A 123263-nucleotide genomic window follows, 5' to 3' on the forward strand; every position below is an offset into this window, starting at 1 on the left:
TGAATACTGGAGATATAAACTGGGCAAAATTTCTGAATTACAGAGAGAGGAATGAAACGGAGTCATCCTGGGTAAGGGAGAGAGAAAGAACTTGACTAACAATTTCGAGTAAGGGTAGATCTTCCTGGGTGATGGGGGAAGGATAACAGAGGGAGACAGCCCAGAAGAGGAAGCATCTCCAGCCCACAGAACCAGCCAGCAGGGGGGAGCGGGAGCCAGGATGATTTCCTCGTTGGACATCAAGCACAAACAGAGGAAGCTGTGCCCAGGGAGGCAGCTACCCGGGAGTCTGGTCATTTCCAAGGCCTTTCGTTGCTGCTCCTTAGGGCCTGGGGCCAGTACAACTCAGTTGGCCTCAGCCACCATGTTCTTAAAATAAAGCACATTTGTGACCCTCCCAGTGACAGGTACAAAGCTAGCCTCTTCCCTGAATTGCCCAGGTGGAAGGACCTAGGAATCAACGTGGGGGTGCTGAGAGTGGGACGACTTAGTCATTCAGACTTGTGAGGTGTTACAATCAGAAGGGAAATTAATCATATCCAGTCTAAATCCTTCATGTTACAGTTGAGTAACTGAGGCCTAGAGATGGCAAATGACTTGTCCAAAGGCCTCACACAGGCAGGAGGATCATGGCAGAGCTGGGCCTAGAACCCAGAGTCTCCGACTCCTAGGCCGGTTGTTTACACCGACAAACGTAAAGCCATTTCTGGGATTAGAGACTGGCTTTCTGGCAGCAGCTCCTGGGACTGAAATCAGAAACAAACTGGAAAGACTAAAGAAAATGAATTCTGTGAATTAGGCCCAGTGCCAGGTATTTGTATGCATTTTTAACTCTCATTTAACCCTCCCAAAACCCCCACAAATAAGATATTATTGCCATTTTATACCTGCTAACTGAGACTCAAAGAGACTAAGTATCTTGTCTCAGGCCACACGTGTGGCTGAGCCAGCATTTGAACCCAGCTCTGCTTCAAACAGAGCCTGAGCCTTCTACCCCAGCAGATGGGAGGCATCAATTGGTTCTCAAGATCATTGCTGACGTGATGAAACCTGGCACAGAAATTAGGCAAGACTAGCAACATCTGCCTTTCCCTGTGGTGAGTGGGAAAGGAGCAGACAGTTATTTTCCTCACGCTTGAAGACAGGGTGAAGAGCAGCATTACCTCTCTAAAGTCACAGTTCACGTTAGGGAGAAATTATTATCTGGAAAAATTAAGGATCTCTGATCTCATTTTAGCGATGGTTACTCCAATGGCTATTTTTCCTTTTGGCCTACGTACTCTCTCTGCTCTGATGAATAATAATATTTATATCCCGATCTGATCACTTATAATGTTTGTTTTTTACACAGGTTATTTTTAAAATTTTGTATGTAATTTTTTTCCTGACATGCCACTGGCCAACAACCACAAAATCCCTCTCATTACTAAAATTCTCCTCCGCCAAGTTCTTGAAGAAATTAGATCACCTTCAGATGAATTAGTAATAACAATGAAAGCCATAGCTAGTTGCACGGATATCTTTGGGCTCTTGCCCAACAAATAAATCATCTGTGTGAAAGAAAACAGGCTAACAATTTTGGACTCTGGTCTCCGTGGCCACACTGACATTGACCTCACCGGTAATTAGCCAGATTAACTGCCTCGCGGGTTGTGTTCTCTCATCACGAAAACGTCTTTTCCCAATTCAAACCACGTGGGCTAAAACGAGGAAACAAAAGCACAAACTGCTCCGCACGCCCAGAAGCCCCCTCTGCCCGGGATCCCGAGTGGGCCCGGGAGAGCTGTCAGGAGGCCGAGGCGGGCCGCTCTTCCTTCATCGCATACCACACATAGGTGGAGGGCTTGCTGTTCTGTCTCCCGCCCATGAGAGGATACCCCTATTGTTTGGGAAAATGCTGACCAGGACCCACACTTCCAACAAAAATTCCTCCACCCCTCCAGCAGCAGCCAAAGCAGCAGAAGCAGCAGCGATAGATAAGTGTTTTGATGAATTGCAAGATGTAGAGGGTTTGCGGTGCCCCCAGCCCTGCTGATACCAAATGCCTTTAAGATACAGCCTTTCCCATCCTAATCTACAAAGGAAACAGGAAAAAGGAACTTAAAACTCCCTGCGCTCAGAGACAGAAATGAGACTGTTACAGCCTGCTTCTGGACTGTTCCTTCTTGCCTCTGCCTTGTAAACAAGACCCCAGGAGAACGTGAGAATGGAAAGTCACAAACCTCGGGGTGCTTGAAAGGATCCTGGGGCCCTCATGCACATCTGCGGAAACTGGATGGAGAGATTTGGGGAAGCATGGACTCTTTAGCCGGCTTAGTTCTCTGTGGAGTCAGCTTGCTCCTTTCTGGTAAGATTTGGCTTTATTTTATTTAGTTTTTTTTGTTTTTTTTTTAAACCCATTCTGGGCTCTCTCACTATTTCTTAGGGCTGGTTAACAAGAAGCAGCTGCGGCATGGGCACGGTTTCTCTATTTAGTATGTAACACTCCATTTAATACGTGTGAGGACTGAAATGCACAGTCCCTGGGGCAGGAGCTGATTTTTCCTGAGTTTCTCTTTAGCGTGATTGCCCCCTGGGCTGCCCCAGACTCCACGAGGATTGATAAGTTCACTTTATTTCAAGAGGCTTGTTTCCTTGGTGCATTATCTTACTGTTCCTCATTAGGGATTGTTTCCTTAATTTAAAAAAAAAACAAGAAACCCGGTTTTATCTCCTTCAAAGAAAGTCTTCGGTAATTTTTTAAACAATGACATTCATGCTGAGAATTATGGGACCCACTAATGGCAGGGAACACATTTGTCATTTTTAAATGAGAACAAAAATGCTTTTCTGCAGATTTCATAGCCGCATCCTATTTTATTCAAAGCAGTCAAATTAGTCAAAATAGGTTTCTTGTTTTTTCTTATAGTTGGGGTCAAGGAGTTTAAGGCTATATAATTTTTGTTTTGTCTAAAATATTTGGCATCAAATCTTTATTGGCCCAATGAAATGAAAGTTTAGGTACTTACCCAGCTCACTGGGCAGGGGAGAGTATCGAAACCTGTTGTGGATTTCAGGAATGGTTGGCCCAGTGTTTTTAGATTTAATGCCTTGTTTAGATTCTCAATTGTGGCTGCTCTGTGGTGCACTCGTCCTATGGGCACTGACTGAAAGTGGTATCGAACCTGAAGTGCTAATGAATCACAACTGTAATCACCATTGGTCTCTCCCCTTTAGTTAGAAAGCCTTCTAGTTATTGTAATGAAAATAGAAGTGATACTGGAAATGAATTGGAGGAAACTTACTGACTTAATGGTGCAGGTTATATTACACTAATGGAATTTGATCCAAATATACATAAAAGCCTGTTATGTTATTTTTTAAAATTTTTCTGTGTGTTTGAAATCTTAAATATTCAAAAACTTAACCCAGTAATATACCGGAATTGCATATAAAGTCGTTTGGTTAAAGCTCTTCAGTTTGCTTCTAACAACCAATTATATTGAGGCTTTGATAATATTTTTAACTAAGAACGTGTAATATAAATTATTGATAATGGAAGATTATCTGAGATGGTATCAGTACTTACATAGAAACTGCTCATATTAATATAGAAACAATGTTGTTGTTTTTTCTAATAATATGCACCTTTACACCAAATAACTATCATAATTTCATTTTGGCTTGCTATTTCTCTGTGTAGCATATGTATCAGTGATGTGAAATCTAGAACTGATTCTACACCAGGGATTATAGTAATCAAAGCTGAGGAGTCTACAGTTGCTCTGAGCTACTTTTTAGGTTAAAACACACACACACACAATTGTTTTAATTTACTTTTTTTCCCTAAAGCGACTATGTATGGCAATATAGGCTTAGAAAGGCTGTCATAAAATCAGAGTTATGTGGCCACAAGAGTGGCTCCATGTCTAGACCTTAGTTCCCTGAAAACAGCACAGATGTCAGCAGGGAGAGGCACAAACAGAAGGGTTTCAAGCTCTTGTTGAAAAGGGAGCGTGATGCTAGCAAGGCTGGCTTCTGGGGTAGGTATGTTGTGTTGAATCCTAACTTACATTCCCAGCCTGTGCCTCGATGAACATGAATACCCAAGGCTTGGGTTTATAATAAGAATCTACAGGCATAGAAGCCCATTCTTTAAACCAAGCTTCACTGGTGGACGACAGTCATGGAGCAAGGGGCTTATGGGTTTATCTCTCTAGTCCAGTGAGTTCTTATTCATTTTTTTTCCTGAACAAATAGCACTGAAAAAATGATGTCATATTTACCTCAATGAAGTTGCTCTGGTAGCAGATGCTTACCCACATGTGGTTTGGAAGAGGTGTGTAAGTTTTAGAAGACTTCCCTCAAACCTAGATTCTGATACATTTCCCTCCCAATTGAGAATCATGGCCAATTTCAGTTTTCAAACAAGTTCTAATAAACATACCAACTTTTCCCTACTCCCCCATCCTCACCAAACCAAGCCTGGTTTCTGTAAAGAGTTGTATATACACAGAAAAACAAAATCACTCCTCTGCTTGATCATAATATGTCCTATGTGATCAACACTGATCCAATGGGAAGTCGCTGGTAGCGAGCCTTCATACCTCTTTTCTGTCTCATCTGACATTTTAAATAACAACCTGGATTCAGAGACAGTGGATATCTTGTCTGGAGTGGCAGAGAAAATTCAGTTATAGGCATACCTTGGAGAGATGGTGGGCTCACCAGACCACCGTGATAATGTATTGCAAGAAAGCGAGTCATAATCTTTTCTCTGGTGGAGGGTCTTGCCTTCGATTTGTAAAATCGCCACATCTGTGAAGCACAGTAAAGTGAAGTGTAACAAGATGAGGCATGCCTGGGTAAGGCGAGGGAACTGCCTCCTTGGGGCTGGTCTTGTAGGCTAGTTACCAAGTCTGAGTCATCCAGGGTGGGGGTCTGAGGCTGGGACCAGAGACACACCTGGGAATTACTTTCTGAGGGAGGAGTTGTGCTTCCTTCACAAATGCCCCCTCCTAAGCATTGTCTTTGTTGGGAGGTCTCGGCATTTCCTTTTCAGCCCTACCCTGGGAGAGCTTCCTGAAAGAGCCTAGTTCTTCTAAGACATCTTTCCAGAAGGAAAAGATGCTTCCAAGTCCACCTCAGACTATGCTATGTCCTCTAGGGCATTCAGATGGGTGGGCTCCAAAGTTTTCTGACATTATCAATTTGTCTCCTGGGGCCCTACCCCTAAAAAGATGTGTGTGTGTGCATGTGTGTGTATGTATGTGTGTGTGTATTGGTGTGTGTGTGTGTGATCATATCACCTGCTTATTCCCTGTAGATGAATTATTGGTTAAAGCACAGAATCAGGATTCAGATAGATTTCTCTAGGCCAGAAGGGTGAACTAATCCACAAAGATACCATTTCAAAATAGATGAATGTCAAGTTATGCAGTTGGGTTTAATAAACAAATTATGTATGTTCAATGTGAGAGAGACTTGTTTGTTAAAACTTCTAGCTTCACAAAGTATCACAAACTTTTGGTGATATGCAAAATTCATAGGAACCAGCACCTTCTCTGCTTGCTAAAAAGGTAATACATAAGCTGTAACAGTTTGCGTTAGTAGAAATATAGGGTCCAATTTAAAAGGATTCATCACTTCACTCTACTGCTTGAAGCATATCTATTAAACACTGAAGACACTGAGCATTTTGACAGCAAACATAGTAGGCAAGCAAGAAGGTAAGTGCTTTAAAAACCATGTCATATGGGAATATTTAGCCAGGAAGAAGAGATGAGCAGCAGTGATCTTAAGGGTTTCCATATTGACAACATTGTAGATCAACATTGTGTTTTGCCAGGTCTAGGATCCGGGGATGGAGAGAGTTGCACCAAGACTGAGTTTCACTTTACTGATGAAAACTTTCTAAAAATTCTATTAACATCCCTGAGGAGTGAGCTACATGCTGGAGAGTGTTCAGGCGTAGGCTGGCTGATCATCTATTAGGAATGTGAAAAGAGGGGGTAGAGTGGGGTGGTTACTACACTGCCTTTCACATTCTTTTCATTTTACCATCTGTCTGTAGCTCCTCACTGATCACTTAGCAGGTGGATAGGGTTCAGAAAAGCCACCAGGATCTTTGCCCAATTGAACCAAACGGGGTATGTGTCCTGGATGTGGACTCAAATGTAGTCACTTGACACTGCATTTTAACTCAACGTGCCTTTTGAGAAGAAAAAGAGGAAAAAAAAAGGAACATGAACATGTGCTATGATGAGTCTTTTGAAGCCACTGCTCTATGGGACTAGATAGAGCTAATCAAGAATGCAGGAGGAGTCGAGAATGGATAGTAGAGTCACAGACCTAGGGTTAAGCCCAAATTGGGTGACCATGAGCAAGTTATTTGACTTCTCTAAGTCACAGCTTTCTCATCTTTTATGGATGAGAATATCTATTTCCCAAAGTCATTATAAGCATCAGGTGTGATAATGCATGTAAGGTGTTTAGCCAGTAAGAGCTCACTTAATAAATGAAGTTAGCAGAATCAAAAGAGAAGTGTTTCTGTGAAGCTGACGCTACTTCAAGACTGATCTAGTCTTTTCCAAGGCATAGGGAGTTACTTCTCATAGAAGCAGTTTCCTCCTAAAAGACCTCAACAAAATCTAGTCCCTCAAATGTTGTGCTGGTCACTGCCCAGTTGACAAGCCAGAACCCTTGGCCTTCTATCCAAAGCTTTTCCTCCCCTATCCGTGTGTCTTTTCCATGACCCTTCTACCTCAAACAGGCCCATCTCCACAATACGTGCATTTTTCCTCTTGGTTCTGGTTCATGCCGTGCCATCCATTTGGAAATGGCATCCTGCGTGCCCACCCTGCAAACACAATTCAACTCAACCTGCCTAGGCCAACTTTTCCTCATGATGTTCTCCTAATTCTGAGTTCCCTCACCACACAGGCTGTATCTTTGAGCTTTGGGCACATAGATTTAGCCGAATCAGACTCTAACAGCTTTGACAACAGATATCATTTCTCTTTTATTCTTTATAGTGCATGTGTTTGATGTTCAGTCATCTTTATTGAGTGGAGTTTAATATGCCACAGTGAGACACTTGGTATGGCACAGCAGACCCGAAAGAAAGGGGATGTTCTAGAACGGGTTTTAGCCACACTAAAATAATAACAATAATAATAACAAAAACAATAATCAATTTCATATACATTGCAAATAGTATTCCCTCATATCTTAAAAGGTTGCCTTATGTTAAATACTTGATGTAAAAAAGGTCAAAAGAAAATCCTTTTTTCCCCTTAGGTATGAAACATAAAAGATATACTCATGAAAATGGGCTTAACCAGGGATTTACCTAATGTTAGGTATTGTACAACTGTTGAATACTACCTATAAGATATACATATTTTCTATTCAATAGACATTTATTGAGTTACTGCCTGCCCATTCATTCATTCATTCATTCACTCACCTATTCTTTCAGTTAATGAAGACATATTGAGGACTTACTTCAGGGGTGGAGAATGTCTGGCCCATGGCCCATATGCAGCCTGCGAAATCATTTGTTCTGGCCCTGCCAAGGCAACTGCAGGCGGGACTCAAAATTCAATAAATCTACAAGGTTTTTTCATAGCTAACTTTTAAGTTGATGGTTTGTATGGCCCGAGAGTGATGTAACAAATATCCAAATGGCCCTTGGCAGAAAAAAGGTTCCACACCCCTGACTGACTTTGTGCCAAGTACTGTACTGGATACCAGGAATGCAAAAAGGATGAATCTTTCTTTCCCCTTGCTAAACCCACATTTTAGTAGAAAAGATGAATATAGGCAGATGAATTATATGATGTCATAATAAATGATATAATAGGGATATGTACAAAATCTAGCTTTTCTAAAGCTACAAAAATTTTTATTGGCTCCAATTAAAAAAATGAAACTTTAAAATCTAGACATAAATGTCTAAAAACACAATGTCAGCTTCATTAATTGCTAAATTTAATATGAATACCATTAATTTTTCTCACTTTGCAAGAACTCCTAGGAATAGGGGATACTGACAAAAATTATGGCCAGTTGTAGTTATGAGTTACTTATAGACAAATGAGTTTAAAACTAAGAAGATAAAAAAGGAAGAAAGACCTTTCCTTTGGAGGGAGCAGGGTACGAGAGGGCAGGCTCCAGGAAGTTGAGTAAGGCTGGAATGTGGGGTGGGGTGGAGAATTAAGATTGGGGTCCGATTGGGAAGGGCTTTGCAGGCCATTCTAAGTCGCTTATACTTCATGCTGTACGTGCTGAAATTTAGCACTGTGTTTGTCCTGTCATCTGATTTATGTCTTGGAAAATTCACCCTGATGATAGCATAGAGGATGAATGGACATGGCGGAGACTGTAGGCCTGGGCCAATTTGACTTCCCAACCTTTCACGTAAGATGGCCTGGATGAAGAGGGGGACTGAAAGTGTTTAGGAGGTGCCCGGACGGTGTTGTTCAGTGGTTGAGCGACCACCCATGAACCAGGAGGTCAAGGTTCGATTCCCGGTCAGGGCACATGCCCGGGTTGCAGGCTCCATCCCCAGCCGGGGGCGACTCTCTCTCATCATTGATGTTTCTCTCTTTCTCCCCTCCATTCCTCTCTCTGAAATCAATTAAAAAAAAAGTGTTTAGGAGGTAAAGCTCTAGGGGTTGGTGGCTGACTGCCTCTGGAGGTTGAGAGGAGCGGGGAGAGCCACACTGCTCCAGGATTCTGGTTTGGGTAACGGTGGTGAAACGCGGCAGAAGGAACCGGTTGGGGGTGTGCTGAGGTGGAGCAAGGGGTTATTTTGCACATGTTGACTTTGAGGTTCCTGCTAAAGGGAAATATTTAGGAAAATTTGTCTTTCTGGTCTGATGCTCAGAAGAAGGGGACTGGGCAAGGGATTGAGGCATAGAAATTTTTGGTTTATGGTAAGCGAAGCCACGGGCACTAATGTATCTGAAGCTTTAAGGGAAGGGAGAGGAGGAGAGAGCTGAGGGTTCAGTGAAGAAGGAGTCAGGGCGGTGGTAGGGGAAGCGAATCCAGTCAGATTCCTCTCCTGGGATTTTAGAGGCCTGGGGTCGTGATAGCTAAGGAAGGAGAGTTTTAAGAAGCGGACAGTAAGATGAGAGCAGCAGAGTGACAGCCTCGGGGCCTGGTGTGGGGGAACCGGGCTGCAGGTGTGTCGCCTTACAAAGAGCCAGGTGCATGACAGTCCTCGGAACCCAAGCAGGAAGGGGTGTCAGAGGATCAGCTGGCATCACTCCCAGCCTTCAGGAAAGGGAATGTCTAAAGTTGCCTCCCTTATTTCTGGAATTTAAAACTGATAACCCAATTCCCACCAGTCTGGCCAGACTATTTTTTTTTTTTTTAAAGATCTTCATCTGAGGATATGTTTTTATTGATTTGAGAGAGATGAAAGGAGACAGAGAGAGAAACATTGATGTGAGGGAGAAACATTGATCAGTTGCCCCCCATCTGTCCCCTGACTGGGAATCAAACCCTCAACCTTTTTTTATTTCAGGTGCATGGGATGACACTCCAGCCAACTGAGCCACCCAGCCAGAGCTTCCTAACTCACTTCACATGTACAGAATGTTTTTAGACTGAACAGTGCCTGCTTTTGTGTATGTCCTCTACTGCCTTTTGTCTCTTCAGGAATCTGACTACCTTCTCCCTGTGTTCCTTCCCAAAGGCTGCAGGGACAAGTGTGGGGTGGGCCTACCAGATGGACAGAGCCCCGACTCTTTTCAACACTTGTTGACCAGAGGGAGTGCATTCCCACTACCTGGTGATTTCGTGCCTAACATGGTACGGGTGTAACACAGAGGGAGAAAACTTAAAAAAGAGCCAAAGGAGCCCGTCAGGCAGCCTGTCGAGGGGTATGGTGTGTGGCTGCTGTTTGCTCTCTGCTTGTCACAGACCCTTGCCCAGGGCTTGCCCAGTGAGGTGTGTGTGGTGGTCACACCCATCTCAGTAGATCTGTCAGCTTTCCCGCTTTTGTTAGAGGGTGATATCATGCTTCCTGGGGGGAGCGCTGGAAGACAATGCTCGGCCACTTTCCTCCAGATACAATAGGCGGAGTCAGGAAGGCAGTATTGACATTGCTGGGCCGGGGAGGCACTCACTGCTCTGCAGCCGTCAGATGGTGAACCAGCTTAACCTTGGCACACAGGGCCTGGGTTGTGCAAGGCGTCTGGCTGCAGAGCCAAGGGGACTCCACCCTGGGGACAGGAGTGCTTTAGACATCTGGGAATCTGGGATGGGCTTCAAATTCCGATCCCTGTGTCAAAAACAACCAGAAAACAATAATAGTACCAGTAATAACAAAAATTACTACCATAGATGAATACCTCTATGTACCAAGTGTTTAATATTGTTTTACTATCTCCCAATAACCTTGAACAATAGGTATTGTTCTTTTTTTAATACATATATATATATGTGTGTATTTATCAATTGATTGATTTTTAGAGAGAGGAAAGGAGAGAGCGAGAGAGAGAAAGAGAGAGAGAGAGAATAGGACCAAGGTAGGCACTCTGACGTTGTTTGGTCCCCAGGCCCAGTGGTTTTATATCTAAGACCCACCCCTGCGCCTTCCAGTTGTGGGAGCCAGTCACCCTTAATAGCTTGTACTATTTTGAGTTGGTTTCCATCTCTTGAAAGCGAATAGTCCTGAGTGTGAGCCCCTTGTCTCAATAGGAAATGGTGGAGACCAGAGTCAAATTGAGAATGACCTGAGCCCAAATTCTGAGCTCTTTCAAAAACTTCACTGTGCTGTGTAATATGGTCACCTTAGGCTGGTTCCTGGAAATGAGGCCAACAGTATTTATCATGTGATTTGGGGGAAGCTCTTGAAAGAGATACTACTTGAAAGTATGTAGTACAAGGTTGGTACATGCTGAGCACTCAGTAAAAATAAAATGCTCTTAGTTATTTGCTTATAAACAATGCTGGAGACTCTTATATTGCCTTATGCCAGTCCTTTCGAATCACAGACCACCCATGTGGGCAGGCGACTCTATATTCTATGCCAGTAGGAACTCACCGCTTCTCTTGGTGAAACTCAGCAAGGGAACCCTAAGCTGGGCCTTGTCTCAGGGACAAGGAGAGAAAAGCTTACAGCTGTGTGTTTTGGGGATTTTGCTAGAAATTGGGGGTGTCAGGTGGGGGACTTTCTTCCTGCAGCTCTTTCAGCTCACAATAGGGTGCTCCCTACTTTTCTCCTGCCAGCCCCCAATTTCCTCTTTTTTCTGGTCCTGACTGACCCAAAGCTTTAGGGTAATTGTCTCTTGTAGGACCCTACCTCATTTATCCCAAACCTAATTCTTAGTTCTTGACAATTTGCTATAGAATTGTCATTTCCAAGTGGAATGTGCCTCACTTCTGACTAAGCTCATTATTGGATTTTTGGACCCATCTTGGAGTCAGTGAATGTGTGTGTGTGTGTGTGTGTGTGTGTCACTGCTACCACTTCAGACCAAGAAGCAGAGTGGAGGTGGTAGTTGGCTGTGGTGAGCAACTTTTCGGGAGCCAGCCTTTGCCTGCCTCGCCAGGCTCTTGTGATTCTCAGTCCCTCGTGCTATGCTGGAGGTGTATTTCAGCCACACCAGGCTCTCTGCTGTTCCCGGGCACGCACTTTCAGGCCTCCTTGCCTTTGTGCATGCTGCTGCTTCTGCCAGGAATGCCCTCTGCACATCCACTTCTTCACCTGCCTCACTCACTCATGCTTTGAGGTCTATCCAGCTGTTATTTCTTCCAAGAAGTCTTCCTTAACCTCCTGACATGGGGAAGGGCCCTTCCTCAGCCTGGATTCCACCAAAAACATGGCCTGAGGCAAAGGCACAGGAGCATGTAGATTGTTGGGGAAGTGACCCCAGCGAGCAGGAGTGAGGGACTAGGTGAATAGAACTGTATCCAGATGCTTTATCATGGCCACAGCTACGGTGCCTGGGGCTCCAGACCTGCTGAGGAGCCTTATGGAATGAGCCTCGGAAATGCTCACCTGCAAAGGAAGCCGGGTGTTCATCCACTGTTACACTCCCCCTTTATTCAGGAGTTAAGTGTGTAAGAAGCTGGTGAGTTACTGCTGTTGTGCCAGAAGAAGTTCTGGGGGAGGAAGTGAGGTATACTCACAGGGGCTCTGGGTGAGCTACTTGGAGGTTACACTTGCTCACGGCTGGTAGAGGCCTGCACAGAAGTGGCCCCGCAGAAGCAGCTGGAGCAACAGCTGGATGGGAGGGTTTGCATTGGTGCCCAAGAGGTGTTGGAATAGGCACCCTTGTGCTTGCCTCTATCCTATACTTAGCAAATGAACTTGTGGTTTACAGTTTACTTGGGTTTTACCCACTAGGCTATCAGCTGTGTTTGGTTTCAATGTTTTCAGCACCAGACATAGTCTACTGGCTGCCAGAGAAGTGCTTTCTAAATGGTTTTGCACTGGACTCAGTGTTTCGACCTAGTGCTTCCCTAAGTGTGCTAGATAGACTGCTGCTGGCCTGAAAGATGATTTTATGTGGTGCTTGGAAGAATATTTAAATTATGATATTTATCAGTATGTAGACATATATATGTAAATGTGTTATATCAATCACGTAATTTTATGACTGTTCTGGCTTAACATGATGCTAAGGAATAAAAGATGAGTTAAAGGGAATGGTTAATAGAATAGTTGTACAATTATTCTATTAACCATGTAGACTCAGCAAGAATCATGAAAGTGGTGCATAAATTAATGTAGTTTGGGAGATGCTGCTATAACTAAGTGAGTTAGTCTATCCTTTTGAGATATCTGTGTGTGAGTCCAAATAAAAAGTAGAAAGATAACTGGGCATGTAATTAATACAATCCTAGTGACATGGACAAAGTGCAAGAGAGTCTCATGGTGACCAGCGTGTCTCCAATGACTGTCTTGGACTCTCATCTTTCTTCTCCCAGGAAATCTGCGAAGGGGACATTTGTTAATAAATTACAGATAAGACCTAGTTTATCCCTTGGGATGTTGGGTATCCCTGATAAAGGCGCAGCAGTTAGCCAGCAAACCAATGAGCAGTGCCCACCAGTGGAGGAGTGAGGGGGTCGGTCACAGTGGTACATTCAAGCTCCCCTTTCCTGAGCCCATTATATGCACTGGGAATCTGCTAGGCATTGGAGTTACAAGGATGGTAAAGAGAGGGGCCTGGCCTCCAGTGCCCAGTAGTTTAGGGGGTGAGGAGCTCTGCCCTCATAGAGGCTGCCAGCGGGCTCTGGGAACAAGGGAGCTGAGATCCCGAAGAGAACAAGGTCTCAGCAGAAGGGCGGCATTGGGGAAGGAGTAGGATTGCGGAAAATCAGGAGTAGAAATGAGCAGAGGCATTCTAGGCAGAGGGAACACGTGGGAAATGAGGAAAACAAGGCTTAAGAAGCATTGGGCAGCGGGTCTGTGGCAGCACTCCAGGGTACACTGAAGGAGGTGGCAGGGGGTAAAGCTGGGACACTGAGTTGGGGAGAAGGGAATTTGGTGTAGGACAGGCTGAGAGGGCAGGGACAGATACTCCTGGGAGATGTTAGGATGCAGGATGAAGCCTGAGGGAATGAGACAGCCCGAGGGGTTGTTCTGGGAACACCTATGCCAGGGGGCAGGAGAAGAGGGAACTGAAGGCCTTCAGTGAGACAGACCAAAGTAGGAGGGAGTTGCAACTACATCAAAAATACCAGAGGCAGGAGGGCGGGGAGGGGAGGGATGAGAGATTTGGCGGGTAGGTGCTGCTGCAAGCATTTCTAGTGGATGGGCAGGGCTGAGGTTGCGGAGTAAGTGGGAAGGGAGAACATGGAGTATGTGAGCAGAGGGTCCTTTCTGAGAGACGCCCGTGTCCTGGCAGGCTCCTGTATCCATGTGCTTCATTGTAACTTGACTCTAGGTGATCTGGGAGGAGAAGGGGTGAGGTCCTCTCTGCTGCCGCTGACTCAGACACTAGGAGAATATGCCAAGTTTTGAAGGAAGTTGGGAAAGACCTCTTCCATAACAAACATCTCCCCTTCCCCAGACGTGGTCCCCGAATTACCTGAATTAGGGAATTACTATAGTTTCACAAATACATGGTCACGGAGGTAGATATTTTCGCGGAGGGGGCACACACTGTTACCTAGAATAACAGACTATTACAACTGTGAAAGACCTAAAAGATGATCTAGTTCAGTGTCTCTGAAGTGCCTTCACAGAATACTGACTCCAAGAGAGGCACAGAATCTTTTGTTTTTCTAATATCACGTAGAGCTAATGTGTCATACCTTAAGAAATGCTGATGCAATTCAACCTGCCTGATTTACAGAGTCAACACTGAGGCCCAGAGAGTGTAGCACTTAGCTCAGGCTCACTCAGCTCATTAGAGGCTAAGATTCTTCCCTTTTCCTACAGAGTGTAGAAGGCAGTGTACATTAGAGATTAACTCACATACTGTATAATCAGTTGGGGTGAGCTTGCATTCCAGCTTTATCATTGTATTGGTTAGTTTTGCTGTGTAACAAACTACTCCCCAACCTCAGTGGCTAAACCAGTGCTTATGACCATGCTTTTGGGTCATTTGAGGTTTTGCCAACCTATGCTTAGAACAGCTGGGTGGTATTGCTCCAAGTTGCAGCAGCTGGGGTAGCTCTGCTTTTGGCTGCAGGCATGTGGGTTGTCTGGGTGACTATGCTCACATGCATCTCATCCTTCCTGGATCAGCAGATTACCCATAGTGCACTGTTCTCATGATGATGTTAGAAACACAAGAGGACTAAGTAGAAACAAATAAACAAGTGAGGCTCTTAAGGCCTGGGCTCAGGACTGCATACTGTCACTCCCACAGTCATGCGCCATGCCCAAAGTCAATGCTGCGAATGAGTCTGCCCATGATGAGGTGAAAGCAAGTGTGTGGATGCAAGGAGGGGAGCAGAGTTGGGGCCAGCAGTTCAGTTTAATGCTAGCTTTGTGCTGTGGTGCAAGTCATTTGGCTTCATCTGTAAAATAAGCACCACAGCAGCACTTACTCTTGGGTTTGGGGAGGGATTAAAGGAGTTAGTTCATGTGAATCTTTTAGAACAATGCTTGAACTTAAAAAGCACTAGGTAAATGTTAATATCATTACTAATTTTCTGTCTCTAACCATCACTCCCCATGCATGATGGAGGATATTTGGGGTCTTTGTGCCTAGAGGAGGGTTAGGGTTGACTTGACAAATTGGTCCAGTAAAAGGGCTCCAAGGAGTAATCTTCTGAAGCGCCCCCAGATTACTCATTTATGAGTTTCTTTCTTTCTCTTCTAAGTGCATAGTGGCTGCAGATGGAAGGGCCCTGGCAGCGTGGCCTTGCTTTGTGCAGCCTGGCCCTCCCAGCCCTTCTCCCTGTGCATCTCACACCCAGAGTCAGCAGCGCTTTTCACACAAACCATCTGCCAAGAGGTGCAGAACTAGAGCCAAAACACAACAGCTGCAGGAGCTCAGCCACATTCAGAGGCCTGGAGTGATCACCTCACAGGCCGAGCTAAGCACAGCCCCGGCCACTGAGTGACTCTGGAGTGCATTAGCCATCAGCAGAGTGTGATTCCAACATGAGTAATACGTGAATTCTGCCAGCTGCTTCTGGAATCGAACAAAAAGCTGTGTTGTTGCCAGTCAGGCGGAGAAATCACCATTAACTGCATTGCTGTCTTCCCACCAAAGCTGGGAAGAGCCAGTGACTCAGGCGACCTCCAGTTAGAGGCCCTCTTTTCCCCTTCTCCGGATCGCTTTCCGGTGGAACTCATGGTTTACAACCCCCACCAGGCGCACCTTTTCACTTAACCAGGTGGTTATGGCCACAGGCTCTGAGTACAGATGAGTCTGGACTAGAGCCCACTCAACAATGTGAAAACTGTGACCCTGGACAAGTCATTTCACCTCCCTATAGACGGGGATAAGCTTGCTGCCCACACTACAGAGTCGTGGTGATTGCATGATATAAGCAGATCAAAGGCTTAGCAGAGCGCAGGTTCATAAGATGCTTACCCAGCTGGTGTGGCTCAGCTGTTGAGCGTTGACCCATGAACCAAGAGGCCATGGTTCGATTCTTGGTCAGGGCACATGACCTGGGTTACGGGCTCGATCCCCAATAGGGTGTGTGCAGGAGGCAGCTGATCAGTGACTCTCATCATTGATGTTTCTCTCCCTCTCCTTCCTCTCTCTGAAATAAAAAAAAAGTTAATATTTATTGAGCATCTTTTTTTTTTTTCTATCATTATTTCTATCATTTCTATCATTGTTTATCTTAGGCCTCCCTATGCCACTAGAATTACGGCTTCTAAGAGCATCCTGTCTCCAAGAATCTGTATCTGTGCTACCCTCTTCCATTCCACCCCATTTCAACATCTCATTCCTTCCCAGCCCATTCTATTCTATAAATATTTTTTGAGCCCCTACTCTGTAGATGTTCTATAAACCACCAGCACAGGGTTAGTTTTCTTCAAGCTGCAACATTTTTGTCAAATGATCAATACATAACCCAGTTTTGTGTGTGTATGTGGCTGATTCATTAGCACAAACTCGAGGCCAATAGCACTGTAGCTCCTGTCTGCACAAAGGTGACCTAACACACCTATTTTCTCGTAAGGCACCTCACAGCATCCCTGGGCTTAGGATCATCAGATAGCACTCAACACTATGCTCGGGCCATTTTAAATGGTAAAATTGCCAACAAAAGGCACACAAAGGAGAAAAAGTGGCATTGAATGCACCAGAACCCTGGTTTGCAGTTTGAGAGCTGAGCGGAGCGATGCCTTGTTTCACCTCAGTTGGTAACGTGCATATCTGAGGGCTCAGGGTTTCCCCCGCCCTGCATGCGTTTGAATGACCCAGTGACAGGGATGTCACCACGAGTATCAATTTTGAGGTTATAAATAAATTGTAGGCAAATTCTCAGACATAGAATCAACAAATAACAAGGACAGACTGTTTATACAAATGAGTAAACAACTCGGACTGCAATAAAGTTCTCAAAGAAGGCAGGATGAGGACAGGAGAGAGGGAAATGGATTCAGTCGGGGGCAGTCAGTTTCCACTACTGAAGTCAGGCTCTCAAAGGCAGGAGGGTATTTCTGGCAGGTCAGGTGGAGATGGAAGCTTGGAGGGATGAACGCCCTACTACAGCGAGATGAGCCACACGGGCTGGCAGGGGAGGGATTCCTGACTCCGGCACTGGGCTATGTAGCCCAGATTTGACTGGATGCCTCAGAAGGCCGCTTCTCACCCACATCCATTCAAAAGCAGGACCCAGCACTCTGAGATGCCAGACAGACTTTATTTATTTTATTTTATTTTTTTAAATATATCTTTATTGATTTCAGAGAGAGGAAAGGAAAGGGAGAGAGAGAAACATCAATGATGAGAGAGTCATTGATCGGCTGCAGCCCGCAACCTGGGCATGTGCCCTGACTGGGAATCGAACCCAGATCGCCTGGATCCTAGGTCGACACTTAACCACTGAGCCACGCCCAGCCGGGCCCAGACAGACTTTAAAGGATTCCTTTCCATAGTGTTAGTTGGTAACTAATAGGCTTTAGTGGGTCCAAGAAGACAATTTGTGTTGTACTGTGTGAAAACTTAATAAACTCACAAGTAGCCATCTCTGTTCCCCTGGCTAAGTTCCCCTCCAGCTCCCGCCTCCTCGTTTCTCCTCCCCTTCTTTTACGGCCTCTGCTATTCCACTTTCACCCCCCCTTGCGCAAACCACTCTGCAATACAAAGGCCAGCTCCTATCTAGCCCCCCTCCCCTGGAATCTCAGCAGGAGCCCTGGATGGACGCTTCAGCCTCCTTTCACGGGTTTTCACTATGCCCTCTAGTCCCCGCTCCAAGGGGCTTATCCAAATATTCACCCAGGGAAATAATTTATCCATATTTTGGCATAAGCAATAAAAATGTACAAGGTCCCAGATGAGTTACCACTGTCGCTGCCCTGCTAGTTATTCCTGACAGAATAAGTATTTTCTCATTTGGATGCATGATCCAGGTTTCTACAGTTTTTATAGAGCCAAGTCCAGGTCCTAGCCACACTAGATATTTCAATAAATGGTTTTCTGCTAAACTGATGATTTTGGGAAAAGAGACCTCTCTAATGTTTTCCTCCACAAGCCGATATGTAATATTGATTATTGTAGTTTTCTTATATATTTCACAGCGAGGTTTTATAATTTTCATCACATTAAGTTCTAAACATATGTTCCTAATAATTCTTAGCAAAATCCGCCAAAATATTGTTTTTGAAACTTAACAAATAATTATGAATTCCATCTTGAATAAGCAGGAGGGGTAGCTAAGAAAATTCTGGGAATAAAAGAGTAATGTCTTGGGACCAGCTCTACTAGGCCTTAAGACAGAGGCAATGATGTAATACGATGGAGTACAGTCCAAGGGTATGGACACACAGATCAACAGACTAGTAAGGCCAGAACCACGCCTGAGTTTACATAAAATTTTAATAATCCTATAAAAGATACAAATCAGTGGGGAAAGGAATAATAGTTCTAGGAAAAATTAGTTTTCTGTTTGGAAAAAAAGAATGGTTTGAAAAGCCCATCTGTTACCCCATACCAAAATAAATTGCAAATGGATTAAAGAGTAAATGTAAAAATTTAAGCCATCAAAAGAAGATGGAAGTGAATATTTATTGCCTTTTCATATGGAGGAGGACTCCTAAAGTTTAAAAACAACGGAAGAAACCACAAAAATGAAATTCATGTAGCTAATACACTTAGCTACATAAATATTTAAACTGTTAATCCAATAGTAAGCAAAATTAAAAGGCAAAGAACAAACGAGAAAAATACTTGCAACAAATATGGCATGTAAGAGATTATTTTTGTAAAAGAAGCTTATTGAAATTGATAGAAAAAAATCAAAACATCGATAGAAAAAGAGAGGAACAAATAATTCACAAAAAGAGGAAATACAAACGGCTAATAAGCATGTGAAAAAGTCTACCCTCTGCATTAAAATTAAATCAAAATATAAGGTATTGTTTTTCTATATCAAACCAGCAATGATTAAAAAACAAGTGAGAATATGCTATAATACATGGCTAGGTGTGATGAAATGTTCACTCACACACTGTAGCTTTTTAGGTAGAAATTTGGCAATGTAGGTAAAAGATTAAGATTTTAAATGTTATGTTAAGATTAAAAATTCAGGATATGGAATTGTATTTGGTTTAGCCTAGGAAAAAACTAAGCAGTATGTTGGTTTCTGCAGTTCCTCTCTATGTATAGTATGGGGGGAAAATAAAGGATATACATAAAATGTTAACAAGAGTAAAATGTTCCTTTCTAACCATTTCTCACTCTGTTTGGATAGGCCTGGTCTGGTAATTACAGAAGGATTTCATTGTAAGGAGATATATTTTTAAATAATTTATATTCTGAATACCCTAAGAAGACCATTAAATACAGTATGATTTTGTGGTTTCAGAGATAGCTTTTGATGATTATTTTTATTCTTAAATGGTTCTCACCTAACAGGGTAAAAATAAGTATAAAAGGAGCCACATTTCTCAGGACCACTGTATGTTTTGGGTACATACAATGTTTTTGACTGTCAAGATATTAATCAATGCAGTGTTATTACAGAAAATAAAGAGATTCCAGAGACAGTCTCTTCCTTGGACATTTTTATTGGAACATTCAGGTGGCCTATTGAAATAAGACCCGGGGAGACAGTGAGAAATGCTTCTTTCACAGTATTCAGTTGATTTTTAAAGTTGGGGAACCAAAACTACTATACAAATTGGAACTCTGGATAATTATTTCAAATTGTGGCATTTGTGTGCTTTAGCTTTCTGAAAATGTATATTTCTCTGATTACAAAAATAATTTATATTCATGTAGAAAAATTAGAATACACAGAAAAAAACATTAAAAACATTCAGCCACCAGTTAACTAGACATGCTTCTTAATGATATAGATATCGTATATCTATATCATCTATATATCTACATCTATATATCTATATCATGTCTATATCTATATCTATCCCCTATATTTATATCTATATCTATATCGATCTATACAAATATCTCATTTACTCTGAGATTTACTGCCTGCACACCTGAGGTTCTATCCGTGCTTGGGGAATCAACTGAACATGTGCTATATTCTTCTAAGTTGATGTTTGAGTATTGCGCCCTTTCAGACATTACAATTTTGAAACTGGCCACACAGATTTCAGCAACCAGGTTTTAATTTTAATTTTAAGCACACAGAATAGAGAAAAATTTTGGCTTTCTTTGAGTCCATTATACAATCTAAGAACTAAAGTCAATTTAACCTAGTTTTAACTCCTTTAGGAGCCAAAATTAGGAGTATGAAAAATGCTATTTGAAACCTAGGTCTCTGGCTGAGGAGTCATGTTCTAAAATTCTGAGTCCAGGGGTCCGGACTTCAGTTTGCAGAGCACATGATAACCCTGTTCTCCAGTTATGACCTTAAACTAGCGATTTCCAACTTTTTCCATCTCATGGCACACACACTCATGACTAAAATTCTGTGGCACACCAAAACATATCTTTGCTGATCTGACAAAAAAAATAGCTGTAATTTTTATTCATTCTCACCAGATGGCTATTGTTGTGTTGGCTGTTGTCATTTTTTATTTGACAGCCTACGGGAAAAGCGGTCAGCGGCCCTGATGTAATAGTTAGGTATTGCATGTTTTAGAAATTCTTGCAGCACACAGGCTGAAAGTCAGTGCCTTAGACTATCAACGTGTGTCATCCTGAGATGGAGACACATTTCATCATTAGATAAACTGCAAATTAAAACGTCACAGCCCCTCCTAGAAGCCAAGTCCAGTTGAAGATCTGACAGGTTAGGAGAGCGGCAGCTTGAGCCACGCAGCCCCGAGCGCCCGGCCTTAGAGGGAACGCACCCCTGGGGTTCAGAAACGCGGGCTCACCCAGCTCGTTTCTCACCTGTGTTTGTGCTGCTGCTCTGGGCTCTTACAACACGAAACAAAGGGACGCAGAGGGTGTGAAATAAAGTTTAAAAGGATCCTCATCCCACTGCACCATTATTGTGCTGGGCAGTGTTCATTATTAGCTCACTCTCTAGGCCTCATTTGCTATGGATGTAAGATGAAAATTCTACCAAAAATGTCAGCTTTTCCCTGTGATAGGCTCTGCACACAGGCTCACAGCTCAGGAGCGGCTGGCTGTGACAGTTTTGCAGGGAAGCAAACCCTGTTTTCTTTTCACGAGACTCACAACTTTAGGGAATCATAAATCATTTCCATCACCATTTATTGACCATGTCGCTATTTGCCACACACTGAACACATCATTCATAAAATGTACAAAATATTTTTTCATATGAATGTAGATCTGCACATCAATCCATTTCAGTGAAATGCTTAGAGGTTAGTATCATTGCCTTCACTTTACAGATGGCCAGTCTGAGGCACGAAGGCTGACCTACCTGCTATGGCCCTGAATTACCTAAATAAAGTGTGGCAGCCCCGGGGTGCAGACCAGGGTGGCTTGGCTCCCTCGCCAGCAGCCGCGCACTGAGTCTCCCCGCTGCTCAGCGGTGCTAAGCTCGCTGGCCCTCCGGGCCACCTGGCCTGGGACAGGCACAGCCCCGGGCGGGGCACCTGCAGACCCCAGGGTCTGGCCCCATCACCACGATGAAGGCGCTGCTATCAATCCAAGGCTCAGTGTGCAACGCACAGGCCGCTTGCTTCCCTTCCCAAGAATTCAATTTTTCAAATGTTTATCTTTTTATTCTGTGTGTACAATACCACCAAGCAGAGATAGCCACTGTTAACATTCTCCAGATAAGACTGAATTTTCTACCCCTCCCCGTGGCACCGAAATGTCCTCCCCCAGGTTTCCCCTGTGAATTCCCAGGGCGCTTACATTCTCACAGGCGCGTCCCACACTGAGCGCTGGCTGGAGTTTTGATTTTATTTAATTCAGACATTCCCTTGCCCACTCCGGCCTGTGTGGTCTCTGTCAAGCCAGACGTTCAGCTCAGCCTTTTACGTCAATTGAAAACAAGAATGCTAACAGTGTCTCCAAGCACAGACAGACCCACAGGTGCAGACAGACACACAGACACAGTCATGAATAAACACAGAGACACAGTTTTGTGTGAGTGTAACACGCTGCACAGATACATTGAGACAAGACTGGCTTTATACTGTGGCAATGCAAACGACTGCGCGTTGAGTATTACACATGTCTGTCTGTCCAAGTCCTTCAGCTCCTGTTGCATTGCTTGGTCTCTGTCTTACCTTTTGTGTCACCCATTGGTAGTCTGTTAGATTTATGAATTAATTTAGGAAGAATTAGCATCTTTTCACTTAAGAACATAAACTCTCTCTCCATGTCTTAAAATCTGTTTTATCTTTCAGTAAAATTTCATATAGGTTTCCCACATTGCATATTGGGCTATTGAGTACTAGGTGATATAGTAATACAGTTGTGATATACTAAATTGTTCTTGCCTTCTGGGGATAAACCCATAGTGACTATAGAAGACAAATCATTTAAAAAACTGCTGAACTGATTTGCTAAAATTTAAATGGAATTTTTGCTTTTTCATAAATAAGTTTTCTGGGGAGAGTTTTTGGTCTGTTTATATTCATTAATAAGCAAAGTATTAAAGCTGTAAATTTGTCTGTGAAAGCAGTTTTCAAAGTACACATTTTCTATTTTCTAGAAAGCTCGTCTTTTTAGTTATCCTTTTTGAGAATTAATAATTATTTAAAGACTGCTTTATGATTTTTAAGGGGTTGGGTTTCTTTTTCTGTTCAATAATATATTGTTAAACTTGATTTACTGTGTGTGGTGTGGGGAATTGTTTTGTTGTGATTCGGAATTATTGCATGAGCAATTTCTCTTTGATAAACTTCATGGGGGTGAAGGGAGGAGAGAGAGAGAGAGAGAGACAGAGAGGCCATGAATGAGTTACCAAAAGACTATAAGGCTGATATTCCACTGTTTTGTATTGGTTCATCTGTACTGATTATTTGTGAAAAAATTCTGTACCATTTTGTAGATACCTACTACTTGGGTCTCCTAAGTTCCCCCTATCCTGCCACCTTGGTGCCCAGGTCCCAATAACTGGCAGGTCCCTAGACTTCCCAATAATTCAGCAACTAAAGGGGCCTATCAGTCTCTTTCAGAACCTTTTCTGGTGCCCAGATCAGTGTCCATTTTAATTTGGTTGGCCCAGACTGGTAAATATTTTGAATATTTACCTGTAAGCCACACTAAACTTATTTAAGTTAGGCAAATTCACCTACATGGGCTTGGTCTAAAAGACATCCAAATATAAAATAGTGCAGGTGATTGCACTTGCCCTTCACTTCATGAGCCCTAAATGAGAAGCCTGTCCTGTGGCTTCTCCTTCTCAATTTCTCCTTCTCCACGTGTTTGGAGGTATATAGTGGTTCCTGAACACCAGCCAACTACATTCGTCTCCCCTTATCTGCGGGGGATATGTTCCAAGACCCCCAGTGGCTGCTTGAAACTGCAGATAGTACGAACCCTGTGTACATTTGGCCCATGGTATCCATGAGGATTGGTTCCCCCACTGATGTGCAAGGCCCTTATATAAAAGGCATTTGCACGTGAACTATGCACATCCTCCCGTGGACTGAGAATCATCTCTAGATTATAACACCTAATACCATATAAACACTATGTAAATTGTTGTCTTACTGTATTCTTTACAGAACAACTTTCTGTCTGGAATTTTTTTTAATCCGTGGTTTGTTGAATCCGTGGATCCGAGATCCACAGATATGGAGGGCAGACTGCGTACTGTTTTCTCTGACGCACACATACCTTTTCATGTAAAGGAAACCCTGTACAGCTTCTCTTTGGTATATCTCAATTGCCAGCATCACTACTATTATGCTTTGGGCTCATTGTTAAGTAAAATAATGGTTCTTGAACATAAGTGCTGCAACACCGTGACGGCAGGTCTGACAGCTGAAATGGCTTCTAAGTGGCTAATGGGTGTGTAGACACTGTGTGGATACGATGGACAAAGAGATGGTGCACGTCCCAGGTGGGCGGGATGGGACGGCATGAGATTTCATCATGCTACTCAGAATGGTGCACAGCCTAATACTTACGAACTGTTTATTTCTGGAATTTTCCATTTAATGTTTTCAGACTATGGTTGACCATGAGTAACTGAAATCATGGAAAGCAAAACAACAGGTTGGGGGGGGAGGGCTACTGTACTTTTTCTGGTTCTCACCCAAAGCAATAGTGGTCTATTGCAGGGCTGGAGAAAAACCCTTCTGTTACATTTGTGGATAAATTATATAATTCCACGTGATCCTTTATGGGTGACTTAAAGAACTGTCAAGAGTAGTTTTGTCTATACACAATTTTTACCTTCCCCACTGATCTTTAGGACCCTGACTCCTATTAATGTGTTGTTCCATTGAGTATACTCAATTTTAGTAAGTATTGTATGAATGATCAGGGAAAAAAATTCCATTTTAAGGTATAAAGTTATATATACCTGAAAGACACACATATATATTATTATTATATACATATATAACATAGATAATATATAACATATATAATCTTATTATATTGTATGATTGATTTTTAGTCTACATCATTCAAAATTTGAGAGAGGTGCGATGATATCTCCAACAACTATTGTGCTTTCCTCAGAGTCTTTTTGCTTTTACCAATTTATCTGATTCCAGATGATTTGGAGCACAGTGATGCATAACCACTGTTCTTTAATGGTGGACTTTATTTTCTGTTAACACAATTCATAGACTTTATTCCATTTCATGACTTCTATCTTGAATTCCACCTTGTCTGAAACTAATATTATCACCTTTTTCTCGTTCTCTTCGTTCTTTTTGCTTCTTGATAAATTCTTTGCCCATCTCTTTGTTTTTAAGATTTTGTGATTTTATTTTGAGTCTCCCATAAGCAGTAACTTGGAAGCTTTAATTTTTTTCTGGGAGTATTTGTTATTCTATAGGTGATTTTTAAACAATTATCTTTAAATCATAAATAATATCCTTAAACTTAAATTCTGACATCCTGTTTTATACTTTGATTTTTTTAAAAAAAATGTTCCTGCTGTTTCCTTTTAGTTTTTTAGTATTTCTGCCTTTTGCTTACTTGGCTTATATTTTTACATTTATCTTCTCTAGTCATTTTATATGTATACATCTGTTTTTTATTTTATTAAAACAAATAAAGGTTAAACTTTTTTTAAAAATACTCACCCAAGAATATTTTTTTAAAATTTTATTAATTTTAGAGAGAAAGAAAAGGAGAGAGAGACATCAATGTGAGAGAGAAACATTGATCAGTTGCCTTCCATACACACAGCCTGGGTATGTGCCCTTCAGGCAACTGAGCCACCTGGCCAGGGCTACCCTTATGTTTTTAAAAAATCACTCTTTAACCTATATGTCTCCAATTATAATAATAAAGAGTGAAATCATATTTTGACCATCCATGTATCATGAGGAACTTGGTGCACATTAACTTTTTCCCATTCTTTTTGCTACCTTAATATCGAATTTGAGATCCAAGTTATTTTTTTATAGTACATATTTTCAATTAAGAGGGAACTTTGACATTAAAATATTTTAATAATGAAAATTTATTTTTTCTGTCCGGTTCCATTGGTCTTTGTGGTTATTAGATGCTGGCGATAGGTCAATTGGCACTGTAGTTGCAATTTTTCATTTTTTTTCTTGTGTTAGTGGGAAGTTGGGAGAGGCTACCCTAAAGATGCTAATCAGATGACAATTTAAATCTGAGATTCAGACTTCAGTGTTAAGAGGATATAGTTCCATTTCATGATGTTGTTACTTAAGTGTGACCTCACATTTGGTATATCTTAAAGTTCTTTGTTTTCTTTAATTCAAAAGTATAGTGGGTTTGAATTTTTAGTTATGACAGTCTGCAAATTTGAACTTTATTATTATTTTTACCTTTTTAATTTTAATTTTTTTATTTTTGTTTAAAATATTACAGATGTCCCTTTTTCTCCCCAATGAGCCGTTCCACCCAGTCCCACCCCCCCTCCCCAATCCCTCTCTACACCACTGTCTGTGTCCTTGGGTTGTGCACATATGCATATAAATTCTTTGGTTACTCTCTCCCCCTCCACCCACCCGCCCTCCTCCCTCCCTCTGACATTCGTCAGTCTGATCCACGCTTCCATGTCATTGAATCTATTCTGTTCATCAGTTTATTAAATTTTTATATTCCACAAATTGTGCAAAATAATTAATCACAAATTCCTATTACCACTGAGATTTGAGCTGAATCTTGGAAGGTGTTGGACTCGAACAGATAAATATATACAGGGAAGGGCATCCTTGGCAGAGGAACATTGTCAGCAATGGCCAGGAAAGGAAAGCCTGCAGAGAGCTTGGGGCTAAATAAAATAAAGGCACTCAAATTCTGCAGCAGCTCAAGTGAGAGAGAATCAGGATATGAAAAGGAGTTGAAGGAGACAATACAGAGCTAGCATGGGCTGAATACAGGGATTCTATATAGTGAGGGAGAGAGAGTTGTTGACAATAACTCAGAGATTTTAACCTTCTGTTAGTGAAAAGGCGAAGGTTTAAGTGTTGAGAAAGGGGTAACTAAGAGAAGAGAAGATGCTGAGTTCATTCTAGACACAATACATTTGAGATGCTTGTCTAGGTGTCCAGAGGCATTTTTATAGCAGTGTTTGTAGCTGGGAAGAGGTTGGAACTAGAGCCCTAGATTTGGAGCAGGTGATAACTGAAGTCTTGGGAGTGGGTGAGATCACCGTGAAACGGAAGTGGGGTCTTCCGTAGGACTGGTCAGGCCAGAATCACTGGGCTACAGCCACGGCCGCTTGCTGAGTTTTGGCAAGAAGAGTGAATGGGAAATTAGATCCAAGAGAAAGCTGCTATTTTAGGTGCCTGGTGTTACACAGAGAGCACTCATGCGTTTCTAGTGGGATGACCAGAGTACTAAGGTAACTGGATGCTCAGTGAAACAATGCATGCGGAGAGCCTACCATGACAAGCTCGCTATCAGGAAAAAGGAAGAGCTATGAATTTTAACACTGTTCCAGATGTTTTACATTTAAGATCTCTTTTAGTCATCACTGTTGCTTATTTTATCTAAGTCAGTTTCCTCATCTGTGATATGGTGATATGAATGACTAATTCATATGGTTGTTGTGAGATTAAGTAAAACAATGCATGTAAAGTATCTGAACGGTAGTAGGTATTAATAAGTTGTAGCTATTATATTACTACTAATAATTTTATTCAGATATAATTGACACACTGATATTGAAAAACAGAACTAGCAAATACTTCATAGTAGTGATTCACATACTGTCCTTCTTTAAAGAAACAGCAGCTCTAGGGAGGTGCCCAAGTGTCTGCTTCAGGGTTGGGGGAGAAGGTACAAAGCTGGGCTCCTATCTCCCTGACAAGCCACAGAAAGCATGGTTTTATCTATTTTAGTTATTAGACATCAGCACAAAATTTTATTTACATAAAGGGATCAATTGGAAAGTGAGCATTGCTTGAAAGTGCATAGACCTGAAGGCGCAGGGGAAGGAGCAGTAATTGAGCCCAAGTAGGGCAGTGGAAAGAGAGGACTATCACCAACCTGTGGCTTCTGTAGATGGCTCAGCAGGGAGGGAGCCAGGAGAATAAAACACCTGACCACAGCCTCCTTCTACCCTCGTCTCCTTCCGGGGCTTCCTATTAGCTGAACCTGAGTGGGCATGGACGGCCTCCCTGGATGCCAGAGCTGGGTGGAGGAGTTTGGAGAGCAGCTAGAGAGGGGCACACCTCGTCAAAATGTAGAGAAACTCAAAGAATAGCCTGGCCTTAGAAAGCGAGGCCAGGCCTTTAAAATTGTGTACTACATTTGACTGAAAAATGGGCCTGTCCCATGCCCAGAGTATCTCAAACATTTAATGAAATTGCCTCTCTGGCTTTCATGGTTTTGGACTGCTTTCCCTCAGTGACTGCACAGACAGGCTCTGTCTCCTTGCTGCCCAAGAGTCTGAGTAAATCTTACACTGTCTACTTGCGATGATAAAGGAGGAGTTGCTCTCATAAGCCACTGGAGTGATAAACTGCCCAGCAGCTGCTGTGTATAGGATCACGGCCTGTCACACGACCATACCTATTAGGCACCACGTCTCTGCAGTCCGTAAGACACAGCCCCTGACCTGTGGCATCTGGAGGCTTCTCGGGCTGTGTGAGAGGGTGAGCCAAGCCTTGGGGCTAGCGAGAGCTCTCCAGCTGAATGTGGAAATAGAAGGAGGTCACTGTAGGAAGGAGGTAGCTCATGCAGACACTCTGAGGACGCTTCCTTAAGAAGAGCTTCCAGCATGTTTGGAATGATGTCATTGCCACTGGAATGAGCTTGGGGCCTGGCAGAGGCCCCAGGGAATTATAGTAACTACACACTCAGGGTTTCTCAAGAAGCTTTTCCTAACAAAGACACATGGATTAGCACCTCTTGAGAAATTCAGGTCTGCAGTTTAGTGGGGGAAAACTGACATGAACTTTAGTTGGAATCCCACCTGGCAAATGTATCTGTAATTTGGAAGTATACAGGATTTTTTGAAACACAGGGGAGGGGATACGGCCAGACTCACTGCTTCCCAAATAGGTGGTTCCTCGTCATGGCAATAATTCATGTGAGGCCTGGAGGACAGTAGGCTCCAGAATTGCGATAAAGGAGTTGATGTGAGGCTGGAGGCCCCTGAGCCCTCTTCCACTACCAAGTTAAGATTGTAATCCCATTGACAAGCTAGAGAGGCTGATACTTCTGAAGAGCTACTGCCCTATTTCAGAGCAAAGTATAAGAACTATAGTTTTAGCCCAAGCAGGGTTGCTCAGTTGGTTCGAGTGTCGTCTCGTCCACCGGAGGGCTGCAGGTTCAAATCCCTGGTCAGGGTGTGTACTGGAGGCAACCAATCAGTGTTCCTCTCTCACACTGATGTTTCTCTCTCTCCCTTCCACTCTCTCTAAAATCAATAAGCATATCCTCAGGTGAGGATTTAAAAAAAAACCATACTTTTAATAGACTGTATATAGACTCATTTTTATAGACAATGAAAAAAATGTAAGGAGGGTGACACACACGGCTGGTAAGCTTTGGGTTAGGTAAGTGGTCTCCTTAAGGGCCAGCTGGCAAAGGCCTGTGGAGCAAGGGCTTATGTTCATCTCTGAGGAGCCCCTTTCTCCCCCAAGGCTGCCCCCAAGCTGCTGTGAAACTGCTTTTCCAGAGTCATGCGCATGTGCAGAGGCTGGTTTCCTGTTAAGGTCAGTCCTATAAGAAAGGGGGCAAGAATCAAAGGGCTTTGGAAGGAAACACAGGGAATCTTCCTTACCTCGAGGTGGGCCTGTTTCCTGCCCATGTGGGTTTGAAGTGTGAGGGCGGGTAGGACACAGCAGGATACAAAGCCATCAGCAGTCTTCTTCTGTGGGTGCATTAGCTCCAAGATGACTTAAAACACAACCCTTCCCATGGGGTTGATGCAGACCACAGTGTCACACAGATTCATTCATCCAGGGGGCATCATGCCGTGGCCTTTCAAATAGTCCTGCATGCAAAAGTCAGTGATTTAGATGTTATTCCCCCATTTTACAGGTGAGGGAAAGGAGACAGAACTTCAAGGCCAAAGCTCTTAACTGCTCCACTGTTGCACTGATGATACCAGGCAATTAATAATTCACAAGATAGTCGCCTGGGTTTGAGATCTATTACATTCAGTTGCTGTTGAATTCTTCCAGTCAACTTAAATGTATTAAAAATGCAGTCTGTCAGACACGGAGCTTGGTGCTGAGGAGCTGAAGACGGACAGGACAGTCCTATTCTTCAGGGAGCCCCCCGTCTAAGGAAGGAGACGGACATGTCAGTGGTTAATTAGAATGCTGCCATTAGGTGGAGTAGTCTTGTATGCTGTTCTAAAACTTAAAATTCGCATTTTAAAATTACAAAAGAAATACAATACTAGGTACTTAGAGCAATAGGTGAGCATCACCTGTTTCCTCAACTTCATTGGCCAGAGGTGCCACTGAGTCAGGCTGCTGCATGGCTTCTAGCTTGTCTCTGTTTTGGTAAGAATGCGATCATACACACTATAATGTATCTTATTTCCTTCACGTTATATAACAAGGACATAATTCCATGCAGACTTCTAATATCCCATTACATGTGTGAACCGGCATTTATCTAGTCATGCTCCTCTTCCTGAGCTCTGCTGTTTCTAATCTGTGGCTTTAGTGTGCAATGACTATCCTTGATATACCTTTGCATGTTTTTGCTGGTAATTGTGGAAGATATACTTCTATTATAATTTTAAAATTAATACACAATAATTAACTTGGGTGTGTGTATAGCTTTATGAGTTTTAATGCATAGGTAGATTCATATGTAGAATACAATTCCATCACTCTTCCCGAATCTTGCTTGTACTCCCTCTTTATAATCAGATCTCTCCCACTATTCTCTGGCAACCACTCATCTGTTCTTTATCCCTAGGGGCTTGCCTTTTCCAGAATGTCATATAAATGCAGTCATACCGTACATAGCCCTCTGATGTTGTCTTTTACTCAGCATAATGCCATGTTATTTCACGTATCAATAGTTTATTCTTTTTAATTGTTGAGGAGCATCCCATTGTGTGGATGTTTACATGCATTCATCTATTGAAGGACCTTTGGGTGTTTCCAGTTTTGGGTGATTATGAATAAATAGAACTAATACAAACATTCACTATATGAACATACATTTTCATTTCTGTAGGGTAAATACCTAGGAATGGGATTGCTAGGTGATATGGTCCATGCATGTTTAACTTTATAAAAAACTGTCAAACCATTTTCCGCAGTGACTGGACCATTCTTTTTATATTACCACTAGCAATGAGTGAGAGTGAAGTTGTTACACATTCTAGCTAGCACTTGGTATTATTGCTTTGTCTTGTTTTTTTTTGGAGGGGGGCATGCAGTGGAATCTCATGTGGTTTTGATTAGCATTTCCCTAATGGCTAATGATGTTGAACATTTTTCTGTGTGCTTATTTGCCATTTATATATGTATATTCTTTGGTGAAGTGTCTCAAATCTTTTGTACATTTAAAATAATTGAGTTGTTTGTTTTCTTACTGTTGATATTTGAGAGTTTTTTTATACATGCTGGATACAAGTTACTTATCATGTATATAAATTCGAAAACATTTTCTCCCAGTCTGTATTTTGCATTTTTATTTTAACAGTGTCTTTCATAGACCAAAGTTTTAAATTTTGATAAATAATTTATCAAAAGAATTTTTTAAATAAAACTGTATAATTTATCAATATTTTTTCTTTATATACACTTGGTGTCATAGGTAATAACCCCAACATTATGAAAACTTTTCTCTCATATCCCACAAATTTTATATTTTTATGTTTTACATGATCTGTTTCAGTTAATTTTTGTATAAGGTGGGAGGTTTTAGTTCAGGATTCATTTTGTTTTTGCATATGATGTCCAATTGTTCTAATGCCCTTTACAGAAGAGACCAACCTTTCTTCACTAAATTGTTGGAAGACGTGTTCTTGATATGAACTAGTGTAACATCAGTAATACTTTAATTGTTAAAAGAAAGGGTTTTGAAGCAAGTCTGCCTAAATTTGACCCTCAATTCTACTACTAATTACCTGTGTGACAACCACCAAGTGCTTAACCTCTCTTTGCCTTGATCTCCTTTTCTGTAAATTGAAGATAATCATAGAACCTATTCCATAAGATTGTTATGATAATTAAGTGAGTTATTATGTGTAACACACTTAGGGCAGTGCCTGATGTATAAGTGATGGATTAAGGTTGGCTTTTATGAAACTTTATAGTTACTGTAGATATTGTAAGCATTTCCTGTAAATGCACCTCTAAGGAAATGCAAAATATCGTGACCATTTCTTTTTTGTTTTTAATTTATCTTTATTGTTGAAAGTATTACAGGTGTCCCATTTTTCCCCCCCAATTGACCCCCTCCACCTCGCTCCCCCCCCAGGTCTTCACCCCATTATTGACTGTGTCCATGGGTTATGCATATATGCATATAACTTCTTTGATTAATCTCTTCCCACCTTCCACTCCCTTTCCCTCTTCCCTCTGAAATATGATTGTCTGTTGCATGCGTCAATGTCTTTGGATCTTTTTAGTTCATCAGATTCTTTTGTTCATTAGCTTCTTGTTAAAGAAGACCCTTCAACATTTCCTATAGTGCTGGTCTGGTGGTGATGAACTCCTTTAGCTTTTCCTTGTCTGAGAAGCTCTTTATCTGACCTTCTAGTCTAAATGATAGCTTTGCTGGGTAGAGTAATCTTGGCTGTAGGTCCTTGTTTTTCATCACTTTGAATATTTCTTGCCACTCCCTTCTGGCCTGCAAGGTTTCTGTTGAGAAATCAGCTGACAGTCGTATGGGTGCTCCCTTGTAGGTAACTAATTGCTTTTCTCTTGCTTATTTTAAGATTCTCTCTTTGTTTTTAACCTTTGGCATTTTAATGATGATGTGTCTTTCTATGGGCCTCTTTGGGTTCCTCTTGTTTGAGACTCTCTGTGCTTCCTGGACTTGTAAGTCGATTTCTTTTCCCAGATAGGGGAAGTTTTCTGTAATTATTTTTTCAAATAGGTTTTCAATTTCTTGGTCTCTTTCTTCCCCTTCTGGCACTCCAATAATATGAATGTTGGGCCTTTTGAAGTTGTCCCAGAGGCTCCTTATAGTATTTTCATATTTCTGGATTCTTTTTTCTTTTTGCTCTTCTGGTTGAGTGTTTTTTGTTTCCTCATATCTCAAATTGCTGATTTGATTCTTAGCGTCCTCTACTCTACTGTTGATTCCCTGTAAATTATTCTTCATTTCAGTTCATGTAGCCTTCATTTCAAATTGGTACTTTATTATGTCATCGATGATCTCAGTTGTTTTTGTAATACTCTTACTAATGTGCTTGAGCATCCCTTAAGCTTTTTTTTTTAATTTAAATTATGTTTTTATTGATTTTTTTAATTATTTTTTTTTAGAGATAGAGGAAGGGAGAGGGAGAGAGAGATAGAACTATCGATTGGATACCTTCTGCATGCCCCCCACCGGGGATCAAGCCTGCAACCTGGGCAATATGCCCTGACTGGGAATCAAACCAGTGACCTCTTGGTGCACAGGACAACACTCAACCAACTGACCTGCACTGGTCAGAGTGTTACCATTTGTTTTCAGTCTACTACAGTTGGCCATTTGTGTTTCTTCCTCTCTGAATTGTGACTAATAATTGATTTATAGAATTTATTTATATCGTATACATATTAACTAAGTTTTACATATAGCAATATTTTTTTATATTTAGCTATTTTACCAATTATACTACCTACCTACAAGGTAGATGTTCCTGTTTATCTAGATATTAAGCCAGCACTAGATATTATGGCCTTCTCTACTTTTGTCACTTTGATAGACAAATACTGAAATATCCTTCTAATTTGTATTTTGGGATTTGTAGTTAAGTTAATTATCTTTTCATATGCTTGTTGGTGTATCAGTAAGCTTTTGCTGAGTAACAAGTCATCCCAAAAATATAATGGTAAACCAACAAACATTTATTATATCTTATGGTTTTGTAGCTGAGCTGAAAGTTCTTTGGTCTAGCCTAGATTGGCTGATCTCTGTGGTCAGCTCACATCTTGGCTGGAGCTGGATGGTCTAGTATGGTTTACTCACATCCCTGACAGTTGGTCTATTGGACGTCAGCTGGAATGGCTTATGTCTGCTCCATGTGGTCTCTCATTCTCCGGAATGTTATTGCAGGCTTTCCTTATGGTGGTTTCAAGGTTCCATAGAACAACAAAAAAGGGCAAGCCCAGTGGGAAAGCATTTTTAAAGCCCCTATTTGTGTCATGTTTGCTAATATTTCACTGATAAAGTATAGTCCAGTGGCCAAGCCTAGCTTCAAGGGACAGAGAAGTAAAATTGATGCACTCAATGAAAGAAAGTGCAAAATATTGTAACCATTCTCCCCACCCCCCCAGTCTACTGTAGTTGGTTATTTTTGTTTCCTTTTCTGTGAATTGCCACTGTTATTGACTTATAGAATTTATTTATATATTATAGATATTAACTCTTTAAGTTTTACATATAACAGTATTTTCCCACTTGGTCATCTAACTTCATTGATACAGTCTTTTGCTACATAGAAGTTTTGGGCCTTCTTTATAGTGAAATCTGTCAGTGTTTATGGTATGAGTACATTCATGCCTTTGGGTGACTACACTATAAGCTTCTTGAAGGCAGAAGCCATATTTTATTATTTCTTCACCCAAAGAATGCAGCATATAGCCCAATTCATAGTACTTATTAAGTAAACAATTATTGAATGAATTAATTCACTGAAGGCCAGTCTTAATTACTCATTTATTTATGTTTATTCATTCATCAGTACTTATTAAAAGCCTGTTATATGCCAGACACTATGCTAATTGTTAGAGATAAAATAATGGGAAAAGGCAAAACTGACTTCTCTCAGGGTACTTAGAATGAAGCATAGTGGGTAGTAATGGAATTTAACATCAGTGAGACATGGGTTCAAATTCCATCTTCCTGTGGTGTGACCTTGGGCTGAACATCCCCTAGTTTCAGGGTGTGTGTTTTTTAACCCATAAGATAGAATATAAATGCCTTCCTTCAATATTATTGTGAGAGTTCAAGTGGAGACTGTTTGTAAAGCACCTAGTATGGTATCTATTGTGTAGCATATAAAACACAATGTCAGCTTTCTTCCCTCTGTGGTATAGTCTCCGACCTGCTGGGAAGCCAGCTCCCTTCCTTTGTCACTCTCTTCTTAGCAACTGTCATGATCCTGAACTTCTGCCATTACAGACTCATTTCTTTGGTTTTCTCTTCTAATGGTTCTCAGTGGGTTGTCACTTTAAGCTAATCTTGGTTTTTGTGTGCAAGCAAATCAATCAAATTGCCTTCTCTGTTGGGAGGTGAAGATCAGGGAACTAGAGTTAAGGACCTTGTTTGGTTCTGTCTTGGAGGGTGTAGGCATTTGGTTGTGGGAGTGGGTGTGCAGCTCTTTGGGAAGCATGAGGGCCGAGGGAAACTTGGCAGGTGATTGAATCAGGAGAAGAACCCAGAAAGAGAAGGTGGCCTGGCTCCAAATACACATTCCTCTTACACCTGGTACATTTTCTGGCCCTGGATGAACATGGTCCAATTAGAGAGCACTCCTCTCTTAGGTAAAATGGGCAGGAAAGGTTAGAAGGCAGCATTGTAAGATGTGGGGGGATTTGTGACTTCTTTTCTGAGCATTCCCCATCTCTCTGTCGTGTACCGCTTTCAGCTCTTTGGTTGTCTCTCTTCATTGTCTTTCCTCCCTTGCCCTAATCGCTATCAAGCTTCAGGATTCTTCCAGGAACCTTCCTGCCAGGTTTGTAAATATTCCAAATTCCTTCACATTAAAGATTTGTCCCTTTACACTGCTACCCGGGCCCTGGGTAGACAGAGCTCAAAGGCTGGCCTTGCTGCCACCCTTTGTGTGACCATTGACCAGTCTCTTTCCTATGGCCTCAGTTTGCCCTTTATAAAGGATGAGGCTTGTACCAAGCACTATCTAAGAACCCTTCCAGTTTAAACAATCCTTGGTTTGGTGCTACCATGCTTCCTCCAGTCCTACCTCACAGAATGGAGTATGCACATGTGCTTTATATTTACCAAGGTCCCACTGTGTGGACTTTCTGTGTATTCCCTTGAAATAAAAGTTTCCTGCCAACTGACTGTAACTAACTCTAACTAGGACATGTGTTATTTATCCTGGATGGAAAATTTCTGGTGTTCGAAGGTGGGGAGAGGTTGCCATTTCCTCCAGTAGACAGACGGTCCTATTTGGCTGGGAGACAAGGATGGGAAATGGGCATGTTCTTTGGGCAAACTCACTTGGCACAGGTCCTGGGTGAGAATAGTTTGTTGTTAGAGAGACTCAGCCTATACACATCATGGATGTCCTTGCCTAACTCCAAACTTCTAACTATACAATCAAAACTTAGCAACTTCTTTTAGTTATTTCCAGTCTTGTATATTTGGTATCTTGTTAATTTGGCCCAATATCTTCTTGGGAGGAAACTTGAGGGTGAAGTTATTGCTCAGAGACTTACTACATATATCAAAGGAACATGGAGAACAGCCACCACAGCAAAAAGATTAGAGCATTGGAAGCATGCCTGGGAACTGGGCTTCTTCAGGGGAGCAAGAAGGCAAAGAAGATGCTAAAGATCCTTTATTACAGGGTTGACACATAGAAATGGCTCCAGTGGTTCTTAGCATCCAATAAAAAGAAATCAATGTGAACTTTAGGATAAAATTAAGAAAGAACATTCTAGAAGTGAGTCCTATTAAACGCTTACTCCTTTTCAAAGCCCTCCTCAGTAGTATTTCTTGGGGGAAGACTTTTCTGTCTTCTCATATCCCTTTTTCTTTGCCTGAGGAACTCCAACTCTCCTTCAGGCCAGATGTCACTTCCTCAGGGAGACTTGCCTGATCTACAAACCCTCCATCCACTTCAGCCAAGTCTGGTTAAGTTCATTATGATGCTCTCCCATAGACCTTGTAATTCTCTTCACAGCACCTATTAGGGTTCCAGTGTTGTATTTACTTATGTGCTTAGTTTTCCACGTCTGTCTTTCCACCTGTGCCTGTAAGCTGCATGAGGGTGGAGATCACATCTGTTTTATTCATTGTGTCTCCAGGGTCAAGAGCAGTACCTAGCACATGGAGGTACTCAATACGTGTGTTTAGTAAATGGATGAATGGACATATAAAGGACTTAATGAGAGGTTGTTTTTAACTAAAGAGACCTTTTCTTTCTGTACAGCACAAACAAACAACTGAAATCCAAATAATACCACCAAATATCCTGGAAAGTTTTGGATTTGTCTTTGCTTCTTTGGCTCATTACTTAGGGTTTTGATTCCAGAAATACTTTTGGCGAAAACCTTTTCAGTTGATTGCCAAACCCTTGATTTCAAAAATGTCTTTGGCCAAGGCAGTGCTCATCAGGTAGTGCCCAGTTTAAACATTTAAAACTTAAAAGATATCTACTTCTGTTATAAAGGGGGAATGACCAAGAACACCCTGGGGAAAATTTTAAACAGTCAACACCAGACGTCCATTCTGAAGCCTTGTGTCCTTATTTTAAACACACAGCAGTGAAACTCCACACACCACCACAATTCTCAGGTGATAAGAAGCACAATGAAATAGCCTCACTGTGCAATAATTTAACTTGCTTTTTCCTCTTAGCCTGCCAGCACTTTGAAGAGCAGGAAGCTGGGTTCACCAGAACTTGACTATGTGCAGCAGTGCTGAACTTGAATGTGGGAAGAGAGGGACAGCAGGCTGATTGCAATAAGCATGTTGTGCTGCAGTGAAATGTATTGTCATTGAGATTTATATTTAACCTTTCTTGTTTTTAATCTGTAAACAGAGTAGTTAAAAGTGATGACCTTTGAGGTTTTGTATGTTGTTATTTAAACAAAATCACCCCCCCCCCCCCAATGAAAACAATGTGAAGCCAAAATGTAAAAAAAACAGATGAAAGTTCAGCAGCTCACTGAGAGTATATATGGTTCGTGTGAGTGTCTGGAATCCACTGTTCACTTCACCTTCACCATTCTCAAAAACTTTTTCAAAAATAACTCCTTGAAACACAGTTTGAAAAACACAGCTCTGCCTCTAATTTCTAATTTGATTTAGTTCTATTACATGGGTGGTGATTTAGGGCCACAATTATTTATATTACTATTTTTAAAGAATAATAGTTCCCCCTGCCTTAGTTAATGGGCCATTATTAAAGGCAATATTGAATACAAGAAAATCTAAATGCAAATACAAGATTTAAACAACATTTTGAGTGCACCACAATGTGATTTAGTGAGAAAATGTTACCATAAAGATTAGATGCTGATCATAAAAAAATACAATTAACAAAACAGCACTGTAGGATATTGTTATGCCTCAATTGTGATGAACAATCATCTGTTAACTTGGCAGATGCCATGCCATGATGGCAAGTGTTTACTTGTGAACAAGACACATTTTATGCAAATATTGAAAAGTGTTTGCAAGATCTTTGCTAAGGAAAAACACTATCAGTCCCCCAAACTTGTGAGATGTATGAAACTTAGTATGCATCTTACTTTTATTTATAACAAACTCTTAGCTTTGATGATAGATATGTAAATTGAACTAATTAATGAATTTGATCAGAATCCTTCAGACTATGGTTGTGACAAAACAACTCAACGTGACTGGAGAGGATAATGCTGCCATGTAAGAAAAGGTATTAGGCACAGGGACTGATGCTGGTGTGAGCCTAGATGGGATCTATCTTTTCGCAATTATTTTTAGGAAAATGTCCCTAATAGAAGATCCCTTATGTGGCAGCAGCCATGCAATTGCAGTCACAGAGCTCTCTTAAGAAGCCATAGGCCACAGCCATACCCATTGCAATAGGGCCTCTACTCCTCCATTTTCTTTAAAAGGCTAAACATGACCCCCTCCTTTTTAACCCATGTTTTAACATTTTTTTCCAACATTGTGGAATGACATCATATTTCCTATTATTAGTCCAAAGAAGAGAGAAAGAAAAAATGCATTACTTGGATGCAATCCAAGGAAATTTGGAGAGGATGTCAGGGATAAATGTTGAGAGACATATATTTCTATGGCTCTTGATTCCCTTCCAAATGTGCCTTTTTAAGGGAAGGGCAATAACATTTACATTTTTACATTTAATTTTTGTGTGTAGGCAATATTCAAATGGTTTGAAAGCCAGCCTACGTATGTATACAACGAAAGGCCTCCCTTTCATCATTGTTCCCCAATCACCCAGCTCTCCCCTAATGTGTCACCCTTGTTCATAGGTTCATGTGGCACCTTCCAGAAATTCTTTAGGCATATACAGACAAGTACAAATATGGATTCTTGTTTTAGGGAAACTTAAGTTGATGATTTTTAAGATCTGTCCCAGGAATTTGGTAAGGATTTCTTCTCATATCCAAAGCTCACACACAAAATCCTCTTGGCACTTTATTGTAAATGGCATTACAAAGGACAGGGGACTCACTGGAGAAAGAGGGCTTCCTATAACTGGCATGCTGACTAGGGTGATAGTGCTGTCAAATCCAGACTCTTGGATGCACAATTTCCCTTTCTATCTCCAAAAGTAAAAAGACAGAGCTTGGAGGAGCAAAAGGGAAAAGAAACCATATCAATACCTAGAAACAATTGACAGATGAAGTGTGGTTGTCTTTTCAAATCAACTGCTTTTTCTATTATTTCCTAAAGTCATTAAATAAATCACGGCCAGTGCCAGTGCAGTTCAGCAAGTTCAGAGCAGATCCTTGGTTTGGCAAGTCACTCAGCTGGCCCTAGAAATGGGGCTGGATGGAACCAGAGCTGAAAGAATGACAGTTTCCTTCCTCTTGCTGACTGGCTCTGGGAGCGCCTGGAATGAGTGAGTGTAGCAGGCGAGGCTGTCCGCGGAGGCAGGGCTGGAGATGCATGTGGAAGGGGAGCTATGCTCGCAGCTATTTTGGGAGACTATAATTCTGCTAGGTGTAAAGCTCATTCTCTCTCACAACGTTTTTCTTATTGTAACCTCTGTCCCCTCTCTCAGGATCTTAAAGTTACCGTTGAGGCTGAAAGCAAGATAGGTGCTTCAGAGTCAGGCTTGGAAACCCACTCTAATCAAGATTTTCTCCCACAATCCCACATATTGAGTTAACAGTACAAGAAAATAATGAAACTCTAACTCCCACTTACATTGAGTTTTGACTTTTAGAAATTCTTCCTAATTAATCAGATAAAAATGTTACTCGTAGTAGGATCATCCTCAAAACCCCGCTGCATACATGGAACATTGGCAATTGCCATTAAAAATAAGTTGTGTGAGGAGTTTATGGCAGGCACAATGCCAATGCTTGGCATAAGTAGGGACTCAAAAAAAGGTCTGGAAAAGGGATACTGGTCAGACCCAAATGCTCAGCAACCATTTTGTATCACATTTTGTAAGAACTGTAACGTTTGCTTAAATTTTCCTCTATAAACTTGTTAATTATCAAAACTGTATTTTAAATATGGGCAAGAAAGTCAGTTTAGATTCAGGAGAACGCTTTCATTTTTAGCTCATTTTCTAGAAGTGAGAGCCAAGTCAGTAGGCAGACATGAATCAGACACATTTGGAGTAAAAGTTGTCCATTCATCCACCCAACCATGCATCCAACAAATACTAAGTTCTCTATATGCTGAGACTAAGCAGGATATTCCTATATAAACCACTGTGAATAAAATCACTTCATTCCTCATCTTCATAAAACTTACTGTGTAGGGGAGGATAAAATAAAATAATCACAGATTATGGTAAACTGTATGAGACAGACAGCAAGCCGAATTAGAGGCTAATGGAGTGAGAACGTGGAGGCGTTATCGAGAAGGTAGCTAGAGAAGCACCTAGGAGAAAGGCGTGTAAGCTGAGGCCCAAAGGACGAGCAGAAGTTAGCCATGCAGAGAGTGTGGAATGGTGTTCCAGGCGCAGGGATCAGCACGCACAGACAGGCGGGAAAGGGCATGGTGTACCCAAGCACCTGAAAGACGCGTGAGGGCTTGAATTTCAGCTCTGACCTCCACAGCTGGGGAAGACAGAGTAAGCTACTCAACCTTCTGAGCCTTTATTTCTTCACATTTAAAAATAAGATAATGGTGCATACTTTGAAGGGTTGTTGAGAAAATTTAATGAGTACTTAATGAGCTAACATGTAGCTTACTAGAATCACTTTACATCTACACAAAAGTCTCAGATTCCAGCTGGTCCTCATCACCCAGTGTGCTTGACCTCCTAATCGTGTAGACTTGGGAATCAACCATCACTGGAGCCAGAGAGCATCCTCTGTCTCTGGTATTTCCACATCCAGCAAGGAGAGAATAGGAAAAGATTCCATCTGTTCATCTCAGAAACGTTGGAAATTAAAACGGGGTGGGGGGGGGGGCGGATTTTCTTTTTTTAAATGTGCATGTTGAAGGTCAGGTAGGACTTTGTTTATACATTTGGGAAGGGTTGAGGCTTGGGCCTAGGTGTTCAGGAAACGGAATAAAGAGAACTGAAATAATAGTCATTGTGCACCCACCTATAGCAGACACAGAGCTCGGCAAGTTAGGGACTTTTTCTCATTTAAGCTTCACAAGGATCCTGCAAGATAGGTGTTTTTAAAAATGACACAAATGAAGCTCAGAGGGAAATGCAGACTCTGCTCAGTCCCTGTCCTATCTTGTGGAATTTAATGTGGAATTGGGCAATTCTTTGATAATGATGAGAGTCATGAAGTGAACATACAGTGAACAGGGTTGGGAAAAATAGGTTTACAGTTGTTTGTGTGGAAAATAATACAGTAATTAATAACTAATACAAGAACAAACTCTGTATTACTTGTATTCACAACTGTAAACCTACTTGTATATAGTCAATATATTTCTTTAGAATATTTTATTATGGCAGTACCACATTATCATTAATTAATTAATAATGAATGATCATTATTTATAATTAATAATGACAGTAATGTCATTATCATCAATTTATCTCAACTCAACAAGCATTGACTGAATACCTCACTAGTGTCCCAGACACTACAATGGGTAGAGATACATAGTGCACAGCTTGTTTTGGAGCATGGAAGAAAACTGCCAGTCCATTGCAGCTAGGGTGCACAGTGGGGCAGGAGCGCTTAGGAGGGCTGAGGTGTTGCCATGGTGAAGAGTTTTGGATCCCATCCTATGGACGATAGGCACCTGACCAGAGTAGCATTTAGAAGGACTGCTCACACAGCCAGTTTTAGACAAGCACCAGATTATCCAGTGGGGCCGTGTTAATAACCTTCCTCATACTTCATGCTCCCTCTTTCCTTCTAGGAACAGTGGACGGTGCCATGGACCTGATCTTGATCAATTCCCTACCTCTTGTGTCTGATGCTGAAACATCCCTCACCTGCATTGCCTCCGGATGGCGCCCCCATGAGCCCCTCACCATAGGAAGAGACTTTGAAGCCTTAATGAACCAGCATCAGGATCCACTGGAAGTTACTCAAGATGTGACCAGAGAGTGGGCTAAAAAAGTCGTGTGGAAGAGGGAGAAGGCCAGTAAAATCAACGGTGCTTACTTCTGTGAAGGGCGAGTTCGAGGCGAGGCCATAAAGATACGCACCATGAAGATGCGCGAACAAGGTAACAAGGTAGTTGTGGGCATGTGAGGCTCGCCGAGACGCGCACACCTTTTCTTTTGGCAGCTGCTCACTCGGAGGCTGGGATGAGCTGCCTGAGCACAGCTCGGAGACCTTGCCGGCCTCTTTCCAAGCATCGCTGTCTCTAGTACATCAAGCGTTAGAGATGAAAGACTGTCTGGGCCAACTCCCGCACATCCAACCCCTTTCACTAGCCACTGTGCCTAGCTCATTACATGAAATGAAATGTATGTTCTACTAAGGGATCCACAGCCCTTATGGAAAAACGAACATGTTACCTGTATGTAATATAAAAGTCACAGCAATGAAGCCAACTGTGCACTGCCAGACTGTTGGCTATTTTGAGCTTTCCCACTGAATTTTTTATTTGATTCTTTATTTTTTTGGCTTCCCCCAAGTATTCTTAACAGAAGCTAATGTTTTCAGGGGGAAAAATATAGTAGGGATAAAAAATTTAAAAGGGAAACACCTATCAATAACTGAACCCAGGGGGTTACTGGTGTGTCAGTTATCTAGCGCCACAAGAATGCTGTGTAACAACCACCGGCCACGGAGCCATGCAACAATAGCATTTATTGCTTGTGAGTCTGTCAGCTGGCTGATTAGGTGGCTCTGCTGATCTTGGCTGGGTTTTCTCACGTGTGTGGATATTGGCTGATTGTCAGCTTATTAGACTGGCCTTGGCTGGGCCAGCTTGACTCGGTTTCACATGCATATGATTCTTTAGCAGGGTGACCTCAGTATGGTCTCATGGAGATGGCAAAAGCCCAAGGGAACAAGTGGGAGCACTTGAGACTTCTGGAAACCTCATCTCAGTGTTGTTCACTCTCACTTATGCCTCATTTTATTGCTCAAAGCAAGTCAGGTAGCTGAGCCTACATCAGGTGGGAGGGCACTACCCAGTTAAATGGCAGAGTTATGGATACAGGGAGGGATGAAGAGCTGGGGCCATTTTTGCAGGCTGCCATTCTTGGAAAGAGATAGGATTTAATTTTAGAAGTCGAGTACCCAGACCCAGCTCACAGCACAGCAGGACTTTGCAGGAGGGTTTGAGAGGGAGGAGCATTACTCCTGGCTACGCCTCACAGGCAGTGATGTGGTGGAGCCTTTCTCCTCAAACAAGTGGGTCCTAAGCTAAGTTTTTAGGTCAGTCACCAAGCTGATGACAGCGGGAGGAGATGATGCTGTAAACACTCTAATGATTCTGTTCTGCCCTAAGGCTCCCAGGCCTGCACAGGCAGGTAGACTTCTGCATTTCCACCGAGGCCCCAGGGGATAAGATGCTCCTGGGGGAGACCACACTCTGAATAGCAAGGGTTTGGTAGGAACTAGTTGGGGTCCACCTGAGAACATTGCTTTGAATTGGCTAATGGTGGCCATTAAAAGATTTGAAGACAACAAGCTCAAAAGTGATAAAACCACTGTTTATTATAAATGAAGGAAAAGGTTTCTTAGAAAAATTGTAATGTTCCCTTTTGAATGACACCAGGGCGAGTGGGAAAAGTGCACAACAGACATTCCCAGGAATGCAGCTCTCCGGTGAGGGAAGAGAGGTTGAGCAAAGGGATGTGAGGTGTGCCAAAGCTATCATGGTGAAAAGTTGCCTCTATTATGTTCCACATGTGTCATTTGGGATTTCACTGTATAAAGAGTTATGTCCTTCTGCTGATGTTTCCACATTCTAAATGAAGATAATCTGAGGCTGGTGCCCAAATGGTTTCACAGGAATGAAATGTGAAGCCACTGTGCCCTTTCTGGGATGTCCTGGGATTGTCCTTGATGATATATAAATAAGAACCTGTTGAGCATGTCACACCAGAACAATGGGAGTCCAAAACCCACTGTAATGATCCCTTCAAACTGAGAGTCCAGGTCAGCACAGATAAAGGAGAGAGCAAATTCAGCAAAATGAGGCAACAGCAGGCTTGGGTAGTAAGAAACAGGTGAGAGAAGATGGCTTTTAGATTCAGATTCAGCTGAGCTTTAATTCTTCCTCCAATCTTACTAGCAGTGTGGGCTTAGGCGAGGTATTTAACCTCTGCAGGCCTCGTTTTTCATCACCTGTGATAATAATACCTTCAAAATTGTCTTAAGTTTTAAATAAGATGACATATGCAAGAAGCCAGTTCCCATGAGTGCATTTAAAATAAGATAGGAGTTACACGATAGATGTGTTCCTAAAAAGCTTGTGTAAAGTGAGGCATTGCAGAATAAGTTACACAGTGATAACAATAGCAGGTCGTAAATGGTGGGAATGGGGTTTGACGCCAAGCGATCTGATTTCAGAGCCGGTGTTTCTGACCACTGCACTACCCTTTGTATATCACTTTCAGTGTTAACCTCCCTTCTGAGCACTTGTTTTATAAAATACAACAACTCCAACTGAAACCCTGCAAGGCAATGCAAGGCATAGTGCAGAGGCATGGGAGCGGAAGTCGTCATACGTGGGTTTGAACCCAGTTCTGCAACTGAATGATATGACCCAGGGCAAGTTACTTCATTGAAATCATAGTTTCCTCATTTGAACAAAAAATGAGGATAGAGATTGAACCACATGCATTTGAAAATTAAATGATATCATCAACGTTATCTGGCTCACAGTCAATGTTCAATAATTATCATCATTATAGTGCCTTGGAATAAGCAATAATTTAGTGGGACTATTAATTTTCCCACTTAATTGTGGAAAATTTTAATATCATCTACTAACATGTAATTGTGGAGGTTTATACAAAATAGAAGAATAGGTAGTACTTTCCTGTATTTTAGTAATAACATCTCAGGCTGTTGAACTGATCCCGTTTCTTTTGCTGACCATCCAGTGGCTGAAATATGGTGGAGGAAAGTGATATTATTTAGAGTGAATTAGGAAAACCTCCAAAACTCTGTCTTCCTGACAATATCAATTCCCTGGTACAACATCGTGGGAACCAAGAAGTGCCTGCCCAGGGGCACAGCAGGATAGCAAAAACATCAATATATTCCTGCTCACTGCTGACTCGTGCATCTGGGGAGGAAATGGAAAATCCATTTGAGATGTGCCAGAACACCGCTTAAATTGGCTTGTGTACTCCAAATGGCCAACCTGTTTTTATCAATGGCATCATGCAAAAAAGTCAAAAGCAGTTTATTCGGACCTTACTGGTGATTTCATTTGGGAGTAGGGAGGCAGATGTGAAGTTTGAGACGTTTTCACCTCCAAAGATCTGTTTCAGTGTTGCATCAGAAGACACATAGGTGATTTTTCTTCCTATTTTCATTTGAGAAATAGCTTGACTTTAAGACCATCAAACTTTCCACACATGATTTGTGAAGCTGAGAGAGGTGAGCCATTTTTATCTAAATAACACAAATGAACATGTTAAAAGCATAAAGAAAATAGGGAAATTTGAAATCAGATTAATTCATTTATTCTTTTATTCCACAAGTATTCTTAAGCTTCTATTTGTGCCACACTGGGAGATGCAATGATAACACTCCTTGAATACTTACTATGTGCCCTAGCAATTTCATAGACATGACCATGCAATCCAGTCTTTACCAAATGCATATCTCACGAGGACTGTTATGACCCCATATTAATAGATGAGGCTTGTAGCAATCGTAACTTAGGTGCATTCACACACCTGGTTCCCAGTGTTGGACCCGGGATGGTTAGCACAGGCCTGATCCCAGAGGCCAGGCCCCACCCACCACCTTGTGCTGCCTTCCAATGGCCCTGCCCTCCTGGAAGGTCAGTCCAGCAGGGGAGATACACCAGGAGTGGCACTGTAGTGGGGTCACACAGCTGTGACGACACTTAACCTGGATTCCAGGGATTGCCTAAGGCCCCTGGGAAAAGTGACATCTAAAGGAAGACGGAGCCCTGGCTGGTGTGGCTCAGTGGGTTGGAACATTGTCCTATATGCTGAAAGGTTGTGGGTTCGATTCCCTGTCAGGGAACATACCCAGGTTATGTGCTTGATCCCCAGTTGGAGCATGTGAGGGAGACAACTGATCAATGTTTCACTCTCATATTGATATTTCTCTCTCTCTCCCTCCCTCTCCGATCCTCACTCTCTAAAATCAATTAAAAAAATAAAATAAATAAATGAAAACTGAATGAGAAGGAGTTGGTGAGACATAGGGAAAAAGGAACAGAGGAGAAAGGAGGAAGTTCACCGCTTAGACATGAGGACCTCACGGTCTGTTTGAAGAACCTCGTAGAGTTCGGAATGGCTGGGATCGCCACTGAGCGTGCAGGCCTGGAGCCTCATGAGTCTGCAGAGCTGGTGGTGTGGAACAAGTGTGGACGCCCAGAGATTGTGTCTTAACTTTCACACTTACCCAGTGTTAGGAGGCCTTGAGTAAGGGACTTAGTTACCCTTAACTCTACCTCCCACATCGGTAAACTGTGGCTATCCTGTTTGCACAGGGCTTTTGTGAAATTACACAAAATTATAATGGACATAAAAGTACATCATAAATCTTATAACTCCTGGTCCTTAATTATCATTAAAGGAGGCAACTGAAATTGTTCTCAATTATTTTTCATCCATGAGAAACATTTTTGTTTATAACTTTTACCATCATCTGTTTTTTCCTCTCCAGCCCTTAAGGAACAAGTGGGTTGCATTTTTAGTTAAGTTCTGTCAATTAATGAGCTCATCCCATGGTTCTGCACAGCCCATCCTCTAACCCAGGCCTCAGCAACCTCATTTGTAAGATGAGGTGCTAGGACTTTAAGCCTTTCGAATTCTAACATTATATAACCTCTGAAAGTTCTCCAATCCTGGCTCTCCCATGAACTTGCTGTGTGATCTTGGACAATTTATGTAACCCCTCTGTCCCTTAATCTCATTTGTAAAATTTGGATAATTGTAGTATCTATCTCACAGAAATATTATGAAAATTAAATATGTGTAAAGTCCTTAGCACAATGCCTGGTAGCAGTAGGCACTGTTAGAAGGCGCTTATTGTTTTCATGATCCAGTCAAGGCCCGTGGCATCAGTCTGTGTGCACCATGCAGAAGCTGGCTCCTGTGTCATTAGGAAGCCCAAGTGCAGTGCTCAGCAGAGAACAATCAGCCTAGAGAGATTGACCCGGGAGGTGACAGGCTGGGCAGCAGTGGGGTTCTGGTGTGACTGTGTTCCTACCTAAGGAAACAGAGCTTAAAGGGCACAAAGTCTGAAATAATAGCCACAGCGTGGGGAAAAGAAAAACTATATGGGAGCTGAGCATAGTGGGGAATCTTGATTCCTTTTCAGAAACAATGCTGGGTGAGAAGTCCCATGGTCAGCTAAACAGTCTTCACAGTGAGGGGCAGAAAACACAAACAAACCACAGAGAAAGGCACAACAGCATGAAATGGTCAGAAAAAATTATCGCAGGAGCCCAGGAGCATGTCAGAGAGCAAGAGCTATGCACGTGGGATTGCTAATTGCTTGTCCGTGTGAGAGGGAGCCCAGTGAAGTCCCTGCCCCAGTTCCCTGCCTGCCTTCCCCAATGGTTGGTTCATGTCGTCCTGTTGAGAAAGCTGCCACTCAAGTTTGTGTTACAAATGTCAGCACAGCAGTGCTGCCATTTATTTATGTTTGGGAAGGATACTGACTTCTCCTAAGCACCTAGGGGTGTTTGGCATACATCACTTAATATTCCTAACAGCTTGTTAAGGTAAATATTTTTACTTCCAAATTACTGATGAGAAAACTGTGATGTTCAGAGGTTAAGTAACTTGCTCAAAGAGGCCCCGTGACAGAGGGTGGTCTCAAGCCCAGGACTCTCTTCTCCCAGGACTCACAGTGCCCCTTGGTCTACACCATTCTCCCTCTGGGTTTGCCATGTCCCCATCTGCACCAAGGCATTTAGTGGGAGTCCTGGCAGGGCACCATTCCTGGGCCAGCGGGCACAACAAGCAGACAGGCCTAAAGCCCGGATCCTGAGCGTGGTTCAGAGGCATCTTCTGCCCTCACAGTGCAGCTCCCTGAGCGCTTGGTCAGCTTCTCAAGCTGCCCATCCAAAGGCCACTTTATAGGGATTCCGACTTTAGGGTACAGGGTGCTTTGCTCTTGATTTCTAATTTGAGTGTGTTCCAATCAGAGAAATTTGTTCTAGAGGATATTGATTCTCCATTATTTATGGGGATGTGCTTTGTGGCTTAATAGCGAGGAAATATGCTTCAAAATAACATGTATTCAGATACATGTTATGTACAGGGGTCCACAAATATCCAGATCTTTGTGTTATTCAAATCTATATATGTCCTTATGAATTTCTGGTCCGTTCGATTAATCAGTTTTTGACCGTTTCTACAATGTTTGTGGATCTGCCACTTTCTGTGTTTAATTCTGTCAGTGTTTTTTCCCTGGGTTTTGAAGCTCTGCTGTTAGGGGCGTATACAAGTTCAGGATCACTTAATACACTTGATTGGACTGTTTCTTTTTCTCATCATGTAAAGCCAAATTTTGTTTTACCTTCAGAATCATTTTTTCTTCTGTTATAAATATTGCAGTATCAGCTTCTTTTAGTTACTAGTGCAGTATATATTTTTCTATCCCTTCTCAGTCTTATAGGGCATTACACTTAATGTACAGTTCATGAAAAGAGCATATATTTACATATTTATATATATTTAATTTATTCTGAGGATCTCTCGCTTTTATCATGTATTTGGCATGATTTCTGCCACCCTGTGCTGTGATTTTTCTTTGTGATTGTTGTCTCCTTTTGTCGCCTGTTTGCTTGCAGTCTTCCTGCCCTCCATATTTAGGAAAGTTATTTATTCTGTTTCTCTTCTTTTAGTGGTTATCCTTGCATTTTTTATGTTGGCTTAACTTACATGTCAATTATATTCAATAAGGCTGGAATTTAAAAATTGGCTTAACTTAAAGCCTAGAGTTAATCTCCTTCATTCTTGTAGTTGTGGCTCCCTGCAGATGATGGCGTGAGTTAAACCAAGGAGCTCAGGCAAAATTTTGTTCCAAGTTTAACACAGAGACAGAAGTTTCCAAAATGATTTTACAACCCAAATATACAATAACGTCTCCAGTTACATCGCAGTACTTCAGCCCCTTGACTATGTCAGCTCATATATAGATAATGAAAGGATAGAAGGCAAGATATTGGATCCCATCTTTGCCTTATTCCTCAATATTCCAATATTTACACCATTAATAATAAGGGCAGCGTTGTACTGGTTCCATCTGAAAAATGCTTGGGGCATTCTAAAGCAATAAGAATTCACTGGAGCAACAACAACCCAAAAGGACCAAGAGAAAAGCCATTTATTTGGAAAACACTTGACCATTCATATTCTGTTCCACTTTGAGGAAATTTGCTAGCAATTGGAGAAGGGTGGCAGATTCATAGTTAATGTAGTTTATAGTTAATATCAGGTTTTAGTTTGGTAATAGATATTAATCAACACAAAATCCTCCCCTCCCCAGCTAGTTGCATGGAAAAGATGTACGTATGTATGTTGCGTGTACATATTTACACTTTTACAGAGGAAATAACCATTCCTTTCATCAGGTTCTTCAAAAAGATATAACCTTAAGGAAGGTTAAAAGCCATTAGCTACCACTGTTTGTAATATCATGAAAACCAGCTGACTCCTGCCCAGTGCCAGCCCTCACTGTCTGAAGTTCAAAGTTCAGTTGCTCCTGAAGAAAATATATGACCTTACCTTCTCATGTGTTTTCTCTCTTTTAAAAGCTTCCTTCCTACCAGCTACTTTAACTATGACTGTGGACAGGGGAGATAATGTGAGCATATCTTTCCAAAAGGTGTTGATTAAAGAAGAAGACGCAGTGATTTACAAAAACGGTGAGTCTGGGTTTTGTTTCCTTTCAGCACCGAGGAGTGAGACACCTGATAGCACACAACGCAGTGGGTCATTATCTTAGTCGGGAGCAGATGTTTGAAGTAAAGCTACTACAAAGCAAGCTAATCAAGTTATGTGATGGAAGCTCTCTTAGGTGATGTGTTTGATGACTTAATCAAGTAAATTAGAGATTCATATACATATATGAATATACAATATGAATTATAAATGCACAATAAACCCCATTGTGATCTGATAAATGGGATTCCAAATCCTGCCATATCAAATGTTTGCTTGTTTGATTGCAAAGTTAAGAAGATGACCAATGTGAGCTTGGGAAGCCAACTGGCAATTGTTCTGGGACCTTAACTGTGCAATCTAGGGCCAACTACAGTTTGGTACCACTTGGTGGCAGCGGCCTGATCCAGCTGAAATATTGCTGGGGCCGATTCTGAGCTCTGCGGATGAATAGTACTTCCAGATTGGAGTAGTGATTCTAGGTATCCTCTGGTTAATTGATTAGTTGGCAGGGTTACCTGCCATTTCCCGCCCAGATTTGTCTGTTCACTTCTCCCTGCAGAAGATAAGAGCTGTCGCCTACCCCCATCTCCCTGTGTTTGGCAGTAGACCCCATAGGCTGATCATCTCTGCTCTGTCACCACACCTTTCTTGACGGCTGGGAGTGCATTGAGCAGCTCAGCCCCTTCACTCCTCTCCCACATGCCATGTGCTAGAGCACATCTGCTGTCGGGTCATGGAAAGCTGAGCAAGCGGAGGAGCCAGATGAGACAGGAGTGTCTGAGTGACCCCTTAGTCTCTGCTTTTTTCCTTTGCTAGGCTCCTTCATCCATTCAGTGCCCCGGCACGAAGTTCCTGGCATTTTAGAAGTGCACCTGCCTCACGCTCAGCCCCAGGATGCTGGCGTGTACTCGGCCAGGTACATAGGAGGAAACCTCTTCACGTCGGCCTTCACCAGGCTCATAGTCCGGAGTAAGTGATCGATGGCGTGGTGGTTGGGATTTTTAGTTGCAAGTAAACTGACTCTGGCGACTTAAACAAAAACCAGGAATTGGTTGGTAGCATACTAAGGACTCTTAGAAAATTGATGGAAAAGCTGACAAGCAACTTTTCAGAAAAGATAGGCTCCAGGGAAGATCTGGGGTTCAGCACTGGAGGGGAAGAGTGGACTTTCTCTCTAGGATGCTACCAACTGTTACCCTAACTTAGCTTCAATGATGTGCCTTTTACTTTCAGTTTTGAATTCCCATGATAGAGTAAAATTGGTCTAACTTATGTCAGATGTCTATTCACCTAGACCAACAAGCTGTAGACAAGGGTGGAGCCACATACTACAGTGCAGGGACTAGGACCTCATGGTTCAATAGCAGCACCCTTCCCATATTCCCATAGAGAGGGGGGATCACAGTGAGCTGGGCAGTCCCCCTGATAGCTGTCCTACAGGGGGATGAGGTGGGCCTTCTGGGTTGGTCTCATATCTGGTTAAACATTGTCTCCTCTAAATTCCACACTTTCCTGATCATTTAACTCTCAAATGTGATTTCTATTTTCAGGTTTGAAAAATACAAGAGTTAGAACTAGTGAAAACTACCCCTTACCCCATTATAACTATCAAAGTGGAGAGTAACCAACACCAGTAGTTTTTACAAGAAATTGATCTGTAGAAAGCAAAAAATTTGCCCTGAATTTCCCCCAGCTATGTCAGGTACTCATGATATTAAATATTCAGGCTTCAGGTCTAAGTACTTGGGATACTTTGGCATTCCTCTAAAGATTGGGGTCTCTAACTCATGAGGAGTATGGATTTTGTTTTGTATTATCACTCATTCATTCGGCAAATATGTGTTGACTGTAACTGTGTCAGGCATTGTGTTGGTGTTGAGAATACAAGGATAACAGGATGAGCCACCGTCCCTTAGATAATCCCCAGATACAGCAGGTACATGCATATACATACATAGATAAACAGATACTGCAATACGACAATAGACAGGTGAAAAGTGTGGTTCAGCTAGTTTCCCCTGGTGAAATCTGTGTTTCCATTATACTCATGGAGAGTCTGAATGGCAAGGACACAAGTTATAATAATTTCTTAGATGGATTCTCTCCAGGCTGATACAGTATCGTGCACCATGGTGCTCGGAGTCACGTAAATGGGCAGATTTTCCAGCAATATCAGAAACATCAGGTGTTGATGTATGGTAAAAAGCTTAAAGCTTTTAAAAAATGACTCAGCATAGACTAGAATTTAAATTTCACCTGAACTTTTAAGATAAAGCAAAAGACTTTAAGTACATTTTGATTTTCAAGTTGTGTCTTCCTCAGATTGCTAGGAGCACATGTTTACTCTCTTCTGCTCTTAGGAGGAGTTCAGTGAAGATGTTTTAGAATCACTGCTAATATCTAAAGTCATTCTAAGAAATCTGAGTTTGGTCAGTCATCCCACTTAAATGGTACAGTCATCCCATTTAAAGGTGTTTTCCCCCAGGATGACCTCCCTGATGTTTAGGCATTTGAAGGCACTTGTCCATTTCTCATGACTGTAGCGAGTCTCCCCAGGAAAAACAGAAGCCTAGGAATAGTCAATGCTTAAAGGCTGTGTAGTAAAAATCACGCTGGTTATGTTTATAGGATTTCTTTTCAGTATAAATTCTCTCCCTGACAAAAGATTCCTCACAAGTATTAAGTTTACAGGATTTCTCTCTGTGTGCCATGAATATGTGGTTTCCTAAAATACAAAAACCACAAGGCTTTTGAAGAAAAGAACAGAGCATAATTGCATACTTGTTGCTTATCAACAAACTCCTCTCCCTACTTCTCCATCCCCAAGAGATCCCCCCAATCATTCCCTCGAGCTTTATTCTCTCCTTCCCAGGATTTGCTGTGAAGCTGGGAAGGGTCTACAGGTAGGTATAAGGCCAGAGTCATAGTTTAATGGGACAGGAAGCCTATTTTCATCTCCAGTGTTTGCCCCTCATTAGTCTTCACCATGTGCAAATAGCCTGCGGTCAGGCTCTTAAGAAGTCACTAATTGTGCAGAATTGGCTTCCCTTTATATATTAAGGCGTGCAAATATTAGCATTTAGACATACTGTAGCTCTATCTGGTAAGTGGAAGCCTGAAGGAAAAGGTCTGTGTTGACAGTCTTCCTGATTATTTTGAGAAAATACTGATAACCAAGAATTCTTGCCAAAGAAATTACAAGGTTACGTTGGCTATGGGCACAGGTCCAAGCTTAACCATCAGGAAACTAACATTCAGGGACAAAGAAACTCAGAAGAAAAATGAAAAGTTCTGACCACAAAAGGTCACCACCATCCCTACCCTGGATTTTCTTTGTATCAGAAGGCATCCTTGGACCTAATTGACTACCTAAATTCACCAAGCGTTAGAGAGAAGTAGCCAGGACATGTGAATCTGGAAGTATTTTACCATCACTGTCCTTTAGGTTTGTGTCTCTTGTTTCACTTTTTATGTTTTCTGCCTGAAAAATTGGTGGATGCTGCTAGCTTCTGCTTCCCTTTTTAGCCACATTCCTTCTCCACATACTCTAGACCAAAGGTTCTCAAACTCTGGCTTGTATCCGAGTCATCTGAAAGATGTGTTAAGCACCGATTGCTAGACCAACACCAGTTTCTCACCAGGAGGTCAGGGTGGGAGCCTGAGATTTGCATGCCTAACGGATTCTCAGGTAATGAGAGACTGCTGATGAAGGATCACACTTTGAAAACCACTGCTCTGGTCTCTAACCACACCTGCAGCTCCCCAGCACGCCATGCTCGCCCCTTGGCCTGCCCTTCACCTGGAATACACTCCGCAGGCCTTTCTTTGCCACTTGGGTGGTTCTGCAGTTTCAGCTCACACGCCACCTCCTCTGGGAAGCCTTCCTTTATGCCCTCTTCCATCCCCAAGGCAGGATTAGACACTTTTTGTCTTTGTTTCTGTCATTTCCTGTTAACGTATCTGTTTCCCACATTCAACTATTAGCTTTTAAAGAGCAAAGGTTGCATTTTACTTATATCCATTCCCTAGTGGCCACTAAAATGCGTGACGTGTAGCAGGTCTGCTGTCAATGTGCTTTACTCACCACGGCCTTGTTTCCCTTGACGAAAGGATGCGAGGCGCAGAAGTGGGGACCTGAATGTAACCGCGCCTGCACCGCTTGTCTGAACAACGGTGTCTGCCACGAAGATACTGGAGAGTGCATTTGCCCTCCTGGGTTCATGGGGAGAACATGCGAGAAGGGTAAGTCGAGAGTACTTGATGAGTAAGCTGTGGATTGAAAACGATGTCACTGGCTCTAGAATTTCATATCTGGACAGAGTTGGGAATGGAAGTTAAATGGTTTCTGCTGGGCATACGGTACCTTTGTGTGAATTACAGAAAACTGCCCTTTCCTAAAGGCTCTTTATTGTCAGCGGCTGGAAAGTTGCGATGCATAAACGAATCTACAGTGTCTGTGATGTGAATGTCACCCCTGGGCCTGTGCTCTACACGCCTGCATCACTGCGGGTTGTGGCCCTGATGCCCTCTCTGTGGAGTTTTGTTGTTTGTAAGATGCGTGTTCGCCCTGCCCAGGCCACAGCCGAGACTGGATTATTTTCCGGGTTCAGTGGTCTAGGAGAGGCCCTTTCAAAGAAGGATTTATACATTTCAAAGGGCTGCATGTTTGATTCTGGATCGCTTTTTTCTCCCCCAAAAGCTTGCGAACGGCACGCATTTGGCAGGACCTGTAAGGAGAGGTGCAGCGGACCAGAGGGATGTAAGGCCTACGTGTTCTGCCTCCCAGACCCCTACGGGTGTTCCTGCGCCACTGGCTGGAGGAGCCTGCAGTGCGACGAAGGTGTGCGCCGCCCGCCCGGCAGGACAAGCTCTAGCAGGTCCTCCAGGGAAGCCCGGCTCCTTGGAGACCACAGCACGGGACATACTCGGACTTCTCAGTCAGCTCCCTGTCCGTGGCTGAGCCACAGGGTTTGAAATCGCAGATGACTTCACCAAGAGTTAATGATGCTTTCACACGAACACTCTGGGCCTCATGGAAAGTGCTTCTTGGGGGATCTTATTAAAACACGAAGTCTAATTCCATGGCTGGCCTGGGGCCAGAGGTTCTGCCTTTCTAACAAGCTCCCACATGGCACCGATGCTCTTGGTTTTCAGACCACACTTTAAGTTGGAAGGCCATAGATTTATTTTTTCAGTGCCTGATAAATATCAGCACTTTCAGGTCAGGTCCAGAGAGGATTTGGTATTTGGAAATTGAGAAAGTTGTGATCTTATTTTCTGTGGACCTTACTCAGACAGTCGTAACTTTACCTACTCTAAGATTCCCTCTGCCCTTTCTAAAATATACTTTCCCATCTAATGAGGCTCAAAGGTATGTATTTCCCATGTACTTCCCCAGTATGTGTTTCACATATACTGTGACACAGCAGCTTAATGTGAACCTGCAGCCAAACATGCCAGATATTTTCTAATAAATATTAGTGGAGTGAATTAGCCAGCAGTCAAAGGGTATTATTCAGTATTTACCTCACAAAGTCAGCTTTTGCACATCTGACACCATTGGGAGCTATGATGGGGTCCCCAGCAACCCAAAAACAATGTCCTAGGGCAGAGCAGTTCAGTAAAAATATAAGCAGGACACATCTGTAATTGAATTTTTTCTAGTAGCCACATTAAAAAAATAAAATAGGTGAAATTAATTTTAATATTTAACCCAATATATCAAATATTTCAACTAGTAATCAATAGAAAAAATATTAATGAGATATTTTGCATTCCTTTTTTCACACTAAGTCTTTGAAATCTCAATTTGGACGAGCTATGTTTTCAGTGCTCAATCGCCATACATGGCTAGTGGCTACCGTACTGGACAGCACAGCCTTAGGAGCTTGAAATAAGAGGGCAACGAGGAGAGTTACACAAAAGCCAGAGGCAGCTACTACAGAAACTCACTGTGTTCCCTCTAAACGTTGTGTCTGCCCCCAGGGAACACCGAGGGAGCCACAGCAGGGGAGGAGTCCTACCTAGTCTCAGAGGTGTGCACCTTAAAGGAACAGGTGCCCCCAGGTGGGGGCAGATCCAGTCCCCTTTAGAAAAAGAATGTTATAAAATCATATGCACATTTTTAAAAAAACATGTGCATATGTGAACACTGCTAGGGCCCCGGAAGGCATGCATGCATGTTAGGAATCTAGAATATAAGCATCATCAGCTTTATAGTGAATTTGTCTCTAGATCTAGTTTATAAGAATACAAGTATTTTTTAATCCTCACTTGAGAATATTTCTTCTATCACTTTTCAGAGAGAGTGGAAAGGAGAGAGAGAGAGAGAGAGAGAGAGGGAGGGAGAGAAAGAAACATTGATGTGAGAGAGACACATAGATTGGCTGCCTCCTGCAACCAAGGTACATGCCCTTGGCCAGAATCGAACTCAGGACCCCTCAGTCCATAGGCTGATGCTCCAGCCACTGAGCCAAACTGGCCAGGGCTCTAAGAGTACATTTATTAACTCATCTCAGTTCATGAGGGGCTCAAGAAGTCACTAAGATTTTATGAATCGGAAATTTCTCCTGTTCTCCCAGATTCCTCCCTAGGAACTCCAATTACTTATGTGCTAGACCCTTTGATATTGTCCCTTAGGTCCCTGTGACTCTAATCATTCCTTTCTAATTTTTCCCCTCTGTTCTTCCCTGATGTCTGTTGATCTACCTTAAAATTCATTGACTCTTCTGTTATCTCCACTCTGCGGCTAAGCCCACATAGTGATATTTTTTATTTCAGTTGTCCAGTTCTAGAACGCTCTTTTGGTTATTTATATTGAATTTATTGGAGTGACGTTGGTTAACAAAATCATATAGGTTTCAGGTGTACAATTCCATAATACATCTGTATAATCACCTGTATATTGTATTGTGTGTTCCCCATCCCAAGCCAAGTTTCTTTTGTCACCGTTCATCCCCCTTATAATCTCTTCTGCCTCCCCCCACTCCCCTTCCCTCTGTTAATCACCATACTGTTCTCTGTGTCTATGAGTTGTTTTAATTTTTATTTTGCTTAATCCCTTCACCTTTTTCACCCAGACTCCCAACCTCTTTTCCCTCTAAAAGCTCTCAGTCTGTTTTCTGTATCTATGAGTCTGTTTCTATTTTGTCTGTCTATTTATTTTGTTCCCAACCATTAGACTGAAAAATTAAAAATGGGAAGCACACCATCTTCCAAATTTTAATTCCCCTTTAGAATCTGCCTGGTTCTCACCCCCGCTCTTCAGTGCTTCCAGGTAGTTGTTTTTTGAAATATAGTTGTTATTTATAAGAAGGTTGACCTGGTAAGAGCTTGTTCAACTCTTGTAGAAGCAGAATTTCCCCACCCTTTAAGTTTCTGGTGGTTCAGATAAATGACAGATAAATCACACACTACTTTCAATGCATCAGCGAGGTCGATTGGAGAGAGATGCAATGGCCAGCTGCAGCCTGCGTCTCTCCCGCCTCCTGTCTCAGCACTGGTTTTGATGTCTCTGTTTGCAGCATGCCAGCCTGGGCACTACGGGCCAGACTGTAAGCTGAGGTGCAGGTGCACCAACGGGGAGATCTGTGATCGGTTCCAGGGATGCCTCTGCTCTCCGGAACGCCAAGGGCTCCGGTGTGAGAAAGAAGGTAAAGCAAGGTAACACTGTAGTCAGGGCCATGTTCGGCGCGTCTGAGCAAAGCTTTGCTGGCATTGTTCTAGCCCCTAGAGCCCGAGGTTCTCAAACCAGTTCTGTTTCCATCTAGGAACTTGGAAGACAATATCCCAAGTTTTAAAGGACAGCTTTCTGATTCTTTCCTATGGACCCTTATACTGGTTCATTTCCTTCTTTACTAGAAATAAGCCATGTGCTCTTTATAGCACATTGAGTGATTACTGGCCAGCTGACAACTCGGCCTACCTCTTCTGCCCCCTTCTCTAGGACCAGCCTTTTACCTTAGATATGCACAGCAGGGGAAAACTACTTTGGAAGTATTTAGACAAAGGATATTTTTTAAAAATAGATATGAAAAATTAGAAAAGATTACCCTCAAAATGAAATGTTAAAGATTCTAGTTCAGAAATCACCATAGAGCAGAGGTCAGCAAACACTGACCCACAGACCGTAGCTAGTCCACTATTTTTTTTTAAACATCTTTATTGAGATATAATTTTTACAGCTTGAAGCTTATTCCTTTAAAGTATACAATTCGATGATTTTTAGCATATTTAGAAGTTGTGCAACCGTTGCCATAATGTAATTTTAGCGTATTTCCATCATACCATGAGAAATCTTGGACTTGTTAGCAGTAACTCCCACTCTGCCCTCCTCCAGCCTCTGCTGACTATTGCCTTACTTTCTGTCTGGGCAAATTTGCTTACTCTTGACAGTTTATATACTTCAAATGAGATCATACAATATGTGGTCTTCTGTGGACTCCTTTCGCTTATCATACTATGGGGTTTTGTGGGGTTTTCTGTTAATCTTTACCATTGCTTTTTCAGAGAGAGTGGAAGGGAGGGAGGGAGAGAGAGAGAAACACTGATGTGAGAGACACATTGATCGGTCGCCTCCCTTACTTGCCTGACCGAGGGCAGGAGGGAATCAAACCTGCGACCCTTTGGTGACGAGGCTGAAGTTCTAACCACTGACCCACACCGGCTAGGGCCCTCGTATTGTTTTTGAGGTTTATCTATATTGTAGCATATATCAGTACTTCATTCCTTTTTAATTGTCTCACCATCTGTTGTCATAAAGAAAATGTTGTTGGAACACAGCCACGCCCGTTTGTTTACAATATATCACGTATGGCTGCTTTTACACAAGTTGAATAGCTACCACAGGGAACTTACAGCTTGCAAAGCTGAAAATACTATCTAGTACTTTTCAGGAGAAGTTTGCTAATCTCCGCCCCAGAATATACCTTTTGAAATTAAAAGAAGCATATTTTCAAAATTTAACCGTAATGCACATATATTACTTTTTCAATCAAATAAATAGAAATGTTATAGAAAGAAACACACACCTAGTGAAATCTACACTCAGAGTGGACATATATACCCTTTATTCTGAGTTTTAAAAATTAGAACAAATATGGGGGAAATACCGACAGTTGTAAAGGCTTTAGCTTGTCAGCTCTATACTTTCTCTTCGTTGCCCAGAGTTTGGACATTGTTACAGGGCAGAAACCTAGGAGTGTCTAGGAAGGGAAGGGGATGCTTTGGGGCTACCAGAGGAATGGATTGAAAATGGACAAATAACGAGCCTTAGGATTTGCATTTTCTGCATCACTCCTTCCTTTCTCTTCTAAGGCTAATGATGCAAACAGTGTGAGAAATTGCACACCTAGATCCAGACCCCCAGCTTCAGAGAACAGCCCCCTCTTTCCCTAACTAACACCATCCACCTTCCACCTGCACACCCACCTCCACCTCCATCGGACTGCAGCAAATGCAAGGGGACAGTGAAGGGAAGGAATGGTTCCAAAGTGTCAAGGCATTTTTTAAAATTCCTACATGAATAACTACTTAAACTGAATAGTTTAATAAATTTTCTAACCACAATCTCTCTACATCTACAGATATACCAAAGACTTGCCTTTGTAGTCCTAGACCCTTCTCTCAGGCCTGTTTCACTGTAGGCCTGAGAAATAGGATATCAATATAAACTCTCACTATTGACATGTTTACATGACCCCACATTCTTCCGCCACCCATGTGGAACAGCATGTGACTACTGCTGCTGGGGTACCTCCATTTCCTAGTAAAGAGTGTGTCCAACTGTCTTCAACCATGTCTCACATTTAGTTTCAAGTGGTCCAAGGTTCTCTAAGATCCTACAGATCAGGATAAAATTGTTATATTTCAGGATTATTCATTGTCTACTCTGCACATATTACATAAGGAATCCTGATATCTTTCTTGCAACCAGAGGCATTTTTTCTTCTTTCAATATTAGAAGCAACATTTTTGATATGGCTGTTGACCCTAAATGGATATTTTGGGGGGGCTGTTATATGTTGCTTTACTTCTTGGATATATATCTGAGTATTATTAATCATCGGCGCTTGCAGACTTCCCAGTCAATGAGGCATCTCTCATATATCAAAACCAATAATCATGGTGGTGATCAGCAGTATCTTGGGGTTGTTCATTGAATGGAAGAACTAGTTTTTGGTTTTGCTTTGTTCTTATAAAAATTCTCTTAAAAAAACAAGAAAAAAGCTGAAATGTAAGAGGAGATGTGGCCCCAATGAACATTTTAGTATTGAGACTGTATATCCCAGGGCCACTGAGGTAGGCTCAGCATTATGATGAACAGTGTAGACTCTGGATTCACAAAGATCTGACCTTGAACCTGGGCTCTGAGCCTCCCTCTCATCATCTATAAAATGGGGACCATAATAGGACCCACCTCACAAGTTTATTATATGATGATAAAATGATATAATATTTGGAAAGTTCTTTCCCAGGCGTGACCTGCTAAATGGCAGCTACTTTTATTATTACTCTTACTAATGTATTAAAGATTAGATTTCAAGCACTGGTTTCTTCATTCAGGCAGGCCAAGGATGACCCCAAAGATAGAGGATTTGCCAGATGACATAGAAGTCAACAGTGGTAAATTTAACCCCATCTGCAAAGCATCTGGCTGGCCACTACCTGCGAATGAAGAAATGACCCTGGTGAAGCCGGATGGGACAGTGCTGCATGTAAGAGTTTTTATCTGCCCTCCTGACACCACTAGCTGCTTTCTGTGCAGTAATCACCCCGCCTAAGGCTGGGTTCCACTTAGGCCTTGCACCCTCCTAGGCTAGGGTGTCGTTAGCTTTGACTCCAGGTAAACCTGTTCCCACATCTGCAGTTCAGAAACCATCATCCACAGACTCCCTGAGGTCTGAATGAACTTCTTGGGTCTTCTTACCCTTCTCTCTGCCTTCATTGCTGCTGCTCACCACTGGTGAAAGCTCTATCACAACAGTTTTTCCTTGCTGGAAAGGACCGACCTACCTTTTCAATACATTTCCCTTTATTCTCTCCCAACATCCCAAATTTCTCTGTATCACAAATGATCCTCAGAAAGTTTGTGTATTTTCTTATCTAAAGATTTTAAAACAGTTATCTTTTATGTCTCTCAAAGATGACTGCAAACCAACTTGACAGGAAGGCAGATCCCAGTGACCTCTTGGGGACAGGATATGGCTAGTTACTTCGTGTGTGGCCCTGGGCAATTACCAATGTCCATTACCAATGTCCACACGTCACATGTTCCTGATTCCTCTCAAACAACCCAATAGTTAGTAGAAGCCAATTGACAGCTTCCAAAATCTTGTTGGCCTTTCCACAAGTTAATGGAAGCCACAGCTACCATCTAGTAGCTGTGGAAGGCCAACCATACTAGATCCATTTGCTTACTTAACATTACCTGTCCCCTTTTTTCAGAAGTGGGAACTGGCTGGGTGAAGTTAAGTAACTAAGGAACTGGGCATAAGTGGCAGAGCTGGTATGTGAACTTGTGCATGTGTGTTTAGAGCCCTGGCTCCTTGCATAACACCACACTTGACAGCCCCTTGAACCCCTTAGAAAGCCATTGTATCCTCTCACCCAGCCATCTCTGTATTAGACCAGAAAGAGCAAATGTTACCAGAAGCAGTTTAAAAGGAATTGGACTCCTTGCTTGTAACTATTTACCTCAGACGCCCAAACACACAAATACAACAGCAGGATCTGTGAGGGCGTCAATCCAATATAAACTCTCAGGGCTACCACAATAGCTTTGGAAACAAGCCAATGATTATACAAGCATTGCATTGAACTTCTTAATCTCTCCTAGAAAACTTCTTATTAAACAATGAGATGGGGTCAGTGTTATGAACCTTTGTGTTTACACCTCCCTGGAAGCTTTTATTTTTTTGCATTTGACCTTTCCAGCCAAAAGACTTTAACCATACGGGTCATCTGTCAGTGGCCACCTTCACCATCCAGTGGATCCTGCCCCCTGACTCAGGAGTCTGGGTCTGCAGCGTGAACACGGTGGCTGGGATGGTGGAAAAGCCTTTCAACATTTCTGTGAAAGGTAAGCTCCATTTTCCAGAGGAAGAGCTTGTATCCTTGATGTGCTTTGTTTATGTTTCGCTGGGTGCTGCTTCCAGATAGAAATGTTATCTGACCACTAAAATGTCTTTTGGATATTTTCCAGGATACTAAGCCTTTAAAATTTTTTTCTGTGCATGGAAATGGAAAGGAAGGATTAAGTATATGACCCTTGGAGTCACATAGCCTTGGGTTTGACTTTTGTCCCTAATGGCTAGTTACTTTGTGTGTGGCCCTGGGCAAATGAATTTAACCTCTCCGAGCCTTTCTTTATTTGTGAATGAAGCTTAGTTTCTCTACCTCTCAGGGTTATCGCCAAGATTTATTAGGTACATACAACACTTGGAATTGTGTCTGGTACAAAATGTCCGGTCATGTTTGTATTTCATAAAAAGTTTCATTATTGTTGTGACTTCAACATTGTGACTTCCTATTCATTATTTTAGAGAATTATTTGGGAATTTTTTGAGGATTATGCTATATAATTAACATGAATAATTTTTTCCACGTATTCAGTGTTGTGTATCTCCTGCTACAAATTTGTATTTCAGAATTCAAATTAATCTTTGTGGGTGTATGTACATTTGTAGCTTGAAAAGAAGAAATAAAGTGAAAGTAAACCCAAGTTAGCTTGGCAGGTGTACATGGATACAACAAGGAGTTTTAAATTTGGAAGTTACTTATTAATCCATTTGGACAAAAACACCTAACAGCTCTTGGTATATATTCTTGGAAAGGCAGTGGGCTAACTGCCTCACCACATACTCTGTCTTATTTAATCTTTATAAGAAACTCAATAGATATTGTTGCTCCCACTTCACCAGTCAGGAAATGGGTTCAGAAGGTTTAGTTTCCTTGTCTAAGGTAGTACATCTGCTAAGCAACGAATCTGAACTTTGAATCTGGGTCTCCTGACTCCAAACCCGGCACCATTTTGCTTTCTGAGCCTCTTGTATTACAGACGAGGAAGCAAGATGACCGAGGTTGACTTCTAGTTGACCCACTTCATTACTTGACTAGGAATCTTTGGGAGAACCGAGAGGTATTTTCTATAAATGAAATGAATATAAATACCTAGAACATAATCTTTTCTTTTTAAAAGGTCAGTCACAACAATAACATAAGTAGAGCCTCATAGGTTTGGATACTCTGCCATGAGAATCCATGTAAACCTCAGAATCCTCAATATTTTCAGAGTGCTCTCTTCAGAAACTGATCGAAGAAAATGTGTATCCAGACTTGCCTGACTTAACACTGGCAGAGTTGCCTGCAGTCAGGGCCTACTGCTCCATTAAGCTTCTTCCTAGCTTTATTATCCTGAACTTGGGCAACTTACTGCACAGCCTTTATTTACTCAGTCAGCAGAATTTGCTAAAGGACTATTATGTTCTAGGCTTGGATATATAGCAACGAGCAATACAAGAAAAAAAGCTCTCCCATCATGGAGCTTCCATTCCCACAGGGAGATATAAACAATGAACAAGTAAATAAGTAAAATGTCTAGCTTGCTGAGATGCTAAGTGCCATGGAGACGACTAAAGCAGAAATGAGCGTAGAGAATGCTGGGGCAGGGCTGGAGGGGTAACATTTAAAATGGGGTTGTCAGGCTTCCCTGAGAAGACGATATTGAGCAGAGGCTTGAAGGTCATTTTTACAGATGGTGAGTCAAAACATTAAGACCGAGAGGTAAAGTAAAGTTGTTGAACATTGTAATGTCCTCTGAAATCTAAAAGAGTCCACATTATGTAATATACACTCTTGTGGAGAAAACATCCCAACCATTGTGCATTTCTGAGGAGGCCAGGCTAAGGGAGCTACAGAGCTCACTGGAAATTCAGTTGACAGTTACTCAGCACCTGGTGAACACACCTACATGGTCTTTGACTTAATGGAGTTCAGAGTCTACTGCAGTGTTTTACAACCTTTTTATCACTATCTATTAAGGAGTCCTCTTAGAAATTTTATTCCAAAATTCTACTCCCATCACCATAAAATATTAACATCACAGATGTACTGTATATGTTTATGTACTGTGGCTTTTACAAACCATTGTAATAGTTAACATTTTTTTTACCCTCCAAGAACCAATTTTCACCTCTTTGGCGGGGTGCTATTATCCCCACTGAGAATATGGTCTTTGAGATGGGAGACTATTCTGGGTTATCCAGATGGATCCACTCTAATCACATGTGTCCTTAAAAGCAAAGAACCTTTCCTGACTCTAGTCAGAAAGATATGTTACAGTGGAAGAAGGGTCAGAGAGATGCAGCTTGTTGACTTTGCAGATGGAGGAAGGGGCCAGGAGCCGAGGAATGCAGGTAGTTTCTAGAAGCTGGAAAGAACAAGGAAACATTCTTCTGTTGTATAGCCTCCAGAAAGGAACACAGCCCTGCTAACACCGTGATGTTGGCCCAGTGAGACCCATGTCTGACTTCTGGCCTTCAGAACTGTAAGACAATGATTTTGTGTTGTTTCCAGCAACACCCTGTGCCCCCCTCTGAGAGAGAGAGAGAATACATAGTGTAGTGGGAAAACTGATATCAAAAAAATCACACTAAATCACAAAGAGTAAGTTGAAAATCACAATGAAGCAACAGTATGAATTCTGTGAAAGCCTAACTGAGGCTCTAGGATAGCCCTTGTGAAGAAGTCACATTGCACGTGAGAGGTGAGTGATGGGTAAGAGTTAACTAGAGAATTGTGGGAGGTGGAGCATTCCTTCCCGGAGAACATATACAATGAACCTGAGATGAAGAGGAACTTGGTGCATGGTTAGTTGGATGAACTGGAAGTTGGTCAGTGGAACTGGAGGGTATTGGATAAGGGGGAAGAAGAGGCTGGAGAGGAGGCAGGGGCTCACTCATGGAAGGCCTGGCAGGACATGGTATAAATTTTAGATTTTATTCTAAACATAATGGGAATCCATTGAAAGGTCTTGAGCAGAGAAATGCTCCTATTTTAAGGGAGCACTTTGACTGTGGCTAATGGGTTGGAGAGACACGAGCTGAGTGGGGAGATCACAGAGCAGGTGACTACTCTGAATCTGAGCAGAGAGCTCCAAGAGTGTGCTGTTGGAAATGTAAAAGCGCTCACCTCCTCCCCCACCTAAGATCAACGATCAAACCCCAAATCCAAGAACTAATCTGATTGCTGAAATTTTGTTTAGTTCTTCCAAAGCCCTTGAATGCCCCACACGTGATTGACACTGGACATAACTTTGCTGTCATCAACATCAGCTCTGAGCCTTACTTTGGGGACGGACCAATCAAATCCAAGAAGCTTCTCTACAAACCTGTCAATCATTATGAAGCTTGGCGGCACATTGACGGTAAGGCTGGGACAGGAGAGGCTCGGGCTGGAGATGTGGCACCAGGAAGGAAAGTTTTCCCCACATATAGAAATCCCTTTCCTTGTCTTAACTCTTCCTGGTGGTGGTGTTTGTAGCAGAGGGTCTCATTTCAGAGCATTCAAGATAGAGAGTGGGGGCCCTCTGAGTTCTGGAAGTCGGGGTGTGCTTTGGAGCACAGAACAGACTGTACCAGGAGTGGCTGTCTGTATCAATATTTCTTTTTCAGGCTTCTCTGGCTCTCTAATCCTGTTTTTAGTTACTCTGTCTTGGTTGGTCATGGTGGAAGATACATGTTTATGCCATAAATATGATAACAGGAAATTCCAGGGTCTGCTGGAAAGACAGAGAGACCTGATCTGCTTAAATTCGAGGGGCGATTGTTGCTGCTATATTGAGTTGTTTGTTCTCCTTTCTCACTTGAATCTTGCCCAGTCCTGCAGGCCCCTAACCCACAGAGATTGTGAGAGGAATGTGGGCCTGAAAAGTTTACACTGTGGCCAACAGGAATGGAGTACAGGGAGGAGGGGTGTGGCAAAGACTACATGCTCCTCCCTCAACCTCCTGAAAGAAAAAATAATTCCACAAAATGTGATAAGCTGTCAAAAGTTCATAAAAAGTTTAATGAATTAATTTGTTAAATTTATTTTGGAACACAAGTTAGAGTTCTGTTTGTTGCATGATGATGTATAATCATAATTTTTTAAAAAATGCACATTATCTATTGACAATGCTGCTTGAATTGTGCCATCCCGTAGAGAGATCTGCCACATGCTTCTGTAGCAACACACATCCCTCCACCAAGACTCTCCTCTCACTGTGCCTGTGAGTTTCTGGAAAGGGCAAGGAAGTTAAAAAAGAGAGAGAGAGAAGAAAAGGAGGGGTTTTGGCTTAATAATGCTAGCCGATCTGGGTATGTTGAATAAAGCCATGGTATTATTACTGAGCTCTTCACATTCTATTGTAGACTCGGCTGAAATTCAAAATCCCAGCGACTTAAGGCTGATTTGTGGGATTGCTGCTTCTAACATCAATGGCCAGGTCTTATTAAAAAAGCAGCTTTTTAAAAAATATGCTGGTAATAATTCATAGTCTCTTTTTACAAGTAGACATCCACAAAATGGCCTTCCAAGGACTCTTAAACACAGCCTACTTTTTCCTTGCTCACTGGGAATTTATCGCCTGGGGAGGCAAATGTCTACCTTTGCAGGGCCTGTGGGGAAGGAGGCTGGATAAAGCCAACAGCTGAGAAAAGCAGCCTGTACCATTTGCCAATGGGACCCGTGTACTCCAGGACCCTCCCTCTGTAATGCTCTGACGAGTACAAATCCAATATTCTGTCATTGTGAGCAAACCCTCTTAATACCTTGCCTGCAATCACTATATGTGCTTGAAAACAGTCGAAATTAAGTTACTTCATATTATTCTAAATTGAGATCCCCCCCCCAATCAGATTGGTATTCCATATGGTTGAGGATTTGTGTGATTTTATGATTTTACTCTACAAATGAAAAGACTAGAGCGGAAATGATTAGTGGCACAGAGACACTTATATTAATGTACCTGGAGACTTCCTTTGAAACCCTTATGTGTCTTATATTAGGAATGGTGAGGCCCTGAAGGAGGAATTGCCTCTCTGTCTCACTAAGACATTGTATTTTTAAAAACCAGACATTAGTTCCCATCACAATAACAACATTCCAGTTTAGAGAATGTAAAAGAATGTCAACCTAAGTTTCCTGGACTTTCCCTCTTCTCAGTGACAAATGAGATCGTTACACTCAACTATTTGGAGCCTCGAACAGAATACGAGCTCTGCGTGCAGCTGGTCCGGCGTGGAGAGGGCGGGGAAGGGCATCCTGGCCCCGTGAGACGGTTCACAACAACTTCTATCGGTCAGTTGGAGCAAACAGCATTTATTCACGAGCCGGGTGGGAGGGGGAGGAAGGGGAAAGAGGAAGGAAGACCAGGAAGGGTGGTGGTGGGTGAGTGGGTGGGTGGGGATGGAGGTGGAAGGAGTTCGCTTTTGAATGGGTGGGAAAGTGACAGGAAGGGTAGCAACTTGGAGCCAAACGTTCCTTTATTTGGGCTGCACGCTGCTCTATCTCCCTGGGGGAGGGGGTCGGTGGCAATCCAGGGACAGAGGAGGAAGCAGATGAACCTTCAGGAAGCAGAGACATCCCTCAGGAGTTGGGAGTTACTTAGCAGCAACTGTGCTGAGCCTTGGCTGCTGGGTCTTACCCACAGTTTCCTGTTTCCATCTTAGGGCCCAGGCCAGGCTCTTGCCACATACATCAGAAATCCCAGTTTATTTATTTTTAAAAATAATTTTTTAGTTTTTCAAAGTAATCCATGCACATAGTTAAAACATCAAATAAAATGAAAGGCTTTTATCTAAAGACCAGCAGCCCCCGCTCCACCCTCCAGCTCCTAGTCCTGCTTCCTATAGGCCACCACTTTTATCTCCTTAGGCTATTTCTTATAGTCTATACCTCCATGTTTCTAAGTTGACGGTTCTTAAACATCAGTGCTCAGCAGAATAACCTGGAGGGTTTGCTAGAACAGATTTCTGAGCCCCACCCTAGAGTTTCTGATTCCACAGGTTTGGGATAGGGAGTGGGGCTCAAGAAAGTTTGCAAGTGGTGCTGGTCCTGGGTCCACACGCTCTAAGTAATTCATATAGCAATATTTCTCTTGATTTTTTGAGAGAGAGGGAGGAAGGGAAGAGAGAGAAACATGTTCCATTTAGTTATGCATTCATTGGTTGATTCTGGTATGTGTCCTGACCAAGGATCCAACCGCAATGTTGGCATATTGGGAGGAGGCTCTACCCAGCAGAGCTACCCAGCCAGGGTGTAATATTTCTTGACTAATCAATGTTAGTCACTATCTATTGGCCTTATGTTGTATTAATTGAAGACTCCTTGAATTTGTGAGGTTTCCTTGAGGCTAATGGGGCTCCAGCTTTCTGCTACCCAGGTGTCCTCCTCTGAAATACCCGATTGACCCTGTAAAGCTTCTTTTCTAGTGTTTACCGTGTATAACCGCCTGTGACTATCTCCTGGTCAGTGCTTATGGTTTCAAGTTCACATATGTTTAATTCATATGAACTTAAAGGGTAAGAATTATCACCTTCCCCATTTGACAGAGTGAAAAGTAGCGTCTCAGAGTGGTTAATAACTTGCCCATGGTGATGTACCTGATGCGTTACCACACTGGGTATTCAGACTTAATATTTTTTGTTTCTCCAATTATTATTATTGTTTTTACCCAGGAGCCCAAAAGCACCATTTCTTTATTCCACTTGATCAGTTTTCCTATTTTTTAGTCCATTTACTAAAGGCAGAGGGATATGAGTGATTTAGTGAGAAACTAGGAAGGACATCTAGTTGTCCTGCAGGGCTGAGCAGCCCTAACATAGACCCCCACTCCCACATCCCCCACCTCATTTCCGCGTAACCAGCAGCATCTGAAAGAACCCAATAGGACTCAAGAGCTACTCTGGTGCTTGTAGGAGCGTTGCACAAGTGAGAAATGGTTTCCTGGGAGCCCACCAGGTAGTAAACACAAAAAAACCCACACCAGAAACTCTATGTAAGTTAGATGACAAAGGGATCTCTGTGACTATAACCAAAGAGCTCCCTGGCACGTGGTCAGGTTGACGCCGCAGAACTCAGCACTCGGAGCATGTCCCAGCAGGATGTATTCAGAGGTCTCTTGGAATATTTCATAGTTTCCAAGGGTAGACGGGAAGGGACTTCTTGATGTTTGTTTTTTCATTTATCTGGCAGTTGCACTACTTATAATTGTGTTGGTGGAGTGGTGGAGGCCATGGAGGCCAGGAGGATATTCTGAACATGGTACAAAGAGGGCAGGTAGGGAGGGGTGAAGGGTAAGTCATGCTCCTGAAGGAAAGAGAAAAGGGAAGTGGCCATTTATGGAGTTAGTCCTGTGTGCCAGGCATGGGCTTAGAAGGTTTGCATGTGTGGCTCCAAACATCAAGCTTCTGTCTGCTTAGGGATTATAGGCCTGTCTAACCACTCTGGGTGGCTTATTTTTGAACTTAAATTTTCAAGGTGAGCAAAAGGAATTGACATCACCTCTCTCTGTTTGCAAAGGTTGTAGAGAAAGGACCCGTGAAAGCATTAGCATGATGCCAGGCAAACTGCAGGTTCACTTGCTGGTTCTCCCTAGTCTAAGGGCAGCCAGAGCTGGCGGTGAGAGCCACTTTCCCGGTGCAGGGAAACAGCCCCTCCCTCTTCTAGTCCACAAGGCAGTGTTTCTCAACCTTTTTATTTTTATTTTTTAATTATCGCCCCTAAGGAGATTTTAGATATATTTGTCCGTAGGAAAAATATTAATTTATTATTATTAAGTGAAAACACACAGATTTCTCTTCTGTCCACTGACACAAAATAAGAAATTTTAGGCAGGAAGGAAGGAAGGGAGAGAGGGAGAGAGGGAGGGAAGGAGGTCATGATGATAGAGCATGTAACGCATTCTAAGCATTTTCACATCTATTATCTCATTTATTCCTCCTGAGTCTGGAAGATGGGTATTTTCATTTTGTGTTACATGTGAATTTGGAGAGGTTGTAAATTTTCCCAAGGTCACAGATTGAAGTGGCATGCTCTTGTCTCTCTGATTTCAAAACCCATATTGCTTCCATTCTGTTACTCTCTGGTAGCCCAGGCTCTTGTGGGCAATTGTGGCCCACAAAAAAAGGGAGCGCAGACCTTCATGTGATCAGAGCAGGGCTAGGCCTGGCCCTGCCACCACAGTTGTTAGCATGTCTGAAATTCTCCTTGTTAAGGAGAATTGTTTTAAAATGTGTTACTCAGAATGGTAAGAGAAACACTCACCTACAAACCCATAAACTTGGCAAAGCCTCTGTTTTTATTTTTATCAGTTTCCTTCCTATCTCTCACCAGTTGTAGACATGACTTTTACCAAGTTGCAATGAGACTTTTTTGCTCACATATTATAAATATTTTTATTGGGTTTTCATACTTTTCCCAATTATCTATTTTTAAAAAGCCATTGGATGGCTATATCATAATTTATTATAGCATTTCCCTATTTTGAGCATTTAGGTTTCTTCCAATATTTTGCTATTATAAATAATGTTATAATGAACATCTTCATGCACATAAGTTTTCTCTTCCTTTGGATTCTTTCTTTTTTTAAAAAAATTATTGATTTTAGAGAGAGAGAGGAAGGGGAGAGAGAGAGAAGCATCGATTTATTGTTCCATTTATTTATGCATTCATTGGTTGATTCTTATATGTGCCCTGACCAGACATCAGACCTGCAACCTTGGCATATTGGGACGACGCTATAAACAACTGAGCTGTGTGGCCAGGGCTGAATTATTTCTTTAGGGTAAATCCCTGGGAGTCAGATTATAGGCTCAAAGTATGTGTAATTTCTAGGGTTCTTGAAAAATATTCCTAATTATACTCCAAAGGGGTTAAATTCTTGTTACAATTATCCAAACTACTATTTGAATTTTTTTCAAGGTTTACTATTCTGGTAGGAAAAAGTATTGCAAGGCTCCTAGCTTGTGTTTATTTGATAGCTTGTGAAATTGCAGTATATTATTCTAGGAGCCAAGGTTATTCTGTAAAGCTGCCCTTTCGGGCTGTTTGTTACCTTCACCCTGTATAAAAACAATGATCTTTGTGGTTTTTCCCTAGGTCTCCCTCCTCCAAAAGGTCTCAGTCTCCTACCCAAAAGTCAGACCACTCTAAATTTGACCTGGCAACCAATATTTCCGAAATCAGAAGATGACTTTTATGTTGAAGTTGAAAGGAGGTCTGTGCAACTGAATGGTGATCAGCAAAATATTAAAGTACCAGGCAACCTGACATCTGTGCTACTTAACAATCTACACCCCAGGGAACAGTATATAGTTCGAGCCAGAGTCAATACGAAGGCCCAGGGGGAATGGAGTGAAGACGTCACCGCTTGGACCCTTAGCGACAGTAAGTGACTCCTGTTGCCTCAGTCTTTCCTGAATGACTGACTACTCATTTGAACTTAGACCATCACTTCCAGACTGTTTCTGAGGAATCATAAAAGGCAGTTAGTTGGGAATGGAGGCTAACCAGTGCCCTGCAACATATAAGACAGTTCCATGTAAATGGATTTGCAATAATTCAAGAAGGTCTGTGCTAAAATTCACCTCTCCTTGGTATGGAGTGATTTAGTAAATAAATTAATAACATGAATAAGATTTTTCTAAAGCTCATTTAATTTTTGACAGTTTTCAGGATTATCATGTATCTACATGCATACAGATGCTGATTAATTATAGATGGGTCTTTCTTAATCTTAAAAGTTAAATAACTTTGCTTGAAAAATATTGTTAACTGACAATTCTTGGAGCTACAATATATATTTGAGAGTAAGAATATGACTTTTCTTTCAAAATATTCTGCAATTTAGGCTTTTCTTAATTTCAGATTGGTCATTTAAAATTAGTTGCAACTTCTTGGGTTTCTTTGTGGTATCAAAAGTTTTCTCATCATTAAGCAGAGTTCTACTTTAATTCACGGCTTTAGAACCGTGCCTGCATTTGGAGACTTTGGAAAGGTTAGATGTTTCTTGGCCACACTAGCAATGACTTAAATCAGGATCGTGGTCCCTTGCCCACCCCCAAATTCAGAGGCTCTCCTCTGCCTCTAGGTATTGACGTCCTCAGTAACAGGTGTGGCACCTGGCTCAGTGTTTCTCCAGCCACTCTCTTCTTGTGCCAGTGGTGTGGACATCTCAACTGTTTTGTTGTTGTTTAATTCTCAAGAGAGGATATTTTTCCCATTGCTTTTCACAGAGAGTGGAAGGGCAGGGGTAGAGGGGGAGAGAGAGAGAGAGAAACACTGATGTGAGAGAGACACATCAATTGGTTGCCTCCTGCACAAGCCCCAGCCAGGGTCAGGGATTGAACCTGGAACTGAGGTACATGCCCTTGACCAGAATCGAACCCAAGACCCTTCAATCCACAGGCCAATGCTCTAACCACTTAGCAGGCCAGCTAGGACTCAACTGTTTTTTTCAATGTTTAGGGATTCTTCATAATTTTTTACAATTCTGTGAAATTTAAAAATTACAAGAAGTACAGCGAATGATACAACAAATATTCACATTCCTACCACCCTGAATTAACAACTGCTAATATTTTGTCATATTTACTTTCAGCTTTTTTACTGATTTGCGGAAATAATAACACAAGACATATACACCAAAATCCTCTTTGACCACCATTGCTACTCTAATTCTGTTTTCCTCTCCCCAGAGACAACCAAAATTATGAGTTTGTCAGGTATCTTTCCATTCAATGTTGTATAATTTTAATACATTATATATCCATAGTTTACATATACATACATATTATTCTTTATCTTGCTTTTTTGAATAAATGTCATTTTTATCTATCCATGTTAATTTGCTTATATCTGACATATGTTTTTTTAACTTCTGCATAATTGTTTGTTATGACTATATCATCTTATTTATCCCTTCCTTTTTTGCTAGAAATTTCGACTTTCGTTTCTTTTCTTTACTACAGTATCACAAACAAAAATCCAGTGGCCATCCTTGTACGTGGCTCCTTGAGCATAGGTGGGAGAGCTTCTCTGGGAGCATGTCCAGAGAGGAGCCACTGGCTGTTTCCCTCTGCGGTGACTGTTCCGTGTGTGCCATGCCCAGGAGTGCGCGAGCGTTCGCTTTGCCCTATGCCCATCTCCAGAGTCTTTAACTATATCTGTATTGCTTGATATTGTCAGACCTTTTTATTTTTGTTAATCTGAAAAGTCAAAAACAATTCCTCACTGTTAATTTCAGTTTTCATTTCCTTGATAACTACCAAGGTTAAGCATCATTTCTTGGGCATTTTGGGGGGACATTTAGATTTCCTCTTGTTTGATATATTTGCTGATATACTTTTCCCATTGGCTTGGTTGTCGTCTTCTACTGATTTTTTAAAATTGTTTATATAATTTGGATACTAATATTATTATGTGCACTGCAAATACATCCTCCTAATCTCTTTATTTTCACCTTGTTTGTGGTGTTTTTTACTCTATGCACAGTTTACGTGCAATCAGACCTGTTGAAATTTGCCTTTGTGATTTGTACTTTTTATGTTCCTACCCCAAGGTCATACATATATTCTCTATATTTTTCCCAGTAGTTGTAGTGTTTTGTTTTTTGCATATTTAGGTGTTTAAGAGGATATAGGGATGTTATTTTGAGGTATAGTGTAAGCATTTTAATCTTTTAATGTCAGTCTTATTGGTTCACATATGGCAAGCCAATGGTCCCCGTGCCATACATTGAATAGTCCCGCTAGTGACCTGTGATGCCTTCTGCATCTTACGCCGAGTTCTCATGTTGGTTTTGCTTCTGTTTCTGGGCACTCTGTTCTCTTCCACTGACTTGTGGGCTTGTTCCTGTACCATTTCCAACCTGTTTAAATTGCTACAGATTTATTAAATGTTTTGATAACTGTAGGGTGAGTCATTATTTTCTTTTTCAAAGTTGTCTTAGATGTTCATTCACTAGTCTATATAAATTTTTACCCTCATTAGAATGACATACCATCAAATCGCATCACATTGATCATATTTATAAAATTAAATAAAAACTAGTTAGTAATCACTGAAAGAGGACTTACCTTGTGCGGAATTTGATGAAGGGGGTGGGATTATGCTGGTGGTGATGGTAGAGAGCTGAGGTTGGCAGGGTGGGAGCCGGTCCCTACATGGTCAGGAGATTGGGGCAAGGAGGGTGTGGATGAAAACATTTCAGTCTTAACTGGTATAGTAATTAATATTCTATGTTATCATTGGCTGATGTTGCATATAGACTGTTCAGGAGTCAAATTAATGCTTCTAGTTTAAAGTTTATGTTGGTGACCACCCCAGCAATTCCATCTGGACCAAGTGTAAGGGAGTGAAATGAATTAGATTTGGCATATGGCCCCAAACATATGTAAAAAATAATAGTGTAATGTGTTCTTATATATGTATATGTAGAGTATCTCATTTGACACTTAGAGTGACATTAGGAGGAAATTAGAATAGGAATTATCATCACATTCAACAGACAGGGAACCTGAGACTCAGAGGAGGGAAAGTAACTTGGTCAGACTTATACAGCTAGTAACTCATGGCATCAGGATTCTAATTAACATTTCAGTTTTATATTTTGTTTATTTTTGCTAAACCATGCTACTCATTTGTCTCTTTGGATGGGGAACCAACTGCTTCAAAGCAAGGTCAGTTATTGGAGAATTTCCTTCATCAACTGTTCTAAATTGTTTACAATCTGATTAGCACTTCCTAAAGTGTTTTATTTTATTTTCAATTAGAGTTGACGTTAAATATTATATTAGTTTCAGGTGTATTGCATAGTGGTCTCCCCAATAAGTCTAGTAGTCATCTGACACCATACATAGTTATTACAATATTATTCACTAACTACCAATTTGTACTTCTTAATCCCTTCACCTTTTTCACCCAGTCCCCCAAACCCCTTCTCATCTGGTAACCATCAGTTTGTTCTCTGTGTCTGTGAGTCTGTTTCTGTTTTGTTTGTTCATTTATTTTGTTCTTTAGATTCCACTTATAAGTGAAATCATATGGTATTTGTCCTAAAGTGTTTTAGAATCTACTTTAGAGTCACCTGGGGAAGCTACTAAAATGTAGATTATTGGACTCAGACTCACTGAATCTAAATCAGAGGTCCACTCAGCGAGCCCAAGACTTTTATCTGGCATCAAATGAATAATTTGGTACATGCCAATTTATATATGACGTTTAATTGGCACCAAAATTATATTCATTATTATTCTGGCAGTTGTGCAATTTTTTTAAGCACAACTATACAAATACAAATACTAAATATGTTTATAGTAACCTGAAAATGTTAATATTCTTAATACTCTGTAATCCCTTGTGGGAAAGAAGTTTTTTTTATCTTTTTGCAAATATTTACAAAAAGCTTGGTACTGGATGCAAAGGGAGTTAAGACATATTGTTAATTAATTGTGATTTTGGATAATTTACCCCCTATTAGACATAGAGTATGACAGTCAGATTTGGAAGGCTCAAAATCTACTACCTAATCCTCATAGGTTGCAACAGTTACCTAAGGAGTACGATATGGGGAATCAACATCAGGGAAAAGAGGACAATTAGCATGAAGAAAAATCCCTGAGAATACCAAATAGAAAGAATATACATTAAGACATTGAAGGTTCTAATTTGCTTATAAGCCGTAACTTGGAGTGAAATGGCCTGGGTCTATTACTTGCTTACTGGAACCAGTACAGGTCCCTTCTGTTTTGAAGTCTGTTTTCTCACCACTAAAATTGGGATAATTAAAACCTCAGCATTGGCTACCTGCCTGCCTGCCTACGGAAGCACCTTGTAAACAGCCTCACAAATGGAAGGTACAGTTAATATCAAGGCCAAGACCTGGGAGTCATTCTTTCCTGAGTCAAAGGGTTTTAGACTTTATAGAGTCACGAAGTTCCCTTCTGGCCTGTCTCTGAAAGAAATTGAAGTGAGAGTGCAGGAATAATTCTGTGCATGTTGTCTTCACATCTGGAAAACCTCGAATATCTCTCTCTCCTCCTACCTATAACCCTAATGGAATATAATTTCTCTTTCCCCCAAATCTCTATGTCAGTTTGTTTACGAAGCGCTTAACACATTTTCTTATGTATGCACTCACTTGCTGCCGCTCCATAAAAGCATTTAGGGCAAGGATAGGTCACGTGGGACAGTGGCTAATTATAGACTATGGCATCAGATTGCCAGGAATTCAATCCTATTTCTTCTACTTAATAGCTATGTGACCTTGGCCAAGTCACTAGACCTCTCTGAGCCTCAACACTTATGGTGAGAATGTTATGAAGAGCCCGGCTAGGCGTGGCTCAGCAGTTGAGCATCAACTTAGGATCCAGGCGATTGGAGTTCAATTCCCAGTCAGGGCACATGCCCTGGCTGTGGGTTCGATCCCTGGTCAGGGGCGTGCAGGAGGCAGCCAATCAACAACGACTCTCTCATCATTGATGTTTCTCTCTCTCCCTCTCCCTTCCTCTCTCTGAAATCAATAAAGATATTTAAAAATATATATATTATGAAGATAAAATGAGTCACTATGTGGAAGGGCCTATATAAATGTCAGCTCTCATAATCTTTCTCTTCTCCCCAGAATCAAGAACAGTATAATACAGGTTTTTGGAGTAACAGAATTTCTAAGGCCTTAACTTAGGGTAAAGATGACAAACATGTGATATATGTTGTTACTTTCCCATCCTGCATTACTCCATCAGGTCTGCTACCAATTGCTGGGAATTACCATCTGAGAAAACACCTCTTAGCCACTCTCGGTTTATGAACTGACGTTAACTCTCTCTCAAAAGCATAGTAACCTACGAGATGACAGATATCTTAAGTGAAATATTATTGCGTGTGTGTTTTTAATTCTAGTCCTCCCTCCTCAACCTGAAAACATCAGGATTTCCAACATCACAGACTCTTCGGCCGTGATTTCCTGGACAATCTTGGACGGCTATTCTATTTCTTCTGTCATCATCCGCTACAAGGTTTGGGGCAAGAATGAAGACCAGCACATTGACGTGAAGATCAAGAATGTCACTGTCACCCGCTATCAGCTCAAGGGCCTAGAGCCCCAAACCGCTTACCAGGTGGACATTTTTGCAGAGAACAACATAGGGTCAAGCAACCCAACCCTTTCTTATGAGCTGACGACTCTCTCCAAGTCTCAAGGTTGGTAGAGCGGACAAGATCTAGAATTATTTCTGGAGAGTATCAGAAAAGCCCCACAAATATCTTATGTCTTAAGATATTTTCCTCACATTTCTGTCATGGGACATAATTCATTTGTCCTAACAGGCTTCACCATCTCTAAATAGGTCCTTAAAATGAAAACACCCCTGGGAAAGACCCTGTCACTCCATTGTCTGCTATTAAGCCTTAGCCTGAATTCGCCTGTCAGCATTCCCCACCCAGGAATATGAATTGGAGTCTGCAGAGGAAAAAGAGCATGGAACCTGCTTAGTGGAGGCAGATCTGTGCAGTGCTTCAGGGGAGGCTCCACGAACCACTCCATCTTTCTCAAAATGAACCCCTCGTTCAGCCTGGGTGACACTATGCTAACCTGAGTTTTCTACTTTTTGGATCCAGGCTATTATGTCTACACATCTGCCACTAACCCCTATCCCAGAGAGAGTAAGCTCTGAGATCGAGATCCCTCAGCGTGCCAGGCACGCCCTGCCCGGGGTGTGTGCCGGATAAAACCTGTTGGATGTAACTGGGAACTGGGGGGGGGGCAGGGGGGGGCTGAAGGAAGGGTGGAGCCTGCAGCACGTGGACCACCTTCCCTTTGCAGCTGATCTGAAGTGGCACCTCCTAGGCCTCTGCGTTTGCGACATGCGCGAGGGAATCGAGATAGAGGGGAGGGTGATTTCTGAGCATTTGTAATTGGAGCTAGAGTTTGTTTTTGCAGAAAATCTTATAGCACTAAAAATTTCTTGCTTCTCTTCAAGGTTACTGAGGGCTTAAGAAATAAAATCAAACACTCTCTGTTTCCAGCGCTGATTCTTTGGAACATTTTTGAAATGTCCAAGGAATGATGAGTGTGCCAACTACAGAGAACCATAGTTGTCCCGCCACATCCTTAAGAAATGCATCATTTTATAGTCCCTTGTGTTTTGGTGAAATGTATACAAGCTATACATAAAATACAAGCAGAATTAAGCAAGGCAAAACATAACACCCCTCTCTATTCCGATCCAGACATTTCTTCAAGCACACGTGCATAGAGGTAGAAGGAAAGATATATGGGCACAAAAGAATCTTGTAAGAAGACGGGGCCCTGCTCTTCATAAAATGCAGTGAATTGAATTTTACTTGAATTTAAATAAGGGACAGAACTGGAAGGATTAGACCTTAGTCTTTAATGGTTTATTCTGATTTGAGCCCTAAGTTTTATAGTTTCTCCCTCCACTCTTTCTTTCCTCTTTCCTTCCTCTTTCCTTCCTCTTTCTTTCCTTCCTCTTTCCTTTCTACTCCCATTGGTATCCTCAGGTTTTCTCCACCCACTTTTTAAAACAAGAAAACAAAACAGAACAAAATATCCTATTACGGACTCTAAGCTCTTAGCATCACAGCTTTTCTGAGTGGGAAAAATGTACAGGGAGGTGCAGCCCCCTTCCCAGCATCACACATCCAGTTAGGCTTTCTCACTGCTATTGGACAACGTCCATCGGCTTGGCCTCTACTTGGAAGTAAAAGCTGAACAAATGACAACCATGAATGATGACTGCATCGCCATTTAAAAAACACTTCTGCTTATTTTGAAAGGATCTTAAAACAACCCCATGAGTCAGACTCATCTCCACTGAGCTTCAGAAAATAAATGAGTAGCCCCAGGTCACACAACAATTGGGTGGCAGGGCCAGGGCGTCCGTGACGTTCTCATTGGCCACTCTCTGAACTAACCCGCCGCTTCTCCTGTGCCCCCGGCAGTGCCAGAAGAGCTCGGCGGCGGGCGGATGCTGCTCATCGCCATCCTGGGCTCGGCGGGAATGACCTGCCTGACTGTGCTGCTGGCCTTTCTGATCATGCTGCAGCTGAAGAGGGCGAACGTCCAGAGGAGAATGGCCCAGGCCTTCCAAAACGTGCGTGTCTCCTCTTCCCACTGGCGATGAGTGCAGGTCCACACGCGCGGGGCCTGCGCTGTCCAGCTGGGCGCCGGGCAGCTTTCTTGTAAACGCGTCCCTTAGGCGAGTCTCACCTTCTCTCTGGCTCCCATTATTAACTGGGAGATAACAGCATGACGATTGGGTTTCCTGTCCAAAATGGAATAATTCTGAGTGTGACAAAGTTGCTCTTAATAATTATGCAGGATCCCGGGCCTAAAACAGGACTGTTGCCCTTCCAAAATGAGATATATGTCATCCTGGTGATGAGTCACCAGAGAGAGTAGTCTTGCGATACGAAGAACGGGACATCTTTGGTAAGGAGTGACATGAGAGTGAGCAGACCTCAGGGGGTAGGTAATGGTGTGTGGCACCGGACAGGTTCCCCCTCATATGTGGGAGAGTGATATATACATGTGTGTATCTCCTACTCCTGTGTACCCTTTGGTCTGCTGCCATAGTTCATGGTACTTGGCATGGCCTCTCTCTTTAATCTAGGAATTCTTTTCATTATGTTTTTATTGATTTCAGAGAGGAAGGGAGATGGAGAGAGAAACAGAAACATCAATGATGAGAGAGAATCGCACAACCCAGGCATGTGTCCTGATGGGGAATCGAACCACGATCTCCTGGTTCATTGATTGAGGCTCAACCACTGAGCCACACCCGACAGGCTCATCTAGGAATTTTGACCACTAGTAGTGAAGATCTATAAAATCATACTTTACCTACAGGCATCCCACTGAAGTCCTTTGGTGTAGTACAACCTGAACGTAACTCTAGTTTGTGGTTTGAGACTGTAAAATTAATTTGTACCCAACTTTGTGAATTCTGTACATAAACCATTAAGTACAATGACATGTTCTCAGTGAGATGTATCTTGATGTACACATGTTCCTGAGATTCTGCTCAGTGGAGGACAGGGATGCTTTGTGATCTGACTTTGTGCCAGAGCTGGCTCACCTCAGGCTGTCCCTGGAGGGGCAGGACCAGCAACGGGTTGGCAGTGCTGGAACATGGCATGATGTAGTCAACAGCTACTTAAACTCAGGAGAAAAGGGGACACTGTGTTGGCTTTGCTGTAAGCCTCAGTCATCCTGAGGCCAGAGTCTGCTCCAGAGAAGGCCTGAGAGATTCTAAGCTTTAAGACTATGGGAGGGAGGGAGGGAGGGCGGGCCAAGAATGGACCAAGGTGATGCAAGGAAAGCTCTCACTGAGGCACATCCTGTGACTACCCCAGAGAGAATCTTCAAGTTCTATTTCGAGTAAGGAATGAACACTTGCTCATTCCACAGTAGAGTAGAAACTCAAGCATGACTAGCTTGGGGATGTGCCATGCCATGGCATACATGCTGTTATCTCCACTTCCCTCGCTCTGTGCAGACATTGCTAATCAATTGTGGCATGCTTCCCTGCAGACATTGCTAATCAATTGTGGCATGCTTCCCCACTGAGGCCTGGAATTGTGCCCAGACAGCTCTGTGGACAGCCAGCTCATCAGAGTGGGTTTGTTAGATAACACCTGTTTCCACCTCCATTCTCAAATTAGATATATTCTTTTTTCACCTGGTATGGGTATAACCTTAGAATTATAAAAAATCCTGACATGAAATATCTTTCCAGAGGGAAGAACCAGCTGTGCAGTTCAACTCAGGGACTCTGGCCCTGAACAGGAAGGCCAAAAACAACCCAGATCCTACCATTTATCCAGTGCTTGACTGGAATGACATCAAATTTCAAGATGTGATCGGGGAGGGTAATTTTGGCCAGGTCCTCAAGGCGCGTATCAAGAAGGACGGGCTGCGGATGGACGCCGCCATCAAGAGGATGAAAGGTCAGTGAGTGGCCAGGTCGAGTCAGCATTTCAGCAGGGTGGGGAGAGAACTTGGCTTCCTGTTGAATCTTTCCTCTGTGGTCTTGCATTCTTTAAGCAGAACATTGGCACGGTGTCAGAGGCAGCTGTTACGTGCATCTGAAGGTGATGTTTCCTTTGAGGTCAGCCTGTGATAGGGTCAGGATATAAACATGAAGGCATGGGCTACTTAAACACCACTGTCTTGATTCCTTGGGACACGAGAACACAGATTCTCTGTCATGCGCCGCTAACTTATGGGAAGCATAACTGGTTTAAAGACAGATTCTTGGGCTCCACCCCATGGTTTCTGATTCAGTAAGTCTGGTACAAGGCCAGAGAATCTGCATTTTAATTCGTTCCCAAGTGACACTGATGCTTGGAGGTCACACTTTACAAACCACTGTCTTCATGGATTGTCTGCGTCAAAATTCCTGGAGACATTGTAAGCAATGCACCAACTTGGGCTTCTCCCACCCCCGGTTCTGCTATCTTCTATTTCTGGGCTGGCACCTGAGAATCTATCCTTAAGCTTTCTCAGTGGCTCTTCTGTACATGTAAGTGTGAAAACCACTGATCTGAGGTCACAGAACTAAATCTTTTCTAGTCGTGTCCATCTCAAGCCTACTTGGTGCTTCCCATTGAAGAAGATTGGGTAATGTCTTCTGAGGGAGCAGAATGACCAGTTCCCTGGCCATACAAGCTGTCTTCTCTCCTGTGTGACACTGCAGCTTACAGAAGACTTGAGTGTGAAGCTGCACTCTCGCAGCGTCAGGCTGGGACAGTGGCGTGTCAGAGCCGGGAATGTAATCAGCTGTCATGTGGGGTTGCTCCAGGATTAGGCTCTTTAAGGTCATGGATGGGCTTTCCTTCCTTTTGATGGCAGCACTGAGACTCCAGTGAGAATGAACTGTCTTATTCAATCACTGCTGCTTTCTGAATTGTTAGAAAACAAACTAAACAAAGTATTAACTATGCTTAGAGATAGTAATGTCTCTAATGTCACACACACACCCCTTGCTTAGCAGCCAGAAATCCCCTTTTTGTTTTGCTACCTTAGTCCCAGGGAGTTTTGGGGAACAGTAAGGAGAGTGAGAGGGGAGAGGGGATAGGACCTTGTAAAATCAGTTTTTATTGGGATCTGACATGAGCCTGACTGTCTATGTCATGACCGTGTGAAGAGGTAAAATAGCTTAACTGCACCAGGACGTACAATTTCTGCTGGGGGCGTGACACATCCAAATGCGGGCAGTTCCTCAAGTAAGGAGACAAGCTCGTTATAAAGAACTTCACTTTTGAAATGCTCCCAAGGCATCGACCCTCAGGCTGCTCTGGTATGAACAGGGATCCCCTGCTAGTTAGTCTTACTGGTGCCCTTAGCCTACGTGAAACAGGCCCATCATTTTAATGCACGCGGACACCAGCACCCCCCTGTTACTCTCCTAAAAACAGTGACAGCACACTGTCACCGCCTCCAGGCTGATCTGTTTGTACACTGATCAGGGAGCCTTCCATTCAGCCTGGTTGGTACCTGGTGATTCTCCCTCTGCTCAAAGTGCCAGTGGAGAGACAGGACGAAAGAAAACAACTGCAAATCCATTTCCTGACCACCAAACAAGTGCTATAAAAATGTCACTGGGATTTGAGTTTTTTCACAGGAGCGGTTTGTGGAAAAGCAAGTTGAAATCATTGAGTAAAGGAGGTGCGTGCATTATTGGTGATGTTTCAGTGAAATCCAGCCCTATTCCTCAGCATATTTGTCTCTGGGTGGTAGATGGAGCTGGAAGAGCTGGAGTCTAGAAGTGGAAGCAGCTCCCTCGCTACCAAGTCATTTCCCTGAGTATCTGAGAGCTTAGACCAGAAAATATTAGAGCAGTGGTTCTCAGTCAGGAGTGATTTTTCCCCTGGGGGGCATTTGGCAGTGCTTGGGTACATTTTTCTTGGGCTACTGGTATCTAGTGATTAGAGGCTAGACATGCTGCTAAACAACCTATTATGCACAGGATAGCTCCTCTACAACATGGAAGTACCAGCCCAAAGTGTCAGCAGTGACAAAATATTCTTCCTTAGCATAACCTCTGGTTTCTATACCATTTTCCAGAGCTACTGGTGGCCAAGTGCACTTGAAGGTCCCGGGGAGGAGGGGGGTCAGCTGCTTCTGAAAAGGAATGACAGACAGGGATTATAACTCTTGACTTTCTTCCCAGAATATGCCTCCAAAGATGACCACAGGGACTTCGCGGGGGAACTGGAGGTTCTTTGTAAACTTGGTCACCACCCAAACATCATCAATCTCTTGGGAGCTTGTGAACATCGTGGTAAGATGCTCTTTCCTGTCTTTCCTGACAGATTTTTGTTGTTGTTTGAAACAGGCACATTCCATATTGAAAATAGGAAAGATAATAATCTTAAGAATATTGCCTATTTTTCTAAGTTACAGTTTCAGTCTGAATGACTGGCCTCATTTGTAGGTTGTGCTGAGGTTTGGCGTCTTTTCGGAGGCTGGACCTAAGGCTGCATCATTTGCCTTCTGATGTGGTTCAGCCACTGCTGCCCAACTTGTACAATTTCCTGAACAACTCCATCGGAGCTTTGCAACCATCCTACACTGCACATACTCTTGAAGTTCAACTTCCATTATTGATTTGAATATTTATTGAGTACTTAATGTATTATTAATGTAAATATGTATTGAGAGATTTACCTCTGTATGCTCCCTGGGTTTGTAGTTTGGAATCTATGCTTAAACTTACTTTCTCGTGGAAAAGTTTTCTCCTATGAAAAAGCTCCACAAAGTAATTATTTACAAACTTGACAACCTCTTGTTGACTTCGCAGCACAAAACCAACAATAGAAAAGAGACTGCTTCCTTTTCCTCAATTTATTAAACTAAAAATACTGGTAAGGCAGACAATATATCATTCTGGGATCCAATGAGGGTGTAATTCTGAAAGATCATGGCCCTTACGTTGAATAATGGAGCAATGACATTTATTTTTGAGCTACTTCCTGAAAACAGCAATCCGCATGGGGCAGCAGTAAATGAAAGGTAAAAAAATAATAACCAACAACAGAAAAATATCTCTCTTTTAAAATTTTGCTCTATCATCACATTAGGATATAATTGATTGGATCCTAAGGTGTATGTTTCAGTAAAGAAGTGAGAAAGCAGATTCATACCAGGAATTATGCATATCTTTCCTTATAGTCAACAGGATTCACTGCTAGAAGATTTTTTATTTTGGCCAGAATTTCAATTTTTTAGAATATCTTATAAGTTCAAAATCATACAATATTTAAAATTTTAGAAGAGTATATAAAGTAATTTACCTTTAAAAGATAGTAAAAACACTCTACTTTTCACTGGCTCTAAAGATCGTTTTTTAATAAAAAATATTACTTTTTATTAAAAGAAAAAAACCCCAATTTGGAATAAAAATAAGACAATGGACCATAATATGTTCTAACAACTATTGTTTTATTTTTTTTCCCCTAAAAATTTGGGTTTTCTGGTTTCTGTAAGCAAAATGCCACCTCTGACACTGGGCTCTGCTGCCCGGTGACCAAATCAGCAATAAAGTGACCTGGTGAGCGTTTTAGGGAGGAGCAGAGGGCCCGAGGGAGTGAGCTATCAGTTGTGGGTTCTTCTGCTGTGGATATTTAATCACTGTTTGTTTCGTTGTTGCTGTTACTTATTTTGTATTTTCTAAATAACCTCAAGAAAAGTAGAGACAGACTGGAGTAGCATGGATGGCTCATATGAGGCTCTCAATCAGTATCGAATAAAAAAACAAAGATGTTGCGGACTGGCTGTCTTAGATCGGCTGGCAGCAAACGCTTTGATTTCCTGCCCCTGTGACTACCGAGTGGGTGAAAGCCTCGGGAAGCTTTGCAGTCTAGTCCACAGTCGGTGGGAAAGGGGTGGGGTGCGGTGGAAAGAGGGGAACCTCGAGTCTCAGTGTGGCACCCTTCCTGTATCGCACCAGGGTGAAACTTCTCTCCCTACTGTCCCAGCAGTACCGAGGCTGGTCCCACCAGATACGTTACTTTTAGAGCAGTTTTTAGTACTTTTATAAGCAATTTCCAAGGACCATAGCACATCGCAGAAATTTCGAAGCTTCTTAGGCCCCCTGGTGAGGTGGTGCGTCCCCCTCTCCCCAAGGCTACCTGTACCTGGCCATCGAGTATGCCCCGCACGGCAACCTCCTGGACTTCCTGCGCAAGAGCCGAGTGCTGGAGACTGACCCGGCCTTCGCCATCGCCAACAGCACCGCCTCCACGCTGTCCTCCCAGCAGCTGCTCCACTTCGCAGCGGATGTGGCCCGGGGCATGGACTACTTGAGCCAAAAACAGGTTTGTCACAAGGGACCTCGCTTGGGACATCTTTCCTTAGAAATTCTCTCTAGAGAGAATTTGTACATTTTTTGTACAAAAAATGTGTACTTTTTTTTTTTTCAGTCAACTTGTCTCTTTAATTCCTCTTAAAATCTCCCTAATTTTAATCTCTTTGTTACTGTTCCTTCTATTTATGTAGATGTTAATGCTCAACACCCACAATGTATTTATCTAGTGAATCTCATCATATGTTTGGTGAGGTGCCTTAACCTGTCTGAGCCCCACCAATGCTCAGTAGCAGAGGACTTACATGGCAACAGGAAACTGTAATGACCCTTTTTCCCCCCCCTGAAACACTTCTCCCAGGATTTGGTGGAATCCACTGACTGAGGCTTTTAGAGAGCAACTTTAAAGGAACTGGATTCTGGTGACATTTAAAAACCCGCTTTCACACTAACCTCTCATCTCTGTTTCCCAACGCGCTGGCCCCTAGGGCACTGTACTAACAAAGTGACGTGCAAAGGCAAATATGATGCTGAAAATACATGATGTTTTCTTACATTTCAGTTTATCCACAGGGACCTGGCTGCTAGGAACATTCTAGTCGGTGAAAACTATGTAGCCAAAATAGCCGACTTTGGATTGTCCCGAGGTCAAGAAGTTTACGTGAAAAAGACGATGGTGAGTTTAAAACAGGCACCAGTAACGTCCTTTCCACGGCACCCCTCCCGCCCTGACGGGGCTGCTCTAAGAGGACCGTTGTTCTGCGGTGACCCAGGTGCCCGACCAAGGATCCCAGTAGATACTGCCCTGGCCCAGCAAACACCCTGAGTTTTGAGTCCTAAAATGCCTGGAGGGTGCATATCACCAGCAAAGAGGCCGCTGTTGCGCGTGGCCAAGCGCTCGCTCACGCAAGCCTCGCAGTGCAGGGGCCCAGCTCTGGATCCAGGCCAGGCCCTATGTGTCTCCCTCAGAAACTTCCAAGGAACTCCACAACCTCCCTGCGTGCACAGCAAACATAGGAGGGGCAAAAAAAAATACATTTAACATACTTTCCAAATATAAGGGAAGTAAACTAATGAGGTTCCTAAATCACAAGGAGGCCCTGGGGAGAAACGCAGGACTTCTAAATGCCCACAGATTTCCCTCTTTGCCAAAAGTTCCCCACTCCCCCCTTCAAGCTGAAATCGATCCAACCCACTTGCACCTAATGATACCTATTGTTCCAAACAGTAATATTTGATCTCAAGTCTAAGGTCCCAGGACGACCTAACTGCAGTGTTAGCAGAAGAGAGAAGCTGAACTGATTCTGCTTTTGCTGCGCACCCTGGGATCAGAAAACCCTGGAAATGCCATATCCCTGGTTACTAGGGCTGTGCCAGTGTCACAGGCCAAGGGCTTCTTGCCACTCCCCACCCCCCCACCCCCCCCACCCCCCCACCCCCCCACTCCCCCACTCCCCCACTCCCCCACTCAGGACAGAAATCAAGAGAGGCAGCAAAACAGATGCAAAAGGGGTTTATTGAGAAGAAGGTGGGGGGAAGGATGGGAGGAGATGGGGAGGGAGCTGGATGCATCGAGGGAGCACACACTAATGAATATGGCTCCGACCACTGCCAGGTCTGGCGTTCACAGGGCTGGCTCTCCAGGCAGGTGGCGCATGGTGGATCTTTGTTCCCCAGGTTCCCCTGTGGGCTGGCGTTGACTGGCACAGGGGCAGGCACATTGGTTTGGGAAGTGCCTGTGGAGAAACTTTAATCTTATCTAGGAGGGGCTCCAAAAAATTACTGAAGGGCACTCCCACCGTCTTCAGAGGGGCGCAGCTGGTCTCCCCAGCAGCATGCCACCACCCCTGCTGTCCCTGAGCGATGGCCAGATGCAGGGCCTGCGGGTGACCATTCCTATGGTCCTTGCATGTGTTTGCAGGTTCACTTGTCAGCAGCTGGCTCTCCCTTTTCTAAGTCTGACAAACATTGCCCGGGCTCAGCTCTCCTGGGACAGCTCCAGTTTTCATGTGATATGGAGGCTCCTTTTACTTTTGTGGGCACCAAATGTCTCCGCAAGGGTCAGGTTTCAGTATTTATCCTCAAAGTCAGGTTTCCTTTCTTCTCAATATGCTTATTTTAGTGGCTGACAAGATAACACAGAAACAATATTCAAGAATGTTTTGAGAAGGAAATGACCCACAGCTCACCACCTTGACACAGTTTTTTTTGTTTTGTTTTTTCATTTTTTTACTTACTGCTGTCCACAAGCGCATGCCGTTTTACAGTTACAATCACAGTGAAAACCACTTTGGACCTTTCCCTTCCCTTTCTTGATGAGGGCTTGAAGTGGGGTCCCTTTGGCTCTTAGAGACACCACCCAGCCTGGCCCTGGGTGCTTAGCAGCAGCAGCATCTTCTGAACCCAAGGGTGCCTCCCTGAGGGCTGGTTTCCAGGCAGTACTTGGTCCCTAAGCTTTTCAGAATTTGCTCTACTCAAAGCAGATGTTTCTCCGCTGGGCTTGTCTTAAAGATGCAGGACCCACCCCTCACCGCTCCACTCTGGCTCTCCCCCTTTCCTGTGCCACCTGGAAGCCTCCTGTCTCCCTCACACAATCCCGTTCCTGGCTTCACTCCTGCATTTGGGTGATGTGGTCCCTAGATGAGGGGGTGGAGGGATGAATACCATTTATCCCCACAACTTCATTTTATTTGGATGCTCTCAGATCCCCAAGGCAAGTTCCAGTTTACTTGGCATTTTGTAAAGGACAGGGATTTCTGTAGTCTTGGGGAGGTTAAGAGGAATTCTTAGAGGAACAGAGCACTGTTCAGGGCTTAACTCTGTTTCCTAATGGCAGGGCAGCGTTCCCTGGTGGCCTGGGGTCTGAGGAGGAAAGGTGCAGGACGAAGGAAGGGGAGGGAAGGAGGGGGATTGGAGAGGAACAAGCTCCCTGCAAGGAGGGTGCAGTGTAGAAAGGCACCCCCAGAGGGCAGAGTGGCTACCTTCTCTAGCCTATTGTGTAAGTCAGAGGTTTGCAGCTCAGTGCCCTTCAGCATCATCTGGGGAGCTTTCAAAAAGTACAGATGCTGAGCCCTACTGCTTAGATATTCTGGTTCAGTTGCTTGGGGGTGGGGCTCCTGCATCAGTTTCTTTGTGTTGTTGTTTTTTTAATCCAGGTGATTCTAATATAGGAAGTGTTGCAAACTAATGTACTAAGTGATACGGGGTTTTATTTTCATTGATTAATATATGCTTCCTCTCATAATTGAATTTTTTTTTACTATGTTTTGTGCTCTATGCAAGGTTTGGAAGTAAAATAAGTCAGACACAGTCTCTACCTTCAAAGAGCTCACAGATAAACACACAGTGAACAATTGTAACAGTTAATAAGTGCTGAGGGCCAGGAAAGCACAGATGCCATGGTAACATAGAGGAAGCACACCTAATTGAGCCTATGGGAAGTCATGGAAAGCTTCCTGGAGGAGGCTAACTCCCGAGTTTTACAATAGATGTTAAATAGATAGCATGAGAATGAATTGGATGATCTCTAGGGGTGGTGCATATAAAAGCCTAGAGGCAATGGAATGTATGAGACATTTGGGAATTAGGTTATTCAATAGCTGTGAAAGAGGGAGAGTTAAAAATTCAAGGTTGGAGTAGGAAGCAGGGATAAGGTCTTGAAATCCAGCTAAGGATTTGGGACTCAACTAAGGATTTGAGATCTTGGGATAATAGAGACATTTTAAAAATTTAAGGAAAGGAACCACTTGGTTGTATTTGTCATTTAGAGTGATCACTCTGGTTGTGGTATGGAGAACAGGTCATTACGGAGTGAAACTCAAGATAGGGAGGTCAGTTAAGAGGTGGTTGTCATCAGGTAAGAGAGGATGGTGGCCTGGACCTTGGTGATAGCAGTGGGGACAGGTGGATGTGGACAGAGCTGAAACAAGAAATGGTGAAAAGTGCATGTGGAAACCAGTAACTAGGAGGTCTGAGGTCAGAGGCCCACAGGGAAGTGAAAGCAAAGACGGGCAGAGAATGGAGTCCTCTCTCTCCATTCCTGAGCTGCGAAGGGGAAGAGAGCAGCGAGTGTGGGTGGGGCGGGGTGGGGTGGACAGTCGGTGAAAGGAGGGGGAATGTTGAGAATACTGAGATGGAGATGTGAGAAGGGATGCTTGCATAACTGAGCCTTAAAGTATGGAATCACCACTCGGGATGGATAGGCAGAGAGCGCTTCAGAATATTGCCACTTCCCAAAGGCCTGGGAGGGAACTGAGCATTCAGGCATAATCCTGGGGGTGGGGCAGGGCTGGGCTTGTGGGCGGGTGGTCTGGGAGGACACCAGCTCCAGTTTCAGGGGGGCTGAGAGTGAGCCCCTTATGCTCCTGAGTTTGCCCCACCAATAAGTGAATGTGGCTGAAATGCCACTGTTAGCACCTGGACGAATCCCTGAGACCGAGGTCTCTCAATAGGTTCATAGGATCCCTGGGGTGGGTGGGGAGGAAGGGAGCCCCAAATCATTTGAGGAAACTAGGAATAAAACTTAGAAGTCACACTCCCCAGTGTCCAGCCCACACCTCATTTTCCCCAGACTGGACTCAATAAGCCAAAACATGGGGACAACCTAGAGGGAGTCGGGGCCAGGTACCCAAAGGGTGAGTGAGTGGTTCTCATCGGCTCTCCAGACCCAGTGTAGACCTCACTGGCTAGACGCCCTCTCCTCCGCCGGGGCACATCTGCACCCTGCTGTGCCTTCTCTCCCCCATCCACCTGCTGCCTCCCACATGTCCCACAAGCTTGAATGTCCCCTCCTCTGGAAGTCCTTCCCCACCTCCCCCAGGCGCAGCTGCTCTCGCACCACCTGAGCCTTTCCCACATCACAATTTAATTCTTGGTTCCTGCGCCATGTCTCCCCTTTCTGAGTGTCTGAGAGCCACAAAGTGAACAGAAGAAATGGACTACACGTCCACACTCCCATTCACACTCAAGCGCGCACACACACGTTCCTGTGTGTAAAACGGCAGTAAGGCCCCTTGAGCTAAGAAGGACTTCACTGTTTGCATGCCTTTGAGTGTGAACCCACACTTGTAGGCAGAACGTTTACAAAACCACTGCTCCTGAGCCTGTCCCTCCTTGTCTGCGGAGCTCCAAACAGGGCTCCCTGGGAACCTGCGTGGGCCACAGCCTCGGGTAAGTGCCAGCCTTGTGAAGGGGCCCTGTCCTGCCTAAGTGGCATCTCACTTTGTTCTCTGCAGGGACGGCTCCCAGTGCGCTGGATGGCGATCGAGTCCCTCAATTACAGCGTATATACAACCAACAGCGATGTGTGAGTAAGCCTCGTGTCCCTCTGGGAACAAAGCTAATCAGTGAGCCCAGGAAATAGATTCGTGGAATAAAGGAAGCCACGGAGTGGGCAGTTTTCAGGGTGGAAATCACAGGTGTCAGGCTTGGGTTTCCCTCTGTTTGTCAAGGATAGACATGGCGTGGGGAAGGCTTGCTGTCCAGAGGGAGAAGGGGCATGCCAGCCCTCCGTGGCTCCACTTCCCAGACTGAGCTCGGTGCCTGGGACTGGCCAGAGGAGCAGCCTCTGACCCGAGAACAGCTGCTGAGGGTCAGGGGCGGCAGGGAGGTCAGACAGGGAGACCATCTCCGCTTGCAGGCTGGCGGTGGAAGGAAGGGGTGGGATTGAGACCTAGGCCGTCTTGCCCACATGCCCTATTTTCAGGAGGAAAAACTGAGGCCCAGGGGGTTTTCTTATGCTGGGGGAGGAGACTGGCAATTACTGTGTCTTCACTGTGCGCAAGGCACCCTCGATATGTCATCTCACATAGTGTCTACATAGCTCTGAGGCAGAAGTTGGTATAGAGGCCTCGGGGGTGCAGTAACTCGTCCCCGGTCGCATGAGTAGCAGGTGGCACAGGTGGGATTTAGCGCTGATCTGTCTGGCCTAGAATTCCACCTGCTTCCCACAGTGCCGCCTTGCGTTCACTACCTAAAGTAAGTGGGGGGGTCCGGCAGAACCAACAGTTTCCTGTTATAATCCTCCCTGGGCCCAGGAGGAGAAAAATACGTGCTGTGTGGGGGGGCCCATCCCAGGGGGGCAGGCATTTAACATTCTTCTGACAAAGCGTCAGTCATCCTGGCTTTGGGGGCAGACGATGACTGTCTCACCTTTTCAATGACCGCTGATTACTGGTTTCCCCATTTCCCATCCGCAGATGGTCCTATGGAGTGTTACTATGGGAGATCGTCAGCTTAGGTGAGTGCCCACGTCTCTCTCCCCGGGAGGCTCCTGGCAAAGGGAGTGGGCCCGCCCTCTGCTCCCTCACTGTTCTCCCACGGGGGCCATTTGTGTGTGGTGCCACCAGATGTGACTTGGAAACAGAACCTCATGGGTTTCCATGTGTGAACGTGTTCTATTCCCATGTTCCTCTGTATCTAATGTCATGTGTAATTGTAACAACCCGGTGGCCATGAACTTTGTTATAGGTTAATTGTCCCTGCATGGGCAAAGATGTCAGAGAGCCACTCCAAGTTTATTTCCACTACCTCAAGATGTTATATTATGTAACCAAGTAAAAAACCCACATTTTGAAGGCTGTTGAATAGCCTGTGAAAATGTGCATGCCAAAAAAAAAAATAAATTTCACATCCATCATGAACCCAGCTTTAAAATATTACTTTAAAAAACTAGAGGGATGACACAGAGGGTAATAAAAGCTATTGTAATTTTTCTTCATGCTTTTTAAAATATTCTCCAAGTTTTCTACAATAACTATGTATTGCTTTTATAATTAAAATTGGACAGGAACTATTATAGATAAAACAAGAATTAATATAACTACGGACTTCCAGTTAGGAAAAAGATGCACGCCATTGGGCAATGGGTGTGCTATGTGCAGACAGACTTGGGGAAGGGCAATGGTGCCAGGAGGCAGGGAGGCTGCGTGGATCTTGCAGCTGCGGCGTGGTCCGCAGCCCAGCCCAGCTGTGATGCGCAGTGGGTGTGCTCAGAGAGGAAGATCACGCCGGGTGTGCACCCTGACATGCCCCTTCCTTCTCCCGGTCTGTTGGCTTCTGAGCCCCTGCGCAGAAGACTTTGCCTTCTGCACCAGAGGGGGCTGAGGGCAGTGTTTCCTGTCTTGCAGGTGGCACCCCCTACTGCGGGATGACATGTGCAGAGCTCTACGAGAAGCTTCCGCAGGGCTACAGACTGGAGAAGCCCCTGAACTGTGACGATGAGGTGTAAGTCGGCCTTGGCTTAGGGCCACCAGATCCCCACCTCCCTGCTGCGCGTCTCATGGACTCCGAGGAAGGAATTATCTGATTCATACCCATGTCGTATACCTACACGCACACACACACCCTAAAGATCACAAATAGCCAGAAATAAAGGGGTTCTTTAGCCTAAGATGGTTGTGCAATGGGCAGGGAAGACGAGCGGTCCAGGCGTAGACATCCAGGGGGGATCTAAGGTGACAATTCTTGGGAAGGTTGAGATGAGGAAGGCCAGTAAATGCAGCAAAGATCTGAAATAATTGATGAAACTATTCACGAATAAATGTGTGACATCTTGAGACGAACTTTGGGGATTGCAAGTTTCACAGCTGTTACATTGAGGAAGATGGATTTTTCTTCATGGAACTTCACCTCTCTAAAGATTACTTTCCTGGGTGAAAATTATTTGGAGGGGAAGAATGTTTAGTGTTAGTGATACCAGGATTCCCACAGCCCCCCTGAGGGAGGAGCTGCCTAATTGGCGTAATTTGAAGAGTGGAGGCTGTAGGTTGAGTAAATAATTTACTGTCTAAGCTGAGCCACTTCCAAGAGTGAGAGAGGACGCTGTTAGTTATGTTCCTGGTATAAGAGACAACTCTTCCATCCTGGGCAGACCTGGCTGGCCTTGAACCATCACTGGACCAAGTCTCCAAAATTCCACCTTCTGAGATTTATTCCATGAGGAGTGAGATTTTTCAGTAGTTATGAAACTTCTGTTATAGTACAAACTGTTCTAGAATCTATGATACCCAAGGCCAATGGCTGATAGTCATCTGCACAGGTAAGGTTCCTGGAGGCATTTGTTCAGTGTGTGAAATCTTGAGCCCCACTCCCAGACCTCCTGACTCAGTGGGTCTAGTGTGGGTCCCAGGAAGCTGCATTCTGACAGTGCAAGTAGTTCTGGCCACATTTGAGAAAGCACTGCCTTCGACCAGTGCTTCCCCAACTGTGTTCATGGAACACGCAAGATTTACATAAATGATACAAGGGGAAAGGAATTCCGTGGTCAGCTATGCTTGGGAAGTGTCCCAATAAACCTGGTTAAACAGGTTTTTTGTTTTCAATGGCAGGACTTCCCAGGATTTAACTAGCTGGCCCCTAAGAGGGAGATGCAATAAGTGGCATTTTGCACATTTATTTGAGCTTGAAGCCATTTTTTTTTTTTTTTTTAATGAAACACTACTTTGAGAGATGTAATATCCCAAGGAAAATGCTGCCCTAGAGATATAACTAAGTTCTTTCCAGATGATCAGAATAGCTGAGACCAAGATCTTGCAGGAATGGTACCTGGGGTGGGCGCTAGATCTACTGGGAGCGGAAAGGAGGCTTGGGTAGGGAGGTGGGAGGCCTAATAGAAGCTTCCTGGGTGCTGTACCTCTGTCTCCCGCTGACCATGTGTTGAATGGCTATGTTCTCTTTTCTCCAAACTCTGCACTTGGCCATGCCCAGGACTGTAGCACATTCATAGAGTTAACCCTTTAACTCTGTTTTCAAAGGTATGACCTGATGAGACAGTGCTGGAGGGAGAAGCCATACGAGAGGCCCTCGTTTGCGCAGATCCTGGTGTCCTTGAACAGGATGTTAGAAGAACGAAAGGTGAGTATGGAGCTCACAGCAGGGACTTGTTAATTGGAATTCCTCAGGTGCCCGGTAAGGTGGATAAAAATACTTGGTGCAACTCAACAAGCTCTTCTGGGCACAGCCCTGGGTATTGTAGGGACACAAAAGATGTGGCTCCCAACTTTAAGGAAGTTACAATTTTGGAAGAAATAAGATCTCTATACAAGATAATAGTCACGCACAGAACATACAAAATTAGCCTATTTGAATTAGAAGGAATCTTAAATCATATCGTCTGACCCCTTAATTTTATAGATGAGGAAACAGGCTCAGAGGTAAAGGTGACTCAGGGAGCACCAGAGCATGGTCTTCAGGTTGCTATGGGAAGGGTCAAAAATTCTGTATGTAGCTGGCGTTTAAAAGACTAACCTGGGTTAGGGAAATGGATTTTGAAACTCATTAAACCAGAGATGTGGGTGCGATCACCCGGGAGCCGGGGAGCCGGGACACTTCGGGAAGCACTGACCAGTGAGGACAGCGAGAAAGGGAAGCTCAGGAACGGGGGCCATGGAATGAAATCTACTGGCAGAGGTCAGGGGATACCTTCCAGAAAGAAAGTTGTCAAATACAAAAGGAACCGAGGGCAGAAAATGTCCCCCAGGTACCTAATATTGGAATGGAAACAAGCTGAGGACACCAGGGTATGACTGTAACTGCCCCCGCGAGGGTGGCAGTGAGGCGGCCTGTCTCTGAACCCCTCTCATCCCCCTAGACCTACGTGAACACCACGCTGTATGAGAAGTTCACCTACGCGGGGATCGACTGCTCTGCCGAAGAGGCGGCCTAGGACAGACCGGTGTCATCTCTGTTTCCCCTTCACTGGCCTGAGGCCGTGGACACCTTGATGCCAAGACAGCCAGCCAGCCTCTGCCGAGAGGGGTGGCCTGGAGCATGGAAGTGTATATAATATACTGCTGTATGTCTGGGACTTTCACCACGAAGCCCCTGTGTGAACCTACAGGACACTCTGACTCTACATAACTGTATATACTGTTTTGGGTAAGAATGTGCTGAAATCAGAATGCCTGTTTGTGGTTTCATATGCAATAATATATTTTTCTAAATATGTGGATTTTAAAGAAGGGTGTAAAAGGACAATTACTGTAATGCATAACTCATTGTTTCCTAGATATTTTTGATATTTACCTTTTAGTGAATGCTCTAAAATGTTTTGCTGTTTAGAAGTAAAATACTGTTAACAAACCTAACACTGACCCTGATAGCACAGGTAAGAAAAGTAGGGGAATTGTATGAGTTAACAGGATATAGGTTAACATTAAAGAGAAGGAAAACTCCGGGTGTTGTAAAACAGATCCTTCTCTAAGTCTTCTCTCTCCCTGTAAAAATCATCCAATTCCACCGAATCATTTGACAACTTTGCTTACGTGTTTCCAGTGCCCCACTGGTCAGTCCACAGTGTTAACATCTAAAAATAGACTTAAATCTCATTCCTAACGTGTACAGATAAGTTTAAAAGATAAGTGAATGAGATTCGGCTTTAGTTTCTCTGGACATTGATTTGTGTATTTTGAAGAAATTAAAATAGGGAGCCTAGGGTTATATTTATAGGGAGACATATGACATTTATCACATCAAATTAACATACCTAATGTATTGCACATTGTAAAAACATTTCGTTTTGACCAGTTGTATGTTTACCATTTATACTGTAGGCACCTGTTACACTGAGATCTGTAGTAAGTGAATAAATGTCTTGCCTACCCACTGTTTTGTCCAGGAATGTGTCTCATAGGTATTTCCAAATATCTTCATTGTACTTCATAGAACACACCTTAGATGATCATTCTCTGACTTGTCAGTAATCTGCGTGTAGAGCAGTTGCTGGGATTCTCCACTAGGCTGGTATGTCAGCTCACCAGACTGGAAGCATCTTCTAGAAGTGTTCCACTCTCTAGTCCATTTTCTTGACGATGTCAAATAGTCGGCATACCACGTAAAGTTCCATATTCCTGCCATCTAGTCAGCCGTAAGTATTCAAAAATGATAACCAGGAAGCTAAATTTATCCCAAAGGCTCTTCATTCCAATTCAAGTGGAGACAGAGCAAAAAGCAAGACTTCTGGTTGACCACTTATTTAATCAAGTAAGTGGAAGACTGAATAAAGACCGTTGAAAATAGGTCCACCTACAGTTGACCCTTGAACAACATGGGGGCAACTAGGGGTGCTGATCTCCTGAGTAGTTGAAAATCCATATGTAGTTTACTTCCCCTAAAATAAATAGCGTACTGTCAACATAAATAGTCAATTAACACACATTGTATATGTTTATATACTGTATTCTTACAATAAAGCTCGAGAAAATTTTAAAAAGAATTAAGAAAATCACAAGTGGACCCATGCAGTTCAAACCCATGTTGTTCAAGAGTCAACTGTGTATATAACAGTTCCTTTTGCCTTTTACCCAACTTATCTAGTAGAGATCCTCCTGGTAACTCTTGGTTTGCATGTGCGTGGACCTGAACAAGAACAGTGACCTGAAAATGCAGGTAATTCTGCACAGGGTTTTGGAGTGCACAATACGGTTTTTTCCCTATTATAGTTAGACTGTAATTTTTAATTATTTTAAATAATCACATCATTATGAATTTATCTCACATCAAGTATATGACAGAAGAGATGGCTAAGTACTTATGGCAGCAAGAAAAAGGTATTCAGTGGTAATTAAGAATTTCTTGTAAATTAAAAATACCCAGGCAACAAACCTGAGGTATGCTTCCCGAGAGTATCATCCCAGTCAACTCAAAGCGACTGACTTCCCTCTGTCCCAAGGCCACAGTCGATCACTCTGTGACTCATCCATACCATTGTCAAAGAAACCTCTGTAGTCTTGTAACTTGTTACCAGACTAATATGGAAGAGCCATGGACCTTTACTCAAAGGGAAACTGGCAAGGTGAATAAAGTCATTTAGGTTCCACATTATCAAGAGCAATTAAGAAAGAAGTAACCCCCTCAAAGAGATTAGACAATTCCGGTATTGGGAATATAATTAGAACCTACCGTGTTTAAAATATGCATAGGATACTCCCTTACAAAAAATATCAGTGAGTTGTTGATATGAATTAAAATCAAGTAACGGGACAACAGTTAGAATAAAAATACATCACACAATAGCCAAACGACCGAAACTTCTCTGTTAACAGGGTGCACTGAAAAGTTCACATTTACTTCCATTTATATAGGAAACCTATAGAAAACTGTTAAAAAAACATATGATGGCTTTAGGTATTTAGACAGAAAAAGAAATGGAGGTGATCTGAGGAAACTCTGTGAACGTCATGGCCCGATTCCTTCACTTTAAACCATCTTCCACTGATTTGCACACTCCCTATGGAGGTGAGTCAAAAACTCAAACCAACTTAATTCCTCCCCCCACACCCAGTCACAACTTTAGAAATCACCGTGGCAATTTAACCTTTAAAATGTAATTTTAAAAACCTCAACAGCATTTTCCTCTTCCTCTCTCTCTAAAACTGTCAAGAAACCTCACACCGTCATTGACCAAACTCCACTGCCAGCACCGGGGGCCAGAGGAGTCAGACACCACAATGCAGAGATTCAAGATATCTTTGGGCAATGTGATTTCTTCTTTCCTCTCAGATCCTCTGTTACCTTCCAGAGGACCAGTTCCATGCAAGCCATAGCATTTTCACTTGAATTGTGACCTCCGAATAGCACAGAATATAAAAGAACACATTAGACAAAGATGGTTTATTGTGATGTTATCCATGAGTGTTCTCAAAGCCTTGAGTTTGCTTATAACAAAATTAATACTGGCCACTTACCAAAATATGATTTTTGACACCTAAGACAACCCCTAGTGGTTGCTTTATAAATCTAGAGTAACATCTCCCTTTTTCTGTGTAGCGTGTTGTATCACATGGCCACTACTTTGCTGCGATTGGATAGCATATCGGTACCTTCTCCATGTCCCTCTTTTCCAGGGACATATATAACAATAAAGTGGCAGCTATCCCCAAAGAACAGATCTGGCAGGAAGCTGTAAGTATGGAATTCTAGCAAAAGTACACCTCTCTACACAAAAGAATGACATTAGATATAAGATTACATGGTTTTAAAAAGTAGATGAAATTTACCCAAAGCCTACGGTTGTGATGAGAAAAATCATACAGTCCATATTTCTAAAATGCTATAATGTTTTTCATTTTTCTTTGTGTCTTACTCTGAGAAATGGTATAAAACTTATAGAATATTTGTTTTTATAGGTTATTTTTGTCAAGTGAAATATTTTTATGTCCATGGTTCAAGACTGGTTTTAATAGAACGCATTACTAATTGTATAATATAATTTTATGGGAATTCTTTGAGATATATTTTTAACAAAGCAGATAATGTAAATTAAAGACCCCCAGCAAGACTGTATGAGTGTCTAATAGACATGGAATGAAAAACTAAATCCCATAGGGTAAAAATCTGTATTTTGTACAATTAATAACAGAATCAGGAGTATCCCATATATGAAGTATCTTTAGAAACATAGCATTGTATCCTAATTTTAACATACTAAAAATAACTTTCTTTTCTATCTTGTACATAGGAGGGGTCTATATGGGTATGCATGAATATATAGTAACCTCCATTCCAAGCCAGGCATTGGCAAATTGTGCATATGGCCATGCTACTAACAGGGTAGTTGGTGGCTGTGCTTATTGCACTTGACTAACTTGTTTAAAGTTGGGTATATTTCATCAGAAAAAACAAAAAGAACAAAAAAAAGCTGAGAGTAAGACATACCAATCCGGTGTAAAGCAAACACACAAATAAAGAACCTACTGAACTTGAGCTAAACAACTAACAATGCTCACACAGTTTACTCTGGGTGAGGTAGCCTGGGCCCATTTGGCCAGGATCTCATTTGGTTTAATGGAAAGCACTTGCGCAAAGAGGCTCAGGAAAATTTACAGTGGAATTAAATCTGCACAGCGACTAGAGTGTTAGGCATGGGTTACGGGCTAGGCCACCGTTCTCAGTGTCACCGAGGTTTCCATGCCTGTGGGACACCCAGGACTGTACCGGGCGGTGGGGGGTGACGCTTTGTCCACAAGCAGCTGCTCTAGTCTCCGAGGGCTCAGGGGACCCACCATCAGCACTTCAGACTGACCTGTGCCATGGCCCATGGTTTGCTCAGCCAAGTAGACTCGGGCTCCAGTATGAATCAGGAGCACACGGGCCTCACCGGGACTCACGGCCTCTGAGGTGCTCGGCCGCAGGCCTCTGGAGGGATCTTCTGCGAGGCGAGGCAAGCCGAGCCACTGAGGAAACATAACTGCCGCGTCCACAGCAGAAGCATGAATGAACTGTCAAATGAAAGGAAAGCCCATCAGCAGCTCTTCCCCAACAATGAGGACACTGATAGCAGCAGAACCAATAGGGCAGCAAGGAGCAGCAGCTGCGTCAGTTGCTGAGCACTTTCCACGGACCATCCCACTACAACTTGCCGAGTAACATGAGGGATTATTGTGCCTTTTTATGGCCAAGGAAACTGAGGCTTTGAGAGGTTAAGAAAGTGGCCTAAACTGAGTTAGCAGAGGGGGAGAAAATCAAATGCGAGCCGGCTAACTTCCGAGTGCACGGTCCCACCCGGAGAGCACCACCAGGGGGCAGCAGAAGCACAGCCGCCCACAGTGAGGCGGGCGTGGGGACAGCCGGGCCCCTCCCGCCTGCGGCTCAGCCAGGGGCGCACCTCAGTTCAGGGGCGTCCTGCCTCAGCGGTTTTCTGGCCCGTCTCTGGAGGGAGCCCCATCTAGTCCAAACGCACTATGCTCGTAAGTGAAGCTGAATCAGTTTGTACTGCGATTTGTACAGCCTGAAATAGCATAGGATAGACACGGGGAGGGCCAGGTAACCCAGCCTAGACGGCAGGGAGCAGCTGGGACTGCAGTTAGGAGGGCTGTCCTTTGGAGAGGCACTGCTTACCCTTAGCCTCAGGACAAGAGTAGCTTAGAGAATGACTGAGGAAGGAGTTTGAAATGGACCGGTTAGCACCTACTATGGCACATCCATAAGCACTTGAAATTGTCATTTAATGTGTCAACCACCACCGGGCACTGGTTCCTGGCTACAAGGTACTGAGTATATAAGAGGGTGGTGGTGGAAACAGAAAAATAGAAAACCCTTGAGTTATTGGGGTGGAAGAAACAGGCTGATTACAAGGAATGAAGGAAACACCATGGTTTGGAATTTTCTGGTCTGGGTAACAGGCAGAATTAGGGTGATTCCTGGAAAATGAGAGACAGGAAGTCACTGTGAGAAGTCCAGCTTGAAATGTGATGTCTCCAAGTGACAGGACATCCCTGTGAAAAGCTTTCTTATAGAAAACTGCTGTCCCCAACTCGTTCCCACAGTTTGGTAGGGTCTCTAGATGGTCTCTAGCACATTCCAGTCTTATCTGTCACATGCAAAGATAACACTGCGGTGTTAATAAATATCTGTACTTTGGATACCAGCTTTAGAGTGAAAAAGGCTGGCACGCACCTACGAAAATTAAATGGCCTGCCTTGTATTTTTTTCACCGAAGAACCAGCCCTTCTCTGCATGAAGGTAGGTCCTAGGGCTGGCCGAAACAAATGCTCACTGAAGGTCCCCAAAGTTCTACAGCTGTGCTGTGCAGTGTGGCAGCCTCAGCCACATGTGGCTATTTCAGTGTAAATTAGTTTCTCAGTTACATTAGATACATTTCAACCACTCACTAGCTACACAGTGAAAATACGGAAGGTTCTAGATTACTAGAACAGCTAGCACTGTTCTAGAACAGAGGTGGCAAACATACAAAGTGCCAAATTATAAATATATCAGGCTTGCAGGCCATGCAGTCCCTGCCGAAACCACTCAACAGAGCCCTTGTAGTGTGAAACAGCTATAGAAAGAATATAAATGAATGGGTACAGTGGCTCTGTTCCAATAAATTATTTTCAAAATCAGGTGGCCAACATGGGCCATAGTGTGCTGACTCCTGTTCTAGAACACAGAGCAAAGAACAGACTATTTTAACCTGGAGAGTATTCAAAGTTAGATTTTCAAGTCTGTCACGCCAAGAGACATGAGCATGACATTTGATTCTGAGCCTACCTATAAAACCTACTTGACTTAATGAAAAAATGTATCTCCAAGTGTGTGAATAAAATAACCTGATAAACTTACCCTTACTCATTTGATGATTAAAGACAGTGTCGAAACAAACAATGATTTTGTTTTTTTGTAATTAACAAAAAAAAAATCTTGATTAGAAATGATTTTAGCTCTTATACTGCACAGTGATTCTTCTCATCTTGGTTAACTGGAAAATCAAGCATCAGTAATAACACAATATTATTGAACACCATCTTAACACAGAATTTTGAAAAAATATGAGCCCATAATTCTTTACCTTAAGAGCATACAGTCCGTGTTCAAAGCTATGTCCAATTAGTAGTGTCGGCACTGAACAGGTTCAGCAAGATGGCCTGCACATCACAGATTGATGTTTGAGTGTTCAAGTCATACTCCACCACCCAGAAAACCTACCCAACAAGACCCATAATGCATGTAAGTCAAGGATATAACTCAATGGATTTCATCAGTTAGAACACATTACTCACCTAATGTGATCAACATTCGCTGAGCAAAACAGATCTTACTTTCATGACTGTCAACTACGCCTTTATTAGGTTATGTTGATAATCTAGTAAAATTTATAATTTGGGGGAGGGGAGAAAGACATAACTAAGTTCATAGAGTTCCTTCATCCAGCTTAGTTGGGAAATGTGATATATAATCAAATATTTGGATTAAGAGGAAATTATCAGAGCACTTGGGTTTGTTTTATAACATTTTTTAAAAGAATGCAATGCAGTGCATTGAATGCATTTGAAGTGGGTTTTTTTTTAATATTCAAAGTTTCTTGTGTTTATAATGCAAGCCCCTCAGTTATCATTTGCTACTGTGAATTATCAATAATTACAAAGTCTTTCCTGACTTGTTCCAAGAAGGAGTTAGGGAAGATCCCATTAAACTCACAGAATACTAAGAACCAACAAGGGTACAATAATTTTAAATATATTACAATATTACCCGTCAGTTATAGCAGAACAAGGCTGGGGGAAAAAGACAATAGATGGAGCTACCAGCATATGACCAAAGTAAGTGAGTGTGTAGGAGGGAATCAAATGAGGTCAGGAGAGAAATTAGTATGTAAAATGTATTTTCTGATAATAGCAACCTTTACTGAGTTTTCATGCATACAACACTTTTTCTCAACTGGGAGAGAATTTGGGTTAAAAAATGCTTGTTACCAGAATTCTCTATAATTATTCAATATTTATCGTCAAAACAATTTTTAATTTACATGACCACCTTCCTTTATTGTGTTCCAAAATTTATTAGACATATACATCATATAACATATGATACTGTATAGCACTATATATAGTGTATATATGCTATATATAATATAATGCATATTATATATGCATATTGTTTATATACATAAAAAAGTCATATTTTAACTGCCACTGGAGAATTTATTTAACAAATGAATACAATTGTACCAATAATAAACACTTCTAAATTTTCATTCCAGAAAAAAAAATCAGTGCTTTCTATTTTATATAAATTATATATATATATATATATATATATATATAAAATAAAATGTCATGGCTGATATGCCTTTAGGAAACCCAATTTAAATTGATCAGTGATATCACTGGTGTTTCATATGAGGTTTTTAAAAATTAAAGGGACATCTATATTGTACCATCTCAAGTTAGCACTGAGTTTGGATTAAAAATATATCATACTTTAATAATAAGGATTAATAAAATAAACCTGCACTGAACCATTACTCTGCATGCTATGTCAAAGTAATGTATACTCAAGGTCACATCTGCAAGATTATAAAAATGTTTACCTAATGGGAATGGTACTATGGTGCTCTGAGAAGGAACTTCACAAAGTATATGCTGAATGTTCAACAGTCTCAAAACCTAATAACTTTCTATGATGCATACCTCATGTTATAGTCAATGACTTCTCCATCTGGTTTCACAAATGTGTCATAGACCACCTGGAGGCTGGGATCAACCACGGTCACTCGAGTAAGTTCCAAGCCTTTGGCTGTATAGCACTAGAAAGGGGGAATATTAACGTCATATTAAGGAAACATATTTTCTTTGAACATCTGAGGCATATTAAAGGGATATTTCCAGCTAGAGTATAATTTAATCATACCATTCAGCTCTGCCAACAAAAGCCAGTGGACCTGACATTCATGTGAAAAATGTTCTCAGCTTTCATTTTCCCCTTAATGTTAGTAATATTTATACTAATAAAATAATTTCATTTTCTTGGCTCTGCCTTTACAACTATTTTCATTAGAGATCAACCTCATCCAATAGAACCCTCTGAGATGATGAAATGTTCTATTTCTGTGCAGTCCAATATGTTAGCCAGTTGCCATATATGGCTATTGAGTATTTGAAACCTGGCTGGTACAGACTGAGGAACTGAATTTTTAACTTTATTTAATTTTAATCGATTTAAGTTTAAATAGCTACATATGGCAAGTGGCTACCATACTGGGAATCGAAGTGATAGACCTTATTGACTGAAAATAGAAAACCCCTATCTTAGTTATATAAATGTGGCATCTTAGAGGACAACCCAGCAATGGTATTTGATTTCTAAGCCAGAAGCAGTTTACACTGTATTCAGTTAAAGATCTGAGCTTAAAAACTGAACACTGTCCTTCTATATTTATTATAATTAATTGCAAATCTGCTTTCCTAATATACTACAGAGAATAAATATTTAACATATATTTTGTTAAAGATGACTGTTCACCTGATATCTGACATGCAAAGCACTTTCCCATATGTTAGCTCACATGGCGCTCAGTCACTGTGAGGTTATTAACCCCACAATTTACAGATTAAAGCATCCAGGAGACTCGCTCCAGGGTCACAGCTAGTAAGTGGGAGCTTCCCAGTTCTCATGATTCCAAGTTCTGTTTTCTCCCTCCTTTTCAGTATGGATTCTCATATGAAAGTTAAATCCCTATAAACATTTTACTATCTCTATAAACAATAGTGTTTTAAAAGGTACTTATTAACACTTTTATGCTGACTTTGGGATAACAGCAGTATTCATTACATTTTCCACCCGTATGATTTCAGCAATTTGAGTAGAACCACCACTGGCAATATATGAAGAAAAATAATAAAAAGAGGATCATGAACCGATTCCTGGCTCCATTCTTTACTGGGCAGGAACTCTGCCAAGTCACCACCCTTTGCAGCTTCAGTTTCTTTGTCTGACAATATGTGGACCACACTGCTGAGCTGTGTGGAAGTGAGAGAGAAAGCCTAGGAAAGTCCTTTATATAATGTCCAGTGTTGCACAATCATTCACTTGTAATTATGCAATAAGGTAAACTATAAAAGCGACATACCATCTCACAATTCACAGCAAAAACACCGGGATTACTGTCAAGGGGTAGGAATTTGACAAAAGTCTTCACAAAGCCCTCGAAGTATTCCTTTTGGTCATGAACGTGAAGCTGAAATAAACATTGCCAAATAAATTAGTGTATGTTTTTGCAAAAGCAATAGAGCTCATAAAAATTTCATCAACTGAAAATTAGCTAATTAATTATTTCAAATGTTTACTGATCCCCAAGGTCTGTGCTGGAGGCAGCAACTCTTGTCCTTAAACAAGCAACAACCTAGGTGACAAACCCTACCTTGGTGACCTGACACCCAGGGGATGGATCCAAGGACACCTTCACAACAGCTGTACCATGTCTCTAAGCCACCGAAGACCGAAAACCAACCAAAAAATTAAACAAAAAGCAAGCTTTTTCAAGGCAGAGTGGCTAACCCCCAGACCATGTGTCTTATCTTACCCTCAAAGATTTTTAAGGACTTTACCACGCAAGCGATCTGACGTTACCACTCTATACATTCACATTTTTAGTTATCACACGATAATAGGAAAAAATCTACTCTAGGAAGCAGAGTTCTTAGGGATTGTGCTTAGAAGGCGAATTACAATTGCCAGTGTCCTGAACACCTCGACCCCCTTCCTCCTCCCTTTCCCCCACCACTTGCCCTGGCCCCTCAGCTCCCCTCTGAGGGCAGCTTCTTTATCCTGCTCTGATGCCACCTCACGTCTCTCTCAGCATCTCCTACGACCTGACCTTTTTCCTTTCTCCCTGCTAGAGCCTTCTGGATGACTGGCTCCAACTACCACCATCTCCCTTCCTGTATCCCAGTTGTTGATCTGACCCAAGAAACATCATCCAGTTATGCAGGCCGAGACTACAACGCAGATGTCTGCAACCTTGGCTGGACTCCAAAATCCCAACACCCCTTTCTTTCACATCCTTGGCACTCCACGATTCCATAGCAACAATGCCAAGCCTTCATCTCTCTTTTCTTATCCCAGTCACATTTTCCAGCTCACCTGTACCCTTACCCACCCTGAACCCTTCCTCCCTCTGACCCCACATAATAGTCTACCAACTTCTCCCTAATAAATCCCTCTGCCTCCGGTGCCTTCTGTACATTTTCCTATAAAACTTGACTTTCTTCAAGTTAATTTTCATTGTATCACCTTCCTCAAATGGTTCACTTGTACATTACTGATCAAATGCAAGTTTCTCAGGCTGGCACTGAAGGCTCTTGCTTAACCAACTTTACATTGCGCATCCAATCCTGGCATCCCATAGCTTTAACCTAACCTCTCCTGTGATGAGTAAAGGAAGGCCCAGAACAGTATTAACAGAGCATTCATTACATGCTAGGAATCTGACACATCAACTCACTGAGCTGCCACGAAAGGCTCATTCTGTGAATGTGGGAACAAAAGCTCAGAGAGGTTAGGTAACTTGCTCAAGGTCTCAGAGAAGGTAGGTGGCAAAACAGCCTAAAATCTCAGGTCTGCTGGCTCCAAAGTCCCCGTTCTGCTCATGATGCTGATGGTCTAGTTAGCCTACCTGGCCTGCCTGCGACACTTACTATTCAGTGTCTTCCTTCTCTTTTGGAACTCACAGTCCCACGCCCTCTGAAACTAAGCCCTCCATGATTTAAACACTCCAATCAAACTTACCTGGTTTCCTTCACTACATTATTGACTCATGTACTTATTCTGCTGTTCAGTCATATCCATGATTCCTATTTCTTTTGCCTCACTTAATTTTTATAGCATTTATTTCAGTATCATCCATACTCATGTCCATACACATAATTTATCTGTCTACCCATCTATTCAAATATTTATTGACAGCCATTATATGTTAGTTACCAAACTAAGTGCAGGGGAAGCCGTGGAGAGAAGAAAAGGGCCCCTCAGAAAGTTTACAGTCCTTTGGAGATGACAGATAAATTACTAGACGATTGCAAACTGCAGCCAAGTCCATGAAGGAAGAGAGGTGGTGCAGCAACAGAAGAGGGTGGACCTGTCCAGAGAGGCTGGGAAAGGGCCTGGTGGAGGGAACCTTCAGGCAGAGGCTTTCAGGATGAGAGGGGACTGGCCGCGTGAAATGCAGGGGGAATAGCAGGTAGGAAGCCTCCAGAAAGGTGGCCAGTGTGGCGTGAAGATATCGATGGAAAGGGTCAAAGGTGGTAGGGCAGAGGCCAAGTTGGGCAGGGTCAGAAAAGCAATGGGAAGGTTGAAATCAAAGCAAGGAAATGATTTGAACAGACGTGGTGTAACAAGTGATTCTGGGTGTTGCTGGGGGAGATTGGTAGGGGCGGGGGAGAGGGAAGGGGGCAGTGTAGAAGCAGTGAGACTTGGGGGGCAGCCATCGAAGCTAGTAGCAAGGAAATGGTTAGAGCGCCGGCCTGTGGAGGGCAGTGGTGAGTCAGGAGGTGGCTGACTGACCCCAGGTCTTAAGAAGGCAGAAGAACTGTCATAACCTGAGAGCTCCTGAGTCACTGAGCTGCACAGGGAAGAAGTGGGGGCCAGAGTAGGTACCTGTAACTGAAACTTCAGAGTTGATGCAAGTTTCTCTTTACTGGATGGTACTGAGCACATGTATATTGAACTGAATCCTTTATTCCACATTTTTTCTGAACGATTCTGGCCCTGGCTTGTCCTAGAAAGGAAAGAGAACTACCCAAGTCTCACCTTTACGACTCAGCACGCGGCCAGAGTGGCAGTTACTCCTCTGGCCGACTGTGTTTGCCTGCAGGAGTCACACCATACATTTCCCCACACTGACAACAGATCTTAGAAGCTAAAACAAACCACAAAGCAGAATTATTCATGAACCATGGGGGAAAGAAAAATGGACCAGAATACAGGGACTTGCCTTTGCAGTCTTTTTAATTTCTTTAATTTTTAATTTTTACTTTCGAATCCTCACCAGAGGATATTTTCCCCACTGCTTTTCAGAGAGAGTGGAAAGGAGAGAGGGAGGGCGAAAGGGGGAGAGAGACAGAGAGATGCGTCCATGTGAGAGGGGCACGTAGACTGGTTGTCGTCTCTGGCACTTGCCCTGACCAAGGGGGCGGGGAGTGAACCCACTACCCAGGTTTGTGCCCTTGCCCGGGAACTGAGCCCGTGACGCTTAGGTGCGTGGGCTGACGCTCTAACCACTGAGCCACACTGGCCAGGGCTTGCCTTGATATTTTTGATCTCACAGTGAAGACATACCCAGAATCACAAAATAACAGGAGAAGTAACAGGATTATTCAGAGGAGTACCTGCAGGTGACCTGCTGATGGCACCAGGGTGGCCAGCGCTCCAGCATGTACCCCTGCCTGTTTCTAGAGGCGGTGCCAGAGAACTGTGGCGTCAGCAGCACCTCTGACTGTAGGCAACGCGATCAGTCACCTACTTTAGTGCATAGTGGCTCCTGAAATAGGACCGTGTCTTCCTGATTAGGTTAACCCTTTTGGACATACAGTGGTCTGAATGTTTATGAAATCTTAGAGTATATATGGATTTTTCACCGGACCTATTTAAGGTTACTTGTTTTTTTGTTAATAACCCTCAAACTGGATCTGATAAAGATGATAATGACAGCAACTCATTAGAGTGTCTGTTATGAGGCAGGCCCTGAGCCAAGCCCTTCACATCAGTATTTTAACTGATTTTCACAACAACCTGATGGGGTGGCACCATTATCACATTAATCAGTGCGGGGACACCGAGGCTGGGAGAGGTTAAATGACCTATCCAGCCCCCAAACCTGGATTCGCCCGACTCTCCTCCAGAGCCCATGCTATTAACTGCTAAGTGCACGACCGTCCACTGAGAGGATTAAAACAAAACAGTAAAGCAAATGATGAAGAATATTCTAAAATAAAAATTATAAAGATGCAAAGGGTAAAGATACATATTTTCTAGTCACTGAAGCATATTTCTATAACTGTATTTCAGTCTCCAATAGACTTAACATTTGACATTTATAATGTTACATCTTCTATTTCTCTCTCTCTCTTTTTTTGAGTGGAGGGTGGGGATGAATATTAACTAACCATGCTTGGTATTTGGAGACAATGCAAAATAATATGACAAATTCTAAATCTTTCTATAAGAATTCCTTATGAAAAGGTAGAAAGTATTCAAAACATGGCATTGGATGTGTACATAGGAGTAGGAGCTCCAGAGGCAGCTTCTTGGGTTCAAATCCTGGCTCTACCACTTATTTTCAGAGGGACTTGGACAAGTTATTTGACATTTCTGAGCCTCAGTACCTACCTGAAATGGTTGCTAAGAAGATTTAGTACAATAGATTACATAAATAAATTTAAAAAGTATAGATAATGGAAATTAAAAGAAAATTAATCCTTTTAGGGTTCAAATCTTAGCATATGAAAAGGATAATTTTCTGTCCCATATACTCACCAACATTCGCAAGAGTTTTTGTCATGTGTGGGTTTAAAAGAATCCTTCCTGGTTTGTCGGGGTTGGGTGGGGGGTAGTTATTTTCATGTACTTCTTCTTCAGTTAAAAGGTAATGTTTAAGCTGTCTGTAGAGATTAATTCCTGTGAGCACTAAGGGAAAAAAAGGAAGTTGTTTAATAAAATTTAAACAGCATTGTTTTTCTTTTTTTAAGTAGTAGCAAGGTTAGTTTACTAAGCCTTTCAAATCTGAAATGCTAGGATTCTGATTAACAGTAAGATAGTAGCCTAAGGAATCCAAGTATTCATAACATTCAACAACAAAAATCCGTACTGCTCCCTGAATTATGTCAGTAAGAGCAGTGCATAGCAAGGACTTTGATTTAACTTGACATCAACCCAGACGCCACTTCTACCCATGAGGAAAACGAGGCTCAGAGAAGTGAAGCCACCTGACTAAGGTCACACAGCACAGTGGATACTCAAATCCAGGTCTTGCGGTTCCCAATCATGCTTGTTGATTCCTAATACTCATTCATGTAAGAACAGCACAAAAGCTTACAAGCAGGAAACAGCAGGACACATGAGGACTTTCACAAGGGCAAAATAGCTCAAGTTCAAGGACTCTTTCCAACGTCATTAACCCAGACCCAGATCCCCCACGCTAATGGGCTCTTAAGAAAGATTCTCTAATTTATCATTACAAACTCGAGCAGAATTTGCTAGACACTCACTCTTTGGCCAAACCCTTTGGTTAAAAGGGAAAGTCTTCTGTGTGAGAAATACTGGGCGATTCTAAAAGCACCTACTTGAACTCCATTTTTTAAACATAATGCTTTCTTAGTGAAGCATTACCATTGGGTATTATTCAGAATGAAACTAAATTCAAATAATTCCTTTGCTCTAGCTTTGTGCTCGTGGGAGCTCATTATAAATCCAGACTTTGAGTTTGTTCCTGGATCTGCTGGGTCAGAATCTGCATTTTAACAAGATTCTCGGGTGATCCCGTGCATGTAAAGTCTGAAAAGCATTGCTCTTGATGACTGGATACATGTTATCGAGACAAACAAAAAGTTGAGGAATCAATCCAAATATCGCTTAAATAAAAGTCCATTTTTTCCTCTATTTATACTAATTTTTTTTAAAGGATACCAAATATGCAGCTGATCCCTCATAAACAAGAGTTTAATAATTACATTATATACCAAATTTACTTCCCCTTCAAGGTAAAATTACAGGGCCTATCATTATCGCAGTAAGCTTACCATTTTCCTTTTCATTCATTTTCAATCTTGTTGACACTTTCAGACACATCTAAAACAGAAGAACTTTTCTCTTGAGAAAACTTTTATCCTGAGATAATACATTTGTCTGCTTTATAAAAACATATAGAACATAAAAAAGGTCTATAGCATACGCAAATGTTTATTTTTATCTTCAAACTGGCACCCAACACGTAAGGCCAAACATCCTCATAATCATCTCCAAGTTGGGAAAAAAATTAAATCTATTGAACTATACTAAAAAAGGTCAGGGCTTCATATTTGCCAAAGCAAATACATTTTGAATATTGGATGGAATATGTCTAAATTTGAGTGAGTTTTGTATCATAATTTACTGCACCTGTAACAGCTTGCAAACCATTTCTATTTTCAATGGGCATATTTAAAATGTGCACTTAGACCTCTATGTCCTATATTGATTTGCTACATACAGTCAATATGAAAAGGAGGGAAAACTAGACTAGCACGAACATACTAACTTCAGAGAATCTTTCCATTTTAATCACGTCTTTACGTCTACTTAAAATTTTGCACATTAAAAAAATGTCATAAGGCCCGGCTGGGCGTGGCTCAGCGGTTGAGCGTCGACCTGGGATCCAGGCGATCGGGGTTCATTCCCGGTCAGGGCACAGGCCCGGGTTGTGGGCTGCAGTCAATCAATGACTCTCTCATCACTGATGTTTCTGCCTCTCTCTCTCCCTCTCCTTTCCTCTCTCTGAAATCAATAAAGATATATTAAAAGAAATTAAAAAAGAGAACAATTACTTATAAAAATAAAATAAAAAAATAAAATAAAAAACTGTCCTAAGAAAATGATAGATGAACAATTTTTATATTCTTGAGATTGGAATAGTCTTTCTAAGCATGACACAAAACCAGACACCCCTCCCCACCCCGCCTCCCCCATCAGAAAGAGATCGATCACGCTTTGAAAATAACTTCTGTATCATAAAAGCTTCATTAATGAGGCTGACGCGCACGTGACACAGAAGGAGACATGCAAAAGGCTGTCCCAAGCGAATGGGCCCCTCACAAAAGGGTACAGGGGGAGGCAAATAAGAATTTTTTTATAAGAAAAATTTAAAAAACGAAGGTCTTCAACTTCATGGTTATAACTAAAAAAATAACAAAAATAACTATTTTTGGTCTACACCTTTGCACCCTGAAAGAGGCCAAATGACAAAGTTTGGCAGAATGCGAGGAAAAACACATATACTTCTACCTTATTGGTGGGAACATAAATGGACAGCCCCTTTCTGGAGGCAGTTAGCAATAGGAAGCGATTTTTTAACATGCAGAACTTTCTGCTAGCTTCTCTACACAGGCGTTTATGCTAAGGATGCATAAGCTTGCGTGTGAGGAAATGTTAGAATTCACACTTACATTTACCACAGAATTTATGGTAGTAAAAATGTAAGCAATCTAAATCCTCAAATGTGTTTGGTTCTATAGATTCTATGTGGTGGAATATCTGTATCTATACAATAGAATATGATGTAGTCATTAACATAGATATTAACACAGACACTAGGCTAACTGACACGATACTCTCTCTGATACTCTCTTCAGCAAAGTAAGTTATACAAACTACATGGATAAATGATTATATTCATTAAAGTTATTAAAATGATATACATCTCTGTAGCCAGGTATATAGGGTCTATATTAGATAGTTGGAAGAGAACTGTCCTTGGCTGCTTTTTCTAAAAAATATTTTTCTATTTGAGCTATACCATGCATTCTCAAAGGAGGTGGTGGGACTGCCCCCAAGGAAGCGAAATTGGCTCTTGATGAATAAAAGAAGTCTTAGGTATTACTAAGTGACTCTCCAAAATTCAGCCTTACCTGGCAAAATATTACTCCTTAGCACTTAATTTTAGGTAGGGAACAGGGAGATAGGAAAAAACAATGTCTAAAGAAATGTCTTGGGATGAAAATGAAAAAAAAAAAGTTTCAGAAATACTGTTACATATGGAAGCAAATTCCTTTTATAACCAGAAACCAAATTTAAATATCTCACGGTAACCTCTGTCAAGGAAGTTATATTTATATGTCCAATTTCAAATCTAATCTGTTATTTTCAACCAAAAACATCACCTGCACACTCTACTCAGCGGAATGTTTTAAAAATACATTCCACTTAATATCTGAAATGACCATGTTAATGAAGAAAACACATTCAGTGTCAGGTGTTAATCACAAGTTTTTAACTTATTACTTGATTTGAAAAGAAATTACCTCGATCTCTCAGCTTCTTAAGAGTATTTATTGCTATGTTCACATACATACTTCTACTGCCACAGCATTCATAAATGGCCTTTTCTTTCTATTTTGGCCTAGATCACAAAGGGAATAATTAAATGAAAATATTAAATCCAGTCTATGAACAATAAATGTCACTTGCAATGTGATGGATAAACACGGCAAAAAGTGTATCCAAATCCAGGGATAGGGGAAATGAGGGCCACACATAAGAAGCAACTTGTTTTACACTGTGGTTATTTTTTTGGGAGAAGGGGAAAAAAATAAACTTAATCCCATAAATCCAAACCAAGAACCAGATACTTATTTTCACAAGCGAAGAACCACTGTATAAGAGAGCAAAGTGCAAAGCCTACACAGAGCCTACAGGATACACAAATGGCCAGTAAGCGCATAAAAAATATGTTCAACATCGTTAATCATCAGGGAACTGCGAATCAAAACCGTGAGATACCACTTCACCCCCACTAAAAAGGTTAAACAAAAAGACACGGTAACAAGCATTGGCAAAGACATGGAGCCACTGGAACCCTCACACATTGCTGGTGGGGATGTAAAGTGGTGCAGCCGTTTCAGAAAACAGGTAGTTTCTCAAAAAGCTAAATATAAAAGTAGCGTATGACACAAAAATTCCACTTAAGAGAAATGGAACCATTTCCCCACACAAAAGCTAGTACACAAAGGAACAAATGTTCATTGTTAATAATCGCCAAGAAAGGGAAATAACTCAAGTGCCCATCAACTGATGAATGAACATCCATAAACCAGAGAATATTATTTGGCAATAACAGGAAATGAATGATACATGCTATAACATCACATTAAGTAAAAACATTACACTGGTCACAAAAGCATCACATATTATACGATTCTATTTAATGAAATGTCCAGAATAGACAAATCTAGAGAGAAAGTAAATTACTGGCTGCTTAGAGCTAGGAGATATAGAGGTTGGGGGAGTGACAGCTCAAGGATACAGGGTGTCTTTTGGGGGTGATGGACATGTCTTAAAACTGACCGTAGTGGTTGCACAACTCTGTGAATATACCTGAAGTCACTGAACTGTGTGTGTTAAATGGGTGAATTATAAGTATGTGTATTATATCTCAATAAAGCTGTTAATGAAGAGATTACTTCAATTAGTTCTTCCTCAGTCCCAACGGAGGAATCACCTGTTGTGACAATTTGGCTTATATCCCAAACATTTACAGCACTGGCAACTCGCTGCTCTGTGAAGCAGCTGTTTTATGGGCAGCATATGGGTTATAAAGGTCTTCCTCATATTGACCTGAAATCTGCCTATTGTTGCGTCCACCCTTGATCCTTTCATAGCCTCCAGGGCACTCTGACTCGGCCTCAGTCAGAGGGCCAGCAGCACTAGGCCCAAACTAGTGCCCAGATGTGTGTTTGTCTAAAAGCTTTTAAAAGAGATTTAAACATAAAAGTTGTTGAAAGATTAGAAATCTGTAAATATTGGACTTGAATTGACAAGATGCAATAATCAGATGGAGCTGAGTAGTGTTTCCCTTCTTTAGATGGGACTTATCTGTCTACAGCCATAGTCCCCACCACTCCTTGTTATTTACACAGTCCACATGGGCTCTTGAAGGTATGCAAGGGGTGGGAGCTATAGCTATTGCCACTGATTTAAAAGGTTTCAACTTGAAAAAAGGGTTTTGAGTAGAAACTGCAAACACAAGGTCCCTCCAAGAGAACAGGCATGGCCCACAAATGAGCCTAAGGAAGTGTAAGTATTAGGGAATGGTGAGGACTGTGGCTTACTATACGGTATATGCCCCATGTGAAGGGGGCCAGACACTACTCAGATTAATATGCTACTGGCCTTGGTATGAAAATCATGGGACTAAGACACTTTTTGTTACTAGAAGGAACCAGGGTACTTTTTACAGCTTAAGAAGACCAGAAAAATCTTCCCCAAACTGGTCCCACAGCTTGGTTTTAAGAAAGCAGTGGAGAGAATGTGAATAAAGCTGTTTACTAATTGTGCCCCATGAGTTTTTCATTGAGTATCATAGTTACTAAGGGGGTGTGTGTGTGTGTATCTACAGATATACTACAGCGTTCAGCACTGACCTTGTTAAGAGCCTCATGCTCTGTCATAAACTCTCAAATACTTCTTAGCAAAGAGGTTAGTGTAGTGTCGTCTAACTTCATCAGGAACCTTGGAAGAGGGCTCCGATGTCACCACAGCCCGATTCTGATGACCCACCTTATATTTCGGCATCTGTTACATAGAGAATTGTTAGAGAAAAGAACAACGCATCTTCGGTTTAACCTTCCTAGTATGTGTGTGAAAGAAGTGAAATTATATTAGTTAAGTTCTGTAGCAAATGAAAAACAAAATTCAAGTTTTAATTCATTGAAAGTACAATAAACAAGGTATAAGAATGCTACACTCTTAAAAGGGAGAAGTGAGACTGCTGGGTCAGCACTGCTCCCTGCATGTCTACTACAGCTGCCCTGATTTTTAATCTAATTACTCTATTGTTTCCATATCCAGAGTCTTAGAGTTGTGATTTGGTCCTCTGATTAGCATGCAGGAAAGTTTGGAGTTTATCATTCTTAAAACAGTTATATGTTCCAATGTTTTTCAATTACCATTTCGCTAAAAAACAAAAAAGTATGGATTTAAATAAAATTTATAAAGGATTTGTGCATACTCAATATTAAAATGATCCCAGCTATAAACAATTTTAGCATTCCTTTTGAAGGACTTAGAAAGACTATGTGATTTCTAGGATGAGTTACTCTGCCTCACTTGTTGAGAAATAAAAAAGCCAATGTTACACTTCTCAGTAACCGTTCCCTTGTGGCACAAAGAAATTTTAGGAAGGGATAAAGCTTTAAACTGGCAGGTAGTTTTCTGCTAAAAAACACTTGGTCAGAGGGGAGGGGGCTGGGGGAGACTGGATGAAAGAAGGTGAAGGGATTAGCCAAAGAACATAGATGCATAGCCCATGGACAGAGGCCTCAGTGTGGCAAGGGCCAGAGGGAAGGGGGCGGGGGCTGGGTGCAGGTGGGCAAAGGAGGGGGAAATGGGGACGTGTGTAATAGTGTCAACAGTAAAAATAAAGTTTTTTAAAAAGGACACTTATAAACAGAACAAAAAAGTCATGGCAAGGAGAAAAATTACTAACAAGGTGTGGTTGTACTGTCATATCGCTATGGCGTTATTTACTAAAGGTCGGTCTTTGTCTTTTTGTGCCCCTTCCCCCTTCCCCTGCCCCCCCCTCCCTCCCTCCCTCCCCCCTCCCTCCTTCCCTCTCTCTCTCTCTCTCTCTCTCACATACATATACATATACACCCTTCACTGGATGTAGCTTGAAAGGCATATTCCAATGTGAAATTTTCCTTTGAGGAGATTTAAATTAATCATAGCCACAGATGTTTTAGGTCTAAAAATTGCCTAATATTCCCAAGGATAGTATTTTTTAAATAGCTGAAAATGACACATGACACAAATTCCATTACAAAATGAAAATAACTACACCTAACAGTAACTGAGAAAAAACAACATTGAAATTTTCTAATGGATCTGGCATTGATCTGAATTAGGGATCTTCAGAGAAAAGACTATAACCAGTCTCTCAGGGGCTCCCGATGCAGATAGGATACAAGGGTCATTAAAAATGGACTTCTGATCCTCGGAATTAGCTGATCATACCTTTGCAGGAAAAGAAGCGATGCTTCTCACAGGAATGTGTGGTCTCCTTGGATTTGCAGTTGGGATTTCCCTTGAAAGAGCTACGTCCATATGAAGGCTCTTTGATGTAAGTGAATTTTCTAAGAAGTTTCAATGAACAAAGAAAAAAAAAAAGGAAATTTTCATAACATTAACCTCAGATGATTGGAGTTTATTTTAACCTTCAATTCAAAATTTCACACCACTTCCTTTACATGTGCTCTCTATTTTTTTGAAGAAAAAACAATGCAGCATGGAGGAACCTGGAGAGTATTATGCTAAGTGAAATAAAAGCCAGGCAGAGAAAGACAAGTACCACATGATCTCACTTTTATATAGAATCTAATGGACAAAATAAACTGACCAACAAAATAGACCCAGAGACATTGAAGAATGCAACAGACTGATGAATCTCAGAGGGAGAGGAGGGAGGGGCAGGAAGAGATCAACCAAAGAACTTATATGCACATATGCATAGCCCATGGACACCGACCATAGTGTGGAGAAGGCCTGGGGAGGGGGTGGAGGAGGGTGGACAGGGTCAACAGGGGTGGAGGGGTGGGGGGGATTAAGGGGGGGGCACCTGTAAAACTTTCACCAATAAAGATGAATTTAAAAACAACAATACAAACACACACAAAAATCCCAATAACCAGTCCCAGTATAATCTAGAAGAATAAATTTTTAAAGTAAATTACTCCATGTAAGAATGCTTGCAAAATACTAGCACTTATTGCTTAGCATTTAGGGATAAGCAACATAAATGATTTAAATATCATGCTAATTATTTTATTTCATGTAAAGCTCCATGTGATTGACTCAACTATAGTTGGTAATATATGAACTTTATAGAAAATTTTTTAATAAGATTTTTAAAAAATATATATCTTTATTGATTTCAGAGAGAGAAAGGGGGGTGGGAGAGAGTTAAAACATCAATGATGAGAGAGTCGTCACTGATAGGCTGTGAGCCCGCAACCCGGGCATGTGCCCTGACCGGGAATCAAACCGCGATCTCCTGGATCCTAGGTAGATGCTCAATCGCTGAGCCACGCCTGGCTGGGCTATGGGAAATATTTTTAAAAATAGGTAAATCTCATTTCTTAAATAAGTGATTTAAAAACGACTTTCTCATACCTGAGGCCTTCCTTTGGGTCTGAGAGGCTGGACAGGCAAATACATTTTTCCTCTGCTCTGAGGTGACACCAACAATGGCCTGTCCACCCTTAATGGCAGCTGCTATCTGCACGTCCTACCGCCAAGCCCGGAGGAGTCCAGCAGGACTAAGTGGAGGGGGGACTGGTCCCCTGAATGGGCTAATAATCCCTTTACTGGTTGAAACCTATCGAGCATCAACATACAACAAAGAAAATTGATTTTAAAAATTGATACGGTTGTAATTCACTACCCTTTTGCTCAGCAGCTCTTTGGAGTTGACTCTATTTACAGTACCACATGAGATCCAAGTCACACATAACTGGAGTATTTCCTGAAATAATAAAATGGAATGGCTATTTTAGTATTTAAGAAAATTTTCTTGAAACACAGAGAAAATTAAATCTCATAGGCAAATGACACTTGGTGTGCAGGTAAAAATGTTAATAAAACCACTAACAATAAGGCATTGCCTACCCAAGTTACTGGATTATGAGATTAAAGAGCAAATCCTCTGGTAACCAGGCGAGGGTATCAGGTGACACATAAAGGGAGAAATAGCAGGCTGCCCGCAGACTTTCCACACAGCATGCATCACAAGAGGATGGAACATGAAAGAGTGTCCACCTGACTAGTAATCAGAGAAATGCAACATAAACAAGGAGATAAAATTTCACCCACAATTTCAGGTTTTTACAAAAATAGAATACCCATTTTCTGTAAGGGTTTCTGGGAAAGGAGCCCCGAGACACTGTAGGACTGTACATTGTCAAGGCCCTTCTGAAAGGCAATATGGCAACATTTTAAAATCTTAAAAATTGTTATCTTTTTTTTGTCCAGTCACTTTCATCTGTGAGAATTTATTTTAAGAAAAAGAAAATCACTGATGAAACCAACAATTCCTTAAATATAAGAACTGGGGAGAGGAGTGGAAACTATGAACACCACAGCCTTTGCAACTGAAGGGAAATGATGTCAGCCTCCAAAAGCTTTCTCCCTGAGAGAGAGAAGGGGAGGCTGCGGCAAGAAGGCAGCCCTGTGACAAGCAGCAGAGGCATGCTCCCAGCCACGGACTCGATTTCCTCCTAAAATCCTATGGAGCCAGCCTGGAAAACCCAGAGAAACATACCTGAGTGGACAGAGTGCGAGTGGGGAGCACTGGGGAAGCATCGTGGAGTCCAGTAAGAAGGGGGGCATAGGGAGGGGGAGGCCCCCAGAAGCCTGTGCTCTGAGCCGGAGGCTTGGAGGCTGCAAAGCTCCCTCCCCTTGAGAGTGAGGAAAGGCCTCCAAAGGTGGGGATCCCACACCCCGAGCTGAAGAGAGGGGAAGGAGCACCCTGGAGGGCAGAGGGGCCCAGGGGAGCGGTGAGTCCTCTAGGACTGGACGGTGCCTTCCTAGAAAACAAAGTGCCTACTGGCGTAGAGGGCACAGGTCTCTTATGCCCCGGGTTGCTCACTGTGGTAAAGGCTGTCCTACAGCGTGTGGCTCCCAAATAGAAAGGGCCAGAGGGCTGCACTCAGCAGCCACCTATGGGAACCCTTTGCCTTCCTGTAAGGCACTGTGTAGAACCCCAGAAAGCATTTGAACTGTGTGGCAGGGGGAAGAGGAGGAGAACCTGAGCCAGACAGGAGCTGTCTATGGGACAACTGGGACTCCTGCCACCAGAGAGAGGGACGGAAGCTGCAGGTGAAGCCAATCAGGGATTTTTGACCTGCTCTGAACAGAACTGGGATAGTGCGCTGAGCTGCCCCAGCGTTACTTAGATAAACTGAAATTGAAGCAGTGATCAAAAAACTCCCAACAAACAAGAGTCCTGGACCAGATGGCTTTACAGGTGAGTTTTACCAAACATTCAAAGAAAAATAAACACCTATTCTCAAATTATTCCAAAATTCAAGAGGAGGAAAGACTCCCAAGCTCTTTTTACAAGGCCAGCATTATCCTAATCCCAAAGCCAAATAAAGACACTACAAAGTAATAAAATTACAGGCCAATATCCTTGATGAATATAGATGCTAAATCCTAAACAAAATATTAGCAAATAGGATCCAGTAATACATTATAAGATCACACACCACGACCAAGTGGGATTTATTCCAGAGATACAAGGCTGGAACAATATTCACAAATCAATAAACGTGATACATCACATAAACAAATTGAAAAACAAAAATCACATGATCATATCAATAGTCGCAGAGAAAGCATTCAACAAAATCCAACACCCATTTTTGATAAAAAGTCTCAGCAAAGTGGGAATAGAGGGATCATACCTCAACATAATAAAGGCCAAATATGACAAACCTACAGCCAACATCATACTCAATGGCAAAAACTAAAACCATTTCCCCTAAGAACAGGAAAAACACAGGGATGTCCACTTTCACCACTCTTATTCAACAAAGTACTAGGAGTTCTAGCCACAGTGATTAGACAAGAAAACATAAAAGGCATCCAAATTGGAAAGGAGGAAGTAAAACTGTCATTATTTGCAGATGACATGATATTGTACATAGAAAACCCTAAAGACTCCACCAACCTACTATTAGATTTGATAAATGAATTCGGCGAAGTAGCAGGATACAAGATTAACATCCGAATATCAATGGAATTTTTATACACCAATAATGAACTCTCAGAAAGAGAAATTGAAAAACACACACAACAAAACCTATTTACCATTGCAACTAAAAAAAATAAGATACCTAGGAATAAACTTAACCAAGGATGTAAAAGACCTGCACTCAGAAAACTACAGGACACTGAAAAAAGAAATAGAGGAAGATATAAACAAGTGGAAGAACATACCATGTTCATGGATTGGAAGAATTAATATCATTAAAATGTCCATACTACCAAAAGCAATCTATAGATTCAATGCAATTCCTATTAAAGTACCAACAGCATATTTCAAGAACTAGAACAAATATTCCAAAAATTTATATGGAAACAAAAAGACCCCAAATAGCTGCAGCAATCTTGAGAAAGAACAACAGGGTTGGAGGGATCACTTTACTGGATATCAAACTATACAACAAAGCCACTGTAATCAAAAAAGCCTGGTACTGGTACAACAGACATATAGATCAATGGAACAGAGACCCCAGAAATAGACCTACGCCATTATGGCCAGTTAATATTTGACAAAGGAGGCAAGAGCATACAATGGAGTAAAGACAGTCTCTTCAATAAGTGGTGCTGGGAAAATAGAACAGGTACATGCCAAAAAATGAAACTAGATCTCCAACTTACTCCATACACAAGAATAAATTTAAAATGGCTAAAAGACTTAAATGTAAGTGCAAAATCATAAAAATCCTGGAAGAAAACATAGGCAGTAAAGTCATAGACATCTCATGTAGTGGAATTTTCACTGATACATCACCTAGGGCAAGAGAAACAAAGAAAAAATAAACATATGGGACTACATCAAACTAAAAAGCTTCTACACAGCAAAAGAAATCATCCTCACAATACAAAGGAACCCATGGTATAGGAAAATATATTTGCCAAGAAAAAATCTGATAAGGGGCTAATTTCAAAAATATACAAAGAACTCATACAACTCAACAAGAGGAAGACAAATAATCTAATTTAAAAATGGGCAAAGGACCTGAATAGACACTTCTCCAAAGAGGACATACAGATGGCCAAGAAACATGAAAGAATGTTCAACGTTGCTAATCATCAGAGAGGTACAAATTAAAACCACAATGAGGTATCACTTCACACCTGTCAGAATGGCACCATCAACAAATCAACAAATGACAAGTGCTGGCGAGGGTGTGGAGAAAGGGGAACCTAGTGCACTGCTGGTTGGAATACAGACTGGTGCAGCCACTATGGAAAGCAGAATGGAGGTTCCTCAAATAATTAAAAATGGCCCGGCCGGGCATGGCTCAGCGGTTGAGCATCGACCTAGAATCCAGGCGATCGGGGTTCGATTCCCAGTCAGGGCACATGCCCAGGTTGCGGGATAGGCAGCCAATCAATGACTTTCTCATCATTGATGTTTCTCTCTCTCCCCCTCTCCTTTCCTCTCTCTGAAATCAATAAAGATACATTAAAAAAAAAAAAATTTAAAATGGAGCTGTCATTTGGCCCAGTGATCCCACTTCTAGGAATATATCCTAAGAATCTTGAAACATTAATCAGAAAGAATGTATGCACCCCTATGTTCATAGAAGCACAGTTTACAATAGCTAAGATCTGGAAACAGCCCAAGTGCCCATCAGTAGCTGAGTGGATAAAAAGCTGTGGGACATTTACACCATGGAGTACTACGCAGCTGTAAAGAAGAAGGATCCCTTACCTCATGAGGCAGCATGGATGGAACTGGAGAGTATTATGCTAAGTGAAATAAGCCAGTCACATCATCTCACTTATATGTGGAATCTAAAAAACAAAATAAACTGAGGAACAAAAAAGATCCAGGGACATAGAAGCATGGAACAGACTGATGAATCTCAGAGGGAAGGCGGGGTGAGGGTGGGGGTGGGGGTGGGGGTGGGGGGAGAGATTAACAAAAAAATTTATATGCATAAATGCATAACCCATGGACAGATAATATGTGGCGAAAGTTGGGGGGGGAGGGGTGCTGAGGGGTGGATGCTGAGTAGAAGGGGTCAATGGGGGGAAAAAAGGGGACATTTATAATATTTTTAATAATAAAGATAAATTAAAACAAAAACAAAAAACCAGAATAAAATAAAGGAGAAAAAAAAATGAGAGAAGGGAAAGAAACCAATAAGTACCTATATATCAAACCATAGGATAGATCCTCAATATCTCCATTTCACAGATAAAGAAAATGGAGTTCAGAGAAATTAAATAACTTACCCAGAACATTCAGCTCTGCAAAAAACTGGAACTCAGGTTCTTATCTGTGACTTGGAAGCATAATCTCTTTTTGTGTCATGCAGAGGATTCTGCTGTTAGTATTACCAAGTACAAATAATACAGAGACTAGAGCAGAGAGAGTTTGTGTTAAATAGCACTTTTTAATGCAAAGGTGTTAAAGGAATATTGCTCACTGTAGTGCTTCTTCAATTTCTTTATATGTCATAAGAGAACTTCAGCATTTATAATATAAATTACCAGAGGTTCAAGTTACTTTAAAAACTACAGTCGATTTCCTTACTTACTATAGTTACGTTCTAGAGTCCCACAAACAATGAATTTGTGGGTACTGAACTATTGGCCCTACGGCAAATAAGGAGTTAGGTTGGGGTGAGTCTCTGGTTAAACATTTTTGTCAACCAATCAATAACATAGTCTTTGTTGTGTTTTTTTAAAATATATCTTTATTGATTTCAGAGAGAGGAAGGGAGAAGGAGAGAGAGATAGAAAGATCAATGATGAGAGAGTCACAGATCGGCTGCTTCCTGCACGCCCCCCGCCCCCCCAGGGATCGAGTCTGAAAACTGAACACGTGCCCCGCCCAGGAATCGAACCTCGATCTCCTGGATCATAGGTTGACGCTCAACCACTGAGCCACACCCAGCCGGGCATAACCTAGTCTTGTTTGATGTTTCTATTAAAGACACTTTATTTAGTGTACACCGCCGCTTCATTCACGCCGACTGCGTGTCCAGCAGCACCGTGATGCATGCCTGG

The 123263-nt window shown here is 42.3% G+C and overlaps 1 protein-coding gene across 3 annotated transcripts; it reads left to right on the forward strand.

The window, feature by feature from the left end:
* Positions 1–1707: 1707 nt before the first annotated feature.
* TEK (TEK receptor tyrosine kinase) lies at positions 1708–99105 on the forward strand. Of its 3 annotated transcripts, XM_081152017.1 has the most exons (23): positions 1708–2347; positions 41982–42293; positions 50004–50114; positions 50950–51102; positions 54244–54375; positions 54833–54973; positions 57657–57785; positions 60697–60848; positions 62068–62212; positions 65396–65557; positions 67336–67470; positions 71272–71559; positions 77074–77373; positions 79135–79286; positions 80931–81141; positions 83367–83477; positions 85322–85512; positions 86062–86175; positions 90734–90804; positions 91697–91737; positions 92627–92723; positions 94253–94352; positions 95089–99105. In XM_081152017.1, the coding sequence occupies exons 1-23, from the start codon at positions 2296–2298 to the stop codon at positions 95161–95163; spliced, it is 3375 nt and encodes a 1124-aa protein (XP_081008143.1). In that variant the 5' UTR covers positions 1708–2295; the 3' UTR covers positions 95164–99105. The 3 variants fall into 3 exon arrangements, with proteins under 3 accessions (XP_081008143.1, XP_081008145.1, XP_081008144.1); XM_081152019.1 differs by lacking the exon at positions 57657–57785 and having other exon boundaries at positions 1945–2347; XM_081152018.1 differs by lacking the exon at positions 50004–50114 and having other exon boundaries at positions 2125–2347.
* The last annotated feature ends 24158 nt before the right edge of the window (positions 99106–123263 follow it).

This window comes from Miniopterus schreibersii, assembly GCF_964146895.1.
Source record: "Miniopterus schreibersii genome assembly, chromosome: 11".
NCBI lineage: Eukaryota > Metazoa > Chordata > Mammalia > Chiroptera > Miniopteridae > Miniopterus > Miniopterus schreibersii.

What these genes read in the sequence shown, in the direction of transcription:
- TEK (XM_081152017.1), top strand. Translation starts at nt 2,296, where the DNA reads ATGGACTCTTTAGCCGGCTTAGTTCTCTGTGGAGTCAGCTTGCTCCTT. An exon ending in CGGATGGGACAGTGCTGCAT is followed by an intron (nt 60,849 to 62,067) that starts GTAAGAGTTTTT and finishes TGACCTTTCCAG; the next exon opens with CCAAAAGACTTTAACCATAC. An exon ending in GTTCACAACAACTTCTATCG is followed by an intron (nt 67,471 to 71,271) that starts GTCAGTTGGAGC and finishes GTTTTTCCCTAG; the next exon opens with GTCTCCCTCCTCCAAAAGGT.